This window comes from Momordica charantia, assembly GCF_013281855.1.
Source record: "Momordica charantia cultivar OHB3-1 chromosome 8 unlocalized genomic scaffold, Mcharantia_2.0 BLBB01000008.1, whole genome shotgun sequence".
NCBI classification, from domain to species: domain Eukaryota; kingdom Viridiplantae; phylum Streptophyta; class Magnoliopsida; order Cucurbitales; family Cucurbitaceae; genus Momordica; species Momordica charantia.
This window is the reverse complement of record NW_028275166.1, coordinates 18,327,334-18,471,512: the sequence shown is the minus strand read 5'-3', so window position 1 is coordinate 18,471,512 and position 144,179 is coordinate 18,327,334. Positions and strand designations below refer to the sequence as shown.

Genomic DNA, 144,179 nt, shown 5'->3' with positions numbered 1-144,179 from the left:
TCGTATGGACTCGTCTAGTTCTATTATTTTTCCTCAATGCTCCACGTGCCATGTGATAGGTGGGAATGTTATGTGAATACAAAGGCATTCTTCCCAAAGTGGTAGTCCAAGTCCGCCAGGTTTGTGCGTTTGTCTACTCAATTATGCCTTTTTTTCATGCTCCTCCTGCAGCAATTATTTTGAATAAGATGGTGGTGTCTTATCTCATATTGATTTCTGGATTGTTTTAGAAAATTTTGATATCGATCTCTATGGTATGGTGGTTGCAACTTTGGAATATTTATTCTTTTTCTAGTTTAGGGTTTTTGAATCAAAATTAATAAACAAATTCCCGCGCTCTGATAAGTTTCATGGAAGATCATTGAATCTGATTAGTGATTACCATCTTTGGTGTTTGTTTATCTTGGGTAGTTCGAATCATTATTGTGGAATGAGAATTTCACGTTAGTCCTAATATAAAAAAACATGTTGAATGCAGATATAGATTCTCTGCTATCACTTGAAAACAACAGAATTTTAATATTGAAATCTTTTCATCGCTACAGGAAGATAATGGTTTCTTATTTCCCACTGAAGCCTGCCCTTTTAGTGCATCAATACTACCCTTAATGGAAAAAGAAAGAAAACAAAGGGAATACAAAGAAGAAAACTTGAAAACAACTAATAACCGCCCAAATACAAGGGCCAAATTGGACCTCATAAAGAATGGTGGATACAAAGACATTTTCCTAAACAAAGTCTTTATACGCACAGACTGTAATCATCCTTATTGGAAAGAAAAATTCCTTTCTAGTTTACCAATAGACTATTAGACAAACTTATTAGGGGACCATACCATTTGAAATCTTAACATATGGCGAAATAATTAAATTCATCAATAATGAAGGACTTGCCTTATATACAGACCTCAAACTTAAATGTAGGATGAAGAACGAAAGCTCTAAACAAAGGCAAGAATTAGGATCCTTTTATGCTCAATATGGTTATCAGAAAATCCAAGCTCCCTATGCACAAAAGAAATATAAAAATTATAGGAACAATAAGAATTATAAACCAACCTCTTATAAAACTTCATATAAGAAACGAAGATCTTACCAATACAACCAGAAACAATATTATAAATCACCTCCAAAAAGAAAAGGTAAATCCTTTAAAAACACAAAAAAAATGAAAACAAATTATTTGCTATAAATGCAAACAAAATGGTCACATTTTCATAGTCATAAATTATCGTCCTTATTTATTCATAGTCATAAATTATGTCACTATGTTGGATGCGAATTTGGACCTGCCACGTGTCACGGTAAGAGAGGTAAGCCGATTTGACGTGCGGATGGAATTAGAAATTTTCCTAAGGGCTGTTCAGGTCAGTGGTTACGAACCGAGCTACGAGGACGAGCCGACCTGAACGCAAGGTACGCAATCCTAGGTAGACTCGGCAAGTTAACTCGGACCAGAACTGACTTGCTCGTCAGAGTGCTAACTTTGTTTTGCAGGTCTCGAGAGTGTTCGGAGAGGGCGCTGGGCAGTTGGCTGTAGTTCGTTCTAACCGTTCCGATCTACTTCGTACCCAAGCTCACCAAATCCGAGCTCCAACATTTTAGCGCCGTCTGTGGGAACGACACATCTAGAAGTCAATCTCACCTTTTGCAATCTGAGCCAATGACCCAAACCCGCTCTCAGCAGTCACGATCTCAACTTTCACCAATCCGCTATCCGATGAGGGATGCTACCACTTCTCGTGCCCATCCTGGACTCACGTACTCTCAGGTGGCCGGGACTCCCGTCATCGAACGACGACCCCAGGCGGGGGTGGTCAAGGGAAATGGAGGTCGGCCGGTCACATCCGATCTAGTAGCCGTCCGGGACTTCCACCTCGCCTCAGGTTAGTTTCCGCCACTACAGCTTCAGAGGAACGGGTTGCCGCCCCGTGCACCTCGCTTCTACGGTTGGGAGAACACAGGTGCGCGCTCCGGGGCAAGTGTCGACGCAGGCGTGGACCTCGTCATGGTAGCTAACGTGATCATCGAGCTTACGGAAGTCAAAGCCAGGCTCGAAGCGGTCGAGAGAGGCAACGAGGTGTCTGACTCTTCCGTCTCCAAGGATCCCAATCGAGGGAAGGGGCCGATGCATCCAACCCAGAGAACGAGTATCAGTTCCGACCTCGCAGGAAGGCCCGAGCTGGAGCACCCTCGCGAAGGCCGCAACGTGTGGGGACAGGCGGTGCCCTGGGAGCACAGGTACGTGACCACCCTCAGCAGGACAACCGGGTCGAGGACCGGCGCCCGAGGGTCCGACCAATTCGGACTCCCCTGACATCTTTCGACAGCTACAACGCTCATCAGGGCCGAGGTGAGGAGACGCCAAGGCGATGAATAGTGGCACCCGAAGATCGGGAGTATCTGGTCGACGATGAGGAGGAAAGCCCAGAGGTCGACGATCGAGAGAGGTCCTCCAATGGTGACCATTCGTTTCGGTCTGAACTGGACGTCCTCCGGGATCAGTGTCAAAGGGAGATAGAAGATCTCAAACGGCAGTGCAGGCCTGCAGATCCGCATCGCGTGGCCGAGCAAGAGGAACCACCTTTCTCCCAAGTAATCCTAGATGCACCTATCCCGCCGAGGTTCAAGGCTCCAGTCATGAGTTCCTACGACGGGTCTGGAGATCCGATCTCTTACGTGGAGGTATTTGAGGGGAAGATGGACTTCCTGGGCGCGAGCGACGCCATGAAGTGCCGAGTGTTTCAAATAGCCCTGGAAGGCTCGGCAAGGTTGTGGTACCGACAGTTGAAGCCCCGGTCCATCGACAGTTATCAACAGCTGAGGAGGTTGTTCATCAACCAGTTCTCAGCTCGGCAGTTGTTGAAGTTGCAGCCCTCTCACCTCGGAACAGTGAAGCAACGGGATAATGAATCCCTAATAGAATACATTGCTCGGTTCATGGACAAGCACGTTAAAGTAGTAAGTTGTACTGATGACATAGCCATGATGTACTTCACCACGGGGGTTGAGCGACAGAAATCTGACAATAGAGTTCGGAAGCCGTCCGCCAGCCTCCCTGAATGAGATGCTTGCCCGAGCCCGGCAATATATTGATGGCTTAGAATTATGGAAAGCCAACGGAGCTAAACGAAGTAGCCGTGGTAAAGATCGGAACTGGAGGTCTCCCCCGCCCAAGAAGCAGCGTATGGACGACCGAGGCACGTTTCGACGAACTGACGACAACAGAAGCTCAAGTCGGCGTGCAGAGAGGGGCTCTTCAGCTCGTCAGGGGCCAAAGTTCGACAAATTTACCCCGTTAAACGCCTCGGTCGCAGAGATTTACGCAGCCATTGAAGATACCAACATGAAAGCGCTGTTTGCAGCACCGGAGAAGCTTTGCCGACCTCCAGGGAAGCGAGACAAGCAACTCTACTGCCGATTCCTCAAAGATCACGGCCATGATACTTCACGCTATTTCCACCTGAAAGAGCAAGTCGAAGATCTGATCCGGAGGGGTTATTTGAAAAAATACGTCGGCAGACGTGAAAGGGCCGAGCCAGAGGAGGCGGCTTAGGAGGAGAAGCGAGAGAAATCACTACCACCGAGGTGAAAGAAATATCGTCCCGCCATTATAAATACCATCCATGGGGGCCTGAGTGGGGGACAGTCAGGGCATAAAAGAAAAGCCCTAGCTCGGGAGGCAACACACGAGGTTTGTACCACGTACCCCAAGGAACCTATGGTGTCGATCTTGTTTGATGACCAAGATAGTGAAGGAGTACACATGCCCCATAATGATGCGCTAGTGATCGCCCCACTTATAGACCACGTGAACGTGAGAAGAGTTCTTGTCGACGGTGGAGCGTCGGCCAATATCTTGTCATTCTCGACCTACATGGCCCTGGGGTGGGATAGGAAGCACTTAAAGCTCAACCCGACGCCTTTGGTTGGTTTTGCAGGGGAGTCAGTCAGCGCGGAAGGATGCGTCTCGCTCCCTGTTACCATCGGTGAGGGAGATCAACAAGTAACTAAGGATGCGAAATTTGTTGTGATAGATCGGAGCTCTGCATACAACGCCATAATTGGTCAGCCCTTGATTCATGATCTCAGGGCAGTTCCGTCCACTTATCACCAGGTCTTGAAGTACCCCACCTCGGCCGGAATTGCAACAGTCAGGGGTGAGCAAAAAACGTCCAAAGAATGCTACGCCGCCGCGATGAAGGGAACAACCACTTGTGTGGCGGTCACGGACGTAGCAGAGCCATGTGCCGACGAACCAAAGTCGAGCCGTGGAACCCCAGCTGAAGAGCTAGAACTTGTCCCACTTCTGGGGCCAGAAAAGCAGGTCAGCGTCGCAGCAGACTGGGAGCCGAGGTAAAAGAAGAGCTCGTCGGTTTTCTGAAAGCAAATGCTGACGTGTTCGCATGGTCTCATAACGACATGTCGGGCATAGACCCAAGTATAATGGTGCATAGGCTTAATGTAGATCCTAACTATAGGCCTGTGAGGCACAAGCATCGGCCTGTCGATACCGAGCGAAGCAATGTAATTTGTAAAGAAGTCGAGCAGTTGCTACGAGCTAAATTCATAAGAGAAGTTCATTACCCCGCATGGCTATCTAATGTTGTTTTAGTTAAAAAGTCAAACGGCAAGTGGCGTGTCTGTATTGACTTTACGAGCCTCAATAAGGCGTGTTCGAAAGACAGTTTTCCCCTACCTCGGATAGATCAACTCGTCGACGCAACGGTAGGGCATGAACTTCTCTCTTTCATGGATGCCTACTCCGGGTACAATCAGATTCGGATGCATGTGCCCGACCAAGAGCATACCGCCTTTGTTACCGATCAGGGGCTTTATTGCTACAACGCCATGCCTTTCGGACTGAAGAATGTCGGGGCGACCTACCAGCAGATGGTCAACATGATGTTCGCCAAACAGATCAGACGCAACATGGAGGTATATGTAGACAACATGTTGGTAAAAAGTAAGCAGACGAGCTCCTATTTAGCCGACCTGGCAGAAGCCTTTAGCGTGCTTCGGAAGTATCAGATAAAGCTCAACCCGAGCAAGTGCGCCTTTGGGGTATCGTCAGGAAAGTTCCTCGGGTTTATGGTCCACTAATGCAGAATTGAAGCAAATCCGGACAAGATAAGAGCAGTCCTCGGGATGGAGGCACCGAGGAATATTAAGCAACTACAGAGGTTGAATGGTCGACTGGCAGCCTTAAATCGCTTCGTGTCTCGCTCCACTGACAAGTGCCACCCTTTCTTCCAAACACTAAGGAAAAAGGGTCGGTTCGAATGGACCGACGATTGCGAAGCTGCACTTCGGCAGTTGAAGCAGTACCTCAGCTCGACTCCCTTGTTGTCCAAGCCGTTGCCTGGCGATGAGCTTTACCTGTACCTAGTAGTGTCGGAAAATACAGTGAGCTCAGTACTTATCAGAGAAGCGGAAGGACGACAATGCCCTGTTTACTACACAAGCAAATCGTTGACCGAGGCCGAGGCTCGTTACCCCTGTGTTGAGAAGCTGGCCCTAGCCTTGGTAACCTCGGCGCGACGTCTACGACCATACTTCCAGGCACACAAGATAATCGTTCTGACAAACTTCCCCTTGAGAAGAGACAATTGTTGAAAACGGACCTAAGTAACCCTATCCATTTCTGGAGTTCACGGTGTTTCGAATCATATGTTACAACCCTCTGAAGGGATAGGCACTTATAAACACCAAGCAAGTGCAAAATAAGAATCTCACAGTGTGACCTAATGGAAGAGATCGTGGGACGTGTTGACACACACCCTTCACCCACTTACTATGAACGACTTCCCTTATTCACCTTGTTATTGACCCATGCAAATACTTTCCGAAGGGAGGTTGCCCAAATAGCAACTCGAAGATGAGCATGAATCTCACGGTGTGAACTCTTAGGAACGTGAGAGCTATAAATAATGTATCTCAAACACTATTAATCTCCCACTATTAGTCTTATTAGTTAACGAATGTTGATTAACTAAGTTGAAAAGTTTGACCGGTTAGTCTCGAATCGTTGGAGCCCATGATCTGTAGGTCCAAGGGGTCTCCATGCTAGCTCATAAAGGATAAAATTGATGAACTAGGTGAAGCAAGAATTTGAAGTGTTCAATTCGGTTTTTAAGGGAATATTGTATTTTATATGAGATATAATATATAATCTAATTGACATTTAATTATTATGGAGAGTATGACTTATTTAAATTAGTTTTAAATAAGTTCAAAGCATGAAAAAGAGTTGTAATTTGATTAATGTGATTAATCAAGCTTAGGTGTCAAAGATCAATTAATATGAGATATTGATTTGGCTTGGTTTTTATTTTAATAGAAAATTGATATTTCAATTTTTGTTTTTATAAAAATTAGTTTTATCAATGTTTTATTTAAAAAATCAAGTTAGTGGAAAAATCCAACTTCCACTCAAAATTTTTATAAAAATTAGTTTTATCAAAGTTTTATTTAAAAGTTTTCCCACTAACTAGTGGTTTTTGAAGTGTTTCTTCAAGGCAATGACACCTATCTTTTACATGCTAGTGGAGTTTGAAGTGGAAGGCATGCAAGGCTTGTCCTTGCATGCATTTAGTCTTTATATAGGTGATGAAGATCACTTGGATAAGGCTAATGCTTCCTTGCATAAGTGCAGAATTTTTCCACTCAAATTTCTATTGTCTTCTCCTAGCCATTAGTGTTTTCCCTTTGTTTTCACTCAAAATTCGGTCCCACAACCGTGTTCATCAACCCGAGGATAGCACGGATTTGACGTTGGTGGTCCCATTGAGTTAGGAGAAGAAGTTATAGTGGATGTCTTCAAAAGTATTAAGTTAATCTCTTTCTCTTTACCTTTTTCATCATATTTTCAAGCATACTTATTTTAGTTAAATTACTTCATTAAGTGTATTATGATCCTTAGCTTCCGCTGTGCATGTCTAAGAGTTCCATAAAAAATATTTCATGACAATCATAACTTGTCGTTAAAAAATATTTCGTGACATTTATAAACTGTCCTCATTAAATTTTTATTGACAAAAGAATAAAATATTTGATTGTTTCAGTGATAGTTATAAATTGTCATCAAATGAGTTTGTGTGACATTTTTTAATTGTGATGAAGATCTATTTGTGACAAATTTTAACTGTAGTTGTAAATACATTAATGACAATTTTTCAAAATTGGCATGTTCTCCTCTTTCTTGATGCCTTAATAGATGACAATTAGATAACTGTCATTAATTATGTTAATGACAATTTTTAACTGTCATTGAAGATCGAATTTCTACTAGTGTGAAGCGACGAGCTGCAAGCAAGAATGATCGAGGAGACAGTGCCGTCGTGCCCTTTTTTTAGCCGAGGCGATGGTGCCACGACATTGTCCTTATGGGGCGCACGCGGACATTTTCTGTCCATAACGCCATGGCGCCGTATCAACCTTATAAAAGTTGCAGTTTCAGGTTTTAGGGTTACCCAGCCAAAATCAGAGCCATTTTTTTAGTTGATTTTTATCAATTTTGTCAGAATTTCAAGGCAAAGGCTTAGGGTATTGGCATAAGCGTTTGGCAGATCAATATCAACATTTTCGGGATAATTAGATCTTGTAACTATTGCGATGAATTTTTATCCTAGTACCTAAGTATAGTTTGTGTTATAATACCAAGAAGCTAGATGACTTTTGTTGGGACCTTAATTAGAGGGTGAACATTTGATAAAGATATTCGAGTGCTAATTTGTATCCAATCTCTTTACTATTGGAACCCGCATTTGAGCAGAAGAGTGAAGGTATCCCATAAACTGTTGCAACGAACTACTATAAATTCTTTGTCGTTATTGTTTAGAGAAATTGGTTGGAACGTGTTTGAGCTCGAAATTGCCGAGCTTAGATGGAACGTGTTCGCGTGTGACGTCATGGATGTTGTCAGCCCTAGTTTTTGCCTCGAGAACTCAAACTTCGCCATGGAGACCGCCCGGCGTGGACGTCCGTTGATTCTCCCTCGATCGGACGACCCTTGTGCTTCCGGGCTGTCCTATAAAAGGCGAAAGTTTTTCATTTTTCACTTTTCACTTTTCACTTCGAAGTTTTTATATACCTTGGCCGTTGCCCAAGTTAGGTACTCTCTCTTTCTTCCTTTAGGTAGCTCTTTAGATTCCTTCTTTAGGTTTGGCGATGAGTAGCTCGTCTAGCGATTCGTCGTCTGGGTCATCTAGTTCCTCTAGTTTATACGACGTTTTAGGGGATCCGACCTTAGCTTCTACCTCAAGGAATCCTCGTATCGAGGATAGCTCGGCAAACCCCAACATAGCCTCCACCTCGGGAAACCCCAACCCTGGTCCGGTAGTTGAGCTTCCCCCATCGACTTGCTCGGTAGGTAGGTTGGCCGAGCTCCGAAAAGCCTACCTAATTCCCAACTCTGTAGAGCTTAGGGTGCCCAACGTCGGCGAATCTCTTGACGACCCTCCCCCGGGTTTCGTCAGCTTCTACCCTCAGATCAGCCTCATCATCGGGCCCGAGGCCAAAGGCCGGCCCAGGCCCAGCCCAAGCCCGATCCAAGCTCGATCCAAGGTCAACGTTTGACCGGCCCGGCCCAATCCAACCCTTTTATTAATTGGATTGGATATGGATATTCATTTTTTAATTTGGGCCGGCCCATGGGCCAGCCCGTTTGAGCCGTATTTGGATTGGCCCGTAGGGCCAGCCCAAAAGCCTGATCCAATATTTATATTATATAATATTAATATATTCTTTTATTATTTATTTATTATAAAAAATAAATTAGATATAGTAGACTATAGGATCTTTTGTTTCCCCTACTAAATAGGTACATAGAAGAGATTCTATCACTTTCCAATATTTCATTTAAATCATTCTTTTAAAACATATTACAAGGAAACTCTCCAACTTCTCAAATATAAAATATAAAATTATTTTAAATATATCTAATATTAGGTTGTAATTTTTAAAATTTTTTAATACAAAATTTTCTTATAAATATCAACCTTCTTTTCTTTTTCTTCACTCAAATTCTAATTCTAATTCTCAATCTCAAATCCTCTCAAGTTCCATTCGAATTCAGAGTGTTTAAATTTTCAATTTCTCTTGTAAAAAGATATAAATTTAATTTTTAAAAATAAAAAATATAATTTTTTAAAATAAGGCAACTTGAATTTATAAAATAAAATATGACATAATAAAATTTATTAGTAAGATTATAAAAATAACAAAAAAAATATACTAAAAATTATATAAAAACACATATTCTAGAATTTAAAAATAAAAAACTTAGTTTGGAAATTATTTAAATTTAATAATAATTTAATAATTAAAAATATATTAATATACGGGCCGATCTAAGCCCGATCCAAAGGGCCGATCCAAGCCCAATCCAACTGTGGCTCATCAACTTAGGCCCATGGATTGGGCTATGAGCCTAGGTTTGAATAGTTGGACTGGCCCAAGCCCATGCGAACACGTCGGAATTCTCCTTCAGAAAATCGATGAGCTCTTTCTTCACGCCGGCCCCCAGCCTGCTACCGACGCTGACCTGCTTATCCGGCCCCAGCAAGGGGGAAAAGTTTCAGCTCTTCAGCTGGGGTGCCGCGGCTGGGCTCTGCTTCGTTGGTACGCAGTGGCGCGGTTGCTTCCAACTTCATGATTGCCACGCAAGTGTTGGTCCTTTTCATCGCAGCCGTGTAGCATTCTCTCGACGTCCTTTACTCTCCTCGGACTGTGGCGACTCCAGCCGAGGTTGGGTACTTCAGCACTTGGTGGTAAGTAGACGGGACCGCTTTGAGGTCATGAATTAGAGGTCGGCCAAGTATGGCGTTGTACGTCGAGCTTCGGTCTATCACAACAAACTATACGACCTTGGTCACCTGCTGATATCCTTCGCCGATAGTGACAGGGAGTGAGATGCATCCTTCCGCGCTAACCGTCTCCCCGGCAAAGCCGACCAAAGGCGTCGGGCTGCGCTTCAAATGTTTCCTCTCCCACCCTAGGGCCGTGTAGGTCGAGAAGGACAGTATATTAGCCGACGCTTCACCATCAACAAGAACTTTTCTAACCTTCACGTGGTCTATCAGTAAGGCGATCACCAGGGCGTCGTTATGAGGCAGGTGCACTCCTTCGCTGTCCTACTCGTCAAACAAGATCGGCATCACAGGCTCCTTGGGGTACGAGGTACAAACCTTGTGTGCTGCCTCCCGAGCCAGAGCTTTTCTCTTCTGCCCTAACTGTCCCCCAATCGGACCCCCATTCTCTTCCTGAGCTGAACCTTTTGGCTCAGCCCGTTCTCGGCTGCCGACGTACTTTTTCAAATAACCTCTTCAGATTAAATCCTCGACCTGCTTCTTCAAATGAAAGCAACGAGAGGTGTCGTGGCCGTGATCCTTGTGGAATTGGCAGTAGAGTCACTTGTCTCGCTTCCCTGAAGGTCGACAGAGTTTCTCTGGGGACAGCGCTTCCAGGTCGGTATCTTCTATTGTCGCGTAGATTTCCGCGATCGAAGCGTTCAGTGGAGTGAACTTGTCGAACTTCGGCCCTCGACGGTCCGAAGGGGCTCTCTCGTCGCGACGACCTCTATTCTTGTTGTCGTCGGCCCGTCGAGACGAGCCCTGATCATCAGCACGTTACTTCTTGGGAGAAGGGGACTTCCGGTCCCGATCTTTACCGCGGTTGGTCCGCCTGGCTCCGTTGGCCTTCCACAGCTCTAGGTCATCAATGTACTGCCAAGCTCGGGCGAGCATTTCGTTCAGTGAGGTCAGCAGCCGACTTCCAAACTCAATCGTCAGGTTTCTGTCATTTAACCCCATTATGAAATACATCATTGCGATTTCGTCGGTGCAACTTATCACCTTGACACGCTCGTCCATGAACCGAGTGATGTACTCCGTCAGGGACTCATTGTCCCGTTGCTTCACTGTTACGAGGTGAGAAGGCGGCAACTTCAACAACTGCCGAGCTGAGAACTGGTTGATGAACAACCTCCTCAGCTGTTGATAACTGTTGATGGATTGGGGCTTCAACTGTCGGTACGACAACCTTGTCGAGCCTTCCAAGGCTATCTGAATTGCTCGGCATTTCATGGCGTCGCTTGCGGCCAGGAAATCCATCTTCTCTCGAACACCTCCACGTAAGAGATCGGATCTCCAGACCCGTCGTAGGAGCTCATGACCGGAGCTTTGAACCTCGGTGGGATAGGTGCGTCCAAGACTGCTTGGGAGAAAGGCGGCTCTTCTTGCTCGACCACACGATGCGGATCTACAGGCCTGCACTATCGCTTGAGATTTTCTATCTCCTTCTGAAATTAATCTCGGAGGAGGTCCACTGCGGATCTACCTCTCTCGATCGTCGACCTCCGGGCTTCCCTCCATGTCATCGATCCAGTACTCCCGATCTTCAGGAGCCACCCCTCGTCGCCTTGGTAGCCCTTCACCTCGACCCTGACAGGCGTTGTAGCTATCAAACGATGCCAAGGAGTCCGAATTGGTCAGACCCTCGGGCGTTGGTCCTCCACTTGATTGTCCTACTGAGGGTGGTTACGTACCTGTGCTCCCAAGGCACCGCCTGTCCCCACCTATTGTGGCCTTCGCGAGGGTACTCCAGCTCGAGCCTCCCTGCGAGGTCGGAACTGATACTCTGTTCTTTGGGTCAGATGCATCAGCCATTTTCCTCGAATGAGATCTTTGGAGACGGAAGAGCCGAACATCTCATTGCCTCTCTCGACCGCTTCGAGCCTCGCCTTGACTTCCGTAAACTCGACGATCACGTTAGCTACCATGACGGGGTCCACACCCGCGTCAGCACTTGCCCCAGAGCGCGCACCTGTGTTCCCCCAGCCGCGGAGACGAGGTGCGCGGGGCGGCAACCCGTTCCTCTGAAGCTGTAGTGGCGGAAACTGATCTGAGGTGAGATGGAAGTCCCGAACTGCTATGGGATCGGATGTGACCGGCCAACCTCCATTTTCCTTGACCACCCCCGCCTAGGGTCGTCGTTCGATGACAGGAGTCCCGGCCACCTGAGAGTACGTGAGGCGAGGATGGGCAAGGGAAGTGACGGCATTCCCCGCCGGAGAGCGGATTGGTGAAAGTTGGGATCGTGACTGCTGGGAGAGGGTTCGGGCCATTGGCTCAGGTTGCAAAAGGTGAGACTGACTCCTAGATGTGTCGTCCCCACAAACGGCACCAAATGTTTGAGCTCGAAATTCCCGAGCTCAGATGTAACGTAGATCGGAGCGTGCAGGATGAACTACGGTCAACGGTCCAACACCTTCCCAGAACATTCTTGAGACCTGCAAAACAAAGTTAGCACTCCGACGAGTAAGTCAGTTCTAGTCCAAGCTAACTTGCCGAGTCTATCTAGGATTGCGTACCTTGCATTTAAGGCAAGAGTTTCTATTTATAGAAATTGGGCCCGACAGGAATTCTGACACACCCTAAAAACGCGGCCTGATGTCGGGTTCGAAAGAGACCGTGTTACAGACTTTATCATAGGTCGGCTCAGTGTCCTAGCTCATACTTCGTCTACCGACCTAAGTTTTCTGGAGTCAAATCTCAATTTTTAATTTTTTTATATTTTGTGTGTGCGTTGACTCTACTCGCCTGTTCGAACATGACACGTGGCAAGCCTGGATTCGTATCGAACAGAACGCTTAATTTCCCAACAAGATGAATCTACCATTTTTATTTTTATTTATTTTTTTATGAACCTATTATTAATCTATTTTAAAAAACTAAATACCTGAACACTTCACTAATTACTATTTCATGCATTATGTATCTAGGATAATTAGAACACGTTTAATTTTCAATCATTCCTCCAAAATTTCAAAGTTATTAAACCATCTTTTCTTTCATAACTACCTGAGTGCATTTTGGCAAAAACATGCCACATGTCACCGTAACGTGAGAAGTTCAACGACCTCATCCTATTTCGAAATCAAATTCAAAGTTGATTATTATTATTTTTTGTTTAGAACAAAACACATGGTTCCCCTGAAATTTCTAACTCAAAATTTCTATTTATGTCTCTCCCAATTTTTCCCTAGTCTCTCCGGCTAAGTCCTCCACAAATATAAGTATCTTGAGCATTCAGTAGTGCTTTCTTATTAAGATTTTTCTTACAGAAGGGATTGGGAAAGCAAAACTTCCTATAGTACTGGTGTTGGGTTTTTCAATTCCTTGATGTTCCCTTCCTCGTAAAACACAAAAAAGAAAAAAAAACGGAAAACACAGAGAAAAAAAAACATCGCATTAAATATTCTCAGAATTAGGCGGCAGCATGGAGGACGGCCGTGCTGTGAGCAAGGCCATGCTTGATTCAGAACCATCGGGTTCGTACAGAGACATCATTACTGTTGCTACTATCGCTACGGGTATTCAGTTTGGGTGGGCCCTCCAGCTGTCGTTGCTGACGCCGTACGTCCAGCAACTCGGCGTCCCTCACCCATGGTCCTCTTTCGTCTGGCTTTGTGGGCCCATCTCAGGCCTACTGGTCCAGCCCACCGTTGGGTACTTCAGCGACCGTTGCACCTCAAGGTTCGGTCGGCGCCGCCCCTTCATCATGTCAGGGTCGGGGTTTGTAGCGGTTGCAGTTTTTCTCATTGGGTTCGCTGCGGATCTTGGGCACGCAGCGGGTGATAAGCATTCGGATCCTGTAAAATCCAGGGCGGTGGCCATATATGTGGTCGGGTTCTGGGTGTTGGACGTGGCAAACAACATGCTGCAGGGTCCTTGCAGAGCCTTCTTGGCAGATATATCCTGTAAAAGCCAGAAGAAGATGAGAGTGGCGAACGCCTTATTCTCCTTCTTCATTGGCGTAGGGAACGTTTTAGGGTACGCAGCCGGATCTTACAGCAAACTCCACAAGATCCTCCCTTTCACACTCACTAAATCCTGCGATTCTTACTGCGCAAACCTGAAATCATGTTTCTTAGTACACATTGTCCTCCTGTTGGCAGTGACCTCGGTCACAGTGTTCTCGGTGGGGGAGAAGCAGTTGGAGCCCAGAGACGACATTGGCGAAGAGTCGACACCATTTTTCGGGAAGTTGTTCTCAGCACTGAAGCAGTTGAAGAAACCGATGTGGGTGTTGCTACTGGTGACGGCCGTGAATTGGGTGGGTTGGTTCCCGTTTTTGCTGTACGACACGGACTGGATGGGCGTGGAAGTGTACGGTGGAAAGGCGAATGGGAGTCCAGAAGAAGTGAGGTACTATGACCTTGGTGTTCGGGAAGGGGCGCTTGGGTTGATGGTGAACTCCTTCGTTCTGGGTTTTGCCGCTTTGGCGATAGAGCCCGTCAGCCGCATTCTTGGAGGTCTCAAGTGGTTATGGGGAGCTGTCAACATTATATTGGCACTTGCGATGGGATCCACCGTGGTTGTCACAAAGGTGGCTCAACGTTGGAGGGCAACTCATGGGTTGACAACTCCTCCCACCAATGTCAAAGCTGGAGCCTTTTCCATCTTTGCAGTCTTGGGTATTCCACTCTCGGTAAAACATATATCACCTCGCCTCCCTCTAAATTTTATCTTTTTCATTAATTAATTAATACACACTTCCCCTTCTTCGTTGTTGGATATAATATTAATTTATTTGCAGGTGAATTATAGTGTTCCTTATGCCCTAGCGTCAATCTTTTCTTCATCCTCCAGTGCGGGTCAAGGTAAGATTAAGAAACGTACGAAGCACTTTTATTTTATTCGAATTGTGAGTTTCTTTATTATTATTATTATTTGACGTGGCATGGCAGGGCTATCTTTGGGAATTCTCAACCTGTTCATAGTGCTTCCGCAAATGTTTGTTTCAGCGGTTAGTGGGCCACTTGATTCAGTTTTTGGAGGAGGAAATTTACCGGCGTTCGTAATGGGTGCACTAGCAGCTTTTGCAAGCTCGATGTGCGCCATGTTCGTACTCCCCGATCCTCCATCTCAATCTGAGGTCTCGCTAACAATGGGCGGTGGCCACTGATTTCGCCACATTTTTTATATAAGGCAGTCGTCTAGGTGTTATAATTGTTGTATCACAATTTTGGTTACCATAAGAGAAAAGTGGTACAACAGACGCGTATGCGATCTGTTTTAGATTCAGATTCACGGATTCAGTGAACATATATTTTGTAGATTATTTTTTTTTTTGAGAAGTGTTTTTAATTCTTTGATCTAAATATTAGAATTTCTAAAAACAATTTTATGATTTCATTATTTTCAAAATTTTAATTTGACACCTTCCATTGTTGAATTGATAAAAACTTTCATAAATATACTTTTTTGATGCTGAATTTTGGGGAGGTTCACATATCATTTGGACGAGTAGCTTCGTTTGAGGGAAAATCAACCTGCAATTAGAAGACTCGATGCCGTGTCCTGCTTAATACACTTTGACATTCAAGTTAATAACCGGAGTATAGATAGGAAAAAGACACCTTAAATATTACTGATAGGTTTTTCACTTACTTGGTGAGGGTGAGGGTCCTTATATAGGCTTGGACGGCTGACGAAGGACGATGGTTGGGATGGCAGGGACGTGTCGCGGGGTACAACACGTGTCGAGGGCATACGTCCCCAACAACTAGCAGGTAGCTCCACCACCTGCAGACCTTGAGCCTGTCGTTTGCCACTGGCAGGTTATGGTGCTCAACGTGCTACCCACACTAGAGAGACGGAAACACGTTTCCCTTGCCATTACAGAGTATGATGAGTAACCGTGTGTGGTACCCCACCTCTTGGAGATGGACCTACGTTTTGCTCTGTTAGAAATCCATATAAATGAATTAAATTTACCCAACCCATTAGTTTAAGCTTTTGGGTTGAGTGGTGATTTGTTCATTCTTAATTAATATTCATGGCGTTTCATCTCAAAACCAATTGACAATGAGAGGAGTAGCCAATGTCTATTATAAACCTATGTTAGGTCCTCTCTTGGCTCTTTTTAGCTCATCGATCTTAGCCGAATCTCATTTTTGGACCGATTGCTCATTTGAGCGTTTTGGACTCTGATATCATATTAATATCCATGGGATTCCATCGCAAAAACCAATTGGTAATGAGAGGAGTAGCTCATGTCTATTATAAACCTATATTGGGTCCTCCCTCTTTTCAATATGAGATCCTTAACATACCTCATTCTTGAGATGCTTAGTTTTACCCTCAATATTACTATTTCATGTTATAAACTTATTTAATTTTTGTTAAAATTAAAACATGTAAAATTTAATACATTATAAATTATATAATATTGTAAAATAATAATTGTACAAAATTTATAACATATATGTTAATAAATTAATTAATATTACTTTAGATTGAACTATTTAGTTGGTAACTACCAACTAGTTTGCTCATATATTACAAATACCTTGAACAATTTTTTATTTTGAAATTCAATTTCCAAATTTGCTACCATCATATAAATACCAAAAGTCTGCAACTCAGTTTTTCAATACTTTGTTTTCATATTTTTATTTTCAAATCACCAACCATCCTTAGATATCCTTAGAGCTCTTCTTCTTTTTTCTATTTTTCTATAATATATATATTTTTTGTTGACTTCCAACAAATTGTGGGGTTATTAGTGGATCATGTTTCTGTTGGCTAATTTGTACTTAGCTCATCAAATTAAAACATAAGTGACAACCTGAACATAGATCAGCTGATTAAATATACTTATTTCTTGCTAAAAGATTGTGAATTCGGATCCACGCACCACATATTGTACTTAAAATAATATATATAACTTAATCACTTCAAAAATTTATAAATTATAGGGCCAAGACCAAAAAAAAAAAAGACGGGTTAGAAAATGGCAAAAAGCATTAGATATCGTGATAATAGCCAACTGACTGTTATTGTAGAATATTCAGTTTTGATTTGGATAAATTTACGCATTAAATAAATTAGCTATGTAGATTCTTAATTTTAAGAAATTTTCAAGCTGCTTCGAATTGCTGTTGTTTACAAAGTTTATATATAATTACGATATTTTTAAAAAATGAGAATAAAAAACATGAAGCAGTTATCAAATAAAGAAGAAAAAGAAATAATGTACTGAAATGTTATCAAACAATTATTTAATAATAACTATTCACACGTCTTTAATAACTCGAGATATAATATTTGGCTCATGGAAGAAATTCTAATTTAGATGATTCTTGGTGTAATTCAAGAATAATCAAGACTAACGATCTTTTTATGAGAGCGAACCCTAACGAGGTCCTTGCCTCCACTACAAGGAACAGACGTTTTAACGACACATTAACAAATATGTCGCTAAAACATTTATACAGTGACGCCGTTAAGTCGCTAAAATGAATATTCAACGACGTGGCGATCAATTTATCGTTGAAAAATACTTTCAACGACGCACCGTTGACTTCGCTTGTCGCTGAAAGTATTTTCAGCAACATGGTCAACACGTCGTAGCTGAAAGTGCATTTTCAGCGACACATAAGTAGTATGTGTCGCTGAAAAGGCCCGATTTACAAACCCATCTTCCCCATTAAGCGATTTTGGAAACCCTCGTCCCTCCACCGCATTTCGTCTCCTCTCCGTCACCCTGTTGCCGCTTTCATCTCCTGCTCGTCGCCAGTCGCCGCCCTTCCTTCCCCAATCGTTGCCTCTCCGTCTCCAATCGTCGGTGCGTCGCGAACACACGCCCCTCTCAGATTTCGTCTCCTCTCGGTCGCCGTGTCATCGGTTTCAACACCTCGCTGTCGCCATTCTTCTCTTCCTCGTCGCCGGTCGTCCCCAATAGTCGCCGCGACTCGCCTCTTCACGATTGTTGTCGTTTGACCGAGAGAAGATTAGGGGTTTTGTTGTTCCCTTTCAATCTGACATAAAGTAAGCATTTTCTCCTCCTCGAATGAATGCTTTTGTCTAAATACCACTCGATTAAGTTTATGATTCATATAATTTCTCATTTCAGTTTTGGTTGTCGTGCCTTGCTCCGTGAGTTTTGTGGCTACTGTCCACCTATGCCGGCTGCTGTAAGCATCGCCATCTCGAGGTTTGCTTCAAAATTATCGATGATTTTAACATTTTTTTAGAAATATACATTATGGATCTGAATTGGAATTTAGTATTAAAGTGTTTGCGTACTGATTATGACGTCAATTGAATGTTTGTTGTATTTGGATGTTGCTGAAGTTGATTTTGATGTAGTTTGTGGGAGTAAAAATGAAATGGAAGGGAGTTGGGTCGAGTGAAGATGTATATAAGGGAGTTAACGTTGATTTTTTTTTTTGAGAATGTTAATTAATATTTCAATGAAGTGATGGAGTTATTCGATTCTTATTTGATGCTTTGAATTGTTCGATTTTGTCATAACACTTAGTTTCGTGATGGACATTGAAGTGTAGTTTTTGGATATTGAGTATCAAGTTTATGAGTTTGAAGTTTATGTTGGATATGAATTCTGAAGTTCTTTATTTTGAATTTTATGTTGGACATAAATGATGAAAGATTACACATATATGAATTTGGTGTACATGTTATGGTGTTATTTATTCAAGTGTATTTACATTTTTCTTGAAATCGACAATATGGATCTGAATTGAAATTAAGTATTGAGGTGTTTGAGTACTGATTATGACGTCAATTCAATTTTTTTGTTGTATTGGGATGTTGGTGAAGTTATTTTTATGTATTTTGTGGGTGTAATAATGGAACGAAAGGGAGTTGGGTCGAATGAAATTGTATATAAGGCAATTGAAGTTGATTTTTTTTTGTTTGAAATGGTTGTATTGAAGTGGGTGGTATTAAAAACTAAGAAAAAAAGTTTACAAATTCTTGTTTTGTTAATTTTAAAAATTTAGTTAGGAATCCAAGTTTTTGACGCTGTTGCTGGGGACTTAGTTGATTTTATTTAAGCCATAGTGTTTGAGGATAGGAAGCTTAATCAAGTTTTCTTTTTCTCACATCTTTTTTTGGTTGTAAGTAAAGAAGTTCGACTTCGTCTATCCTTTCAAATTCAGCTTCAACGTTGGGTCGATCCACGACTCGGCTACAACTGCAATGCATAACAGCATGGCTCAGATGTTAGGGCATGAGAACAGCTCGGTTTTCGAGAAGCTAGAAGACTACATGCAAGCTCTAATTGATCAGCTTGCCGAGCTTCACTTTATCACATGCCATGCTGGAGCGCTTGTCAGCACGGAGCTGACCTCAACGAAGGTGAGCTTCTTGCGGGAGCACGAAGCCTAAAAAGCGATTGAGGCGCTGACTGTCGAGCTGAACAAAACGAAGGTGGAGTGGCTGAAGTTGGCAAGTCCATCGCTTCCCTGTCCAACCATCTTACCCAAGCTCGAGTCGATGCCCGAAAGGCTGAAAAGAAGGCCAAAGAAGCTGAGGAACGGGCCAATAAGGCCATGGACGACCTGAAGGCCGATTAGGTGGCTCAGGTGAAAAAGTGGTCTTCTTTTCACGAGCTAGAGAAGGCCATCAGGGTTTTGCCAGAGTTCGGCGATTTAGTCAGGAACATCGCAAACCGAGGCTTCGACTTCACTACAAATGGGGTGAAGAAGCTTGCCTCAAAGCTCGACCTGTCTTCGATCTACAAGGCCTACGAGGCCGATCTTTTGTACGACCTTAATGAAGAATCAACATCTTTTAATCACATTGCTTCTGCTTTCTTATTTTTTTTTCAGTAGTTCATTCTGGCTTACCCGACCATGGACATTTTATTATGCGTGTTTAAAGTTATAAATTTTTTACGCTCAACCAATGAGGGGGAATTGATCCGAGCTGAGCTACATACTTAAACACGAGCCCTTCTCTGACATCACTTCCTCGGCCCCCATTTGAGTTTAGCTCAGCTATTTGAGGTACACTTGAATGTCATAGAAGGGGGGTCATTTATTAACAATTGTATACAATCTAAGTACATATAGGTAATTTATTACTGATAGTACACTCGTAAATGGTCAGCATTCCATGGGTGAGGCAACTTATGGCCATTCAGGTCCACTATTACACATACGTGTCGGGCTGAACCACTTCACGAACACTGTATAGTCCTTCCCAATTTGGCTCAAACGCTCCCACATGGGTCAGTACTTTCTTGAGGACAAGGTCTCTTGGCTTAAATACTCGAGGCTTCATTATGGCATTGTAGTATCGAGCCATGCGGTTCTGATATTCGGCTTAGCGGAGCTGTGACTGAGCTCGCTTTTCTTCAAGGAGGTCTAGGTTGAGCAAAAGAGCCTCATCATTTGCTTGTTCATTAAAATGTTCGACCCTTAAGGTTGGCAAGCCGATCGCAACAGGGATTACCGCCTCCGAGCTGAATGCTAAGGTGAAGGGGGTTTCGCCTACGGACCCTCTAGTCATAGTTTGATACGACTAGAGTACTTTTTGAAGGTCTTTCCCCAAGCGACCCTTCAAAGCTTCTAACTTCGTTTTCAGACCTCGTTTGATGATTTCATTTATGGCCTCAACCTGCCCGTTGGCTTGGGGTTGGTTGGGACAACTTATCTAGGAGGCCTTTGAGTTCTGCATCTCGTGCAGACATTTGCTCTGATAGCGTGGCCACCATAGTTTTGAGCTCTCCCACTTATGCTGAAATTCGCGTTTGATGAGCCATCAACGGGAACTGCACTGCGACTCTTTGCCTCATTGGACATCAGGTGGTCTACTAACCGCTTGTCCAGAATTCTCTTCTCGTAAGGACCTTTAATCTTGGACCACTTGAGCATTGCTTTGCATGCATAATTTCGGTAGTGAATTGAGCAATATCCTGGTAGATAATATGGCCAATGTCGATTCGCTTGCCCTCCATTACACATGCAAGGAGGATGATCCTCTCCTTCGTCACAGATGAATCATGCGTTGTTGGCATGATTATGCTTTTGAGGAAATAAAGCCAAACATTGGCCTCTGGTATGACAAAGTTAGAAGGCAAAACATTGGCTCCTTGGTGTACGATGCTCCAAGCCGCTCCAGGGTGAGCAATGATATTCAATGCATGCGCAAGCTGAGCTTCGGTGGGCTGATCCAGCATTCGATTTCCTTTGGCATTTGGGGCCGAGGGTAGATGCAAAGCTTTGTTAATTCTCTCTGGGCTCCAATCCACTTGGACTTCTCGAACAGTAGTAATTCCCAAGCTATCTACACTGATGTTGGCATAGAATTCCTTGATAAGACGGGGAATCCGAGGTTCGGGTGGGGCACAGAAGTACGCCCATCCGTTTCGGTTGATAACGTCATGGATAAAAGGGGGCATTGGATCAAACTCAAAACCTTTCTCAAAGAAGAATGCCTTCTTCCATAACCTCCGGTACCCTTCCAACGTCTCTGCTGACTGGAATCACTGGAAAGTGGCATCCTGCCGTGCTACAAATTGAGCTTTTTCGATGACCTGGTGAAGGCTTTTGGGCTGTCACTTGCAAAGCAGAGACAGAAGACTGCCGCTTACTCTCAGATGAGGAATCGATCTTTACATATTTACCCTTAGCGGGATCCGGTGAGATCGAAGAGGAGGGTGCATGCACTGCTGCCTTCTCTTTGTGAGGTCTAGAGGTCTTTAACTTCTTAGCTGGGGTAGCATCGGAGGAGGATGCAACGAGGCGCTTAGTATTTTGTGTACGGGAAGCTGGTCCAGAAGAAGAGAATGGCTTCAGGGGTTTTAGGGTAGTTTTCGAAATGTTGGGTGGATGAAGGTCCATGACGGTGGGAGGGGCTATCAGTGTGGTAGATGAGGTGGTTTCGGGCGGACAGGGTAGAGTGGATGTGGCCATAGGTGGTGGCGGGGAAGTGGTGGAAGCAAGAATGGGGTTTTCTGGAGCTTCTTCTTCTTCTCGAAGGACTTCAGACCCTAGCCCTTTTTTGGAAACAAGGCTTTGACGCATGGCGGAGTCGGCGATGATTTTGGCCAAAGGGACTTAGATGACTACGCCACTGCTGATTGATTAGCAGCACCGACGAGACTTTCCGAGGAAGATTCAGAAAGGGGAAGCTCCTTCATTTTTTTTCGAATGGCTTTCGACTTGATGAAGGGCATTATAGTGGAGGAAACAGAGGAGTGGGGCAATGTTTAAATTGGACGGACGGTGGCTTGGGAACATTTTCTAGGGTATGAGAAGGGGAAGACGAACCCAAAAGGGTGTGTAAGAGAAGTTAGGCGAGTGGCTGGTTAAATGGACATTATTGCCAAATATCACTCCCACTATTTTTTTCACTTCCCAAAGTCGGGGATAATATCCGATTTGAAATTTAAAATTTACCTCCCTCCAATATCAATTCAGCTTTTCTCCATATTCACCTACCGTCATTCCTCAAATAGGTTTTGAAAACTCGTCTGCTTACTTTTTAAAATTATACATGCCACTGACAACTATCCTTCATGTAAGTACACACGACTGCAACTGTCATGCCTTCTTTCTCCAATCTTTTTAGTTATTTTTCTTTACTCTCCCCTTAAATGTCACCAACCTGCCATTAAAAATCACTTTCATTAGTACAAATTTATCTACTTCTATAAAAAAAGAATTTAAATGAAATGCAAGGGGAGCTTTCAAATTGTCCAAATAAAAGATAAGCTCCTTTATTATTGTATGCTGCTCAGGTTGTGTCAAGCAGGGGCTAGCTGGCACGTTCCAGTATCCTTTTCCAAATTCTCCCCTCAATAATGTTTTAAACGCTGTCCATTCATCATAAACTCTCTATCTGGTTTTAATTCTTTAATTGTTATTGCTCCATGGGGTAAACTTTCACAATTTGAAATGGCTCTGACCACTTAGACTTTAACTTTCCAAGAAATAATTTGAGTCTTGAATTATAAAGGAGAACTTGACCCACTTCAAAATTTCTAGGGTGGATACGAGGGTCATGCCATCTTTTTGTCTTTTATTTATATATCTTAGCATTCTCATACGCATCCCTTCGAAATTCTTCGAGTTTTTGAAGCTGAAGTTTCCGGACTTCTCCAGCTGCCTCATAATCAAAGTTCAACTTTTTTAAGGCCCAGAAGGCTTTGTGTTCTAGCTCTAGCAATAGGTGGTAAGCTTTCCCAAATACCAACTTGTAGAACGATGTTAAATGCCGTTATGTATGCCCATATTCCTTCGTCTAACTTGGAGGCCCAATCCTATCGACTTGCACACACCACTTTCTCTAGGATGCTTTTGATTTCTTTATTTGAAATTTTTGCCTGTCCATTGGATTGTGGATGATAGGTTGTAGAAATTCTATGCTTAAAATTGTATTTGGCTAGTAGACCTGCCACAGTCTTGTTCACAAAATGGGTCCCTTCATCACTTATGATTGCTCTTGGCGTACCGAAGCGGGTGAAAATGTTCTTCAACAGAAACTTTTCACCACTTTAGCATCACTTGTTAGGCAAGAAATTCTCTCAACCCACTTGGATACATAGTCCACTGCCACGAGGATAAACAGATGACAATCAGATGGTGGAAATGGCCCCATGAAATCTATGCCCCTGACATCAAATAGCTCTATCTCCAAAATATATAGCTCTATCTCCAAAATATAGGTCAAAGGCATTTCCGATTTCTTTGAGATATTCCCCATTTTTTGACACTCATTACAACTCTTGACCATGTTGCGGGAATCCTTAAAAATTGAAGGCCAATCCACTTTGCAGCAGTTTAACAGCCGTTATTTGTCCACCTAAATGTCCTTCGTACGGGGCAGGATGACAATCTCAAGATTTGGGATGCTTCAGCCTCAGTAACACATTTTCGAATTATGTTGTCCTGCCCCAGCCTATAAAGGAAGGGGTCATCCCAAAAATAAAAGTTACACTAATGGAAAAAACGTTTCATCTGCTGCTTTGTCCATCCCTCCGGCTTAATTCAACATGCTAGAGAGTTTGTGATATCGACAAACCAGGACTTTTCCTCTCTCACTTCTTTATGAGAATTTTAAGCAACTACTTATCAGGGAAACTATCACTTATCTCTATAGTATCTTATCCCCTTCTATTCCAACATTTCTAGACAGATGGTGAGCTATCGAGTTCTCAAACCCCTCCTTATCTATGATTTCCACATCAAATTCTTGTAACAGGAGAATCCATCTTATCAATCTTGGTTTTGCATCTTTCTTTGAAAGGAGGTACTTCAATGCAGCATGATCGATATGAACTATAACTTTAGCTCGCATAAGATAAGCTCTAAATTTCTCAAAGGTAAATACTACTACCAGCAATTCCTTCTCCGTAGTGGTGTAGTTAATCTGGGCCTCTATTAGTGTTTTACTGGCATAGTATATGGGGTGGAGCAATCTTTTCTTTGCACCCGCACCGCTCCTAATGCAAGTTGCTTGCGTCATGCATCATCTCAAATGGCAGCTGCCAGTTAGGTGCTTGAATGATTGGAGCGTGGGTGAGCGCACGCTTCAGTGTAGAAAATGCCTACACACATTCAGGAGAAAAGTTAAATATTCTGTCATTTTCTAGCAGGGACACAAAGATTTTTCAAGTTCGGAAAATTCCTTTATAAATCATCGATAGAACCCTGCGTGTCCCAAAAAGCTTCTGACTCCTTTGACCGTGGTAGGCTGCGACAACTACTCAATGACTTTTACCTTTGCTTGATCTACCTCTAGGCCATTTCTTGAGGCTCTGTCTCCCAACAATATTCCCTATTGGACCATAAAATGGCATTTTTCCCAGTTGAGCATTAGGTTGGTTTCTTCACAACGTTGCAACACTCGTTGGAGGTTTGACAAGCAGGTAACAAAGCTTTCCCAAACACTGAGAAGTCGTCCATGAATACTTCTACCACAGACTCGACCAGATCCGAAAAGATAACCATCATACATCTCTGAAAGGTGGCTGGTGCATTACATAGCCTAAAAGGTAGTCTCCTAAATGCAAAAGTCCCGTACGGGCAAGTAAAGGTTGTCTTGTGCCGATCTTGAGGCATGATAGTTATCTGGTTGTAGTTGCTATATTCATCAACGAAACAATAATAATCTTGCCCTGCCAATCTATCCAACATTTGGTCAATAAAAGGTAAGGGAAAATGATCTTTCATTGTAGCTTTGTTGAGCTTTCGGTAGTCCATGCATATCCTCCAGCTCGTGACTGTGTGGGTAGGAATGAGCTCATTTTTAGCGTTTTCCACCACTGTTATTCCTCCTTTCTTTAGGACGCATTGAACTGGGCTGACCCATTCATTCTCTGAAATTGGATATAAAATCCTAGCGTCTAACCATTTAATTATCTATTTCTTCACAACTTCTTTCATTTCTGGGTTTAACCTTCGTTGCGGCTCAGTTGAGTTCTTACAATTTTCCTCCAAGACAATTTTATGCATATAGTAACCAGGGCTAATCCCCTTTATATCAGCAATTGTCCAACCTATAGCCATTATATGCTCCCTCAGCACTGCCAGCAACTCATCCTCTTTATCCTTGCACAAATTTGCAGCAATGATTGTTGGCAGAGTATTAAAGGTACCTAGGTGATGCAAATCCAACCACGGATCCATTGAATGTACCCGAGGGACCAATTACAAGAAGCAAAGCAAAGAAGATTCAAGAGGTTTCATAATACATCTAAAAAGGCTAGCTAATGCACACGAGGAGACAAAGATTTTTGAGGCCAAAATTCTTTACAATGTTAATTTAATGAGTCAATAAGAGAATGGAGCAAAGATGACACGGGAAAAGTTGTCTATTTTGAGAGATGGCACGGAGGACAAAAAAAGTGTGCAGATTGGTGAATAGGTGCCTTTGCAGATTGCACCTCTTGGGAGTTTGTGATGTCAAAGCTTGTCAAATCTCATCCAAATGTAAAGTGCCTCCTACATGTGATTTCCAAGACAATTTAAAGAAATTATACGTTTTTGGATTCACATTTAGTTGTCTAGTTTGATGTGCAATCATGTTATAATTTGCATGTCTTATTTTCTACAATTTGCATTAAATAGGATTTGAAAGACTTTTGGTGTTCCTCATGTTGAACGACCCTTTGGCCTATTTAAAGGCTTGTAATCACCTTGTTTTGGCAGATTCAACATATTAAAATTCAAGAACTTTTGTTCCTTAACACATTTGGTGTTGCTTCTTTCAAATCTTGCTTTAGGTTTGATGTTAAACCGATTCATTGGATTAGTCTCGATCAAGCTAATTCTGGAGTGAGTCGTCTCAGGATCTAGGAGTGACCATCGTAGATTCTAAGTCCGATCTAAGAGTGATTCATCTTCTAACCTTACTCTTGGTTGGAATCATTCGGTAAGTTAGTCGTTTTTGTGAATATTTGCAATGATCCTAGGAGGACCTCTAGCTTTGTAAACCCGAGCAACCTTGGCGCTTATCATTTGGTATCAGAGCATTGGTCGACATCCTTTGGCCGGCTCTAGAGGTGAAATATCTTTACTTTATGTAATTTTATTTTTCTGTTATTTTCCTTTTTCGAAAGTAGTTTCTTACAAAGTGTAACAAGACATAACTTGTCTTGAAATTCTTGTATTTTGCTCTCGGATCATTAGCAAAGAAAAAAAAATTAGAAGCAAAAAAAAAAGGAAAAAAAGAAGCAAAAGAAAGAAAAACAGTAGCAAAAAGAAAGAAAACCGTAGAAAAAAAAAGCATTCGAAGATCCGAGGCACACGAAAAGTTCTTTTCATTATGTTGTGTTTTGTTTAAATTATCAAGTTGACTAACTCAAATGTAACTTAAAACATATAAATGAAATGTTTAAAACTGAAAATACAATTAAACATGCTTTAAATCCGAGAATGAAACTCCTCCACCATAAAACTAAGAGTTTGTAACCCTCCAAGAGCGAATGAACTGGAGTTTGAACTACTTTGAAGTACTTTGAAGTCTTGTTCACTTAATGCATCTTGAGTTCAACTTTGACTTCCATGAATGCATTTTGAGTTGGCCATAAATGAAACTAGAGTGCATTTAGTGCAACTCCAATTGTTGTCAACTTGGACATACGATTCTCCAACATCTTTCTTTAAATCTTGAGGACTAAGACATTTTGGTTCATATCAGCGGTATTCTATGGTGAGGACATTTTAGCAGCAATCCCTTGAATCTCACCCACGATTCGCTTAAGGATTCTCCTGGTAGTTACTGAAAATTGTTGATCTTGCTTCGAAATTCAGCATTCTTTAACTGTGGGAAATATTGCATCAAGAATTTTTCTACTAAGTCGTTCCATGAGGCCATTGATTCGGCTGGTAGGGAATCCAACCATGATCCAACAATATCCCTCAAAGAGTAATAGAATAGCTTCAATCGCATAGCCTCCTTACTGACCCCAACCTCTTTAAATGAATTTAATGAGTCAAGAAGAGAATGGAGCAAAGATGGCACGGGAAAAGTTGTCTATTTTGAGACATGGCACGGAGGACAAAAAAAGTGTGCAGATTGGTGAACAGGTGCCTTTGCAGATTGCACCTCTTGGGAGTTTGTGATGTCAAAGCTTGTCAAATCTCATCCAAACGTAAAGTGCCTCCTACATGTGATTTCCAAGACAATTTAAAGCAATTTTACGTTTTGGGATTCACATTTAGTTCTCTAGTTTGATGTGCAATCATGTTTTAATTTGCATGTCTTATTTTCTACAATTTGCATTAAATAGGATTTGAAAGACTTTTGGTGTTCCTCATGTTGAACGACCCTTTGGCCTATTTAAAGGCTTGTAATCACCTTGTTTTGGGAGATTAAAACATATTGAAGTTCAAGAACTTTTGTTCCTTAACGCTTTTGGTCTTGCTTCTTTCAAATCTTGCTTTAGGTTTGATGTTAAACCGATTCATTGGATTAGTCTCGATCAAGCTAATTCTGGAGTGAGTCGTCTTAGGATCTAGGAGTGACCATCGTAGATTCTAAGTCCGATCTAAGAGTGATTCATCTTCTAACCTTACTCTTGGTTGGAATCATTCGGTAAGTTAGTCGTTTTTGTGAATGTTTGCAAGGATCCTAGAAGGACCTCTAGCTTTGTAAACCCGAGCAACCTTGGCGCTTATCACGTTGGTTCCTTAACACATTTGGTGTTACTTCTGTCAAATCTTGCTTTAGGTTTGATGTTAAGCCGATTCATTGGATTAGTCTCGATCAAGCTAATTCTGGAGTGAGTCGTCTTAGAATCTAGGAGTGACCATCGTAGATTCTAAGTCCGATCTTAGAGTGATTAATCTTCTAACCTTACTCTTGGCTGGAATCATTTGGTAAGTTAGTTGTTTTTGTGACAGTTTGCAAGGATCCTAGAAGGACCTCTACCTTTGTAAACCCAAGAACATGGGCACTTATCAATAAGCCTCATCAACATTCTGGTCAAAACCATAAGACTTGATTGCGATATCAAATCTTATATTCCAAGATCGAGATGCTTATTTTAATCCATAAATGGATCATTTAAGCTTGCAAACCTTTTCCTCTTTACCTTACTTACTGAACTTCTGGTTGAGACATATATATACTCTCTTCAAGATTGTCATTCAGAAAAGCAGTCTTGACATCCATTTGCAAAATTTCATAGTCAGAAAATGTGGCAATGGACAAGAGCATTCTTATAGACTTTAGCATGGCAACCAGGGAAAAGTTTCCTCATAGTTCACCCCTTTCCTTTTGGTGTAACCCTTTGCCACGAGTTTAGCCTTAAGGAACAAAAGAAGCAACACCAAAAGTGTTAAGGAACAAAAGCTCTTGAATTTCAATATGTTTAATCTGCCAAAACAAGGTGATTACAAGCCTTTAAATAGGCCAAAGGGTCGTTCAACATGAGGAACACCAAAAGTCTTTCAAATCCTATTTAATGCAAATTGTAGCAAATAAGACATGCAAATTAAAACATGATTGCACATCAAACTAGACAACTAAATATGAATCCAAAAACGTAGAATTGCTTTAAATTGTCTTGGAAATCACACGTAGGAGGCGCTTTACGTTTGGATGAGATTTGACAAGCTTTGACATCACAAACTCCCAAGAGGTGCAATCTGCAAAGGCACCTGTTCACAAATCTGCACACTTTTTTTGTCCTCCGTGCCATCTATCAAAATAGACAACTTTTCCCATGCCATCTTTGCTCCATTCTATTCTTGACTCATTGAAGTAACATTATAACAAATTTGGGCTCAAAAATCTTTGTTGGTTCTTGTGCATTAAGAAGCCTTTGAAGATGTAATATGAAAGCCTCTTGAATCTTCTTTGCTTTGCTTCTTGTAATTGGTCACAAATTGATTCGTATCAGCTCGTCCTTTGATCTGTATGGGTGAGAGTGGTCCAAGTTGCCGACTCAACATTTCTACCATTTTGGGGACGAGACCGAGTGGGGAGCTGGGAACATAACTTCACAAGATGAAATTCACTCCTCTCCGACTTTAGGGGAGTAGATGAGTGTTCCCTTAAATGCTGACTCTGGGACTTGAACAAGGGGCCCCACCCTCTCATTGGCCCGAGAGGGACTTCTGGTTATTGGTCGGAGCATAACCGGGTTGTTCATTAGAGGAGCAGTGGTATTTAAGGAGTAAGATGTAACTCAGGGGTAAAACGGTAATTTGACCCAACTTGAGTTAAGAGCACTCGTGAAGGATTGATTTGTCATTAATGGTCGTATATCCGTGGACACGAAAACATTCTGCAGTGAGAAGAGTGCAACTGCGGGTCTTTAGTGGAATGACCCGTAGTTAACGAATGTTGATTAACTCAGTAAATGAGTTTGACCGATTAATCTCGTATCGTTGGAGCTTCGGATCTGTAAGTCCATTAAGTCCCCTTGCTAGCTCATAACGGGTGAAACGAGGATAAAGTTTTGGAATAATTTGAATTTTTCAAATTACTCAAGGGATTATATGTATATTGATACATTATAATATATAGTTAATTATAAATTAAAACTATATATTATGAGAGAAATTATTTGAATGAGATTCAAATAAAATTAATATGAATAAGATTCATATTAAAACTATAGGTTAAAAATAATGTGCATAAGATGTACATTAGAACTATAGGTTATACGAGAGAATTGTTTTAGAATATGATTCTATTCATGTGATAAATAATTAAGGGTTAATTATTTATTTGATATATATATATATATATTAATTAATTATTAATTAGATTAATAATTAATTAACTTTTATTAATTAATATGATTAATTAATTATATATTGGTTATTATTATTATATATATATTATATATATTAATTATTAATATTAATATTAATATTTAACTCCCCTGCATTATTGCAGGGGAGTGGAGAGTTATGTGATGTGGGGTAACTCCCCACGTCACTGGTTTTCTGCAAAAGCCTGCATTTGTTACAGAACGAAAAAAATAAGGTAGAACTCCCATTCTCTCTCGATCAAGCTCTATCAATCAAACTCTCCCTCTCGTTCCAAAAAAACGCTCCCACAAGCGTGTTCTCGAAACCCAAGAGGATAGTATGGAAGATAGTTTGGGTGTTCGTTGGGAAAAAGTTGAAGAAACGTTCTTCAAAGGTATAATTTTCCCTCTGTTTTTCCTTCTTGCACATTTTGATTTTGTTACCCAAATATCATGAACAACGGTCCGCTTCCGCTCCGGGATTCACATCCCTTCACAAGGTCTCACACAGAATTGAAGTACATAGACTCCATTTCAAGGTCCATAGCTTCAACCCATTTGTTCTTATCAACATCTTCCATTTCTTTTTTGTATGTCAGTAGATCCTCAATGCTATCATCAGGTATAACGACCTGGGTTTCTGTTAAATCCATGTAACGATCACGTTGTGACACAATCCTCCCACTACGTCAAGGCACTCTCAACTCTTGAGATTGATGTGACTGACGTGATGTACTAGTGTCATCATCAACTCTTGTTGAAGTGCTAGCTTTATCAACAACTCTTGTTGATGTATTTAGCTTCATCGGAAATCTCATTTAACACAACCTTGCTTTGTAGTTTATGATCTCTAATGTGGTCTTCTTCCAAGAATGTAGCGTTTGTCGATACAAACAGTTTGTTATCTTGTGGATCAAAGAAGAGTCCATGTAACGCCCCGCGTTACTCAGGTCAGGTTGCCCCGAGTCCCGGGGGTTCTTTCTTAGAAATTATCTTAAATTAGTTTAATTGCTCTATGTCAGTTATTCTGAACTACAGCGGTAATTGTTATGAGTTAGGTTTTTACGTATGTATTTAATTGTTGTTGACAAAGAGTTTGTTTTCCATGGCACTTATCCTGAGTCGTTGGGCTGATTGCTTATTTCTATTAGTCGAACTAATAACTAGAATTTTAATTTGATAAGGAAACAATAGCCAATTCGATCTAAGAACCCTTATGGTTATGCAAACCCCTAGGAAGAAGTTAGAACGGATTTACCTTGATGATCAATATCAAGAGTAGAGAAAACTTGTTTCAAAACTCAACATTCGAACCACTCCACCAAATAGCTTGATCAAGGCTACTTGAATGATTCTAGCATGCAAATCTAACACTCAAGAATTGCAAAGTAAAAACAAGCTTTAGGCTTTTGAAGCAAAATAGCAACTTTCATTCAATCATAAAATCTCTAATCTCAATGGAAACAAACTAGGCTATTTATAGCCTCCAAATCAACCCTAAGAGTAACCTAAAGGCATTTCAAAGGTTGTAACTCCCAATTACATGATGGCCATAACATCCACTAGCTAAAATGTAACTTAAAACACATAAATGAAATGTTTAAAATTGAAAATGTAATAAAAATAGGTTTAAATCCGAGAATTGAAGTCTTTTGTCACCCTTCAAAGTCTTTGTAACCTCCTAATTGTAAATGAAGCTTCACTTGAAGTAGTTTGAAGTGTACTTCCATTAATTGATGTATGACTTGCAATAAATGAAGCTTGGGATGCACTTAAGTTCATTGAATGCAACTAGAGTTCAACTTTGACTTCCATGAATGCAACTTGAGTTGGCCATAAATGAAACTAGAGTGCATTTAATACAACTCCGATTTGTTGTCAACTTGGACATAGGATTCTCCAATATCTTCCTTTAAATCCTTGAGCACTAAGATACTTTGGTTCATATCATAATCCTTTGGGTCCATGGGTCTTGTTTTCTCTCAACAAAATTATTGGTTAAGTGGGCCTTCTTAAAAGCCCTAACTTTATCCAAGGATAGGGCCATGTGTTGGATTAAACAAATCCCTAAATCACTTAACTCTTTTGAAACTAAAACAAAAAGGGAAAAAGGGAAAAGAAACCCTAGCCTCCCTGATAAAGGAACTAACTCAATTATGCATGAGAACTCCCTTATACAAGGTGAACCCCCACAACAATAATAAGAATAACCCCAATAACAAGATGATGAATAATCAACCCCAAGAAAGTTAAATAGATTTTTGCTTGGAAAAGATGATCAATGATCAAGAATAAAGGAGAACTTGTTCCTATATTCAAGATTTCAAACTCTCCACAACCTAATGGATCAAACTAGATTGAAAATTCTAAAACATGCATTGTAACACAATAATACAAGGAAAGCTTAAAAGCTTGAGAGAGACTAAACTCAATCTGAATTTTTCATTCATCAAAATGTTGTCTTTGAAAAGCAAATGTACATCCTTATTTATAGTAATTGAAAAGACACAACCCTTGGATGAAAAGATACAACCCTTGGATGAAAAGACACAACCCTTGAAAAATACATAATAAATTAAATATGTGGATGAATTTGGATTTTTAGATTCATGAAGTTTCTTGGATGACAAGATGTCTTTTCAAACTTGAAAGGATGCAACTCTTCACCAAGTGTGAACACCTTAGCTTGGAAGTGACCATTCAACCGAATCAATGGAGGTTGTTTGCACATAAGCACAAAATGTGGCTCTTGGGTTAACAACACATTTCTCAATTCACTCTTTCTTACAATCAAACTCACATTCTTTCTTTTCAACTCATCTTTTTTTTCTTCTTGATTTTTACTCTCATTTTGCCTTTCTGTTAAGAAACCCTTGAGAGTTGGATCTAAGAACCTTGCTAACGAACAAGACCCATAGAACTCAATCCCAAAAACCCCGAAAACAAGTATGGAATCAACCCAAGGAAAGGTTTTAGAACGGATTACCTTGATGATCAATATCAAGAGTAGAGAAAACTTGTTTCTAAACTCGTGATTCGAATCACTCCACAAGAGGTATGATCAACACCGCTTGAATGATCCTAACATGCAAATTCTAAAGACACAAGAAATTGCACAAGAAATGGGAGATAAAGCTCTCAACCAAGCTAATGAGAAAACTCACTTTTCATTCAACTTCAAAATTGTGTTTACAACAAGACATCTCAAGGTTATATATAGCCATCCTAGCAAGCCATATGAAAAGTCTTAAGCAAATGAAAAGACTTGTAACTTACAAGAAATGAAAAGACTTGTAAATGAAAAGACATAACTTACAAGAAATAAAAAGACAAGCAAATGAAAGGTTAAGAACATGGAAAGTCAACCAAAATAAGTGCAATCTCGTCCATAATGAGGGATATGAGTGTTTGACTTGGTTTTTGAATTGAATGAGTTGACTTTGACTTGTCTTGATGGAGTTGACTTTGACCTTGACCAAGTAGACTTTGACTTGCCTTAAAAACACTTAAAAATGCATAACTTGCACCAAATTGAAGTTCATAGTTCCAACTTCTTGCACATCTTCCTTTTAATTCTCGTGTCGAGTTCACGAACGCTTGGACACGAAGTAGTAAGGCTTGTTGAAGTTTTCGAGCTCTTGATCTTGTAATTGGTCCATGAGGCATGACAAAGAGAGCTCCTTGGTTCATATCATCCTCCCTTCTTCAGAAGGATTCGTCCTCGAATCTATAAGATCTCCTTGCAATGCAACCTTGTACTCGGCATCTTGAGCTCGTTCAAACATGTTGATAAGATAATAAATTTGTATGGTAAACTTGTAATTGCTTGTAGTAAAGAAAAACCTTGCAGTCTTGTTCCAAATTCCTGGTTTAAATCCCCAATACAAGGGCATTGAAGCAATGAGTGAATGTGGCTTCTGAGTGTTGCCGAGGTCTTCATTTTGCAGTTGCATGCTTTTCTTACTCTCCCCAATTTGCACAATATTTGTAATCTCGATCGCTTTCTCAATAAGTACCTCCTCTGTGGTTGTGTACTCATCAGGCGTCAAAACCTCAACATGCACATCTTCTTCAGCATCATAAATAACAACATAAATATTAAAATCTTCTTGTTGGGCATGCAGAATAGTTTGAACATTCGCATCAATGGCATCTTGATTCTCTGCCTCATTTGGAATTTGTTGATGATTTTCCTCTTGAGGCGGACAATCGTCCTCTTTTTGAACCGATTTTGTAGCATGTCTCTTCATGTCTTCGTATAGCATTTTGAACTCTTGGCACAATTCATTGAGGTCATTTATGTTTTTGCGGATCCCGACCAATTCCTTCGTATATGGATCATCGCCATGGTGGTTATCATGATATCGCCGGCTATTGTGGAACCGCGATTTCTGTGAACGTTCAGTGTGAAACATGGCTGCAAAACAAAGTTAAAGTAACAAAGAAAAAAAATGGATCTCACAAGCACTCCCCCACTAATTCACTCATTAGTGAAGTTCACTCGTGCTTAACCCTCAACACTCAAAATAATGTATCGCTCCCTTACAATCTCTCCCTCACAACTTAGTACACTCTTATGCACTTCAAACAAATCGGTAAGTGAGTCTAGCAAAGTTAAAAGCTATGTGCATTTCAAGTGGTTTAGACAGCACATAAGAACTCAAACAAGAGTGTGGTTTTAGGAGTAACCCGAATAACAACAAAGAAACAAGTTAAGAAAAAAAAAATAATGGACAGAATTATAATGGAAGCTAGAAAGAAAAGAAAGTAGAGTTAAAGATAAAGATGGTTGGGAATTAAGCAACAAGAAAGTAGCATGAGATTTCAATGCAAGGCTACACAAAGAAGTAATGACAAATGGGGTCTTCTATGCTTTTTCTCTTTCTTTCTTTTTTTTTTTATCAGTTATGGATCAGCAAAAGCACAATAATGCTAACAATAAATGCTTTCACGTTCAATTTTTTTTTCTTTTTTTTTTTTGGAATCAATCAGCAAAGTTCACGAATTTCACCACTAAGCAAGTCGAATTAGAAGACTTCAAAGAAGACAGATTTGTAGATAAGACCCAGATCTATAATAATGCAGCGAACGAAAATTGGAAAAGATGAACGAAATTGATACTTTTTTTTTATTTTGTAATTTTAGACAGAATGCTAATATGCTTAGATATAATCAAACATAAGCAAATGAATAAGGAATTCAAAGAGATAAACGCAAGGAAACATATATCCGATCAAAGGGCCTAATGCTCTGATACCAAAATGTTAAGAAACCCTTGAGAGTTGGATCTAAGAACCTTGCTAACGAACAAGACCCATAGAACTCAATCCCAAAAACCCCGAAAACAAGTATGGAATCAACCCAAGGAAAGGTTTTAGAACGGATTACCTTGATGATCAATATCAAGAGTAGAGAAAACTTGTTTCTAAACTCGTGATTCGAATCACTCCACAAGAGGTATGATCAACACCGCTTGAATGATCCTAACATGCAAATTCTAAGACACAAGAAATTGCACAAGAAATGGGAGATAAAGCTCTCAACCAAGCTAATGAGAAAACTCACTTTTCATTCAACTTCAAAATTGTGTTTACAACAAGACATCTCAAGGTTATATATAGCCATCCTAGCAAGCCATATGAAAAGTCTTAAGCAAATGAAAAGACTTGTAACTTACAAGAAATGAAAAGACTTGTAAATGAAAAGACATAACTTACAAGAAATAAAAAGACAAGCAAATGAAAGGTTAAGAACATGGAAAGTCAACCAAAATAAGTGCAATCTCGTCCATAATGAGGGATATGAGTGTTTGACTTGGTTTTTGAATTGAATGAGTTGACTTTGACTTGTCTTGATGGAGTTGACTTTGACCTTGACCAAGTAGACTTTGACTTGCCTTAAAAACACTTAAAAATGCATAACTTGCACCAAATTGAAGTTCATAGTTCCAACTTCTTGCACATCTTCCTTTTAATTCTCGTGTCGAGTTCACGAACGCTTGGACACGAAGTAGTAAGGCTTGTTGAAGTTTTCGAGCTCTTGATCTTGTAATTGGTCCATGAGGCATGACAAAGAGAGCTCCTTGGTTCATATCACTTTCACTCTTCTCTTTTTTTTCACTAGTCTCACTTTTGCTCTCTTCTCTCCTCTCTTTTTCTTCAAATTCTTTTCTTTTCTTCTCTAATTTCAAGTGGTCACAATGTACTTCAAATGGAGACAACGGAAGTAAAGTAAATTTCTTTCCTTTCAAAGTAAAACTATACTTGTTCAACAGCCCATCATATGTGACCTCTCTATCATATTGCCATGGTCGGCCCAATAGTATATCCCCCGCATTCATAGGGACAACATCACAAAGGACTTCATCTTTGTATCTTCCCAATGTAAAAGGAATAAGAGCTTGGGAGTTTACCTTTAGTTCTCCTTTGTTTGTCAACCATTGAAGTTTGTATGGTTTTGGATGTGGACGTGTAGCAAGTTGAAGTCTCTTAACAAGAAAACTACTTACCACATTTGTGCAACTTCCACTATCAATCACCAAGCTACACGGATTTCCTTCAATTAAGCATCTTGTGTGAAACAAGTTTTCCCTTTGATCTTAAACTTTCTCTTCCTTGATTTGTACACTAAGTACCCTTCTTGTTATCAAGGATATGAAGTTACCTTCTTCAATATACTCTTTATCACGTTCTTCAAATTCTTCATCATGTTCCTCACAATCATCATCTGAGTCAACTACACCATTTCTTATCACCATAACTCTTTTATTGACACAATCTTTACTCATGTGTCCAAACCCTTTGCACTTCCAACATTGAATAGAACTAGTCTTTTCCCTTACCTCCTTTGGAGCTTCATTCTTTTTAGTATTGGAACTTTCTCCCTCCATTCTTTTGGCAGCTACGAACTTTCCTTTTGGTTGCAATGATTCATTCCTATTCACAAAACCAGCCTTGTTCCAAGCATTAGAATTGGAATATGTATTAGCTTTAGATGTGTACCTTTTTGAATACTCCTTTTCTTCCTTCAATTGATCTTCAATTTTGACAGCATAATGGTACATATCTTCTAGGTAAGGCGGTGGATTTCTATCAACAGCATGAGCAATTTCTCGATTCAAACCTCCAAGGAATCTAGACATGGTGTCTTCCTCTTCTTCTCGGATTTGGGTTTTTAGCATTAAGGTCTCCATCTCTTGATAATACTCAGCAACACTTTTCGTTCCCTGCCTCAAAGCTTGCAGTTTAGTTTTCAAATCTCTTTCATAGTGTTTTGGAACGTACCTCCTTCTCATGGCTTCTTTGAGTTCTTCCCAAGTGTCTAATGGATCCTCCTCCTTCCTTCTTCTTTCTAATTTGAGATTTTGATACCATTCACCTGCATGATTGGTGAATTCAGCAATGGCGAGTCTCATCTTCGTATTCTCACTATATGTATAGCAATCAAACACATGTTCTATCTTCCTTTCCCATTGCAAGTAAGCATCAGGGTCCGCCGTTCCACTAAAGGGTGGAATTTGAGTTTAACTCCGCCATCCCTATTTTCATTTAATCTTTCCAATCTTCTAGGTTGCATGACGTTGGCAAAGTTATTTCGTCCTCTTCCTCTCCCATTTCTTCTTCCTCCAACTTGTCTTTCTTGTTCAGCAAGGTCAAACGCATCATCTTCTTGTAAGGCTCGTTCTTCTCTTTGTTGTTGCGCTCTCCTTTCTTGTCTATCTTCCATCATCATTTCCATCATTCCTTGAATTGCTTGAAGAATCACCATGTTAGGATCTTGCGGTACTTGTGGTACTCCATCCTGTGCCATTTTGTTAGAAACAATAATAATGATAATAAGGACCTTACCACTCTTCTCACCAAGATTTCACTCAAGGACACTCGTGTTTATCACTCAAGGGTAGGCTTTTGGTACTAGGTCAAAGATGTAAGGGTTGGCTTAAATTTTGGTGCAATCTTGCTTAAAGCTTGATATAACTAATTCAATGATCAACTCTCACAAACTAAGACTACAGAAACTCAATCTTAGGATAAACAGCTTGATAATTTAAACAAAACACAACATAATGAAAAGAACCTTCGTGTGCCTCGGATCTTCGAATGCTTTTTTTTTTCTACGGTTTTCTTTCTTTTGCTACTGTTTTTGTTTCTTTTTGCTACTGTTTTTTCTTTCTTTTGCTTCTGTTTTTTTTTCCTTTTTTTTTCCTTTTGCTTCTAATTTTTTTTTTCTTTGCTAATGATCCGAGAGCAAAATACAAGAATTTCAAGACAAGTTATGTCTTGTTACACTTTGTAAGAAACTACTTTCGAAAAAGGAAAATAACAGAAAAATAAAATTAAATAAAGTAAAGATATTTCACCTCTAGAACCGGCCAAAGGATGTCGACCAATGCTCTGATACCAAATGATAAGCGCCAAGGTTGCTCGGGTTTACAAAGCTAGAGGTCCTTCTAGGATCCTTGCAAACATTCACAAAAACGACTAACTTACCGAATGATTCCAACCAAGAGTAAGGTTAGAAGATGAATCACTCTTAGATCGGACTTAGAATCTACGATGGTCACTCCTAGATCCTAAGACAACTCACTCCAGAATTAGCTTGATCGAGACTAATCCAATGAATCGGTTTAACATCAAACCTAAAGCAAGATTTGAAAAAAGCAAGACCAAAAGTGTTAAGGAACAAAAGTTCTTGAACTTCAATATGTTTTAATCTCCCAAAACAAGGTGATTACAAGCCTTTAAATAGGCCAAAGGGTCGTTCAACATGAGGAACACCAAAAGTCTTTCAAATCCTATTTAATGCAAATTGTAGAAAATAAGACATGCAAATTAAAACATGATTGCACATCAAACTAGAGAACTAAATGTGAATCCCAAAACGTAAAATTGCTTTAAATTGTCTTGGAAATCACATGTAGGAGGCACTTTACGTTTGGATGAGATTTGACAAGCTTTGACATCACAAACTCCCAAGAGGTGCAATCTGCAAAGGCACCTGTTCACCAATCTGCACACTTTTTTTGTCCTCCGTGCCATCTTTCAAAATAGACAAGTTTTCCCGTGCCATCTTTGCTCCATTCTCTTCTTGACTCATTAAATTAACATTGTAAAGAATTTTTGCCTCAGAAATCTTTGTCTCCTCGTGTGCATTAGCTAGCCTTTGAAGATGTATTATGAAAACCTCTTGAATCTTCTTTGCTTTGCTTCTTGTAATTGGTCCCCCGGGTATAGTCAATGGATCCGTGGTTGGATTCGCATCACAACGTTCTTGAATTTCAATATGTTAAATCTACCAAAACAAGGTGATTACAAGCCTTTAAATAGGCCAAAGGGTCGTTGAACAAAGGAATACCAAAAGTCTTTCAAAATCCTACTTAATGTTAATTGAAGAAAATAAGACATGCAAATTAAAACTTGATTGCACATCAATCTAGACAACTAAATGCAGATCAAAAAACGTAAAATGGCTTTAAATTGTCTTGGAAATCACATGTACGTGGCGCTTCAAATTTGGATGAGTTGTGACAAGCTTTGACAAGCTTTTACTTCACAAACTCCCAAGAGGTGCAATCTGCAAAGGAACCTGTTCACAAATCTACACACTTTTTTTCGTCCTCCGTGCCATCTCTCAAAATAGACAACTTTTCGCGTGCCATCTTTGCTTCATTCTCTTCTTGACTCATTAAAGTAACATTGTAAAGAATTTTGGCCTCATAAATCTTCGTCTCCTCGTGTGCATTTAGCCTTTGAAGATGTCATATGAAAGCCTCTTGAATCTTCTTTCCTTTGCTTATTGTAATTACTCCCCTCGGGTACATTCAATGGATGCGTGGTTGGATTTGCATCACTTGTGTATACAAGAAGATCATCAACAACACTGTAGCTTTCTTGGTGTTGTATGTGGATGATATCCTACTAATTGGGAATGATGTAGGTTTCCGAATTGACATTAAAAAGTGGCTAGCAACTGAAATCCAAATGAAAGATTTGGTAGACGCTCAGTTTGTTATGGGGATTCAAATCATAAGGAATCGAAAGAACAAAATCTAGCAATGTCTCAGGCAACTTATATTGATAAAATGCTTGTCAGATATTCGATGCAGAATTCGAATAAAGGTTTACTACCTTTCAGACATGGAACTCCCTGTCTAAGGATCAATGTCCGAAGACACCTCAAGAAGTTGAGGATATGAGATGCATTCATGATATGAATCTCCAACATATTCAAATCAAATACAAGTCAACTCAAGCTTCATTCAAGACAAAAGCATCAATTATGGATTTTAAGTTCATGCTACATTAAATGAGGCTTCATTTAATCATTTAGGGTTACAAAACTCTTTGGTTTGCTGATTTAATATTTATTTTCGGATTTATGGTGTATTTTAAGTATTTTAAGTTTTAAGACTTTCCATTTACTTTTTAGGTTACATTTAGTTAATGGTTGTTTATGGCATGGATGGAGTTGAGTGTTCCAACCCTTCACATGCACATATGTTACTTTTAAGGACTATTTTGAAGGCTATATATAGCCATGTATGTCAGCTTTGAAAGGATAGAATATAGATTTGAAGATGTAATGAAATGAGCCTTTGAGCCTTTCTTTTAGCCAAGAGCTAATGTACTTTGCAATCTAGTGATAGCTTGCATGTTTAGGATCATTCAAGTGAGACTTGATCTATCTTGCTTGTGGAGTGATTCGGATCTCAAACAAGGAACAAATTTTCTTGCCTCGAGATATTTGATCATCAAGGTAATCCGGTTTTTACTTTCCTTGGGTTGATTCCATAATCGTTTTCAGAGTTTTTGAGATTAAGTTCTATGGGTCTTGTTCGTTAGCAAGGTTTTTAGATCCAACTCTCAATGGTTTCTTAACAATTCCTTATGTTTCAGCAGTGGGCAGCCTAATACATGTCATGTTGAGTACTAGGCCTGACATTTGGTATGCAGTAGAGATTGTCAGTAGGTATTAATCCAATCCAGGATATGATCACTAGACTGCCGTTAAGGGTATCCTCAAGTATCTTAGGAGAACAATGAACTATATGCTTGGGTATGACACTAAATATTTTGATCCTTACAAGATACACTGGCTCTGGTTTCCAAAGTGATAAAGATTCGAGAAAATCCACTTCGGGATCGATGTTCACTCTTAATGGAGGAGTTGTAGTATGGCAGAACATCAAACAAGGATGCGTCGCAAACTCCACAATGAAGGCCGAATATGTTGCCGCTTGTGAAGCAGCAAAAGAGGCAATATGGCTTAGAAAGTTCTTAACTGATTTGGAAGTTGTTCCAAACATGACTTTGCCCATCACACTTTATTGTGATAGCAATGGTGCAGTGGCAAATTCTAAAGAACCCCAAAGTCACAAAAGAGGCAAGTACATCGAGAGGAAGTATCACTTGATACGAGAAATAGTGCAACGAGGGGACGTGATCGTCATGAAGATCGCTTTGGAGCATAACATTGCTGATCCGTTTACAAAGTGATATGAACCAAAGTATCTTAGTGCTCAAGGATTTAAAGGAAGATGTTAGAGAATCCTATGTCCAAGTTGACAACAAATCGGAGTTGCATTAAATGCACTCTAGTTTCAGTTACGGCCAACTCAAGTTGCATTCATGGAAGTCAAAGTTGAACTCAAGATGCATTCATGGAAGTCAAAGTTGAACTCAAGTTGCATTCAATGAACTTAAGTGCATCCAAAGCTTCATTTGTTGCAAGTCATACATCAATTAATGGAACTACACTTCAAACTACTTCAAGTGAAGCTTCATTTACAATTGGGAGGTTACAAAGACTTTGAAGTGTGACCAAGACTTCAATTCTCGGATTTAAACCTATTTTTATATATTTTCAGTTTTAAACATTTCATTTATGTGTTTTAAGTTACATTTTAGCTAGTGGATGTTATGGCCATCATGTAATTGAGAGTTACAACCTTTCAAATGCCATTAGGTTACTTTTTTAGGGTTGTTTTGGAGGCTATAAATAGCCTAGCTTGTTTTCCTTTGAAAGACAGATTTTGATGATTGAATAAAAGTTGCTATTTTGCTTCAAAAGCCTAGAGCTTATTTTTCTTTGCAATTCTTGGGTGTTAGATTTGCATGCTAGAATCATTCAAGTAGCCTTGATCAAGCTATCTTGTGGAGTGGTTCGAATCTTTGAGTTTAGAAACAAGTTTTCTCTACTCTTGATATTGATCATCAAGGTAAATCCGTTCTAACTTCTTCCTTGGGTTGACATCATCTCGATTTGGGGGTTTTAGCATTTGTGATCTAGGGGTTTGCATAACCATAAGGGTTCTTAGATCCAATTGGCTATTGTTTTCTTATCACATAGGCTCTTATGGCTAAAGTGTTTGAGGGCCATCTAGATAGTCTAGGCCTACGATGATAAGCGCCAAGGTTGCTCGTGTTTACAAAGCTAGAGGTCCTTCTAGGATCCTTGCAAACATTCACAAAAACGACTAACTTACCGAATGATTCCAACTAAGAGTAAGGTTAGAAGATGAATCACTCTTAGATCGGACTTAGAATCTACGATAAACACTCCTAGATCCTAAGACGACTCACTCCAGAATTAGCTTGATCGAGACTAATCCAATGAATCGGTTTAACATCAAACGTAAAGCAAGATTTGAAAGAAGCAACACCAAAAGTGTTAAGGAACAAAAGTTCTTGAATTTCAATATGTTTTAATCTTCCAAAACAAGGTGATTACAAGCCTTTAAATAGGCCAAAGGGTCGTTCAACATGAGGAACACCAAAAGTCTTTCAAATCCTATTTAATGCAAATTGTAGAAAATAAGACATGCAAATTAAAACATGATTGCACATCAAACTAGACAACTAAATGTGAATCCAAAAACGTAAAATTGCTTTAAATTGTCTTGGAAATCACATGTAGGAGGCGCTTTACGTTTGGATGAGATTTGACAAGCTTTGACATCACAAACTCCCAAGAGGTGCAATCTGCAAAGGCACCTGTTCACCAATCTGCAAACTTTTTTTGTCCTCCGTGCCATCTCTCAAAATAGACAACTTTTCCCGTGCCATCTTTGCTCCATTCTCTTCTTGACTCATTAAATTAACATTGTAAAGAATTTTTGCCTCAGAAATCTTTGTCTCCTCGTGTGCATTAGCTAGCCTTTGAAGATGTATTATGAAAACCTCTTGAATCTTCTTTGCTTTGCTTCTTGTAATTGGTCCCCGGGTACAGTCAATGGATCCGTGGTTGGATTTGCATCATCCCCCTTCTTTAAAAGGATTTGTCCCCAAATCAAGGTCTTCATTTCCTACATCAAAAGGAGTCAAATCAGCCACATTAAAAGTAGAACTTACATTATACTCACCTCGAAGATCCAATTTGTACGCATTGTCATTGATCCGTTCAAGCACTTGAAAAGGACCATCTCCTCTTGGTTGAAGTTTTGACTTCCTCTGATCTGGAAACCGTTCCTTTCGTAGATGAACCCAAACCCAATCACCTGGGTTAAAAATAATTTCTTTCTCCCTTGGTTCTTGCGACTTACTAGCTTTCGATTCTTGTTCTCAAATCGTTCCTTGATCTCTTTGTGTAACGTTTTGATGTATTCGGCTTAGACAAAGCTGCATCACTTGTAAACATATTAGGTGGCAAAGGTGTTAAATCTAAAGGAGTTAGAGGATTAAAGCCATAAACAACCTCAAATGGTGAACAATGGGTGGTGCTATGTACAGCTCTATTATATGCAAACTCCACAAAAGGTAGAGTCTCTTCCCAAGACTTAAGATTTTTAGAAATGAGTGACCTAAGCAAGGCCCCTAATGTTCTATTAACCACCTCAGTTTGACCATCGGTTTGTGGGTGACAAGTTGTAGAAAACAAAAGCTTGGTACCCAATTTGCCCCATAAAACTTTCCAAAAATGACTTAAAAACTTAGCATCTCGATCACTAACAATGGTTTTAGGAACGCCATGTAGTCTAACCACTTCCCTAAAGAAAAGATTAGCTATATTAGTAGCATCATCTGTTTTGTTACATGGAATGAAATGTGCCATTTTACTAAACCTATCAACCACCACAAAAATGCTATCATGATGTCTTCTAGTTTTTGGTAACCCAAAACGAAATCCATGCTAATGTCAACCCACGGTTCACTAGAAACTTCTAAAGGTGTGTAAAGACCATGTGGTTGAGTCTTAGACTTAGCCTCCTTACATTTGAAACATTGCTTGCACACTTTGTTCACATCTTTCCTCATTTGTAACCAATAAAAGTGTTCACACAACATGCTATATGTTTTAAATTCTCCAAAATGTCCCATAAGTCCTCCCCCATGAGCCTCCTTTACAAGCAACTCCCGAATGGAACACTTAGGAATACAAAGCTTACCTTTCCTAAAAAGCATACCGTCAAACACAAGATAATCATGTATATTTTTCCCTTCCAAACATTGCTCATACACATCATAAAATTCCGATTTCTCAACTTTGTACAACTCAATCATATGCTTAAAACCAAGAATTTTTGCACTAAGTGAAGAAGAAAATAGAGCATACCTCCTTGATAATGCATCGGCCACTACATTGTCCTTACCTTTTTTGTAATGAATGACATAAGGAAATGTCTCGATGAACTCCACCCATTTAGCATGCCTCCGATTTAACTTTGTTTGGCTTTTGAGGTGCTTCAAACTTTCATGATCGGTATGGATAACAAACTCTTTTGGCCATAAGTAGTGTTGCCAAACTTGTAAAGCCCTCACAAGTGCATGGAGTTCCTTGTCATAAGTTGGGTAGTTAAGCTGTGCTCCATTTAGCTTCTCACTAAAGAACATGATCGGCCTTTTTTCTTGCATCAAAACAGCTCCTATACCTATCCCACTTGCATCACATTCAATCTCAAAAGATTTGTCAAAGTCAGGCAAAACAAGACAAGGTGCATTGCTCAATTTATCTTTCAATTCATTGAATGCATTTTCTTGCTTTTCTTTCCACTCAAATTTAGCATGCTTCTTAACAAGTTCATTTAATGGTGAGGCTATGCTACTGAAATCTTTAATAAACCTCCTATAAAAACTAGCCAACCCATGAAAAGACCTTACCTCGGTTGCATTGGTGGATGTTGGCCACTCTCGAATAGCCTTTACCTTTTCCTCATCAACTTTCACCCCATCCTTTCCAACAATGAACCCTAAGAAGTTGACTTGGTCTTGACAAAAACTACACTTTTTGAAGTTGGCATAAAGCTTTTCTTCTCTAAGTTTTAGTAAAATTGTCTTGACATGCAAAATATGATCATTCAAGCTTTTTGAGTAAACAAGAATATCATCAAAGTATACAACAACAAATTTTCCAATGTATTCTCTCAAAACATGATTCATTAGCCTCATAAAAGTACTTGGTGCATTAGTAAGGCCAAATGGCATAACAATCCATTCATACAACCCAAACTTTGTTTTGAAAGCTGTTTTCCACTCATCTCCCACATGCATTCGAATTTGATGGTAACCACTTTTAAGATCTATTTTTGAAACAGATTAGCACCATGTAATTCATCTAACATGTCATCCAATCTAGGAATAGGATGTCGATACTTTACCGTGATTTTGTTGATGGCTCGACAATCAACACACATCCTCCATGTGCCATCTTTCTTGGGTACCAAAATTACCAGAACCGAGCAAGGACTCATACTTTCTCTAACATAACCTTTCTCCATGAGTTCTTCCACTTGCCTTTGAATCTCCTTGGTTTCGGTGGGATTGGTCCTATAGGCAGCCATGTTTGGGAGAGTTGCACCTGGTATAAAGTCAATTTGATGTTCAATCCCTCTAGAGGAGGTAAACCCGTAGGTGCATCTTCATGGGGAAACATGTCATTAAATTCCTGCAAAAGAGACTTAAATGCACTTGGCAAAACATCATGAGATTTTGTTTCAATTGCTAAACACATACCTTTGCACATAAGCACAAAATGTGGCTCTTAGGTTAACAACACATTTCTCAATGCACTCTTTCTTACAGTCAAACTCACATTCTTTCTTTTCAACTCATCTTTTTTTTCTTCTTGATTTTTACTCTCATTTTGCCTTTCACTCTTCTCTTTTTTTTCACTAGTCTCACTTTTGCTCTCTTCTCTCCTCTCTTTTTCTTCAAATTCTTTTCTTTTCTTCTCTAATTTCAAGTGGTCACAATGTACTTCAAATGGAGACAACGGAAGTAAAGTAAATTTCTTTCCTTTCAAAGTAAAACTATACTTGTTCAACAGCCCATCATATGTGACCTCTCTATCATATTGCCATGGTCGGCCCAATAGTATATCCCCCGCATTCATAGGGACAACATCACAAAGGACTTCATCTTTGTATCTTCCCAATGTAAAAGGAATAAGAGCTTGGGAGTTTACCTTTAGTTCTCCTTTGTTTGTCAACCATTGAAGTTTGTATGGTTTTGGATGTGGACGTGTAGCAAGTTGAAGTCTCTTAACAAGAAAACTACTTACCACATTTGTGCAACTTCCACTATCAATCACCAAGCTACACAGATTTCCTTCAATTAAGCATCTTGTGTGAAACAAGTTTTCCCTTTGATCTTCAACTTTCTCTTCCCTTGATTTGTACACTAAGTACCCTTCTTGTTATCAATGATATGAAGTTACCTTCTTCAATATACTCTTCATCACGTTCTTCAAATTCTTCATCATGTTACTCACAATCATCATCCGAGTCAACTACACCATTTCTTATCACCATAACTCTTTTATTGACACAATCTTTACTCATGTGTCCAAACCCTTTGCACTTCCAACATTGAATAGAACTAATCTTTTCCCTTACCTCCTTTGGAGCTTCATTCTTTTTAGTATTGGAACTTTCTCCCTCCATTCTTTTGGCAGCTACAACTTTCCTTTTGGTTGCAATGATTCATTCCTTTTTGAATACTCCTTTTCTTCCTTCAATTGATCTTCAATTTTGACAGCATAATGGTACATATCTTCTAGGTAAGGCGGTGGATTTCTATCAACAGCATGAGCAATTTCTCGATTCAAACCTCCAAGGAATCTAGACATGGTGTCTTCCTCTTCTTCTCGGATTTGGGTTTTTAGCATTATGGTCTTCATCTCTTGATAATACTCAGCAACACTTTTTGTTCCCTGCCTCAAAGCTTGCAGTTTAGTTTTCAAATCTCTTTCATAGTGTTTTGGAACGTACCTCCTAGATCACTCAAGGGTAGGCTTTTGGTACTAGGTCAAAGATGTAAGGGTTGGCTTAAATTTTGGTGCAATCTTGCTTAAAGCTTGATATAACTAATTCAATGATCAACTCTCACAAACTAAGACTACAGAAACTCAATCTTAGGATAAACAGCTTGATAATTTAAACAAAACACAACATAATGAAAATAACCTTTCGTGTGCCTCGGATCTTCGAATGCTTTTTTTTTCTACGGTTTTCTTTCTTTTTGCTACTGTTTTTGTTTCTTTTTGCTACTGTTTTTTTCTTTCTTTTGCTTCTGTTTTTTTTTTCCTTTTTTTTTTTCTTTTGCTTCTAATTTTTTTTTCTTTGCTAATGATCCGAGAGCAAAATAGAAGAATTTCAAGACAAGTTATGTCTTGTTACACTTTGTAAGAAACTACTTTCGAAAAAGGAAAATAACAGAAAAATAAAATTAAATAAAGTAAAGATATTTCACCTCTAGAACCAGCCAAAAGATGTCGACCAATGCTCTGATACCAAATGATAAGCGCCAAGGTTGCTCGTGTTTACAAAGCTAGAGGTCCTTCTAGGATCCTTGCAAACATTCACAAAAACGACTAACTTACCGAATGATTCCAACCAAGAGTAAGGTTAGAAGATGAATCACTCTTAGATAGGACTTAGAATCTACGATAAACACTCCTAGATCCTAAGACGACTCACTCCAGAATTAGCTTGATCGAGACTAATCCAATGAATCGGTTTAACATCAAACCTAAAGCAAGATTTAAAAGAAGCAACACCAAAAGTGTTAAGGAACAAAAGTTCTTGAATTTCAATATGTTTTAATCTTCCAAAACAAGGTGATTACAAGCCTTTAAATAGGCCAAAGGGTCGTTCAACATGAGGAACACCAAAAGTCTTTCAAATCCTATTTAATGCAAATTGTAGAAAATAAGACATGCAAATTAAAACATGATTGCACATCAAACTAGACAACTAAATGTGAATCCCAAAACGTAAAATTGCTTTAAATTGTCTTGGAAATCACATGTAGGAGGCGCTTTACGTTTGGATGAGATTTGACAAGCTTTGACATTACAAACTCCCAAGAGGTGCAATCTGCAAAGGCACCTGTTCACCAATCTGCACACTTTTTTTGTCCTCCGTGCCATCTCTCAAAATAGACAACTTTTCCCGTGCCATCTTTGCTCCATTCTCTTCTTGACTCATTAAATTAACATTGTAAAGAATTTTTGCCTCAGAAATCTTTGTCTCCTCGTGTGCATTAGCTAGCCTTTGAAGATGTATTATGAAAACCTCTTGAATCTTCTTTGCTTTGCTTCTTGTAATTGGTCCCCCGGGTACAGTCAATGGATCCGTGGTTGGATTTGCATCATACGAGGTGTACAATATAGTCTAGGGCAAGTGGGAGACTTGTAAAAGGTATAATGTATACCCTGGTTTATTGTATTCGTACTTTATTGTACAACCCACTGTTGCTTTTAGCTTTTGTACACCCAACTAGAGTTTAGTTCAAGTGGGATTTTGTTAGGTTTTATTCCCTAAACTCGTGGATTGTAAACATAAAACAAATATTCATTCGATAAAGTAGTTATTGATAGAATTGCATTAACCCAAATCCAATAAACTAACACCCGAGATTATGTCATGTAACTGAACAGTATATAAGAGATATACAGTATATATTTAATAGACAACATATATATTTGATATACTGTGTATATATATACAATATATATTCGATATACAGGTGGATAATGTTTCAATAGTAACCTAAAGGGTCAATAGTATGTGGCTAAGATTGGGTACCTTATCTTGGTAACACTATGGATACGACCCACTTTGTAATAGTTACAAATGACTTGATCCAGGTCGTTCGTGTGGAGACACGTGAGTGGGGGTATCTTATACAATGACTTTGTTTAAGACCAAATCGCGAAATAATTAATCTTTTGTTGTAACATCGTTAGCTAATAGATTAATATTTCAATAGGATGACCAGATAACTCAATCTCAATCCTGAGTGAGTTATGGACTCTTGCCTGTTAGGACTCGTCTTTTAGGACTCGTCTTGTAATTAATTAAATTAGATTTAACGAATTATTATTTTAATTATAATTGTTTTAATTAAAATAAAAGAAAAAAAAGGAAAGAAATAGAAGAATTAACCTCCCACTCCCCACCATTAATGGTGGGAAGTGAACTGGGAAAGTTTTCCCACTTCCCACCTTTAATGGTTGGAAATGGGAAAGTGGTGAGTGGGGAAGTTGTGACTTTCTCACCATTATTCCTCCCAAAAGGGAGGTTCTCCCCTTATTTTCGGAAATGATCCTCGATTGTTGAGTTTCCGAAACTCCAACTAGAAATTATCTCTCTCGATCTCTCAGTTTCCCTTTCAATTATAAGACGGTTCTCACAAACTGAGTTCTTAATATCTAGTGGATAGTGAGGAAGACTTTGTGGTGGCGTTGGTGTCTACATTGAGGAGGTGTCTTCAAAGGTATGTATCACTAACTTCCTTCTTACTCATGCTTACGTCTTTTCTTTGTTGTAATTCTAAAACAAGATCGAAGCACACGCGTTCACGCGTTTCCACTGCAGGATCTGATCCTTTCAAAAACAACTTAAGCTTTCCTACTGCCACAGTTAAGACGACTTCTCCCGTTCCGACTTTGATAGTCATCTCTCCGGCTTCAAGCTGCCTCCAGGAACTAATTCCCTGAAATGAAAAATAAACATGGTTCGTGGCTACTGAGCTTGTTGGGTGTGTTGCCTTAAACTCGTAGTTTGTATTTATGTAAAACTAAATTTATATTCAATAAAGTTATATTCAATCAATTTGCTGTTGAATTCATAACATTGCAATTATCTAATCCAATAAACTAAACATCCAAGGCTATTGTAATGTAACCGGGATAGTATATATTGATATACCGTCGATATACAAGTGAATAATATCCCGGGAATAACCTGAAGAGTCTATGATATATGTGTTGGGTGTGTTGCCCTAAACTCGTAGTTTGTATTTTGTAAAAACAAATGTCTATTTAATAAAGTTTTATTCAATAAATTTGTTGTTGAATTATAGCTTTGCATTGTCCAAAATCCAATAAACTAAACATCCAAGGTTATTTTTGATGTAATCGGGACAGTATATATACTGGGTATATAGTTAATATACGAGGTATATATTTGATATACCCCTGATATATGAATGGATAATGTCCCGTGAATAACCTAAATGGTCTATAGTATATGAATAAGGTTGGGTACCTTATCCTGGCAACACTATGGATACGGCCCGCTCTGTAAAGGTTACAGATGACTCGATCCAGGTCGTTCGTGTGGAGACATGCGAGTGGGGGTGTCCTATACAATGAGTTTGTATAAGACCGGACCGCGAAATAGGCAATCTTTAGATGTAACACCGTTAACTAATAGATTGCCATTTCATAGGATGACCAGGCAACTCATTCTCAATCCTGAGTGAGTTATGGACTCCTACCCGTGAAGGTTCGTCCTTTGATCTGTATGGGTGAGAGTGGCCCAAGTTGCCGACTCAACATTCCTACCACTTTGGGGACGAGACCGAGTGGGGAGCTGGGAACATAACTTCACAAGATGGAATTCACTCCTCTCTGACTTTAGGGGAGTAGATGAGTGTTCCCTTAAATGCTGACTCTGGGACTTGAACAAGGGGCCCCACCCTCTCATTGGCCGAGAGGGACTTCCGATTATTGGTTGGACTATAACCGGGTTGTTCATTAGAGGAGCAGTGGTGTTTAAGGAGTAAGATGTAACTCAAGGGTAAAACGGTAATTTGACCCAACTTAAGTTACGAACACTCGTGAAGGATTGACTCGTCACTAATGGTCGTATATCCATGGACACGAAAACATTCTGCAGTGAGAAGAGTGCAACTACGGGTCTTTAGTGGAATGACCCGTAGTTTACGAATCTAGATTAACTCGGTCAATGAGTTTGACCGATTAATCTTGCATCGTTGGAGCTTCGGATCTGTAGGTCCATTAGGTCCCCTTGCTAGCTCATAACGGGTAAAACGAGGATCAAATTTTTGGAAGAATTTGAATTGTTCAAATTATTTAAGGGATTATATGTATATTGATACATTATAATATATAGTTAATTGTAAATTAAAACTATATATTATGAGAGATATTATTTGAATGAGATTCAAATAAAATTAATATGAATGAGATTCATATTAAAACTATAGCTTAAAAATAATGTGCATAAGATGTACATTAAAACTATAGGTTATACGAGAGAAATGTTTTAGAATATGATTCTAATTTTGTAATAAATAATTAAGTGTTAATTATTTATGTATATATATATATTCATTAATTATTAATTGGATTAATAATTAATTATATTAATTAATTTGATTAATTAATTAATTATATATATTAATTATTATATATATATATATATATTATATATATATTTTTTAATTATTATTATATATTATAATATATATATTAATATTAATATTATTATTATTATTAATATTAACTCCCCTGCGAAATTGCAGGGGAGTGGGAGGTTTTGTGACGTGGGGAGTTACCCCACGTCACCCTTCTTCTTCTTCTCCAAGTGTTGGAGAATGAGATAGAAGGCAACACAGAACAAAAAAAAAAGGCTTCCAGGATTTCTCTCAAACACTCTCAATCTCTCCCTCTGTTCGATCAAGGTGCTACCACAAGCACGATCTCGAGATCCAAGAGGATAGCGAGGAAGATCCGGTGGTGGTGTTCGAGGGGAATTCATTGAAGAAACGTTCTTCAAAGGTTTGAATTTCTCCTGTATTTTCCTTATTTCCAATTCGATTTTGTATCCCAAAAAACAGCAACGAAGATCCGCTTCCGCTCCGGGATTCACATCCCTTCAATATGGATAAAGCTGGGTACCTTATCCTGGCAACACTATAGATACAACTCACTTTGTAAATGTTACAGACGACCCGATACAAGTCATTCGTGTTGAGACATTCGAGTAGGGTATCATATACAATGAGTTTGTATAAGACCGGATCACGAAACAACCAATATTTAGATTTAACTTTGTTGACTAACAGATTGCTATTTCATAGGATGACCAGGCAACTCATTCTCAATTCTGAGTGAGTTATGGACTCTTGCCGTGAGGGTCGTTACCACCTCAAAGAGGTTCCATCGAGGTTCGCTATCTAATTATGGAAGTAAGACTTTCAAGAAGAATAAGGATGCTAGTAAGGGGTCTAAACCAGACTCCGCTGCTGCAGCTTCCAAGAAAGGCAAGGTCAAGGCTGCAAACAGGGGAAAATGTTTCCACTGCAATATAGATGGGTATTGGGAGTGCAATTGGCCGAAATACCTAATCGAGAAGGAGACAGCTAATGAAGGTAAATATGAATTACTTGTTTTGAAAACATGTTTAGTGGAGAATGATGACTCCGCCTCGATATTAGATTCAGGAACCACTAATCATATTTGTTCTTTGTTTCAAGGAATTAGTTCCTGGAGGCAGCTTGAAGTCAGAGAGATGACTCTCAAGGTCAAAACGGGAGAGGTCGTCTCAATTGTGGCGGTAGGGGAGCTCAAGTTGTTTACGAATAAGAATATGTATATGTTATTAGATAATGTGTACGTAGTTCCAAAAAATGAAAAGAAACTTAATTTCAATTTCTTTTTTGTTAGAACATTTGTATTCCATTTCCTTTCAATTAAATGAAGCATTCATTTCTAAAATGGTGTAAATATTTGTCATGTTAAGCTTGAAAACAACTTGTGATAAGAATCATGGTGTTCCGCACGTCTCCACTGGACCTATTACACGAGCCAAGGCTAAGAAGCTTCAACAAGCATTCCTTATTCACGTACAAAATTGGATAGGCTCAGTTCAACCTTTATTTCAGATGCTGCAAAATAATCCAAAAGAGGACGATGTTGTGAAGGTCAACGTTTGCAAGATTGACGTTGTGCCAACATTTTAAAGATTCATTTGTTGTTTCTAAGTCATCAAATTTTGCTTGTAATTTTTGAGTTTTTGGTCTTCCAAATTATGGTTTCAACTTTAGAGTTCAATTCTGGGAAGTTATTAAGTAGACCAATTGTGGTCATTACTACTTATGGGTTTTATTTTGGAAAGTGAAGGGTCGGGGGTTTCACTCATATAATGGCTATAAAAAGCCCCATCCAAGCTATGTAAAAGGCAGATTTTAGAGGAATAAAATTTGATCTCTCATGAGACATTTTCTTTAGAAATCTCATTGCCATTTCTAAGGTTTCTTGCAATTATTGTGATAGATTGCATTTTGAGCCATTCAATCCAGCCTTGATCAAGTTTGATTGTGGAATGACTCATTCTAGAACAAGATTTCCATTCTTGCTTCTAGATCTTCGATCATAGAGGTAATCAATTTCTAGCCTTTCTCTTGGTTGATTCTAATTTGTTTAAGGAGGTGTTAATTTCTTTGATTCAAGGGTTCTTGCTCAACAAAAGCTTGGATCATTGGGCTGAGAATTAGGATTGCCTTATCAAAAGGCAAAAAGTTTCTGTTGAAGAAAATACCTATCTTTGGCACTTAAGATGGGGTCACATTAATCTCAATAGAATTAGGAGGTTGGTTGAGAATGGCAGCCTAAGCGAGTTAGAAAACGATTTTTTACCACCATGTGAATCTTGTTTTGAAGGCAAAATGACTAAAAGACCTTTTACTGGAAAAGGTTATAGAGCCAAAGAGCCCTTAGAACTTATACATTCAGATCTTTGTGGTCCGATGAATGTTAAAGCTTGATGAGGGTATGAATACTACATCTCTTTTATAGATGATTATTCAAGGTATGGTTATCTATACCTAATGCAAAACAAGTCCGAAGCCCTTGAAAAGTTAAAGGAGTACAAGACCCGAAGTTGAAAATCAATTAGGTAACACGATTAAAACACTTCGATCCGATCAGGGTGGAGAATATATGAACTTGAGATTTCAGGACTATATAATAGAACATGGAATCATGCCCCAACTCTCAGCGCCTGGTACACCTCAATGGAACGGTGTATCAGAAACGAGAAACTGAACCCTGTTAGACATGGTTCGCTCAATGATGTGCTCTGCTCAATTGCCTAACTCGTTTTGGGGTTATGCAGTGGAGACTACGGTTTATATTTTGAACGTAGCTCCATCGAAGAGTGTTTCTGAAACACCCTTTGAACTATGGAATGGTCGTAAGGCTAGTTTATGTCACTTCCGTATTGGGGGATGTCCGACATACATGCTCGTGCCTAACCTAAAGAAATTGAAACCTCGTTCAAAAGTATGCCTATTCGTAGGTTACCATAAATAGACGAGAGGGAGTCTCTTCTTCGATCCTCAACATAATAGAGTGTTTGTATCGAGAAACGCCACCTTCTTGGAAGAAGACCATGTTTGAGATCATAAACCACGAAGTAAGGTAGTGATAAACGAGATTTCTGAAAAGGTTATAAATACGTCAACAAGAGTTGTTGATCAAGCTGACACTTCAACAAGAGTTGTTGATGAAGGTAACACGTCACATCGGTCGCATCCACCTCAAGAATTGAGGGTGTCTCAACGTAGTGGGAACATTCTGTCACAACCTGACCGCTACGTGGGTTTAACTAAAATCCAACTTGTCATACCTGATGACGGCATCGAGAATCCATTGACCTACAAACAGGAAATGGAAGATGTGGACAATGACAAATTTGTCAAAGCTATGAACCTGGAAATGGAGTCCATATACTTCAATTCTGTTTGGGAACTTGTAGACAAACCTGATGGGGTAAAACTCATAGGGTGCAAATGGATCTACAAGAGAAAACGAGACACCGAAGGGAAAGGTACAGACCTACAAGGCGAGGCTTGTGGGGAAATACTACACACAAAGGGAATGAGTGAACTATGAAGAAACCTTCTCCCCTGTAGCCATGCTTAAGTCCATAAGAATACTTTTCTCCATTGCCACATATTATGAATACGAGATTTGGCAAATGGATGTCAAAACTGCCTTTCTAAATGACAATTTTGAAGAAAGTATTTATATGTCTCAACCCGAAGGGTTCATAACACAAGGTCAAGAGCAAAAGGTTTACAAGCTTAAACGGTCCATACATGGATTGAAACAAGTATCTCGATCTTGGAATATAAAGTTTGATACTGCAATCAAATCTTATGGTTTTGACCAAAATGTTGATGAGCCTTGGTATACAAGAAAATCGTTAACAACACTGCAGCCTTCTTAGTATTGTATGTGGATGATATCCTACTCATTTTGTAATGATTTAGGATACCACCTTAATTAAAGAAGTGGCTAGCTACTAAGTTCCAAATGAAGAATTTGGTTGAAGCTCAGTATGTCCTTACATTCAAATTCTAGGGGATCGCAAAAACAAAACACTAGTCCTGTCTCAAGCGTCTTATATCGATGTATGCTACGAGAAGTTATTGCATTTTAGCCAAGAAGGGCTTATTGCATTTTAGCCATGGATTTCATCTGTCTAATTAACATTATACTAAAACACCTCAAGAAGTTAAGGATATGAGACGCTTACCCTATAATTGAGTACTGAGCAGCCTGATGTATGCTACGATGTCCACTAGGCCTCACATTTGCTAAGCAGTAGGGATGGTCAATAGGTAATAATCAAACCTAAGATATGATCACTGGACTGCTGTTTGGGGAATCCTCAAGTATCCTAGGATAACGAGGGACTACAAGCTCATGTATGGCTATAAGGATTTGATCCTTATAGGATACACTGACTCTGACTTCCAAACAGACAAGGATTCACTGAAATCCACGTGAGGGTGAGTACTCACTCTCAATGGAAGAGCGGTAGTTTGGCGAAACATTAAATCAAGATGCATCGCAGACTCCATGATTGAGGCTAAGTACATTGCAGTTTGTGAAATAGCAAAAGAAGCGATTTGACTTAGGAATTTCTTGACCGATTTGGAAGTCGTTACAAATATGAACTTGTCCATCACACATTACTGTGAGAACAGTGGTGTTGTGGCAAATTTTAAAGAACCTCGAAGCCACAAGACCGGCAAGCACATATAAAGGAAGTACCACCAAATATGGGAGATAATGCAATGAGGGGATGTGATGGTCACAAAGATCGCTCGGAGCACAACACTGTTGATTCTTTTATGATGGCACTCACGGCTAAAGTGATTGAGGGCCATCTAGAGAGTCTAGGTCTATGAGCGTTGTACGATTAGAGTAGGGAAAGTGGGAGAAATGTAATAGGTATAGTGTATGCCCTATTGTATTTGTAACGCACCGCGTTACTCAAGTTAGGTTACCCTCGAGTCTCGGGGCCTTTTTTTTTCTTAGAAATCATTTGAATTTAATTTAATTGTTTCATTTCATTTTATTTCGAGCTGCTGCAGTATTCGTTTTGAGTTATTGGCTGGTATGTACATATTTAATTATTGTTTAACAAAGAGTTTGGTTTCTTTGGCAATTGTCCTGGGTCGTTGGGCCGATTACTTATATCTATTATTGGAGATAATCAAGCTTAGGGATGTTGGGACTAGGATTCTAATTTTTGTTTCATGGGCCTTGTTTTGTTTTAACAAAAGTAATTGGGTAACTGGGCCTTCTTTATTTTAAAACAAAAGATAAGTGAAGGGAAAACCCTAGTCCCCAAACTCATCTTCTTCATGAAACACCAGCCGCCCCCCCCCCTCCCGTTTTCCTTCTTCCCATTTCTTCCTTCTACCCGTCAACCTGTCCCTCCCCGACGCGTGCTAGACAGCCGGCAACCCTTGATGCAGCGGCACACCACCTTGGGGAACGGCAACAGGCGTGCGGCTTCGGACAGCAGCGATGCGCGACATTGGACAGCAGCAGGCACACAGCTTCGGGCAGCAGTAGGCGCGCGCAGAGTCAGGCAGCAGCAGGCGGCGGCGGTTCAGCATGGGTGCTGTTTCTAGACCATTTTCCAGCGGCGCAGTCCCCCCTCGCGAGCAGGTTCGATCTCCCTTGGTAGTTGGAAATCACGGCGTGAGTCCTTGTTGCACACAGTGTCGTGGATATCGATAGCTGAGTTTTTTTTTGTTGATACAATAGCTCGGACAACAGCAGTTTTTGCTTTCAGCTTCTACCCATAACCATTAGAAGCTCGATATACGCAACCCACATCCAATCAAGTTAGGCTTGAGTTAACCACACCTAAACGAATTCGATTTTGCGGTAATGAACGTTGCAAGATCCCTTATAATGAATTTCGATGGCTGGAAATTTTGTGTTAATTATTTTTGTTTGTCTATTGTTTCTTAGGTGTTGAATTGACGCAAGATTTAAGACTGTACCAGTGTGTAAGTAGCACCAGGGAGCGGGTGCGTGCGTTATTGAGTGCTAATGGAATGGTTTCGTGCTGATTTTTATTAAGTTAATTTATCTCATGTGTATAGAAATTGTTAATCTTGGTTTCGTGAACTACTACTGAATACTGTTGGGTTACATGTTACTGTTCTTATTGGTAAACATTATGAAAATGCATGGTTTCTTATTGTTGGATATGACTGGACAGTTTTGATTGGTATGGTAAGGAGCAATCGATCTACGACGTTTGAAAACACGTTAGAGATGAAATGCATGTGCTAATTGTATGTTATTTCGTTTTATGTTTGTTTAGTTGGAAGCTGTTGGGTTATTACTTTTGCTTGGTATGATGAAAAGCATGCAAGAAATTTGGGTTGTAAATCGATTGTGTCTTCGACACTATAACTATTGGAAATGTGGATGACTTATGGATTGTCTTGGAGGGATTAGTGGGGGTTGTCAACAGTGATGGGACGAGTTGGTTGTTTGTTATTCTGTGGGTTGTCTGAAGTGAAAGTGCATACTAGTAGTTGGTTATTCAAAGCCCTTGCAGTGGATGACTTGGGGATTATGCGATAAACTCTTAGCGAATGATGATCTTGTAATGTTTGGGCTATCGTGTAATGAAAAGTGGATGTACAGGTTTTGTAGTCTCGTGGGCAATGGTTGAGGCGGTTACGTCACTACTGGATGTCGAGGCCCCGGGGGTAGTAGGTCGGGGGTCGACAGACCAGTTCTGGTAGAGATGAGTGCCGAGGTTCCGGGTACAAATGGTCGATGATCGACATGATGAGTCTAGTTGGTGATGAGTATTGGGCCTAGACGTGGTGACGGTCAAGGACCAATACGTCGGGTAGTCATCGAGACCTTGGGGATAAATGTCAAGGACCGGTGCACAGTTCAAGGCCTTGGGGATAAATGACAAGGCCAAACACCAAGCTTCTGTAGAGGAGTGTTGGTGTCTTGGGTATTAATGTCAATGACCAATATGTCTTGAAGAGTTAGACTTGGAGGACTAACATAGAGTGGTGCTTATGAGCAACAGTTCAAGGCCTTGGGGATAAATGGCAAGGTCGAACGTCAAGCTTTTGTAGAGGGAGGTTGGTATCCTGGGGATAAATGTTAAAGGCCGATGCGCCTCGAAGAGTTAGACTTGGAGTACTAACTTAGGATGTAGAGCGAGTATTAGCTCAAGGGGGTCTAAGGCTAGTGAGTCGTGTAGTCGAAGCCACAAGAGTCCCGGGGTTTGGATGTTTGTGAAATGTTAATCTAATGTTATTATCTCTTGCTGTTTGAATTCCTAGTTATTGTGTTTGATGTCGCTGTGATTACGAGCATGGTGTTGTGATTATTTAGGGAGGGCTACTTACGGAGTATTTTATATACTCACCCCCTCTCTACCTTAATTGTTTCAGGTGTGAACAGGGCTCCCGACCGTGGTGATGACGTGGAGGAGGCTTGACCGAGGAGGGATCACTAGTTGCATTTGGTTAGGATAGCGGAAACTGCAGTTTCATTACTATGAGCGTTAGAAACTTATTGTTAGGGGTGTACTAGACATTGGGTTGACTCACGAAACGTTTTTCCTTTTCTCTATTCATTCTTCTTAGGCGAACTATTGTTTTGCGGTTATTATTATTATTCGAGTCACTGGTGTACTTTGAGTTACTGGACCAAATGATTGTTTTCTTTTATTTCGATTGCTAGCCACTGAGGCAGGTATGAACTTTTTTAGGAATTGGTTGTGTTATGAGCCCCTGATTATCATTAAAGTAACTGATAAAGGAACTAACTCAATTATGCATGAGAACTCCCTTATACAAGGTGAACCCCCACAACAATAATAAGAATAACCCCAATAACAAGATGATGAATCAACCCCAAGAAAGCTAAACAGATTTGTGCTTGGAAAAGATGATCAATGATCAAGAATGAAGGAGAACTTGTTCCTATATTCAAGATTTTGAACTCTCAACAACCTAATAGATCAAACTAGATTGAAAGTTCTAAAACATGCATTCTAACCCAAGAATACAAAGAAAGCTTAAAAGCTTGAGAGAGACTAAACTCAATCTGAATTTTTCATTCATCAAAATGTTGTGTTTGAAAAACAAATGTACATCCCTATTTATAGTAATTCAAAAGACATAATGAAAAGACACGACCCTTGGATGAAAAGACACAACCCTTGAAAAATACATATTAAATTAAATATGTGGATGAATCTGGATTTTTAGATTCATGAAGTTTCTTGGAGGACAAGATGTCTTTTCAAGCTTGAAGGGATGCAACTCTTCACCAAGTGTGAACACCTTAGCTTGGAAGTGACCATTCAACCTTTCTTGTAGTCTTTTAGCTCTAGCTCTTGTGATTGGACCTTGTGGCATAATGATTGGCTCATGAGTTGACTTTGAGCATAAGCTTCATTTGAGCTGATTTGAGCTTCCTCCTCTTGTAGGCTTTCCTCGTACACTCCGTGATCACTCATTTCTATATCAGTTACCCTAGCCTCTACAGTAACCAAAAGCAGTAGTGAAAGAGTATAACTCAAATCCCAAGAAAAGTCAGGAATTGCGCCGGGTGCATTTTCCCAACATAGTGTGTTTTCCATGTTTTGCATCAAAACTAAGGTAGGAGACAATGAGGCTGAGTTTTATTAAATTGCTTATTAGTTAAAACCTCAAACAACAACGTTTCATCACGTTTTTCTTCCTAAATCACTATTGCATATTTGAACCATTTCACTGTATTACTTGATTTTGAAAAGCAACAAGTCCTTGAGGATTCGACCTTGGATTACTTCTGAGTATTACTTGTGACCGTGTGTGCTTGCACGAGTCTCTAATCTTTTTAAAGGTAGAGGAAGTCCCAACAAGTTTTTGGCGCCATTGTCAGGGACTTATTTTCAAAATCATATTCTTTTTATCAAGTGAATTGTTTCATATTGCGATTGTTGCATGCCTCTATTCCTTGAGATTAATTGTTATATCTAACCTTAAAGGGCCAATTTTTTTTTTTTTTTAGCATAAAGGCTTTCTTGTAGGAGTCCTTAAAGAGGTTAAGGCAATAATAGAGGTCAAGAAAACAAAAGAAAAACTGAAAAGGAGAAGTAAATGAAAAAATAAATTGGAGGTTATTTATATTGAACCAACAACAAACAGGAGTGTTGGGAATGGAGTCTCAATTTATGTATGACCTCTAATGGGAAGTAACATGCCCGTAGCTCCTGTTAATCAATTTTGTTTATATTGTGCTGATATTTGTCATTCAATGGAATATTGTCCATCTAATCCTTCGTCTTCTTATTATCTAGATCCGCCAGGAAACCAGCAAGAATTCAGCCCTTATTCAACTCCATACAACCAAGATTGGAGGGATCATTTAAATTTCTATTGGGGAGAGCATCAAGCTGAGAATATCCATCCATACGAGCATGCATTTCCACCAGAATTCCCAACACAACCTCACCAGGAATGTGAACAAACCACAGATGCCAGAGCAAATGCAATCATTCATGTCTAGCCTTGAAGAGACAAATTAAGCAAGTGGCCAATGAGTTAAGGAATAGTCCACCAGAAGCATTGCCTACCAATATGGAAGAGCAAGGTGAGGCATTCAATGAGTGGAGCGAGCTTGAAGATGACGAACTTGAGCTCCCAATAGATAATGATGACCCACCAATCCCTGAAGTGATAAACGAGGTACGCAAGAATAAGGAAGTTGAACTAGAGAAACCGATAGAGGTAATGGAGCATGAGGTTACAATGGACCTAAACCCATCACCTCTAAATATTGGACCACTTTTCCCTTTCCCTCTATGCTCTTTAGAGATAACCCAAGACATAAAGACGGAAGAGTTGACCAAACCTGTCAAGGATCAAGTAAGTGAAGAACTAGGAGAAGATGATATAGGTTCAGATGAAGGGTTCTATGTTAATGTTTCACCGCACATTCCAGTTTTAAAAAACCAATGCATACAAGTAAGTCACCACCCCTCAAGCTAGACCTTGAGCGAAACTGTGACATGGTAGTAGCAGAAGAGAGATCGACGAGCTTAAGGAAATGAGTGAAAGTTGAAAGCCTCCAACGTTCTTTAAAGTAAAATCAGTAGGAGGGAAGTTTGTACATTATTGTCATGTTTACTTTTCAGTTTTTTTTATGTCCTTAACGTTTTAGTAATTTAATTTTCTTAGTATAGGATTGCAGTTCCTAAGAAAATAAATAAGGCAAAGAGCAGTGAGAATTATTCCATAAGAAGGAACAACAAGACTTAAATATGGAATGCCTAGAAAAAACGGCACTTGGTGGCCTTTTTTTTTTTACTCATCGGATTAATCGAGGGAGTTTTCTAACCCTTTTTTCGTTGTTGACAGAACGTTGTTTTGTTCATGTGTGCTTAGTCATGATATTTTATAGGATAAAGATCCGACCCTCATCAAAATTACGCCAAACGTAATTTAAGAGGAAAAAAATCAATTTTTGAGTTATGGATTAGGGCTTTCGTGTGCTTGATGTGGGTTATGTTTAAATGGGCTTTGGGTTGTTTTTAAATAAAAAAGAGACCCAATTTTTAACCCAAATATGGTTTTAATATGTTTTAAAACATAAAACAAAAAGTCCTAGGATTTCAAATTCCCCATTCACGATTTTCACCAAGATTTTCTCATTTGTTTTCAAATCTTCTCTCAAGAAATCTCGAAGAATCTCAAAGTCTCTCTCATCTCTCTTTTTCGGCAGACCTAGGGTTTATTGGGGGGTTATTCTTTGTTGATCGTGAAGCAAGACCAAGAACCATGGAAGGTTCATCTTCCTCCAAGACATACGACAAAGAGAAGGAGAATAAGAAAGTGTTGTTGCCTCCACCAACTAAACCGGGTATGATTCATCTTGAACCTCTTAGGATTTCTTATGAAAAGCTAGTTTTTGATCCTAGGGAGCAAAGAAGAAAATATGAGGAAGCTATAAGAATGAACCCTAGGAGAAATCTTTCCATAGGTGGCACAAATTCTGAAAAAAAATCAATATGGAATCTAATGATGCTAGGAATACTAAAGAGGGTCATATTGAGAAGAAATTAGGAGTTAATAAAGTCTATCTTGGAAAAAAATCAATCTTTAGAGGAAAAAGGTGCTGCTTTAGATGAAGAAATTGCTAGACTTCATAAGAGAGTGGAGATGTGCAATAAAAACAAAGAAATTAGGGATAAAGAGAATGTGATGGTTTATGCGAAAACTGAGGAATTAAACGTAAAATGGCAATAATTCATGGAAATCTCAAAGAAATTGAGTGAGGAGATTCAGTTTGAGTTAAATAGCATAAGCATATGTCGTAGGATGAATTATTCTCAAGATTGCACTTCAAGGAAGTCAAAAAGTTGTGTTAACTCAAGAAGGCAAATAAGAACGAGCCATTGAAATTTTCAAGAAGAAAGAAGTGACATGTCCAACGAAGAAAATGATACATCTTCAAGCTCCAAAAATACAACTCACAAAGTAAGGAACAAGTTGTTAAGGCTTATCATTGGACTAACTTGATTCGTTTTGATGTAGGAAATGAAGATCTTGATTTGAGGACAAATCCTTTTAAAGAAAGGGGGGATGATACGAATCAATTTGTGACAAATTACAAGAAGCAAAGCAAAGAAGATTCAAGAGGCTTTCATATTACATCTTCAAAGGCTAGCTAATGCACACGAGGAGACAAAGATTTATGAGGCCAAAATTCTTTACAATCTTAATTTAATGAGTCAAGAAGAGAATGGAGCAAAGATGGCACGGGAAAAGTTGTCTATTTTGAGAGATGGCACAGAGGACAAAAAAAGTGTGTAGATTGGTGAACAGGTGCCCTTTGCAGATTGCACCTCTTGGGAGTTTGTGATGTCAAAGCTTGTCAAATCTCATCCAAACGTAAAGCGCCTCCTACATGTGATTTCCAATACAATTTAAAGCAATTCTACGTTTTTCGATTCACATTTAGTTGTCTAGTTTGATGTGCAATCATGTTTTAATTTGCATGTCTTATTTTCTACAATTTGCATTAAATAGGATTTGAAAGACTTTTGGTGTTCCTCATGTTGAACGACCCTTTGGCCTATTTAAAGGCTTGTAATCACCTTGTTTTGGCAGATTGAAACATATTGAAATTCAAGAACTTTTGTTCCTTAACACATTTGGTGTTGCTTCTTTCAAATCTTGCTTTAGGTTTGATGTTAAATCGATTCATTGGATTAGTCTCGATCAAGCTAATTCTGGAGTGAGTCGTCTTAGGATCTAGGAGTGACCATCGTAGATTTTAAGTTCGATCTAAGAGTGATTCATCTTCTAACCGTACTCTTGGTTGGAATCATTCGGTAAGTTAGTCGTTTTGTGAATGTTTGCAAGGATCCTAGAAGGACCTTTAGTTTTGTAAACCCGAGCAACCTTGGCGCTTATCACCTTCTTAAATAGGCAAATTACATGCAACTCTTGCATGTCAAAGTTCACTAAAATCTTACAACACATATTCCACTCATGCATGGCATGGCTAAGTGTCAAAATGCATGTCTAAGTTCGCCAAAAGTTTACAACACATACTCCACTCATGCATGGCATGACTAAGTGTCGAAATGCATGTCTAAGTTCACCAAAAGCTTACAACACATATTCCACCTATATATGCCATAGTTAAGTGTCAAAAAGTGGATTTTTTTTAGATTATTTAAATGTTTTACTGAACAAGTTAGTGGAATTTTCCACCAACTTGGTTAAAAACATTGTTTTAATCTTCTTACTCAACTTTTGACTTTCTGTGGTGTTTAATGAAATTCATGCCTCCGATTATGAATCCGCATTCATAATTTTAATATTTAAATCCTATTTAAATATTTTGACAAGATTTCTCAATTGATATCATATATCAATTTCTTAATCATATCTCATATGATTAACCTAATTCGTAGGATTCGAATTATTCCTCACTCACATGCTTCCTAGTAAACCAACTTGGAGGTCACCCAACCCAAGATTGCTTCAAGTCAAGCACGCTTAACTTTGAAGTTCTTATAATCGAGCCACCGAAAAGGAAGGTATACCTTGTTGGTATAGGTAGTGACTATTAATTCTTTTAAGCCTTTCTTGACCATTCTTCCATCATCTCAGGATCCCTCTCATTCAGATGTGGTATCGGTTCATTCATGTATCCACCCTCTCCGACGTCACATTACCTCTCGTTCCTTGAGTCCCACCGATCCTCTAATGCACAAGGATTTGTAGTCCAACTATCAAATAAAAAAATTTTCTCAAACCTTTTGATGAGGGTGGCGTCAATTGTTCAAGACTTAGATTCAGCCTCTCTCTACTATCCCAAAATTGGGTAGAAGCGAATTCTTTCTTGCACCCTATGTCCATAGCTATCTACCTGGTCTTACCCCTGAAATGGGAGGCTTATTGAGCCAGCACTGTTGAGCTGCTCACACCCATGCAGATCTAATGATAATCCTGAGTAAACAGAAGTTCATATATTGTTAGCTCAGGATTAAGATCGAGTTATCTAGGCCATCAAAGTCGAGATAGTTAGTTTTAGACAGTACACAGTGTTATATAGTAAGAGTGACAATCTCATAGTCCGGTCTTATGCAAACTCTTTGCACAGGATGCCCCCACTCGCATGTCTTCACATGAATGAATTAGGATCACATCGTTTATACTAGCTACAAAGTGGGCTGCATCCATAGTGTCCCCAAAATAAGGCGCCCAACCTTATTCCCATACTATAGACCATTTAGACTGTTAACTCAAACTTGATCCATATTTATGTCTCTACATAAAGTTTAAGTCTCATGTAACAGTCTAGGATTCTTAGTTTATTGGATTTAGATCTAGTAAGAACATTCTTGGATCAATCTATTATGATTATAACCTCATAACAACTTATTGAATGATAAAAGTATTGATATGAACCAAGACTACTTTTTGTACGATACGATGAAGTATTTCTACAGTTTTCTATGGTTAAGTTCGAGCTAGGAAATTTAGCTAGCTATACTCGTGACCATTTCTTGGCCAAGAAAAGAATGAAGATGTCACAAGTAGCTTTATGGTTCAATTGTGCAAGTAAGTGCACTTCAATTTTAAGTCAAAGTCCACTTGGTCGGTAATCAAGTAAAGTCCACTTGGTCAAGTCAAAGTCAACTCCATCAAAGTCAAGTCAACTCATTCAATTCAAAAACCAAGTCAAACACTCACATCCCTCATTATGGACGGGATTGCAATTATTTTGGTTGGCTTTCCATGTTCTTAACCTTTTCATTTGCTTGTCTTTTCATTTCTCGTAAGTCATGTCTTTTCATTTACAAGTCTTTTAATTTCTTGTAAGTTACAAGTCTTTTCATTTGCTTAAGACTTTTCATATGGCTTGCTAGGATGGCTATATATAGCCTTGAGATGTCTTGTTGTAACACAATTTGAAGTTTAATGAAAAGTGAGTTTTCTCATTAGCTTGGTTGAGAGCTTTATCTCCCAATTCTTGTGCAATTTCTTGTGTCTTTAGAATTTGCATGTTAGGATCATTCAAGCGGTGTTGATCATACCTCTTGTGGAGTGATTCGAATCACGAATTTAGAAACAAGTTTTCCCTACTCTTGATATTGATCATCAAGGTAATCCGTTCTAAAACTTTTCCTTGGGTTGATTCCATACTTGTTTTCGGGGTTTTTGGGATTGAGTTCTATGGGTCTTGTTCGTTAGCAAGGTTCTTAGATCCAACTCTCAAGGGTTTCTTAACATATATCTAGCATTTACCAACTATGAGATTTTGGATATAAAACCCAACAAACTCCCACTTGTGATACGAATCAATTTGTGACCAATTACAGAAGCAAAGCTTAGAAGATTCAAGAGGCTTTCATATTACATCTTCAAAGGCTAGCTAATGCACACGAGGAGAAAAAGATTTATGAGGCCAAAATTCTTTACAATCTGAATTTAATGAGTCAAGAAGAGAATGGAGCAAAGATGGCACGGGAAAAGTTGTCTATTTTGAGAGATGGCACGAAGGACAAAAAAAGTTTGCAGATTGGTGAACAAGTGCCTTTGCAGATTGTACCTCTTGGGAGTTTGTGATGTCAAAGCTTGTCAAATCTCATCCAAACGTAAAGCGCCTCCTACATGTGATTTCCAAGACAATTTAAAGCAATTCTACGTTTTTCGATTCACATTTAGTTGTCTAGTTTGATGTGCAATCATGTTTTAATTTGCATGTCTTATTTTCTACAATTTGTATTAAATAGGATTTGAAAGACTTTTGGTGTTCCTCATGTTGAACGACCCTTTGGCCTATTTAAAGGCTTGTAATCACCTTGTTTTGGCAGATTGAAACATATTGAAATTCAAGAACTTTTGTTCCTTAACACATTTGGTGTTGCTTCTTTCAAATCTTGCTTTAGGTTTGATGTTAAATCGATTCATTGGATTAGTCTCGATCAAGCTAATTCTGGAGTGAGTCGTCTTAGGATCTAGGAGTGACCATCGTAGATTTTAAGTTCGATCTAAGAGTGATTCATCTTCTAACCGTACTCTTGGTTGGAATCATTCGGTAAGTTAGTCGTTTTTGTGAATGTTTGCAAGGATCCTAGAAGGACCTCTAGCTTTGTAAACCCGAGCAACCTTGGCGCTTATCAACTTGGACTAAAACTCCAATGGTACATTTTATTGAGTTAACAAAATTCGTAACCCTAGACTCTCTAGGTGACCCCCAAACACTTTAGCCGATAGGGCCTTAGTAAATGGATCAGCTAGATTCTCTTTCGAGGCTATCTGAGTGACGACCACGTCTCCCCGGTTTACTATCTCCCTGATTAGATGGTATTTCCGTTCAATATGCTTTGCGCGCTTATGGCTTCTAGGTTCCTTGAAATTTGCAATTGCTCCACTTTTATCACAAAAGAGAGTGATAGGCAGATGTATGTCTGAACGACTTCCAAATCAGTCAAGAATTTCCTGAGCCACACTGCTTCATTTGCTGCTTCACAAGCAGCTACGTCTTCAGCTTCCATTGTGGAGTCCGCAATGCAAGTTTGCTTTACACTTCTCCACACTACTACTCCTCCATTCAGAGTGAATACTAATCCCGATGTAGATTTTCTAACATCTTTATCGGTCTGAAAATCAGAGTCAGTGTATCTAGTAAGGATGAGATCCTTAGCATCATACACGAGCATATAGTTCCTTGTTCTCCTAAGATACTGAAGGATATTCTTAACGGCAGTCCAATGATCATATCTTGGGTTTGACTGATATCTGCTGACTATCCTTACTGCATAGCATATGTTAGGTCTAGTACATAACATAGTATAAATTAAGCTTCCAACAGCTTTAACGTAGGGAATATGTCTCATCCCCTCAATTTCTTGAGGCGTCTTAGGACACTGCTCCTGAGACAGGTGAATTCCATGTCTAAAAGATAATAAACCTCTTTTGGAATTCTGCATTTTATATCTATACAACATTTTTATCGATATAAGTTGCTTGAGACATGGCTAGTGTCTTGTTCTTTCGGGTTCCAAACTATTTGGATCCCTAGAACATGTTGTGCATCTCCTAAATCTTTCATTTGGAATTGCTTAGCTAGCCATTCTTTAACGTCAGATAGAAAACCTACATCATTTCCAATGAGTAGGATGTCGTCAACGTATAAAATTAGAAACGCTATAATGGAATTGACGATTTTCATGTATACACAAGGTTCGTCAACATTTTGCTCAAGGCCATAAGATTTGATCGCAGTATCAAATCTTGTATTCTAGGATCGAAATGCTTGCTTCAATCCATAAATGGATCTCTGAATCTTACAAACCTTTTGTTCTTGACCCTGTTCACTGAACCCCACTGGTTGGACCATATAGATACTCTCTTCAAGACTTCCATTTAGGAATGCTGTCTTGACATCCATTTGCCAAATTTCATAATCATAAAAAGTGGCGATGGACAAGAGTATCCTAATCGACTTTAGTATGGCAATGGGAGAGAAAGTTTCCTCATATTCAACTCCCTGTCTCTGGGTGAAACCCCTTTGCCACAAGTCGAGCCTTGAAAGTCTGTACTTTCCCAACATGGTCTCGTTTTCTCTTGTAGATCCATTTACAACCAATTGGAATACATTGATTCCATTTCGAGGTCCATCGCTTTTATCCACTGGTCTCGGTCCACATCATTCATCGCCTGTTTATAGGTTGATGGATCCTCTATGCCATCATCCGGTATGACGATTTGAGTTTCAGTTAAAGCCAAGTAACGGTCAGGCTGATGAACAATCCTCCCACTACGTCGAGGCATTCTCAACTCTTGAGAAGGATGTGACTGACCATAAATGTTAGTTCCATCAACTACTTTAGTTGATGAACTAGCTCTTTCTGCAGTGTTTTTGGACATCTCATTCAATACTAGCCTACTATGAGGTTGATGACTCCTAATGTGGTCTTCCTCTATGAATGTGGCATTTGTCGACACAAATACCTTATTCTCTTTAAATCCTACAAATAGGCATAATTATTCTCTTGAGGTATCTTCAAGAGAATAACTTTAAATCCTACAAATGAATCTATCTTCAAAACACAACTTTAAATCTCTCACTGCTTTCGCTGAGACAATATCTCCAATTCCAACTTTGAAAATTATCTCGCCTTCTTCCAGCTTCTTCCAAGAACTAGTTTCCTTAAATGAGAACAAATATGGTTAGTGGCTCCTGAATCTAGTATCTAGGTGGAAGTATCATACTCCACTAAACATGTTTCAACAACTAGTAAATCGTATTTACCTGTCGTTGCTTTCTCTACCTTCTTCTCGCCAAGGAACTTCGGGCAATTTCTCTTCTAATGCCCGTCTTGGTTGCAATGGAAACAGACTCCCTTTGCAACATTCTTTCCGTTGTCAACCACTGGAGCCTTTCCCTTTTCCTTCTTCTTCTTCATTTGAACATTTCTGTTTTTTGAAGGTCCAGCTTTTGCTTTAGAGGTCGAACCTCTTGGTATTTTCTTTGTGGTGGCAACGTTTGCCTCCACTTCCTTCCCCTTTGCCTTAGTAAGGTTCTGGAAACGTTGAAGCTCGTTTAGAAGGGTTGTCAAGTTGAATTCTATTTTATTCATAGTAGCATTGGTCTGAAATGGTATGAAGCTCTTCGAAAGTGACTCCAAAATAAAACTTACTTGACTTGCCCCATCAATGGTGGCCTCGTTCACTTCAGCAGTATTGAAGTGGACCATCATGTCCAGGAAATGTTCTCTAACAGAGGTCCCCTCCTTCATATGCTTGTTGTAAATGTATTTAAGTGCCTCGTGTCTCAAAGTTGATGAAGGTTGCTCGAACATTGCCTTTAATGAATCCATGATTTCCTTTGCAGTCATCAAGGGTTCATGTTTCTTTGCCAATACATTAGTCATGCTGGCAAGAATGTAGACACGGGCCTTATCATTGGCCTTGACCCATCGATCAAATGCTTCCCGAACATTTTGGTTGGCATTTGCAGCAGGGGTTTGTGGACATTCCTCAGTTAAGACGAATCGTAGGTCATCGATGACTAGTATTGTAATGAGATTGTTTTTCCACGTTGAATAATTATCTCCATTTAGTTTTTCCGAAGCTAAGAATTGAACTATTGAGCTATTCAGGCTGAAAAACAAACATACTTTATATTAGATATAAGTTCTAAATCCAATGTTAAGTTTAGCAAATTCTAATAAAGTACCCAACTTTTATTTATATTTGCAACGATACTTCAATGGTTTAGAACAGCCTCCACCGAGGAGCAGTCGACCATTCCTCTATTGAATCAAGACAATCTTGACTAAATGCTAATACAAGAATAACTCTTATTCCTATAGCCTTTAGTTATAGTTTGGTTTGGTCAAGAATATACTAACTCTTAGTAATTCTTGTAAGTGTGACCTTCCAGTTTCAGACTTCTAAGATTAGGATCAATATGCTCCCGAAATTGGAAAGTCAAGATTGAAAACGAATCTAAGAAATCCTATCCTTTTAGGAGTTTGCGTTGTTCAGAATTCTATAATACCACCCTCCGATTGGTAAGGTCGCTCCAGGGCCGACATGCAAGCGCATTATAGAACTCTCACGGTTCGACTTAATGGAAGAGACCGTAGGATTTTGTTGACACTAATCCTTCACCCACTTACTATGAACTACTTCCCCTATTCACCCTATTCATAACCCAGGCAAACACTCTCCGAAGGGAGGCCGTTCCCAGGGCGCACGAAGCCAAGCATGGATCTCATGTTGTGAACTCTTAGGGACGCTAGAGCTAATAGTACGTTACTAATCTCCAGCTGAAGTGTTATTGACGGTTTATGGTATACTTTCACTTTAGGCATATATTCAGGCTAAATAAACATATCCTAAGTCTAGGTGATTGATCCAAATATAACTCTTATATTGAATTTAAACCTACGATGTCTAGGTGATAAACCAGTTTTATTACCTCACACCACTCACGCATGCTCATGAAATTGGTTAACACAAGTCAAGAACCGACTCAATCTCCAGGTAGAGGGTGTTCCGTAAACCGTCAACTCAAATACCCCCAGCCTTAGACAAGATTTTATCGGGTGAGTGTTCATGTTTTACCAATTTATGAGTTAACGACCTAGTTTTTGCCTATGAAAACTTTGCATTGGCCATTTAACCCTATGTGAGCATGCATATTATCTTTGTTATGGATTTTAATGTCTATCTCTTTTATAACACTTATAAACTATAGGCATGCTCCATAACCATACATTCAAATCATAATTTGAACTTATCATGCATACTATACATTATAACTACTTGTAACATATCTAATGCATGATACATGCTTAATCCTATGGCGGGATTTTAAATCTAAATCGCATACATTATGCACATTCAATAACATTTAATTCATACATTCATAATGCATAATTAAATCAACAATTAAATTGGATCGGTTTTGGCATCCTTACAGTTAAATTAAACTAAATTATTACAAAACAATTTTGTAGAAGCTTAACCCGACCTTGAACCCCTTCAAACCGGACCTCCAAGAACCCAAACCGGCTTGAACCAGCACGAACCAGACCAAAAGGGAGGAAAACCAAACCTGGTCAAAATCTTTGTTGCAGGTGGGTCTGAAGCTAATTTTTAGCCTTTATCTCTTCCAATTTGACCAAATTACATCCTAATTTCAACTCTAAAAGCTCCGGAAGAAAAAAAATTACAAATAAAAGGACATAATTACAAGCCAAAATTAAGAGGATTGCCAAAACCGTAATATGTCCAATTTAATTCAACCACAACATTCATCAAATGAATTTGTAACCACCATATGCAAATGAATGTTATTCTAGATGTTCTGATACCATATGATGGAAAATATACATACATGGGCAGCGAAAGAGAGCAAGGATCGAAATAACAATCTAGATTCATATTACAACCTAGGATTAAACATGCATGATCATACATTATGATGCTTAGAGAAAGGTAGAGAAAATTACATACCTTTGTAGCTTTTCAATTTCTTCAATTAGCTCCAATGAGGACCACCAAGAGGTCTTCCTAGCTATTCTCAAGGCTTGGAATAGAGTGGTGGGACTCTTTTTAGAGAAGGAGAATTAGAGAGAAATATGGAGCTAAAAGGAGTTATGTAAGCTTTTTGGAAAACATCAAATGGCCAAAGGTTCCAAAAGTTTTCAATGTTTGAACAAAAGCCTTCTTAAATAGGCAAATTACATGCAATTATTGTATGTGAAGTTCACCAAAAGCTTACAACACATATTCCACTGATGCATGGCATGACTAAGTGTTAAACTGCATGTCTAAGTTCACCAAAAGCTTACAACACATACTCCATTCATGCATGGCATGACTAAATGTCAAAATACATGTCTAAATTCACCAAAAGCTTACAACACATACTCCATTCATGCATGGCATGACTAAATGTCAAAATGCATGTCTAAGTTCACCAAAAGCTTACAACACACATTCCACTCATGCATGCCATGGTTAAGTGTCAAAAAGTGGATTTTTTTAGATTATTTAAATGTTCCACTCAACAAGTTAGTGGAATTTTTCACCAACTTTGGTTAAAAATATTATTTTAATCTTCTTAGTCAACCTTTGACTTTCTCTGGTAAAGTCAACTATTTGACTTTTACCGAAATCCGACTGTTTGATGAAATTCATGCCTCCGATTATGAATATGCATTCATAATTTTAATATTTAAATCCTATTTAAAAATTTTGACCAAATTTCTCAATTGATATCATATGTCAATTTCTTAATCATATCTCATATGATTAACCTAATTCGTACGATTCGAATTATTCCTTCAAATGATTCCAAGTTTATTCCTATATGAACTAGCCAAGGGACCTTATGGACCTAACGATCATGAGCTCCAACGATCCGAGATTAACCGATTAAACTCTTTAACGTAGTTAACCAACATTCGTTAACTACCGGGCCACTCCACTAAAGCCCGTAGCTGCATTCTCCTCACTATAGATATATTATGTCCATTTGATATAATCATGATCGGTAAGTCGCATCACAGGTTGTTCGTAATTACAGCTGGGTCAAAATATCATTTTACCCCTGTAATAACCTCTTGTTCCTTAAGTCCTACTGATCCTGATATGAACCAAAGTGTCTTAGTCCTCAAGATTTAAAGGAAGTTGTTGGAGAATCCTATGTCCAAGATGACAACAAAGTGGAGTTGCATTAAATGCACTCTAGTGTCATTTATGGCAACCTCAAGTAGCATTGAATGAAGTCAAGAACAAGTCCAACTTCATTTACTACAAACTCAAGTTGCATTAATGAAAGTCAAAGTTAAACTCAAGATGCATTAAATGAACAAGCCTTCAAAGTAGTTCAAAATCAAGTTCATTCACTCTTGGAGGGTTACAACTTCTTGGTTTTATGGTGGAGGAGTTTCATTCTCGGATTTAAAGCATGCTTAATTGTATTTTCAGTTTTAAACATTTCATTTATGTGTTTTAAGTTACATTTGAGTTAGTGGTGGTTGTGGTATTGATGTAGTAGGGAGTTACAACGTTTACAATTCTTTTAGGTTACTTGAAGGGTTGTTTTGGAGGCTATAAATAGCCTAGCTTGTTCCCTTGGAAAAACAGATTTTGATGATTGAATGAAGTTGCTATTTTGCTTCAAAAAGCCTAGAGCCCGTTTTTCTTTGCAATTCTTGAGTGTTAGATTTGCATGCTAGAATCATTCAAGTAGTCTTGATCGAGCTACTTGTGGAGTGGTTCGAATCTTGAGTTTAGAAACAAGTTTTCTCTACTCTTGATATTGATCGTCAAGGTAAATCCGTTCTAACTTCTTCCTTGGGTTGACATCATCTTGATTTGGGGGTTTTAGCATTTGTGATCTAGGGGTTTGCATAACCATAAGAGTTCTTAGATCCAATTGGCTATTGTTTCTTATCATTTGGTATCAGAGCACTAGGCTCTAGATCGGATATATGTTTCCATTTTCGTATTGCTCTTCTTGTTCTTTGTTTTGAAATTTTTGTTCTTATTGTTCATCTCGTTACATTCTGTCCAGGTATCTAAAATACAAAAAAAGTGTCCTTTCCATTATTCTTTTCCTCCTATTGTCTTCTATGAGTTTGTAGATCTCTGTCTTATCTACAACTTTGTCTTCTTTTATATCTTCTGATTCAATTTGCTTCTGGGTGAAAAGTTCGAAAATTGACATTCTGTTCTGTAAAACTGTTATACCCGAGAGCATGTGTTCTTTTTTGTTCTTTACATTTTTACTTCCAAATCATGCTAGATCTGAGTTGTGCTGTTGAAATTACCTATTTTTGTTAATCTAGCTGTTGGTAATAAATCATATCAATTACTTTTTGATTTATTTCCACAACTAACCGTTACTCATTAAATTTTTGGCCATTACAATTGTCTCAATAATTTGAAGCCATTTGTTGTTCAATTCTCATGATGTTTTTCTTGTGTAACTCATATCTGTTGTCAAGGCTCAATTAAACTCCATAAATTCTCAAAATAGCCTAATTGTTCAAGAGTTACATTTTCTAGTCTTTTGAACTTCTTGTTCCATCATAATTATCATGTTCCAATTCTTTCACTTTCTTCTTTAGCTTGTTTCTTGATTTGAGTTTTGAATTTACCCTATATCAAGTTATTTGAGTGTTTTCTTGTGTGTTATATCTAACCACTTGAGTTGCAAACTTTGCTCATTGGCTTATGTGACTTTCTTGAGAGTGTTGTTGTTTTGAGTAAAAACACGAGTGATTATACCTTTACGAGTGTAAACACGTGAGGGAGTGGTTGTGAGATCCGTTTTTCTTTGTTACTTTGTTTTCTTTTGCAGCCATGTCTGAGCAAGAGAATTTTACAAAGATTTTCCACAACATGGAGCATTTGACAAAGACGCTCCAAAGGTTGGATTCGAGACTCAAATTTATTGAAAGACAACCAACACATCCGAGCAAAAGAGGAGTAATAATTCACTACACCACAAGGAGTATTGGGAGGCCGAAGGAATGGAATATGGTGGATGTTTCAATGCTGTCCAAAGGAGAAATCTAAGAGGAGTTCATAATGTTGATCATACCTTGGGAAGCATCAAGCCTAAACTTCCTATGTTCTATGGTAGGACAAACCCGGAGGAATACATTCAATGGGAAAGGCAAGTTGAACGTGTCTTTGATTATTATCCTTTAAGTGATGAAAGAAAGGTAAAACTCATTGTTGCTCAACTTCGAGATTATGCAATTACTTGGTGAGATAAAATGTTTTTGAGTAGGAGGAAGAACTTTGAGTGTCCAATAGACTCATGGTATGTTCTCAAGCATTTAATGAGAGAGCATTTTTTTCCCAAAGTGTTTCTATAAGTTGAGATCTTTGCGACAAGGTAGCAATAGCGTGGAGGCTTACCACATGGAGATGCAAATGTTGCTTGAGGAGCTTGATCTTTATGAGGATGAGGAAGTTACAATGGCTCGTTACTTAAGAGGACTCAAGAAGGAGATTGCAGAACGACTTGATCTTCAATTTGCGAAGATTTAGAAGGGATGGTGCACATGGCCATAAAGATTGAGAAACATCTCCAAAGGATGTCTACGAGGTATACTAAACTTAAACCATTTTCTAAGATTCATTTATCTTTAGAGAATTTTAGTTTACCAACTAACATTAAGCCTATTGTTGAGGTAGAATGTGATCAAATTCAAAAAGATATAGTTTGTGACCTAGTGCCAATGCATGCTGATAGTGTTTTATTTAGTAGGCAACTAGATTGCAATGAATTGTTTGATTGTAACACTTCTACTATTGTAACACCTACACCTCAAGAAGCATATGATGTTGTGTGTGAGTTAGGGAAAAAGGCGCATGAGGTCGAGACAAAAGCATGTGAATTGTTTGAAAAAGAATCTTGTGTGAGAGAAAAGCATGAGATTAGTCTATGACCTAAAGAGAAAAATGAGAGAAAAGCCAAGAATGTAAGCTTGTTTGAAAAAGTTTGTGATGTCAACTATGTTTTATTTTCCAAACAAAACATTCTTGATCTTTCGTACAAAGGCGTTTGTTATCTAACGGGAGAGCTTAAACCATGTTGGTCTAGTGTTTCCCTTGAGTTTTTACAGGAGGCTAGAACACTCATTGAGAAGATTGAACCAAAGATTGCTTCCAAAATACACCATGGCAGTCAACATGTGGTTTACAAGGCTGAAGCATCTCGTGAGAAGCAAAAGTCCAAATTTGTTTCTAAATTCATTCATGGCAAGAAGCATACAACGTTCAAACCGGCTTATTGGGTTTTGAGACACTATTGGAAGGATCGATTTTCTGTTGGAAAGAAGTTGAAGAGGAACCCATGTAGAGATATACACTTGACTTTTGATGATTTTAAGAGTGCTCTACACGGCGAGTTTGATGAAGATTACATATTCAATGCTGTTGATTTCCGTCCATTTTGATGTAGGAGATCCTTTTGATTCGAGGACGAATCCTTTTGAAGAAAGGGAGGATGATATGAACCAAAGTGTCTTAGTCCTCAAGATTTAAAGGAAGTTGTTGGAGAATCCTATGTCCAAGATGACAACAAAGTGGAGTTGCATTAAATGCACTCTAGTGTCATTTATGGCAACCTCAAGTAGCATTGAATGAAGTCAAGAACAAGTCCAACTTCATTTACTACAAACTCAAGTTGCACTAATGAAAGTCTAAGTTAAACTCAAGATGCATTAAATGAACAAGACTTCAACGTAGTTCAAAATCAAGTTCATTCACTCTTGGAGGGTTACAACTTCTTGGTTTTATGGTGGAGGAGTTTCATTCTCGGATTTAAAGCATGTTTTTTTTGTGTATTTTCAGTTTTAAACATTTCATTTATGTGTTTTAAGTTACATTTGAGTTAGTGGTGGTTATGGTATTGATGTAGTAGGGAGTTACAACCTTTACAATTCTTTTAGGTTACTTGAAGGGTTGTTTTGGAGGCTATAAATAGCCTAGCTTGTTTCCTTGGAAAAACAGATTTTGATGATTGAATGTGTTGCTATTTTGCTTCAAAAAGCCTAGAGCTTGTTTTTCTTTGCAATTCTTGAGTGTTAGATTTGCATGCTAGAATCATTCAAGTAGTCTTGATCAAGCTATTTGTGGAGTGGTTCGAAATCTTGAGTTTTTAGAAAAAGTTTCTCTCTACTCTGGATATTGATCATCAAGGTAAATCCGTTCTAACTTTTTCCTTGGGTTGACATCATCTCGATTTGGGGGTTTTAGCATTTGTGATATAGGGGTTTGCATAACCATAAGGGTTCTTAGATCCAATTGGCTATTGTTTTCTTATCAAATCATCTAATGAACAATGATTTGTAGTCCAACTATCAAATCGAAAAAAAATCCTCTCAAACCTTTTGATGAGGGTGGCGCCAATTGTTCAAGACTTGGATTCAGCCCTTAAAAGAACAACCTTTCTACTATTCCAAAATTAGGTAGAAGTGAATTCCTTCTTACACCCTATGTCCCTAACTATCTACCTGGTCTTACCCCTGAAATGGGAGGTTTATTGAGCCAGCGCTGTTGAGCTGCTCTCACCCATGCAGATCTAAGGATATTCCCGAGTAAACAGAAGTTCATATATAGTTAGCTCAGGATTAAGATCGAGTTACCTAGGCCATCAAAATCGTGATAGTCAGTTTCAGACAGTAAACGGTGTTATAAATTAAAAGTGACTATCTCATGGTCCGGTCTTATGCAAACTCTTTGCACATGATGCCCCCACTCACATGTCTTTACATGAATGAATTAGGATCACATCGTTTATACTAGCTTCAAAGTGGGTTGCATCCATAGTGTCCCCAAAATAAGGCGCCCAACCTTATTCCTATACTATAAACCATTTAAACTATTAACTTAAACTTGATCCATATTTATATCTCTACATAAAGTTTGAGTCTCATGTAACAGTCTATGATCCTTAGTTTATTGGATTTAGATCTAGTAAGAACATTTTATTTGATTAATAACTACTTATTGATTATAACCTTCAATAACAACTTTATTGAATGATAAAAGTATATTTGGCACTTACAAACTATGTGTTTTTGGACATAAAACCCAATAAACTCCCACTTGGACTAAAACTCCAATGGTACATTTTATTGAGTTAACAAAACTCGTAGTCATAGACTCTCTAGGTGACCCTCAAACACTTTAGCCGATAGCGCCTTAGTAAATGGATCAGCAAGATTCTCTTCCGAGGCTATCTGAGTGACGACCACGTCTCTTACTATCTCCCTTATTATATGGTATTTCCGTTCAATATGCTTTGTTCAACTTATGGCTTCTAGGTTCCTTGGAATTTGCAATTGCTCCACTGTTATCACAAAAGAGAGTGATAGGCAGATGTATGTCTGAACGACTTCCAGATCAGTCAAGAATTTCCTGAGCCACACTGCTTCATTTGCTGCTTCACAAGCAGCTACGTATTCAACTTCCATTGTGGAGTCTGCACTGCAAGTTTGCTTTACACTTCTCCACACTACTACTCCTCCATTCAGAGTTAATACTGATCCCGATGTAGATTTTCTAACATCTTTATCGGTCTGAAAATCAGAGTCATTGTATCCAGTAAGGATCAGATCCTTAGCACTATACACGAGCATATAGTTCCTCGTTCTCTTAAGATACTGGAGGATATTCTTAACGGCAGTCGAATGATCATATCCTTGGTTGGACTGATATTTGCTGACTATCCCTACTGCATAGCATATGTCAGGTCTAGTACATAACATAGCATACATTAAGCTTCCAACAGCTGAAGCGTAGGGAATATGTCTCATCCCCTCAATTTCTTGAGGTGTCTTAGGACACTGTTCCTAGGTGAATTCCATGTCTAAAAAAGGTAATAAACCTCTTTTGGAATTCTGCATTTTATATCTAGGCAACATTTTGTCGATATAAGTTGCTTGAGACATGGCTAGTGTCTTGTTCTTTTGGTTCCGAACTATTTGGATCCCTAGAACATGTTGTGCATCTTCTAAATCTTTCATTTGGAATTGCTTAGCTAGCCATTGTTTAACGTCATGCCCTTGTGGTTAGAGACAGATGTCAATTACTCGCTAAACTAATGTTGCTATTAATTTTATACTTTTAAAAGCTTGTTTGACTTTTTTTTTCTTAACATTTTCACTAACTAATAACTTCTTAATTTGTTAATCTAAAAAAAAATTCTTTAAGTTCCAATCCAATATTTGAATTGGATTTGACAAATATTTCTTCGCAATCAATTTTAGTAAACCCGTATCCTAAAATATAATTACACATTTATAGATCAAACAAGAGGTAAGTTTTATCCCTTCCAACATTAGGTTGCTTCCAAATTTCACTTCCCAAACTTACCTTCTATAGAACAAAATACTATACACCACCACACCACCCCATGTACACATCCTAGATGAAAATGCCAAATCTTCATCGGGCACACCTGACAGGGTTAAACATGATTAAATCGTCCATTAACCCAAAAATTACTTACACATTAAGGTAAATTTAATCATTATTCTAAAGATACTGAATCAACTGCGATTCTATCCCATCGCCATTCATTTGGATTCCCGCATCTGAATGAGTATAGTCGGATACGGCATCGTTCAAGTCGAACTCTGAAGTCTCAGTAGACGTTAGAGAGCTTTCCATGGAGGACATTCTTGTTGTTGTTTTTCTTCTTCTTAGCACTCTGGCTTGTGCTGCAGAGTTGGTGAGTTCCGAGCTGTGGCATCCAGAGGAGACCATTGAGGCCAAGTGGGAGAGCTCCTCCTGCGCCTCCGCCAGCGCCTCCGAGCAACAGCCGTAGCCGGCGATTGTCTCTTGCGCCTTTCTCAGCACCGTCTGCAAATACTTCCCCTGCGCCTCTATTCTCACCTGCAAATGCCTCTGTACCTCTATTTGCATTTCCCAGGCCCTCCCATATCTTCATCATTCTACATCCAAAACAAACAATTTCTTTTCAAATTTCTTCGTTAAGAATAATGAAATTCAAGAATGGGATGCCATTTCTCTTACTCCTTCTCGTTCTTGTTTTCAATCTGACTCCCGTCTCTGTTTCCTCTGTTCAAATGCTCCTCTTTTCTCTGCATCTCTTTTTATGTCAAATAAAATAGTTAGGCCTGTTAATAAGGAGATCGTGTGGAAAAGATAGTGATGAATTAAATTTGTTCTTGTGGATTATTAATAGTAACCTTCCAGCTTGAGTCGGCTGTTGGTTTCACACTGCTGGCCTTTTCCCAATCTGTATTTCTGGTTGTACATAGACAGAGCAGGAATTAATTCTTTTTTTTTTTAAATGGAAATTAGTTAGGAAGGTATAGAAGAAACAAAAAAATAAAACCTGTAAATGGCTCTTGAGGTGGTACAGAGTGAGTCCGGTTATTCCCATCGCTCTCATCAAGCCCTTCGGTGTGGCCTCTACAGAAATTTAAAAGAAAAAAATTATTGGAAATTAATAAATTAATCAGAATAAATAATGATTTGAAAAAAGAATAAAAAAAAGTTAAACTCAACTATCTGCTCCACCAAGCTGATTCACGGCCTCTACAAATCTTTTGTGAAGCTCAGGCGTCCATTTCAGCCTGGGTTTTGCATCTGTAGACAAAACCAAGTTCATGTTTTGATTCTGAATAGTTTTTATGTTTAGAAGAAGAAGAAGAACATGATGATGATGGAATTTTGGTGGGTTGATTAAAAAAAGGCAAAGAGAATTGAATTATTCATTTTCTTTGAATATCCTTAGGGGGAAGCAGGCCGTGGTTGGTTTCTGGTTCTCTTTATACTATATAAATTTTTGGTTGTTGCAATGTCCGATGTTCTCACTCCATATCTGGAGGAGACATAAGTGGGGCTATGTTATGTTGGAAGGGAATATATGCTCATGAGCTGTGACTTTCTTTCCGTTCTATTCTATTGCTTCCCGATTATATTATGTTGATACCATACCAATTTTTATTTTCCCAATTATATATATATAGTTTGTAATGGGAGGGTCTGAAAAACCCAGGCTGACTTCATTTTACTTCGATTACTGACTTATCATTAGATCACTTTAGGTGGGACACCATACTCGAGTTTTTTTATTGCAGGTTCATTTGCTCATCAACGACGCCCTGTTTTGAGGGACACGTGAACCTCTAAAAAACTTGATTATATATATATATTTATTTATTTATTGTAATTATGGTTTTTTTTTTTGTTTTCCTTTTCTTCTTTGACTTGAAAGGATGAGAGAATCTGAGAAAAACCGAAAGAAAGATACAGTGTTGTGAGGGAGTCTTAAAAGCAGAGAAAAGAGGAAAAAAAAGTGTATGGTTTGTTTTTATCTTGCTGTTTTCCTCTCTATTGATTCCTTTGCGAAGCCCCACCAACAAAAAACACCCCTCCCTCAGCTCCCATCATACACAACTCTGCTGATGCTCTGAGGATGAGAAGTTTGCTTTTAAAATATTGATTGCCAATTGCCATAATGGATATTTCTCTTTTCCCGATTGAAAGGGAATACCCCCAAATGGCTCTTTCTTGTCTTCGTTTTTCTCTCTCTTAGAAAAAAAAGTTTCCCTAATTTTTGGTTTTCTTTTGTTTTTGCTTTATTTCGTTTTTTTTTTTTTTTTGAGTGTATGGTGTGGTTGGCAGATTCTTTTTGTTCTTTGCAAAGGATGGAGGAATCAAAGAATCTAACCTTAGATTTCAAAAGTCATCTACAAAAAAAAAAAAAAAAAGAAAAACTTATCCTTTTCTTTTCCAAATTCAAGCAAAAAAGAGAATCATACCAACTAATTTCATCAAACTTTTGCAACCAAATTCAATTCCTTCCATTATCATCTCCATATCGCATTTCTGCTTTTTCTCTGTGAGTTGATATGCAAAAGAGTCTCACCAGTCGGCTCAAACTTTATCTGAAATAGAGAACCTTGTGTTTAAGTTTTGACTTGTTTAATTAAAAACTATTTTCATGTTAATATTTTGAGAAATTGCCTTTAAAAATGTTCGTTGGGTGATTTGTAAAAGTTAAAAAGTTATGCTAGAAACCCATAAATTCGGAAGGTAAAAATAATTATTCCTGAAAATAAATTAAAATAACAAGACAAAACAGTTATAAATATATAGTAATCTAAATAGGTTTGGGGATAAAATATCCAATTGCCACGTGGATGACAGAGATTGGTTGAAAACAAAAGAAGTTGTTAAAAAGATCTGCCTAGGAAAATCTCTCCTCAAACCTTCCGAGGAGAGAGATTCAACACTCCCAATTACGTTACAACTTCTAAAATATCCGAGCACGATATGCTAAAACCCGACATTTCCGACCTCAAAACCGACCAAGGTAACTGCCTATCACGACCCCTGTCGGGACCTAAACTTATTAATAGAGGGTCCCATTTCACCATCAGGTAAGGAATTTTCTCCTCGAACTTAATATTGAGTCCGAGCTACCTACTGACTTGAGCGTCAGAGATTTTACCCTTTGGAGCAGGTTTTTCCCATCTTTCAGGTCGGAGCTAGGATCGAGTTCGAGCTAGGTAACCGTTGTGCGAATTCTTGCATAAACATTTGGCGGCGTCTGTGGGAACCGACATTTAAGGTCATCCTAGTAACCAAAAGAGTGATCCGAGGATGGTGCAGCCAGTGAACTCTGCCAATACAATAGAACGGAGAGGTTTGAGCGCTAACGGCACTCAGCGTGACCCCGATGCTAGGATAGTCGAGGACCAGGTCCGAGCATGACAGAAGGAAGATCTGTCGCGGAGATCTACTCGCCACGTGAATCAAGAACGACCTCCCACTCACCTAGACCTTCAAAGGCCAATCGAGGTCGAGGTGGGGCATCAAAAAAGACCTCTCGAAGAGCTGCCCCAACCACGGACCCTGAAGTCCTGGCTACCCTTCAACGGGAGTTAGATGACATGGGCAACCGAGTGCGCACTACGGAGGAGATGTATACCGAGATGACACGGGCTAACCGAGTAGGATCTCCTTCCAAAATCTCAGGCGAGGACGACATGCCTGAGGTTGGGGAGGATCAAGATCCACCCCTCCACCCTGACGATCGTGAGCCCATCAACGAGGGAGTCGACTATAGCTTGAGGGAGCATGATCTCATGAAGCACCTCGTTGACAAGAAGAGGAAGGCCTCACGAGGTCTAGGGGACTCTCCGTCCTGCTCCCGGGAGTATGCCAACTCTAACCTCAAAGCTCAATCGAGGTATAAGCCTCTAACGCCAGAGACCGTGATTACCAGGGAAGAGTTCGACCTGATGAAGCATAGGTTTGACGAACAGGTTGAGGCACTCAAGCCTAAGTATGAAAGGAAGGAGAACCCATTTGATGATGGCGAGATGGGCGAATCGCCATTCACTTCAGATGTCTTAGAGGCCCCTATCCTCTCAAAGTTCAAAACGCCCGCGATGAAGCCCTACGATGGGTCCAAGGACCCAAAAGATTATGTTGAGGTCTTTGAAGGCCTCATGGACTTCCGAGTAGCCTGAGATGCCATTAAGTGCCGAGCTTTCCAGATCGCTCTGATGGGGAGTGCTCGGCGCTGGTATCGAAGGCTGCCGGCAAGGTCGATCTCGACCTATAACCAGCTGAGAAAATAATTTATCAGCCAATTCTCTTCTTGGCACTATGAGAGGAAGACAACCACTCATCTTAGGTTTATATTGCTACAAGGTCATGCCCTTCGGTTTAAAAAACGCGGGGGCGACTTACCAAATAATGGTGAATAAGATGTTTGATAATCAGATCAGACGTAATATAGAAGTCTATGTGGACGATATGCTGGTCAAGAGCAAGCAGACCAGGTCACACTTGGCCGACCTAACCGAGGCCTTTGAGGTACTTTGGAGATTCCAGATGAAGTTGAATCCCGCCAAGTGTGCTTTTGGAGTTTCATCTGGCAAGTTCCTAGGCTTCATGGTTAATAACCGTGGAATTGAGGCCAACCTAGACAATATAAAGGCCATTCTTGATATGCAGGCGCTAATGACCATTAAGCAGTTACAATGCCTTAATGGTAGAATTGCCGCTCTCAACCGATTCGTCTCAAGGTCTACCGACAAGTGCATTCCCTTCTTCAAGGTGCTAAGGACGAAGGGGCCATTCGAATGGACAGACGAGTGTGAGGCCGCTTTCGAAAAGCTCAAAGACTATCTCTCCTCGGCACCTTTACTCGCAAAGCCAGTGCCAGGAGACAAATTATACTTGTAATTGGCTGTTTCGGGTAACGCAGTCAGCTCGGCCCTGGTTAAGCAAGATGGAACGCAGCAGAGACCGTCTATTACACAAGTAAAGCCATGACCGAGGCCGAGACAAGGTATCCCCAGATGGAGAAGCTTGCCCTCGCCTTGGTCACCTCGGCACGAAGACTGAGACCGTACTTCCAAGCTCATACCATGACTGTGCTCACCAATGTTCCCTTAAAGCAGGTTTTCCACAAGCCAGAAACATCGGGACATTTGATGAAGTTGGCCGTAGAGTTGAGCGAGTACGATATCCAGTTCGAACCCCGAACGGCTATAAAAGGGCAAGTTGTTGCAGACTTCATAGCCGAGCTCGCTCTTCCATCAGCTCAAACCTCCACACCCGATCAGCCTTGGACGGTGTATGTGGATGGGTCTTCGAATGAGAAAGGATGTGGAGCAGGTGTGCTTCTCCTCGCCTCGGATGACATGCGCTTTGAATACGCCCTACGCTTCAACTTTCGCACTTCAAATAATGAAGCCGGGTACGAAGCCTTGTTTGTCGGGCTACGCATGGCCAAAGGGCTGGGGGCCACCCATCTTCTTATTTTCAGTGATTCGCAACTGATAGTGAATCAAATTAGGGAAGATTATCAGACAAAAGACCCTTGGATGGAGAAGTATCTGGGAAAGGTCAGATCCCACCTTGCTTACTTCCAAACCTATGAAATTAGACAGATTCCGAGGTTACAAATTTCCAATGCCGACGCCTTAGCTAAGTTAGCGTCACCATACGAGACTGACCTGGCGAGGTCGGTCCCCGTGGAAATTTTAGACAATCCTTCTATTTTGGAGTTGGATATGATGGAGATCGACTCTCATCCCTCGTCGTGGATGGAGCCAATAAAAGACTTCCTGGGGGGAAAGGTTCCAGCAGACCCGAGGGAAACCAAGAAGATGACGAGGAAAGCAGCTCGGTACTTGCTCCGAGATGGAACCCTGTACCGGCGCGGCTTTTCCTTGCCCCTCCTTAAGTTTATTTTCGAGGAAGATGGACATTATGTTCTTAGGGAAGTTCATGAGAGAGTCTGTGGTAACCATTTGGGGGCTAGATCTTTGTCGGCAAAGGTCATTCGTCAAGGCTACTACTGGCCCACGATGGATCAAGATGCAAAGGAGTTCGTGAAGGCATGTGACAATTGTCAGCGCTTTGCGAACCTCGTCCACCAGCCTGCCGAGCTGCTGACTCCGATCTCGACACCCTGACCCTTTGCACGGTGGGGAGTCGACCTTATTGGACCCTTCCCGTTGGGCAAGGGATAGGTCAAGTACGCAGTTGTGGCAGTAGATTACTTCACCAAGTGGGCTGAGGCCGAAGCGCTCTCGACAATTACGGAGGCTAGGGTCACAAACTTCATTTGGACAAACGTTTTGTGCCGCTTCGGCATACCTAATGCCATCGTGACAGATAATGGCAGGCAGTTTGACAATGCCAAGTTCAAAGACTTTTGCCGCAAGCTCGGAATTAGTCATCTCTTCTCGTCCCCGGCTCAGCCTAAGGCCAACGGACAAGTGGAGGCGGTAAACAAGATTATCAAGCGCGGAATCAAGTTATGACTCGACGCAAGGAAAGGACGGTGGGGCAGAGGAGCTACCTGAAGTACTTTGGTCCTACCGAACTACCCCGCGAGAGTCAACTGGGGAAACCCCGTTCGCAATGGCCTTTGGCTCCGAGGCCGTGGTGCCCGTCGAGATCGGTATGCCAACTGAAAGGGTTGAGTACTACGAACAAGTTAGGAATGAAGAGGAGCTACTCTTGAACCTTGACCTCGTCGATGAAAAAAGAGAAATGGCCCAGCTACGCTTGGCCGAGTACCAAAACCGAATGGCAAGGCACTATAACGCGAAAGTTCGACCTCAGAGTTTCCAAGTCGGACATCTAGTCCTTCGCAAAGTACAAAAGCACGTCGAAGTGTTGGAGCCGAGTTGGGAGGGGCCATTCGAAGTCAGAGGTATTGTCCGACCTGGAACGTATATGCTTGCGGACCTCAAAGGAAACCTGCTATCGCATCCATGTAACGCAGAGCATTTGAAGAGATATTATCCTTGAAATGTTAAAATGGTCCAAAAGCGGATTGGACTTGCAAAAGTTTACAGGGCCTAACCCTAGTCCAACCCAGTAAGGGACTCCGTGCTATTTAATTTCATTCTCCTAAGGGTGCTAGTTCAATGTGAAATTAATTGGGGGCCCGAGGTGGGTTAGGACTCAAGAGAAACTCAAAAGCTCTTTAGAAAAAGAAATGCATTAGTCTGAAAAAGCTTAGTTCGTTGATTTCAAAGGTTTGGCTGAGGTTTATAGACCTCGTGACCAAGTACAAAAATGGAATGCAAGGCAGGAAATAAGCACAACAAAATCTGTAAAAGGCAGAAAAGTGGGTTAGCTGTCTCTGAGGTGCGATCCTAGCTCCCCTTGGGACCCGAGGATGTCAACCTCCTGAGAGTCGGTCATCCCAGCTTCCTGAGTGGAGTTTGCGCCGGCAGCAGAAGGAAGAGTCCCGTTAGCGTCTTGGGAAGAAGGATCATCATCCTCCTCCTCCTCGAACTCAGCGTCAAAGTTAAGCTCCTTCAAGCAGCAGTCAACACGGTCCTGGGGGTTAGGGGCTCCATTCGACCTCGAGGCCCACTTCTCAGTGTATCGAAGCTTGATGGGTTCAAGGTCGAGCTCGGGAGCCACCTCTTTGACTCCCTTCATAAGGAACTTGAAGCCTGCATCACTGAAATCCTTTGCAAAGTTGTCGAAGTCAGGATGCTGGCGAAAGGTTTCCTCCAAGAGAACCCCGTTGGTAAGTTTGGACTCTGCCAACGCAAGTTTGGCCTGTAGATCTGCCATCTCGGAGTGGCAGTCTTGAAGTTTGCCTTCCAGGTCTTCTCGGAGGCGTCTGAGCTCGTCGTTCTCCTTCATCAAGGCAAATTTCTCCTTCTCGAGGCACTTTGCTACGGCATGCGCACCCCAGAGGTTGTCTAGGTGCCGGATGGCTTCAGCTTTGACACGTCTAAGCTCGGCCTTGTCGGTCTCGGAGGTAGATTTCAGCAGCTGGGCTTCAGCTCGGGCTTCTCTGAGCTCTCCTTCTAGAGCCACACAGCTTCCAGTGCAGCGGAAGAAGCCTCTCGCTCTTTCACAGTGAGAAGGTCGCGCCCTTCCAGCTCGGCCTTCACCAGGAATGCCGTTTGACAAGCCGCAGCGTGAGCCTACAGTGGTAAGCGGAAGAGGACAGAGTTAGCGCAAGAGGTAAGGCCCCAAGGACTTAGAAGGAGAGAGAAAGCAAGGTCGTACCTCGGCAGTGTTATCCAACAAGCACTGGATGGTCGAGCCCGGAGTGCTGACGAATTTTGAAGCTCTCCTCCAGCAGCGGTTGAAGCAAGAGCTCGAAATATCCATAGCTCTCTCCTACACCCAAGCACTGAAGGGTTCGATCTTGAACTTCATCTCGAGGTTGGAGGTACCGCCTATCCTGGCCTGAGGATCATCCACCAGATCCCCAAAAGGACTGACCTGCTCGCCACCACCCACTTCCCTAACCTCGTCCTGGAATGATAGGTCCTTCTTTTCTTCTTTTTGGACTTCTTGGGAGAAGCCCTCATCCGGACCTCCCTAAGGGGTGGGACTTCGAGGATCTCCTGATCCTGCGAGGCCCTCTCTGCGACTGCTCCCTCGTTCGAAGCAACCGCATTGTCAGCTTCGACCACCTCGACCTCAGCAGGAAGGTCGGCTATCGTGGGGCTGGGCGCCTCAGTGTTTCTGGTAGCCTTCTTAGCACTCGAGCGCTTGCGCTTCACGCTCTAGGAAAATCCACAAACCATGGCTGCAAAGGAAAGTAAATTGCAAGTTAGAAGCTAGGGATGCAAAAAGCGTCCGGTAAGGATGTAAACAAAGGTAACTCACCGAGTTCGGAGTATGGTCTATGAGCAGAAGGTGGGGGATAAGAGAGGGTTGTAGTCGAGTAGCTCTGAGGTGAGTAGAAGCTTATTTGTTACAAGGGTTCCAATCTGCTTACCACTCTTGAATCGATCTTTGAAATATTTCAAGGCGTTGAAGGTCGGCTCAGAGAGTTGGGGAATCGGTCGAACTGCAACTGAAATTGGCAGAAAAGCACGAGTTAGACCATGAAGAGGAAAAACCAAGAACAAGAAAAGTCTCGACCCGTTACCTAAGTTCCCAAACCTACGGGGGACGTTGTGGAAAGACAAGTCGGACTCGTTCTTGGCTAACCACGCTCTGGAGGCAAAGAACCATTTCTCGACCCACTTCTTTATTGAGGTTGGCCCTTTTAAAATACCTCCTGCGCCCTTCCGAATGCACAAGTAGTACCTCCTCGGCTTTTTGGAGATGCGCTTGACCTCGAAACAAGTTAAAAGCTGCTCGATGTCAAGGAGGTCAAGGTCGTCTACTTCTTTACATCTAAGCCAAAATAACACGGCAAGACCACAGACCACTCCCCATCCGTTGGGGGCCACTTGCGCAGGAGCTAGTCCAGTTCAGAACAGAAACTCCTGCACTAAGGGGTGAACTGGAAGATGAAACCCGTACTCAAACATTTTCAGGTAAAGGGTTACGCACCCATCTGGAGGATTGTCAGCTCTCTCACCTTCCTTGGGAAGCCTAAGGACGATGTCATCTGGAATACTATACTTCCTATGAAGAGGGCCGAGGTAATTCTCGGGCATCTGGGAAGGGTATTGTAAGCCTTGACCCAAGGTGGAAGTGTCACTATCGTCCCCTTCGTCATTAGAAAACCTAAAATTCTCTATCTCTTCCTCCTATAGTCTGATTCCGACCTACGTCACTAGATGGGCTACTAAGAGAGGAAGAACTAGGAAACTCCGACATGACACGAAAACTAAGAGGAGAAAATAAAAGACGAATTTAAAAGAACGCAACTGACCTAGAGCAAGAATTCCTATCTGATCAGGTCGGACTCCAAGATTTCATATACCGTAAAAAGTGGAAACAAAACCGTGGAGGTATTTATAGTAACCCGAAGTTTAATCTCAACCGCACACGTGTCCGAAAACGGACGTCATAGATCGGAAGAATTCCAAACGCCTTGTGTACTCGAGTGCGCGCCGCTCGCCGGTTCTACTTTCGAGATTCCCCAACAGCACAACTAATAAATTAAATAAATTGAATGCCCGAGTCACCACGTGGATTGGTCTGTCTGGAATAGTAGCAATGAAATTTCTCTGCCAGGTCGAGATCGAACCCGGTAGAGAGGGGGCCAATGTTTAGGGATAAAATATCCAATTGCCACGTGAAGGACAGAGATTGGTTGAAAACAAAAGAAATTGTTAAAAAGACCTGCCTAGTAAAATCTCTCCTCGGAACCTTTCGAGGAGAGAGATTCAACACTCCCAATTACGTTACAACTTCTAAAATATTCGAGCACGATATGCTAAAACTCGAGATTTTCGACCTCAAAACCGACCAAGGTAACTGCCTGTCGCGACCCCTGTCGGGACCTAAACTTATAAATAGAGGGTCCCTTTTCACCATCAGGTAAGGAATTTTCTTCTCGAACTTAATATTGAGTCCGAGCTACCTACTGACTTGAGCGTCGGAGATTTTACCCTTTGGAGCAGGTCTTCCCCATCTTTTAGGTCGAAGCTAGGATTGGGTTCGAGCTAAGTAACCGTTGTGCGAATTCTTGCATAAACAAAAATATTATCATTGAATTTTTGTTCTAAAAGTCTATCACATACACATTAACTCTAACAAACTTTTTTATCTTATTCTTATTGGTTAAATAGCAAGGGTATAAAGTGTTTATTAAGACTGAAAGGTAAATAAAACATCAGTAATATTCACTGATAATGGAGGTCTATTCCTTATGTACACACTTATACGTGTAACTAACACAACTGAAACGTAACAACTGTAATAACAAACTATTACTAAGTGATAGAATATAGTCTAATACTCCCCCTCAAGATGGGGCTAAAATATTAACAACACCCATCTTAAATAACAATGACTGAAAAGAAGTAACAGGGAGGAGTTTAGTAAAAATATCAGCCAACTGATGTTGTGACCGAATAGGCATCAACTTAACAAACCCAGCAGCAACTTTCTCCCGAATAAAATAGCAGTCGAGTTCAATATGTTTCGTACGTTCATAGAACATAGGATTGGTGGCAATGTGTATTGCAGCCTGCTTATCACAAAAGATAATAGCTTTTGGACCGAATCTGCAAATCACACAAAAGCTGAGTAAGCCAAATAAGCTCAGTGGTTGTAGAAGCCAACGCACGGTATTCGGCCTAGGATCTGGAAACCATGGTCTGTTTTTTCGCTTTCCATGATATAAGAGAAGACCCCAATAACACACAAAATCCGGTAGTACACTTGCGAGAATCAAGGCACGAAGCCCAATCTGAATCAGAGAAAGCCTGTAGCAGAAATGAGGAAGATGACTGTAACATAATACCTTGAGCCGGAGTACCCTTCAAGTAATGAAGGAGAAAGTGAACGGCCTGTAAATGAGACTGATGAGGTTGAGAGATGTATTGGCTAAGCTTGTGAACTGCATAAGATATATCAGGCCTAGAAACCGTGAGATATAGCAAATGCCCAATAAGACGCCTATATAAAGTAGGATCATTGAGCAATGGACCATCAGAAGCCTGTAATTTGATGTTAGGATCTATTGGAATAAGAGATGGCTTACAAGCAAGAAAGCCTGTATCCTCGAGTAGCTGCAAAGTGTACTGCCGTTGGGAAAGAAAAAGACCCTTGGCAGAGCGAGCCAATTCCAGACCCAAAAAATACTTCAGATAACCTAAGTCCTTGAGCTTAAATTTGTCATGAAGCATCACTTGTAAAGTCTCAATATCTGAAAAGGAAGTCCCTGTAACAATGATATCATCCATATAGACAAGTAATGCAATAAAGGAACTACGAGAACCCCATACAAACAGAGAGTAATCAGTTTTAGATGCAAAAACCAAGATGCAAGAGGGTTTGAGAAAATTTATCAGACCATTGTCTTGAAGCCTGTTTCAGTCCATAAATTGACTTATGCAAACGACAAACAAGTTGCTCCCCCTTAGGTGCAACCGAATGAGAATGTCGATATCCCAAGGGTAGATACATATAAACTTCCTCAAACATACGCCATGTAAAAAGGCATTATTGACATCCAATTGAACCAAAGGCCAATTTAAAGAGACCGCCACATGTAACAAAACTTTAACCGAAACAAGTTTGGCCACAGGAGAAAAGTTTTGAAACATAATCAAGACCTTCTTGTTGGGTGTATCCTTTCGCAACCAAGTGAGCCTTATAACGCTCAATGGAACCGTCAGATTTATGCTTCACCTTATAAACCCATTTACATCCAATTGAATGGTGAGACATAGGCAGAGAGACTACTGACCAAGTGCGATTTGTCTCCATAGCACAAAGTTCATCAAACATAGCATCACGTCAATGGGGATAATAGACTGCCTGATGGTAATACTGAGGTTCAGAGTGTAATGAAATATTAAGAAGAAAATTTATGAAGTCAGGCACTGCAACAATTATAACCTTCAATGTCAGTTGGTAAAATTATAACCTTCAATGTCAGTTGGTATTTTACAGATAACGATGGTTATAAAAAGCAGATCTACAATGTTAATTTTGAAAAAAACGGATGTTTAATGTTAGTTCAAAACCGACATCAATTATGGACATACAATGTCCGTTTCAAAGTGGCATCGAATGTCGAAAAATAAATAAATAAAAAATATTAAGGAGTTAAGGTACAATATCGGTTGAAAAACGACATCAAATATAAAAAAAATATTTAACTAAAAGATAATTGTACTCTATAATATCGAACATTAATGTCGATTCTTAACTTTTATTGAATATTTGGATACAATGTGATGTAACTATCGGTAACTACTTTAGTTAGCTTTGAGTTAGTTAGTTAGATAGTTAAGTTGTTAGTTCTTCCCATATCCCTTCAATATTTCCTATAAATAGCTGGTTATTTGTAACTTTTCCTACACTTGAATACAATTCTAGTTTTCTCTCAAAATTGCCTACACCAATTTGGTATCAGAGCAACCAATGTCCTTGGGTAATTGTCAATGGCGGGAAGAAAGAATGCTCCGGTAAGCGAAGATTCTTCACTCGGTGACAAAGAAGCGGAACCAACCACCGCTCTTTCTCCACGGTCATCAACCATTCGCTTGCTGATGGTTGAAGGAGCTGTTGAAAATTTACAGCGCAATGTGGTTGAGATTAAACAAATATTGAACGTTTTGGTAGACAAGATTGATGGCCTGCAGATACAACAAGAACAACCAAGAAAGAAGAATGGCAATGAGGTTCAAGAACAGGGGATTGCCTTGGATTGCGACACACAACACCAAGTGCCAAGAATGCTGAAAGATCCTGTTCCTTTGAAAGAATCTCATCCTGCTCTTCGTCAACATTCGGAACTAGCCCACAATCCGAACCAAGAACCTAACCCTTTCTAACCATCAAGAACCATACTATGCCCTTCCACCGTATCAAGAAAGACAGCAAGAACAGCGTGCGCGTCGTCGGTTTGATCACTACCTCGCCGACGACAATTCCCTGTAGATTCATCTAGTGATGAGGAGGATATGCCACTGTGGGGATGGCCGGCGACAGCAGCAATACAATCCTTATCAACCCCGCGAACCCAGTGAATACAAGATGAAAGTCGATCTTCCACCATTTGATGGCAGATTAGATATCGAAGGCTTTCTTGAATGGATCAAGAATGTAGAAAGTTTTTTTGAATACATGTTGATAAGAAAACAATAGCCAATTGGATCTAAGAACCCTTATGGTTATGCAAACCCCTAGATCACAAATGCTAAAACCCCCAAATCGAGATGATGTCAACCCAAGGAAGAAGTTAGAACGGATTTACCTTGATGATCAATATCAAGAGTAGAGAAAATTTGTTTCTAAACTCAAGATTCGAACCACTCCACAAGATAGCTTGATCAAGGCTACTTGAATGATTCTAGCATGCAATTCTAAAACACAAGAAATGCAAAGGAAAAGCTCATGGCTCAATAAGCTTAAATTTCATTATCTCAAAACTCAAATCTCAAATCTGTTTTTCCAGAGGAACAAGCTAGGCTATTTATAGCCTCCAAAACAACCCTTCGAGTAACCTAAAAGAATTGTAAAGGTTGTAACTCCCTACTACATCAATACCATAACCACCACTAACTCAAATGTAACTTAAAACACATACATGAAATGTTTAAAACTAAAAATACAATTAAACATGCTTTAAATCCTAGAATGAAACTCCTACACCATAAAACCAAGAAGTTGTAACCCTCCAAGAGTGAATGAACTGGATTTTGAACTACTTTGAAGTCTTGTTCATTTAATCCATCTTGAGTTTAACTTAGACTTCCATTAATGCATCTTGAGTTGGCCATAAATGAAACTAGATGCATTTAGTGCAACTCCAATTTGTTGTCAACTTGGACATAGGATTCTCCAACATCTTTCTTTAAATCTTGAGGACTAAGACACTTTGGTTCATATCATCCTCCCTGTTTTCAAAAGAATTCGTCCTCAAATCAAAAGAATCTCCTACATCAAATGGACGAAAATCAGCAGCATTGAATATGTAGTTTTCATCGAACTTGCCGTTGAGAGCACTCTTAAAATCATCAAATGTCAAATTTATAGCTCTACATGGGTTCCTCTTCAACTTCTTTCCAAAAGAAAAGCGATCCTTCCAATAGTGTCTCCAAACCCAATCACTCGGCTTGAACATTGTATACTTCCTTCCATGAATGAATTTGGAAGCAAATTGGGACTTTTGCTTCTCACGAGATGCTTCAGCCTTGTAAACCACATGTTGACTGTCATTTTGTACTTTGGAAGCAATCTTTGGTTCAATCTTCTCAATGAGTGTTCTAGCCTCCTGTAAAAACTCAAGGGAAACACTAGACCAACATGGTTTAAGCTCTCCCGTTAGATAACAAACGCCTTTGTACAAAAGATCAAGAATGTTTTGTTTGGAAAATAAAACATAGTTGACATCACAAACTTTTTCAAACAAGCTTACATTCTTGGCTTTTCTCTCATTTTTCTTTTTAGGCCACAGACTAATCTCATGCTTTTCTCTCACACAAGATTCTTTTTCAAACAATTCACATGCTTTTGTCTTGACCTCATGCGCCTTTTTCCCTAACTCACACACAACATCATATACGTCTTGAGGAGTAGGTGTTACAATAGTAGAAGTGTGGCACTAGGTCACAAACTATGTCTTCTTGAATTTGATCACATTCTACCTCAACAATAGGCTTAATGTTAGTTGGTAAACTAAAATTCTCTAAAGATAAATGAATCTTAGAAAGTGGTTTAGGTTTAGTATACCTTGTAGACTTCCTTTGGAGATGTTTCTCAATCTTTATGGCTATTTGCACCATCCCTTCTAAATCCTCATAAAATTGAAGATCAAGTCGTTCGGCAATTTCCTTCTTGAGTCCTCTTAAGAAACGAGCCATTGTAACTTCCTCATCCTCATAAAGATCAAGCTCCTCAAGCAACATTTGCATCTCCATGTAGTAAGCCTCCACGCTATTGCTACCTTGTCTCAAAGATCTCAACTTATAGAAACATTTGGGAACAAAATGCTCTCTCATTAAATACTTGAGAACATACCATGAGTTTATTGGACACTCAAAGTTCTTCCTCCTACTCAAAAACAATTTATCCCACCAAGTAATTGCATAATCTTGAAGTTGAGCAACAATGAGTTTTACCTTTACTTCCTCACTTAATGGGTAGTAATCAAAGACACATTCAACTTGCTGTTCCCATTGAATGTATTCCTTCGGGTTTGTACTTCCATGGAACATAGGAAGTTTAGGCTTGATGCTTCTCAATATAGGATCAACTTTATGAACTCCTCCTATATTTCTCCTTTGGACAGCATTGCAACATCCACCATGTTCCCTTCCTTCGACCTCCAAATACTCCTTATGGTGCATTGAATTATTCCTCCTCTTTTGCTTCAGATGGGTTGGTTGTCTTTCAATAGATTTGAGTCTCGAATCCAACCTTTGGAGCGTCTTTGTCAAATGCTCCATATTGTGGATAAATTTTGTAAAATTCTCTTGCTGAGACATGGCTGCAAAAGAAAACAAAGTAACAAAGAAAAACGGATCTCACAAGCACTCCCTCACGTGTTTACACTCGTAAAGGTATAGTCACTCCTGTTTTTACTCAAAACAACAACACTCTCAAGAAACTCACAATCTCACTCACATAAGCCAATGAGCAAAGTTTGCAACTTAAGTGGTTAGATATAACACACAAAGAAAACACTCAAATAACTTGATATAGGAGTAAATTCAAAACTCAAATTAGAAACAAGCTAAAGAAGAAAGTGACAGAATTGGAACATGATGATTAACATTGAACAAGAAGTTCAAAAGACCAGAAAATGTAACTCTTGAACAATTAGGCTATTTTGAGAATTTATGGAGTTTAATTTAGCCTTGACAACAGATATGAGTTACACAAGAAAAACATCATGAGAATTGAAAAACAAATTGCTGGAAATTAATTGAGACAATTGTAACCGCCAAAAATTTATGATTAACGGTTAGTGTGGAAATAAATCAAAACATAATTGATATGATTTATTACAACAGCTAGATTACAAAAATAGGCAATTTCAACAGCACAACTAGATCTAGCATGATTTGGAAGTACAAATGTAAAGAACAAAAAAAGAACACATGCTCTCGGGTATAGCATTTTATGTCAATTTCGACTTTCACCCAGAAGCACATTGAATCACAAGATGATCAATCATCAAGTAAACAAAACTAGAATAGGACAGAAGAAAATAAGTAGAAGAATAAATAGAAACATGATAGAAAAGAATAGTAACAGTTATTAGTATGTTATTTGAGTTTCAGTACCAGATCAAGAATTTAAGTAATTGATATAGGACAAAGTTGTAGATAAGACAGAGATCTACTGTAACGCCCCGCGTTACTCAGGTTAGCTTGCGTCGAGTTCCAGGAAATTTTTATAACAAAATAGATTTGATTAGTTATTTATTTATTAATTTCATTTTATTTTATTTGATTCATCAGTTATCTTTATTTAATTTAAGTGTGGCATCTAGGCTAGTGTGTATTGTTACAGAATTAGTGGTGAGTTAGGAGCGTGTAGTTATTTATCAAGTTATGGTTTAGTACGGATTCCGCTATGTGACATTTGTTTTGGGCCATTGGGCTATTTACGAAATTATATTATTGGCTTGTTTTAACAAGGAGGGGTTGGGTAAGTGGGCCTTAAACAAAAGGAAAAGAACCCAAGCCCAAAGGGGTTAAAGTGTTAAAACAAAGAAAAAAACCCTAGCCCTTGTTCTTCCCTCTTCTTCTTCCTCCCTTTCCCTCTCTTGTTGAAGCCGCCGGCCACCCCCCCCCCCCCACTCGGGTTCTTCTTCTCCGGCGAGCAACTCCGTTCAGGTGACGCGACGACAGCGGCGACATCGGAGCAGCAGGTGCAGCGTCGGGCTCGGGCAGCAGCAGACGGCGTCGGGCAGCGCAGCAGCAGCATCGGAGCAGCAGGCGGCGTCGGGCAGTGCAGCAGTAGCGTCAGGCGTCGGGCAGCAGCTGGCGCGGGCGTCGGGCAGCAGCAGGCGGCGGCGCGTGGTTTTGGGCAGCGGTTGGTGCGGCGGGGCGGCGCGTGGTGGTTGTTCACGGTGTGTTCCCTCGATCCGACAAACTCCAATGACTTGAATAGCTTAGATCCGAGAAGCCGGTAATTTTCTTTGACCCACCCTTGTTCGAAGTTAGATTTGGATTACCCACACCTAAACGAAATCGATTTGGAATACCCACACCTAAGCGAAATTGTTTTGTAGTAACGGACACCAAATCGAAGCCGTTGGAGGTCTTTTTGGGCGCTTCTCGCTGCTGTAAAAACGTGGACAGCGGTGTTTTGGGTGGTATCCGGTGATTAACTTCAGCCGTTCGAAGCCCGATTTACGCTACCCACCCCTTTGCAAGCTAGATCTAATTTTACCCACACCTACACGAAGTCGTTTTGCGGTAATGAGACCCGTTGAACCCTCTTAGAGTTGTTTTCGAAGGCTGAACAGTATATTTATGTTGCTGTATTTTTCTGTTTTTGTGCGTAGGTGTGAGTTCGACTCAAACTTAAGGATGTGGTTGAGTAAGTAGCACCAGGGGGCGAGTGCGTGCTTTATTTAGCGTTAACGGAATGGTTTTGATGCTGATTTTTTTGCTAAAATAATTTAAATGAGCATGTAGGATTGTTAGTTTTGATTTGTGAACTTCTAGTGATTTTTTTGCCATCTTTCTAGTATTGAACACTTGTGAGGAAACATGCTTTCTGTTCTTATTGTTGTAGGTGACTAGTAGATTCTAAATTGTTGTGGTTAGAAGTAACTGGCTCATGACGTTTTGCAAATATGTTGTTAATGAAATGCTCGCGTTGTTAAACTGATAATTTAGTTTATATTGTTTTAGTTGTGAGCTGTTGGGTGTGTCTTGTTTATTACAAGGAAAAGCATGCTTGTGAACTGTGCAGTGAATTGGAATGTGGGAAATTTACCTGTAGGTGGTCATGGAAGGGTTAGTGAAGTGGTGAAAGGGTGAAGGGTGAAGGGACGGGTTGGCAGTTCGGTAACTATGGGTATTCTGATCTGAAAATGCATATAAATTGCTTGGAGGTTCAAAGCCTTGAGTAGTGGCCTTGGGAATAAATGACAAGTCCGAACGTCAAATTTCTGTAAATGAGTATTGGGGTCTTGGGAATAAATGTCAGGGACCAATACGTTGGGAAGTCATCGGTACCTTGGGGATAAACGGCAAGGACCGGTGCACAGTTCAGGCCTTGGGAATAAATGGCAAGGCCGAACATCAAGTTTCTGTAGAGGAGTATTCAGGCCTTGGAGATAAATGTCAAGGATCAATGCGACTCGAGGAGTTAGGCTTGAAGGATTAAAGTAGAGTGGTGCTTGCGAAGTAGTGGTGCTAGGCCTTGGGAATAAATGGCAAGGTCGAACATCAAGTACTATAAAAGGAAGGGGGCGGTATCTTGGGGATAAATGTCAAGAGCCATCATGCCTCGAGAAGTTAAACGGGGAGTAACAGGGGGGGTGTAGAGGGAGGTTTAGTACTGTGGGACAAGGGCTATTGAATCATTGGTTGTAGTCTTGGTAGTTCCGACGCATGGTTGTTGTATGTAAATGTCAAGTTATTGTTCGCTATCTCTCGCTGTCTATTTAATTGCCTTGCTATCGTTTTATTTTATTTGCCGTGACTGTGAGCATGACTTTTGTGTTAGTTAGAAAGTGCTACTTACAGAGTACCTTTCGTACTCACCCCCCCCCCTTTTTTATCATTATCTGTTTTCAGGTGTGAACAGGGTCGACCGCGGTGATGATGTGGAGAGGGCTTGACCGAGGAGGGATCACTAGTCGAGTCAGTGAGGATAGAGGGAAGGGTCGTTTGGTACGAGTAGCGTTGGGATTTATGTTATTGTTAGGTGTGGACCGAGGAGAAATTTTGTATTCTTTATAACTACTTTATTTTGTTATGGATGTTGCTGGTAAACGCATCACTGTTGTCGTTGGAGTTTAGGTGTACGGTTGTTTTATTTATATTTAAGAATTTTAGCCACTGAGGCGGATATGAGATGTCTTTGTTTTTAAATTGCCCATGGAGAGTGAAGTTTTGACAGTTTATAAAATTGATATTTCTGGTGGAACGTATGGGAGTCGAAGCTTTATTTCATTTAAATTATTTCCCAGGGAGTTGATTATCTCGTGTTTAGAGTTAAGGCTAGCCGGGTGAATTATTTAGCTCGTGCAAACTGATGTTTCTTAAAGGGGCATGCCTGGGCTCAGAAAGGTACCTGAGCCTCGTTAGACTCAGAGGAAGTGTAAGGTGGATCTTACAGAAAGAAGTCCCCCCAGCGATTTGAAATTCGAGTTATTTCACCGGATCATAAAGAAAGGGAATTTATTCTGCGACCGATGTGACCGAAGACAGAGATGAATGTGGACGGATTGAGCCAATGTTTTCCAAAATTCCAATACGAGCAGTAGAGATTGAAAAAGTGTCTACGAAATTTAGCGACGAATCTTCTTCAGATGCCGAAGAAGAAGAGCGTTGCCTAGGATGGTATATAACATCTTGGGACGTTACATCTATAAACTCATAGAAGACAACAAGACGAAAAGAAGAATGAAAATGACACTGTTTTTATATTTTTAGATACGTGGACAGAATGGAACGAGATGAACAATAAGAACAAAAATTTCAAAACAAAGAACAAGAAGAGCAATACGAAAACGGAAACATATATCCGATCTAGAGCCTAGTGCTCTGATACCAAATGATAAGAAAACAATAGCTAATTGGATCTAAGAACCCTTATGGTTATGCAAACCCCTAGATCACAAATGCTAAAACCCCCAAATCGAGATGATGTCAACCCAAGGAAGAAGTTAGAACGGATTTACCTTGATGATCAATATCAAGAGTAGAGAAAACTTGTTTCTAAACTCAAGATTCGAACCACTCCACAAGATAGCTTGATCAAGGCTACTTGAATGATTCTAGTATGCAATTCTAAAACACAAGAAATGCAAAGGAAAAGCTCATGGCTCAATAAGCTTAAATTTCATTATCTCAAAACTCAAATCTCAAATATGTTTTTCCAAAGGAACAAGCTAGGCTATTTATAGCCTCCAAAACAACCCTTCCAGTAACCTAAAAGAATTGTAAAGGTTGTAACTCCCTACTACATCAATACCATAACCACCACTAACTCAAATGTAACTTAAAACACATAAATGAAATGTTTAAAACTGAAAATACAATTAAACATGCTTTAAATCCGAGAATGAAACTCCTTCACCATAAAACCAAGAAGTTGTAACCCTCCAAGAGTGAATGAACTGGATTTTGAACTACTTTGAAGTCTTGTTCATTTAATCCATCTTGAGTTTAACTTAGACTTCCATTAATGCATCTTGAGTTGGCCATAAATGAAACTAGATGCATTTAGTGCAACTCCAATTTGTTGTCAACTTGGACATAGGATTCTCCAACATCTTTCTTTAAATCTTGAGGACTAAGACACTTTGGTTCATATCACATGTCGACTCCAGATCATATGAAGGTAAAATTAGTGGCGCTAAAATTGAAAGGAGGGGCTTCCGCTTGGTGGGAACAATTGGGCACCAACAGGCAACGTTTTAGGAAGGTGCCTATCCGCGCTTAGGAGAGGATGAAGAAGCTCATGCGTGTCAGGTTTTTACCCATCAATTTTGAGCAAATCTTATACAATCAATACCAAAATTGTAAACAGGGCACACGATCTATAGCCGACTACACCGAGGAATTCCATAGGTTGGGAGCAAGAACTAATCTTGAAGAGTCCGATCAATACCAAGTGGCTCGTTTATTAGTGGTCATCGGATAGACATCAAAGAAAAGCTTCAGTTCCAACCAATTGGATATCTTGATGAAGCCATTGCCACTGCCATAACCGTGGAGGAACAACAAGCTAATCGGTTTAGGGTACAATACCAACGCAGAACACTAGGAGACGTTCCAATTGGTTCTTCTAAAAAAGGTACATTCTCCTTTGATAAAACAACACCCAGTTCTGCCTCCACTTCCAAAGGTAAAGGATCTGAGGATACCAAACCTACTAACCAACCTATCAAGAAGACATCCAATGTTTACAATAAACCCACATTGGGAAAATGTTTTCGCTGTGGGCAAGTGGGCCATTTATCCAATGAATGTCCACAGCGTAAAATGGTTAACTTTGTGGAAGATGACCAAGATTTGGGTGAGTCTTGTGGTCATGACTCCGACGGTGATGTTGCCTACCTTGAACCCGATGAAGGAGATCAAATTTCTTGTGTGTTGGAAAGAATTTTACTTACCCCTAAGATACAACCTACGCCACAACGACACTCCTTATTCCGCACACGATGTACTGTCAATGGTAAGGTTTGTACTATTATCATTGACAATGGTAGTACTGAAAATGTCGTTTCAAGTAAGCTGGTTTCAAGCTTAAACCTCTAAGTTTCCCCCCACCCCACGCCATACAAGATCAGTTGGATCTGAAAAGGTGGTGAGGCCCTTGTTAATACCCTGTGTACCATTATCCATTGGGACAAGCTACAAGGATCAAATTACATGTGACATCCTCGATATGGATGTTTGTCACATCCTTTTGGGACGTCCTTGGCAATTTGATACTCAGGCCATCTATAGGGGTCGTGAAAACACATATGAATTTACATGGATGGGGAATACAGTGGTCCTACTCCCTCTAACCAGCCTTACAAATTAAAAAAATGTGGACAAAGGCAATCTTTTCCACATTTGCAATGCAAAACAACTTCTGTTACAACAATTTACTCCTATTTTGAGTTTGATAATAAAAAGTTTTGATAGTTCAGATACTATTACTACCTCTACTATACCACCGGAGGTTGACCAACTCTTATCCACCTTTCCTGACCTCCTTAATCCACCGGATTCTTTACCTCCAATGAGGGACATTCAACATCACATTGATCTCATTTCAGGTGCCACATTACCCAACTTACCACATTATCGCATGAATCCAAACGAATACAAAATTTTACATGACCAAGTGGCGGAATTATTAGCCAAAGGCCATATCAAACCTAGTTTAAGCCCTTGTGCTGTCCCAGCACTCCTTACGCCCAAAAAAGATGGATCTTGGCGGATCTGTGTGGATAGCCGGGCCATCAACAAGATTACTATCAAATACCGGTTTCCTATCCCTCGCATCAATGATCTCCTTGATCAATTAAGGGGTGCCAACTTCTTTTCTAAAGTGGATCTCTGTAGTGGATACCACCAAATCAAAATTCGTCCAAGAGACGAATAGAAAACAGCTTTCAAAACAAACGAAGGGCTATTCGAATGGTTAGTCATGCCATTCGGTTTATCCAACACACCAAGCACTTTCATGCGCCTAATGCATCAGGTACTTCTTCCTTTTTTACACAAATTTATAGTTGTCTACTTTGATGACATCTTAGTCTATAGTAAAACAAGAAGTGACCACATTACACACTTAGAAACTCTGTTTTCAGCCCTACACCACAATAAACTGGTCATAAATATCAAAAAATCTAGTTTCAAAAATCTCTTTTCTAGGGTTTATAATTAGTCAGTAGGGGTTAAAAATGGATCCAACCAAAATTAAGGCTATATTTGATTGGCCTGAACCTCATTCTATAAAGGCATCCAATGCTTCCTCGGATTAGCTTCTTTTTACAGAAAATTTATTAAGAACTTTAGCACTATCACGGCCCCCTCACTGATTGCCTAAAAAAGGGCAACTTCCAGTGGTCTCAAGCTCAAAAATAGAGTTTCCTACATTTGAAACAGAAATTGACAAACAGACCCGTTTTGAAACTACCAGACTTCACCCAACCCTTTAAGGTAGCCGTAGAAGCTTCTGGGGTTGGTATTGGAGCTGTTTTATCACAAAATCAACATCCAATTGAGTACTTTAGTGAGAAATTAAGCCTCTCTCGCCAAAATTGGAGTACATACGAGCAAGAATTATATGCCCTTGTTCGAGCCCTTAAACAATGGGAGCACTACTTGCTTAGCCACGAATTTATCTTATTTACTGACCATTTCTCTTTAAAGTTCCTTCACACACAGAAATCTATCAGCCGCATGCACGCTAGATGGCTGTCCTTTTTACAGCGGTTTGATTTTGTTATCAAGCACAAGGATGGTACCCTTAATAAGGCAGCTGATGCCCTTAATAGGAAACATTCTCTTCTCACAATTTTACAAAGTGAAGTTACTGCTTTTTCGGCCTTACCTACAACTTACCAAACTGATCAAGATTTTGAAAAAATATGGACTCAGTGTCAGCAACACAAACATACAGGAGAATTTCATATCCTAGATGGGTATCTTTTTAAAGGGGATCAACTCTGTATCCCTCATACATCCCTAAGAGAAGCCCTGATTAAAGAGCTACATGCGGGAGGTTTGGCCGATCACTTTAGCCTAGACAAAACACTAACCCTAGTGGGAGCATGCTTCTTTTGGCCTCAACTACGAAAAGACGTCTTTAGCTATGTCTCCAAGTGTTTCATTTGTCAAACTAATAATGGGACAAAACAAAACACTCGTCTTTATATACCTTTACCTACACCAAAAAATATTTGGGAAGATCTATCTATGGACTTTGTCCTTGGATTACCCCATACTCAAAGAGGTTATGATTCAGTGTTAGTGGTTGTGAACCGATTCAGCAAAATGGCCCATTTTTTGGCTTGTAAGAAAACATCAGATGCCGTATATGTGGCAAATTTATTCTTTAGGGAAATCGTCCGCTTACATGGCATACCAAAGACCATAGTGTCAGATAGGGACATCAATTTCCTTAGTCACTTTTGGAAGACACTTTGGCGCAAATTCGATACTTCACTAAAATACAGCACAACAAACCATCCACAAACGGATGGTCAAACGGAAGTCACAAATCGGACTCTCGGCAATCTCATACGCTGTATTTGTAGTGATAGACCAAAGCAATGGGATCTGGCCCTAGCACAAGTAGAATTTGCTTTCAACCACATGCAAAACTGGACCACAAGGAAGTCCCCCTTTGAAGTGGTTTATACTAGTCTCCCAAAACTAATAGTAGACCTCGCTAATATTCCTCTTTCTGTTGATTTCAGTTTAGAAGCTGAACAAATGGCCGAAAGGATTCAACAATTACATGAAGAAGTTCACCAACATATTGAAACGACAAACGCAAAGTACAAGCAACAGGCTGACAAAAAAGAGGCTAGACCAAGAGTTCAAAGAAGGAGATTTGGTCATGATACACTTAACTAAAGGAAGGCTGCCTTCTGGTACAGCACACAAGTTACTGAAGAAAAAATGGGGACCTTTTGTGATATTACAAAAGTATGGCCCAAATGTTTACAAAATCCAGCTACCTCCAGATTTCAATATTAGCACTATCTTCAATGTGGCAGATATATATCCATATGCAGCCCCAGATTCTTTTACATTGGCTTCTTAACTCGAGGTCGAGTTTTTTTAGAGGGAGGGAAAATTGATGTAACTATCGGTAACTACTTTAGTTAGCTTTGAGTTAGTTAGTTAGTTAGATAGTTAAGTTGTTAGTTCTTCCCATATCCCTTGAATATTTCCTATAAATAGGTGGTTATTTGTAACTTTTCCTACACTTGAATACAATTCTAATTTTCTCTCAAAATTGCCTACACCACAATGTCATTTGAACAGTGACGTCAAATGTCGCTTTGCGATTTTCAGGTAGATTAATCTTAATTCTTGAGATTCTCGTCTTGAAATTTATTTTCTTTACTTTGTTGTGTTGTGTTTGTTATGATTTTTTTTATTTGCTTTTAGGTGGTTCGATAAATGTTATTTTATTTTACTCATTTAGGATATATTTTAACTTAGTTTAATTTTTTCTCTCGGATCTCGTCTAAGAAATCGATAGGTTTGTTATTGAAAAGGAAATTTTAGAATTTCAAAAACCCTTAGTTTTTTTTTAAATAAAGGAGAAATTGTTCGTTTGAATTAAAAAAAAAAAAAAAAAGAGTAAACCCTAGCTCTTCTTTTCCTTTCTACTCCCCCCTCCAAGCCGCCACTCCTTTTTTTTTTTCATGAAACCAGCAACCTCCCCGGTGAAGCCACAAACTGGCTCTCTCACCGACTCAGCACGACGAGAGGTGGGCTTCGACAGCGTAACATCCGCGACTCTGACGACACCTGTGGCAGCGGTTTCTTCAACAGCACACCCATCATTCTCCATCAATTTCTACAGTAGCATGACACCACCACGTGAAGCGACACCGGTGCTGGCACTGAGCAGCTAGAAAACCGACTCCCTGCAGTAGTCAAATACAGCTAGACCCAGGGCGCCATTCCCCTTTGGCGATTTCTACAGCAACTTGTGGCGGTTCCCTCCGGAAATGCTCAATTTGTTACCCGCTGCCTTTGAGCAATGACCCAGCCTAGAAATTTTCTTTTGTTTGCATTCGACATCGACCCATCCAACACCCGTCAGTTTTTTATGCGGCCAGTGGGTAACGACCCATTTGCTTCATTACTCTTCCATGCATTTAAACCTCAACACATTGTGCTAGTAATATTTTAAATTATTTTATTAGTGTTAGTTGCTAATAAAACATTTTTCAAGGAAACAATTGGTAGAAAAATTTTAGAACGGGCATATTCGAGAGAAAATTGGTATGTAAAGGAAAAAAAATCCAAGATAACCCAAATAAAAGTAAAATGGACTTTTCTTCATCTCGGCTTCCAGAAACATGGAAGCTTATGGACTCTTAATACATATCTAAATAATTGATAGGACCTCAATGCGCTTAGATTGACCGGATTAGTTATTAAACTCATCATTGGAAGCTATTCTTGCTTTAAAAAGTAAGTTCTTTGGTCCTAAATTTTATTAGATATAATAGTTTGAGTTTTGGGATGGCCAAAAGAGTAGCAAGTGACAAGCATGTTGTATCAACATATTTGATTTATCAACTGTTTGATCATTTATCTTTCTTCCTTTCAATATTATTAATTTATATCTCCTTGTTAACCAAAACAAAAAAAATTATCTCTCTATTCTAAATTTTCATTAGTCATTTGTCATTGGCTATATTCATTTTCCTCAATTATATATTAGAAAATTATATCTACATAGTTGGTCTATTTGAAACTTCATTGAGGATCCTTTCAAGAGGGAAGGGAGTGAGTAAAACCAATTATCCTATTGACAACCTCACTCACCTCCCTCTTTTCCATCTTTTTTATTTCTATTTTTTAAATAACACTTAACTAATGCAAATCTATCTCATAGATTTAACAAACTCCACATCTCATAAAACTACTCCATACTAACAAATTAATGAACCTATTTACTAAATTGTTTTCTTACTTGCAGATGAAGTGGTTTGGCAATCAAGCTCTTACTTTGGTGGAGATGTGTTAAAAGAAGTTGATTTGGATTCAATGATAAGACAGTAAGATACTTCTCTTTTTTAACTGAACTAGTCTATACCATTTACTTATTACATGGTTGTCATTTGTCCATGCGGTTAATGCTTAGGGAATGGTTGATATTTTGATTAATAATGTAGGTATCTATAATTTTTTTTAAACATTCTCAAGATTCGTGGTATTTTTACTTATGTTGTTTTTTTTTTCCAATTACTTTAAAAGAAATAAGGAATTGCTCATGATGGTTTATAGGTGAGAATGAAGACAGTTCAGTGGCAGGAGGTGATAATTGATTTGAATCGTACTGGTGTTTATCTCTGTACTCGGAACAAAGAGTCTGTGATTCAAGTATCTGTTCTTGACTAGAGTTTGTTCCTTTTTGCCGGCAGAATCCAATATTATGATAAAAACGAAGAAGGTAAACTCAATTTCGTATTTTCCAAATTAGAAATAGACAGTTGAGCTAGAGAATTTTCTGTAACTTATTATCAAGGTATGTCTACATATTCTTAATCTCTTTCATTGGTACTAATACAAAGGTTGTTTTCTCTGTCTCTCATATTTTGAACTCTGATGCTACTACTACTAATAGATGTGAAGCAAGATGTAGCACCAAGGTCAATTTCTCTTTCTTATTATTACTCCATTTTCATTTTTTTTATCTCTTCTTTTCGAAGTTGGTCATTATTCAGACTTATAAATTTTAGACACCTTCGTTTATGTTTTTATGAAATTCAAATACAATAACAATCTCGAAAAAGTTAAAATTTAACTTTGCTTATCGTCTCTTCTACCAATATCTCATTTTATTTTTCTTATAATTATATTTATATGTAACTTAAAGTCTTTGGATTTCTACCTTTTAGCCTTTGTCTTTTAGCTCCCTCTCTTTTAAAATTGTGTTACTATTTTTCTAATAAGTTTAAAAATTTATTATTTCTTTTATGTGTAGGTCCACGCCAACCAAGATCAGTTGAGTGTGGATATTATGTCAGGAAGTACATCCGACAAATAATGCATAATCTAGACACTCCAATTACTAATCTTGTATATCTTTCATGCAAACTCAAGATACAATTCTACTTTGTGTATTCTTTTTATATTTGAAATACTTGCATTATCTATCATTTTTTACAACTAATTCAATTCAAAAAAGATGCATACTCAAATCAAACTTGATGAGGTACGAGATGAATAGGTTAGGGATTTGTTGCAAACTATACGTAGTTGGGCAAACATAGTAAATATAGTTTTGATTACTTTTGTTTTTAATATGTAAAGCCTTGAAGCATTTATACATTTCAATTAGTTATCGTTGTATTAGTGAGCTAGTTGACATTATGCTCATTTTGTTTGTGTATTAACTTTTTAATGAAGCATATTATGCTGACTTAATGAAAGGGGAGACTAATTTATGAAATTTATGTGTAAATGTTGTGAATATTGCTAAATTTTATTAGAAGAGAACCGATGTGCGTTGTGGTTGTTGAATTCTATTAAAGATTTATATTATAATTTGAGATAGATTGTTATTAAGTTGGAAGTGTTATGTGTGTGAACTATTGGAATTTGATTGTTTTTGTGTTGTGATGGTTTGGTTATGTGTTGGAGCTTACAACAGTATTGGTATTAGATAGCTCAATTGTGTAGTGGATCGCTAAAAGTACTCATTATTGTTGGCTGTGTTGCCCTAAACTCGTAGTTTGTATTTATGTAAAAACAAATGATATTCAATAAAGTTTTATTCAATCAATTTGTTGTTGAATTCATAGCATTGCATTATCCAAAATCCAATAAACTAAACATCCAAGGTTATTATCATGTAACCGGGACAGTATATCTATTGGGTATATATTTGATGTACTGGGTATATATTTGATATATCTATGATATACTAGGTATATATTTGATATACTTCTGATACACAAGTGGATAATGTCCCGGGAATAATCTAAAGGGTCTATAGTATATGGATAAGCCTGGATACCTTATCCTGGCAACACTATAGATACGGTCCACTTTGTAAATGTTATAGACGACTCGATCCAGGTCTTTCGTGTGGAGATATGCAAATGGGGGTATCCTATACAATGAGTTTGTATAAGACCGGATCGCGAAATAGCCAATCTTTAGATGTAACACCGTTAACTAACAGATTGCTATTTCTTAGGATGACCAAGCAACTCATTCTCAATCTTGAGTGAGTTATGGACTCCTGCCCATGAGGGCTCCTCCTTTGATCTGTATGGGTGAGAGTGGCCCGAGTCGCCGACTCAATATTCCTATCATTTTGGGGACGAGACCGAGTGGGGAGTTGGGAACGTAACTTCACACGATGAAATTCACTTCTCCCCGACTCTAGGGAGTAGATTAGTGTTCTTTTAAATGCTGACTCCGAGACTTGAACAAGGGGCCCCACCCTCTCAATGGCCCGAGAGGGACTTTCGGTTATTGGTCGCACCATAATCGGGTTGTTCATTAGAGGAGCAGTGGTATTTAAAGAGTTAGATGTAACTCAGGAGTAAAACGGTAATTTGACCCAGCTTGAGTTACGAGCACTCGTGAAGGATTGACTTGTCATTAATGGTCGTATATCCATAGACACGAAAACATTCAGTGAGAAAAGTGCAACTGCGGGTCTTTAGTGGGGTGACCCGTAGTTAACGAATGTTGATTAACTCTGTCAATGAGTTTGATCGATTAATCTTGTATCGTTGGAGCTTCTGATCTGTAGGTCTATTAGGTCCCCTTGCTAGCTCACAACGGTTAAAACGAGAATCAAGTTTTTGGAAAATTTTGAAATGTTCAAATTGCTCACGGGATTATATGTATATTGATACATTATAATATATAGTTAATTCTAAATTAAAACTATTCATTATGAGAGAAATTATTTGAATGAGATTCAAATCAAATATTATATGATTCATATTAAAACTATATGTTAAAAATAATGTGCATAAGATGTACATTACAACTATAGGTTATATGAGAGAAATGCTTTAGAATATGATTCTAATTTTGTAATAAATAATTAAGTGTTAATTATTTATTTGATTTATATATATATGTTAATTAATTGTTAATTGGATTAATAATTAATAATTATTTATTAATTAATATGATTAATTAATAAATTATACATATATATTAATATTAATAATTAATTAATATTTAACCCCCTACATTCTAGCAAGGGAGTGGGGAGTTTTATGATGTGGGGTAACTCCCCACGTCATAAGGTTGATTTTGTTTTGCAGAAAGGTTCTGTTTAGTACAGAATAGAAGAACTCCCAATAGATCTCTCTCAAGCTCCCTCTCAATTCTCCTACTTGTTCCAAACAAAAGCTCCTACAAGCACGATGTCATACCCAGAGAATAGCACGAAAGATCATTTTGGTGGTGTTCGGGAGATTAAATCGTTGAAGAAGACTTCTTCAAAGATAAGGGAAAACATTTTCCCTTGTATTTCACATTTTTCATTATTGGTTTCGTTCTTCTAAAATTCATGAACGAAGATCATTGTTTCCACTGCGGGATTCACATCCCATCAATTATTGTATTATTTATTATATTTTTGGAAATAATTTGATATAAGTTATATAGGTACTTTCATATGGTACAAACAAGATTTTATTAATATTTTTTTTTCCCATTTTTGTAAAAACAATGTCAGTTTAGAACTGACATCATAACAAACCTTCATTGTAAATATGCATTAATATTCAATGCAAACAATGTCAGTTACCAAGGAATAATGTCGGTCATTGCAATGTCAGTTAACGACTGACATTGTCCGGATAAACAATGTCAGTTGAGAATCGACATCATATACTAACCAACATTGTAGCCTACGATGACACGCAATTCCATGTCAATTGAAAATCGACATTGTAACCCTACAATGTCATTACTTTGATGTTAGTTCACAACCGACATCGTTTAAGAACCGACATCATTGGCTACGATGACACGCGATTCGATGTTGGTTGCGGAATCGACATAGTATATATATGATGCCAGTTTTAAACTAACATAAAAGATCAATTTTGTTGTAGTGAGGAGAAAGCCGATGATAAGAGATGTAGATCTGTAAAGGGTACTTGGATTTCAAAATGGAAGAGGGACTAGTGGATGTAAGCAAGTTGCAATGAAAATCCTGAAGATAGGTGGGAGGCTTGCTCACACGAGGTGATTTTCGAAGAGCAAGTTGAGTGGATAGCTGTATAGGCAACAAGTCAGGAGAAGTGGGTTGGATAGGATGAATAGGTTGTATAGATGGATTAGGTAATATGTCAGGAGATGGAGTAGGTTGAATAGTAGAGGCTGAATAGCTGTATTATCAACATCAGTGACACTGGGAGAAGAGGGACAACCAACATAATCAAAGGATTTAGGAATAACAAGATTTGGGAAAGGATCAACAATATTATTAGAAAGAGTAATGTTGTGAAAAGGAAAAATGTCTCATGGAAAACTATATCTCTAGAGATGAAAAATCTCTTAGGCTCAATATCATATAAACGATATCCTTTCATTCTAGGAGGATATCTAATAAAGACTACTGGGATGGCACGGGGATGGAATTTGGAGCGATGAACAGGTAAAGAGGATGCAAAGCATAAACATCCAAACACACGAAGAGATGTATAATCAACAGACAGTCCATATAAACGTTGAAAAGGGGTTTGCCAACCTAAAACCTTAGAAGGAGTTCTGTTAATAAAAAATGCAGCAGTCAAGATGATACGAATCAATTTGTGACCAATTACAAGAAGCAAAGCAAAGAAGATTCAAGAGGCTTTCATATTATATCTTCAAAGGCTAGCTAATGCACACGAGGAGACAAAGATTTCTGAGGCCAAAATTCTTTACAATGTTAATTTAATGAGTCAAGAAGAGAATGGAGCAAAGATGGCACGGGAAAAGTTGTCTATTTTGATAGATGGCACGGAGGACAAAAAAAGTGTGCAGATTTGTGAACAGGTGCCTTTGCAGATTGCACCTCTTAGGAGTTTGTGATGTCAAAGCTTGTCAAATCTCATCCAAACGTAAAGCGCCTCCTACATGTGATTTCCAAGACAATTTAAAGCAATTCTACGTTTTTGGATTCACATTTAGTTGTCTAGATTGATGTGCAATCATGTTTTAATTTGCATGTCTTATTTGCTACAATTTGCATTAAATAGGATTTGAAAGACTTTTTGGTGTTCTTCATGTTGAACGACCCTTTGGCCTATTTAAAGGCTTGTAATCACCTTGTTTTGGCAGATTAAACATATTGAAATTCAAGAACTTTTGTTCCTTAACACTTTTGGTGTTGCTTCTTTCAAATCTTGCTTTAGGTTTGATGTTAAACCGATTCATTGGATTAGTCTCGATCAAGCTAATTCTGGAGTGAGTCGTCTTAGGATCTAGGAGTGACCATCGTAGATTCTAAGTCCGATCTAAGAGTGATTCATCTTCTAACCTTACTCTTGGTTGGAATCATTCGGTAAGTTAGTCGTTTTTGTGAATGTTTGCAAGGATCCTAGAAGGACCTCTAGCTTTGTAAACCCGAGCAACCCTGGCGTTATCACAAGACACATTCATTTCAAAAGAAAATAGGCACCCTGGACTGAAAATATAAAGAACGTGCCGCATTTAGAAGGTGTTGATGCTTGAGCTCAACTTTAGAATTCTACTCAAGGCAGACCACACACGAATACTGATGAACTACACCCTTAAAACTGAAGAAATCAGTAAAAGAAAGTTGAGGAGCATTATCCGATCTAAACTGCTTAATATGCTTTTCAAATTGAGTCTCCACATACTTAAAAAGTTTTGGAATAATAACCAAGGCCTCTGATTTGTGGCGCATCATAAACACCCAAGTAAACCGAGAGTGATCATCAACAATAGTGGGAAAAAAATGATGAATAGCTTGTGTATCAGACTTATATGGCCCCCAGATATCACAATGAATTAATGAGCAGACAAATGATTGTTATTATTAAAAGAAAGTCTCTTTTGCTTAGCTCTAGTGGACATATGAAACATGGATCCACAGAATTCTTATCAGAAGTACAATGTAAAACATTCTTCAGAACATCTAAATGTTTATGGGATGGATGACCAAGTCTAGTATGCCATAATCGAGTAGAAGACATACTAGAAACATGGTGTACAGTAGAAGCAGCAACAACGGTAGAGCAGGCATCAAACTTGCAATTTGCATCAAGAAGATATAAATCATGCCAATAATCACCCCTGCCAATCGTCTAGGAAGAAGACTTGTCCTGAATAACACAAGATTCACCAATAAAACTGATAATAACAGGCATACTCTTTGTCAAAGCACTGGTGGAGAGCAAGTTGAACCGGAAGTCTGAAATATAAAGAACTCCTTTAAGAATGATGTGAGAGTTTAAGGGAACATCACCAGTAGATTGAACAGGGGACGGGAATTATTAGGTAAAGTCACAAACATATCAGAAACATCAACCAAAGATGTGAAAGAATCCCGAGAAAAAACACACATGTGCAGAAGCCCCTGAATCAATAACCCACTATGTTCGTGAATGAAGAGATGATAAAGCTGAATAACAAATACTTGCAACATATGTAGAAGAAGGATTTGCATCCGAAACTTGTTGAGCCTTAGACAAATGACTTGTAATAGACTCAGTAAACTCTGACACTGATCAGTAGAAAGGTTCGGCAAAGAATCAGATGAATGCTAACATAATTTAGGTTTTCTGTAGAAGTAGTCTTAGAAGTCTCAGTGGACTTTCCAGCAGATTGAAGGAATAGAAATGTTGCGATGAGCAGACTCTTGTGCCACAAATGCAAAAGCACGATTAATAGAAGGCCCCGGTTCCATAAGAAGAAATTGAGCCCTAATTTGGCTGAAGGAATCATTTAATCCCATAAGGAAACACATGACATATTCAGTCTGGAAATACTCAACCAGAGATGTAACACTACCACAGTTACAACCACTGCAAGTACATATAGGACGATATGAAGCGAGTTCATTCCACAGAGTCTTCAATTGAGTGAATAAGAAGTAACAAATTGTTGATCTTGAACAAGATTAGACACATCGCGCCGCAATTGAAAAAATCTTGGTCGATTTTACCGCTGAAACCGTTCCTGAAGATCAAGCCATATCTCCCTAGCGGAATCGAAGAACAACACACTTGCAAAAATCTCTTTGGACAGAGAATTAAGAATCCACGAAATTGTGGAATTGTACCATCAACAAATCCAATTTTGTTTTTGACGGTGAGTGCTATGATCATAGATCGGCTCTAAGACGTGTAATTCTCATCAGTGAGAACATCCGAAACAAGCACCAAATTCGTATTATCCGAGTTGACAAAGATGGAGGATCACCTCCCAATGGAAATTCAAGAGTAGACCTCTTGGTCAGAGATAGGTGCCTTAACCATTTGAGCTATGTTTGGTTTGGCAGACATTGAATTGAATTAATATGAAAAATGAAAGAGATTGAATTGAATTAATATGAAAAATGAAAGAGAAGAATCTGCATATAACTGAAGGCAACACACAATACATTGACAAAAAAAAGTGCAAGTAATTTAGTAACAATGCAAAATGGGGCAGTACACTCTCATTTCATTTTGGAAAAAAAAATGAATAATATATTCTATAGGCCCATAAGGGATGCATGCTAGTGAAAAATTATTCATCATAGTTGTCATAATATATAGTCTGCCCTCTAGTACAGTACACTCTCATTTCATTAAAATTTATTTCCTCTTAATAATCATTAGATACAAATTTAAAATACAATTTTCAAATTCTCCACCATACATCTTGTTGGATGCGAAGCCTGGCCTGCCACGTGTCATGATCCAAAAGGTGAGTTAGATGAACACGCGGACGAAATATAGAAAGTGGCTCCAAAGCACTCAGGTCGGCAGACAAGGTAGGACCTAAAGCACCGACCCGACCTGAGACAAAGTCCGTAACAATGTCTCTTCCGTACCCGACAACACGCCGCGATTTCAGGGTGTGTCAGAATTCCTATCGGGCCCAGTTTCTATAAATAGAAACCCTTGCCTTAAATGTAAGGTACGCAATCCTAAGTAGACTCGGCAAGTTAGCTCGGACCAGAACTAACTTGCTCATCCGAGTGCTAACTTTGTTTAGCAGGTCTTAAGAGTGTTCAGGGAAGGTGCGGGACCGTTGGCCGTAGTTCGTCCTGAGCGTACCGATCTAAGTTGTATCCGAGCTCATCAATTTCAGGCTCAAACATCTGGCGTCGTCTGTGGGGACGACACATCTAGAAGTCAGTCTCACCTTTTGCAATTTGAGCCAATGGCCCAAACCCGCTCCCAACAGTCACGATCTCAACTTTTACCGATCCGCTCTCCGATAAGGGATGCTGCCACTTCTCGTGCCCAACCTCGGCTCACATACTCTTAGGTGGCCGGAACTCCCATCATCAAACAACGACCCCAGGCAGGGGTGGTCAAGGAGAATGGAGGTCCGCCGGCCACATCCGATCCAGTAGCAGTCCGGGATTTCCACCTCGCCTCGGATCGGTTTCCGCCACTACAACCTCAGAGGAACAAAAGTTGCCGCCTCGTGCACCTCGCCTCCGCGGTTGGGGAAACACGGTGCGCGCTCCGGGGCAAGTGCTGATGCAGGCGTGGACCCTGTCATGGTAGCCAACGTGATCGCCGAGCTCACGGAAGTCAAGGCGAGGCTCAAGGCGGTCGAGAGAGACAGCGAGACGTCTGGCTCTTCCGTCTCCAGGGATCCCATTCGAGGAAAGGGACCGATGCATACGACCCGAAGAACGGAGTATCAGTTCCGACCTCGCAGGGAGGCCCGAGCTGGAGCGCCCTCGCGAAAGCCACAACGGGTGAGGACAGGCAGTGCCCTGGGAGCACAGGTACGTGACCACCCTCAACAGGACAATCGGGTCGAGGACCGACACCCGAGGGTCCGACCAATTCAGACTCCCCCGGCATCTTTCGATAGCTACAACACCCATCAGGGTCGAGGTGAGGAGACGCCGAGGCGACGAGTAGTGGCACCCGGAGTTCGGGAGTATCTGGTTGACGATGAGAAGGAAAGCCCAGAGGTCGACGATTGAGAGAGGTCCTCCCACGCTGACCATTAGTTTCGGTCTGAAGTAGACCTCCTACGGGATCAGTTTCAGAGGGAGATAGAAGATCTCAAGCGGCAGTGCAGGCCTGTAGACCCGCATCGCGTAGCCGAGCAAGAGGAACCGCCTTTCTCCCAAGCGATCCTGGACGCACCTATCCCACCGAGGTTCAAGGCTCCAGTCATGAGTTCTTACGACGGGTCTGGAGATCTGATCTCCTCCGTGGAGGTGTTCGAGGGGAAGATGGATTTCCTGGCCGCGAGCGACGCTATGAAGTGCCGAGCATTTCAAATAGCCTTGGAAGGCTCAGCAAGATTGTGGTACCGACAGTTGAAGCCCCGATCCATTTGACAGTTATCAACAGCTGAGAAGGTTGTTCATCAACAAATTCTAAGCTCGGCAGTTGTTGAAGTTGCCGCCCTCTCACCACGGGACAGTGAAGCAACGAGACATCGAGTCTCTGACGGAGTACATCGCTCGGTTCATGGACGAGCATGTCAAAGTGGTAAGTTGCACCGATGACATTGCCATGATGTACTTCACCACGGGTTTGAACGACAGGAACTTGACGATAGAGTTCGGAAGCCAACCGCCGGCCTCCCTGAACGAGATGCTCGCTAGAGCTCGGAAGCCAACCGCCGGCCTCCCTGAACGAAATGCTCGCTAGAGCTGGCCAGTACATTGATGGCTTGGAGTTATGGAAAGCCAATGGGGCCCGACGGAGCAACCGCGGTAAAGATCGGGATCGAAAGTCCCCTCCTCCCAAGAAGCAGCGCAGCAATGGTTGGGGCTCATCTCGGTGGGCCGATGACAACCAGAGTAGAGGCCGTCGAGACGAGAAAGCCTCTTCAGACCGTCGAGGGCCAAAGATCGACAAGTTCACTCCACTGAACGCCTCAATCGCGGAAACGAGACAAACGACTCTACTGCCGATTCCACAAGGATCATGGCCACGACACTTCACGCTGTTTCCACTTGAAGGAGCAGGTCAAGGATCTGATCCGGAGGGGTTATCTGAAAAAATACGTCGGCAGGCGTGAAAGGGCAGAGCCAGAGGGGTCGGCTCGGGACAAGAAGCAAGAGAAGTCTCCACCGCCGAGATGGAAGGAAGATCGTCCCGCCGTTATAAATACCATCCATGGGGGCCCGAGTGGGGGACAGTCAGGGCAGAAGAGGAAAGCTCTGGCTCGGGAAGCAACACACGAGGTCTGTACCTCGTACCCCAAGGAGCCTGTGATACCGATCCTGTTCGACGACCAAGATAGCGAGGGAGTACACATGCCCCATAACGACGCCCTAGTGATCGCCCCACTCATAGATCACGTAAAGGTGAGAAGAGTCCTTGTCGACGGAGGAGCGTCGGCCAATATCTTATCATTCTCGACCTACACGGCCCTAGGGTGGGAGAGGAAGCATTTGATGCTCAACCCGACGCCTTTGGTCGATTTTGCAAGGGAGTCAGTCATCGCGGAAGAATGTGTCTCGCTCCCTGTTACTCTCGGCGAGGGAGGTCAACAAGTAACTAGGGTTGCAAAATTTGTTGTGATAGATCAGAGCTCTGCATACAACGCCATAATTGGTCGGCCCTTGATTCACGATCTCAGAGCAGTTCCATCCACTTATCACCAGGTCTTTAAGTACCCCACCTCGGCCGGAATTGCAATAGTCCAAGGTGAGCAAAGAACGTCCAGAGAATGCTACGTCGCCGCGATGAAGGGAACAACCACTTGTCCGGCGGTCACGAGCGCGTTCGAGCCATGTGACGAGGAACCAGAGCTGAGCCGCGGAACCCCAACTGAAGAGCTAGAACTTGTCCCCCTGCTGGGACCAGAAAAGCAGGTCAGCGTCGGCAGCAGACTGGGGGCCGAAGTAAAAGAAGAGCTCGTCAGTTTTTTAAAGGCAAATGCTGACGTGTTCGCATGGTCTCACGACGACATGCCGGGCATAGACCCGAGTATAATGGTGCATAAGCTTAATGTAGATCCTAGCTATAGGCCTGTGAGGCAAAAGCGTCGGCCTGTCGACACCGAACGAAGTAATGTAATTTGTAAAGAAGTTGAGCAATTTGCTACGAGCTAAATTCATAAGAGAAGTTCATTACCCCGCATGGTTGTCTAATTTTCGAAGACGCTACAAACACATCAATAAAAGTTGTTGATCAAGCTGACACTTCAACAATAGTTGTTGATGAAGCTAGTACATCACGTAAATCACATCCACCTCTAGGGCGCCTCGACGTAGTGGGAGGATTGTGTCACAACCTGACCATTAGTGGGTTTAACTGAAACTCAAGTTGTCATACCCGATGAGGCGTTGAGGATCCATTGACTTACAAGCAAGCAATGGAAGATCCCAACAATGGCAAATGAGTCAAAGCCATGGACCTAGAAAAGGATTTCATTAAAATCCAGGTATTGACTTTACTGAAACATTCAGTCCAGTAGTGAAATCCTCAACAATTAGAATTGTTCTGACATTAGCTGCAAGTATTGATTGGTGTGTGAGGCAATTAGATGTAAACAATGATTTCCTAAATAGAAATCTAGAAGAAGTTGTCTATAGTTCAACCAGATGGGTTTATAGATCAGCAGAAGTCTAACCATGTTTGCAAACTAAATAAGGCATTATATGGGTTGAAACAAGCTCCCAGTGCTTGGTATGATAGGCTGAAAAGTGTATTGCTCAGTTGGGGTTTTGAGAATTCAAAAGCTGACAACTCATTGTTTATTTATGTTATAGCAAATGTCAAAGTATATGTAACGCCCCAAAACTACCCACATACTTCTAGGTCACGTTAACTACCCAACTGTCTAAACTTAACCCCAAACACGAGATGTCAACTCCCTGTGAAATAATTATATAAAATCAAGCTTCACCTCTCATCAATTTAACAATGAATCAACTTTATAGAATATCAATAGCTGTGGATTACTTCACCAAGTGGGTGGAAGCGGAACCTCTGGCGTCTATTACCGAGGAGAAAGTTGTTGGTTTTGTATGGAAGAGCATAATATGCCGATTTGGTATACCGAGCGCCATTATTACCGACAATGGAAAGCAGTTTGACGGTGCCCAGTTTAATCAATTCTGTCAACAGCTCGGCATACGTCACCTCAGCTCGTCGCCTGCCCATCCACAGTCTAATGGGCAAGTTAAAGCTATCAACAAGATCACCAAGCGTGGTCTGAAGACGATGCTGGAATCTCTGAAAGGTCGGTGGGCAGAAGAGTTACCAGAGGTATTGTGGTCTTACCGAACTACACCCTGCCGATCTACTGGTGAGACACCATACGGCCTAGCCTTCGGGTCAGAGGCTGTCGTCCCTGCGGAAGTTGGCATGCCAACGCCCCGAGTTGAGAATTTCGACGAGCAAGCCAACAGTGAAGCTCTACTCGTGAATCTTGACCTCCTCGAGGAGAAAAGATCTCACTCCCAGCTCCGGCTAACAGAATATCAGAATCGTATGGTTCGGTACTACAACGCTAGAATAAAAGTCAGAACGTTCAAGCCGGCGACCTCGTCCTCAAGAAGGTAATGCAGCATGTCGGAGCACTTGAGCCGAACTGGGAAGGTCCGTACGGAGTCTTAAAAATACTCCGACCTGGAGCGTATCTGCTGTCCGACCTCAACGGGAGACAACTCCCCCAACACCGAACATTTGCGAGTTTATTATCAATGAGATGTGTACAATCCGACATGTAAAATTTTGTTCATTAATGAAAGCCGATCTCCAATGACTTGTGCAAAATTTGACTTTATTCGTTAGAGTTGTTACTACTACCGAGCTACGTCAAATGGGGGCCAAGGAAGACTACGTGGTATGACCTATGCTAAACGACCTACGATAAGTTATATTTTTACAAGCATGCGAAGCAATGGTCAGCTCGTAGGAACCTCGTTATCCCAAATACACGCCGCCGAGCTGAATTGTTCGGCTCGTAAGCCGTTGTGTAGGTTTGAGAAGCTCAGATAACGAGACCAAAATTAAAATTGAAATTTTAATATTTCTCTAAGTGTAGGGACCTCAGAGAGAACGACTCAAGTCTGAGCTAAGTTTGTTTTCATTAAAATTGAAAGTTTGATGAAGAGCCGAGGTATATATGCCTCGGCTCGGTACAGCGATATGATTCAAAAAATAAGTAATAATAAAAGCAAAATAGTCATAATAAAGGGAAGAAGCAACAGAAGAGGGAGATGATCTACTCCTGAGAAGCGTCGGCAGGCTTGCTGGGCCCTACTTCAGCACCAGCAGCCTCGGCCCCTTTGCTGGCCTCGGCAGGGCGGTCCACCCAGATGGACTCGTATTCTTGCTCGACAGCGGCGATGGCATCCTCCGAGCAAGTGGTGTCGAGCCTGTTGATGGCATAGTAGAAGCCCTTGTTTGCCATGTCGCGAGCTAGGCCGTCGAACTCGGGGAATTCTTTGATTTTCTTCTCCAAGTAGGCCCAGTTCGCCAGATTCCTGCCAAGTCTCATTCCAGCCCTTCTCTGCAGTCTCGGCTCGACCTCGAGCGTTCTTCAGGTCAGTACGAGCTTGGGCTATTAGGGCTTGCGACCTGTCGGCCTCAGCTTCCTTCTCAGCTCGAGCCTGAATAACCTCGGCCTCGAGCTCGGCGATCCGCCGCTCGTAGGAGGCATTTGTCTCCTCCTCCTTCAAGTCGCGCCCTCCGAGCTCCAAGCTCATCATTGAGGCCGAGAGGCAGGCATGATAGTGCAGCTGCAAAAGTTCGAGGTTAGATCAAAAGAGATAAAGGAAAAGAAGAAAGGTAGAGTTGGCCCGAGCTTACCTCTGCAGCAAGAGCTATGGTCTTTCTCACCGCCTCCACAGGGTCCTCGGGCGCCTGAACAGCTCGCTCCACGCGGCGGGAGTTGGAGGATCTCACCTTCGTTGCTGCCTTGTGGATGCTGAGGCGAGAGAAGGCGAGCTTGAATGGCAATGGAAGCTCGTCGCACTGCCGCCGACCTAATTGAGACCCGTCCTCCGAGTCGACCATGATGGGGGGAGGCGGAGATTTGGAGTTGACCTCCTCGGAGAGGAGTGCCTCCCTCACTCTTTTCCTTCGCTGCAGTGGAGTAGCCGACTCCTCGCCACCGACGATGGTCTGTAGAGGCTGAACCTGAAGGGCTTGGAGTTTGGCCAAGTTCGCCATCTCGGGGGCCGGGACATCGGCACTGCTCGTACGATGACGAGCCTGAGGAGGCGCTGGCGGAGCAGACGGAACCGAAGCTCGCTGGCGCTTCGTGCTGCTGAGTGCGAGGAATTTTGAGGCCATCTCTGAAAAGGGACGAGGTTAGTAAACTAACGAGCGAAAATGTGACGAGATTAGTAGCGAACGAGCTAAAAGTGTTGGGGAGGAAGTTACCTTCAGGGGCTTTCCGCTTCTGCGAGCTACGTTGACGAGGTTTGGGAAGTTTCTTGAGCTCGTCTGGTTGGTTGTGAGGACTGAGGCCACAAGAGAAGAGGTGGGAATTCGAGACAAGTGCTTCGCCCCACAGCGCGTGCTTCAACTTCCGACCTTGGGCTCGCCTGATTATCTACCAAGACTTGTCATTGATCCTCGGAACAGGGGATGGCAGGGCTTCAAAACAAGATTACTTTAGGAACGAAAGCACAGAGATTAAGACAAAAATAAAAAAACCCCTAGTTCGTACCTAAGACACTCACCTACGTCTCCGAACTCTACCGGGACTTGGCAGGTCGCCTCACCCCCTCCGTCCTTCAGAAGCCACTCGCCAGAGACGAGGAACCAACACTTCTTCCAATTTTTATTAAAGGAGGGGTTCCTAATCAGCTGACCTACGTTCCGCCGAGCTGAGAGGTAGTACCGACCCTCTCCCTCGTTGGAGGCTTTGACAGCGTGGGTTGCTAAGAGTTGATCTACCGTGAGCCTGTCCTCATCCTCGTCTCAGAGGACCCACCACAGAACGTAGGCTCCGAGCACGGTAGACCAACCGTTGGGGGAGAGCTGAGCTGGGGCGAGGTTGACTGCACTAAGAAACCTTTGTATGAAAAGGTGGAGTGGAACTCTGACCCCTCTATGGAACATCTGGGGGTAGAAACTGACGAAGCCCGGAGGAGGGTCGTCGAGGTGTTCCCCGATGTTGGGCACCCAAGCTCTATAGAGTTGGGGATTGAGTAAGTCTTGCGGAGCTCGGCTAACCTACCTACCGAGCAGGTCGAGGGGGGAAGCTCAACTACTAGACCGAGGTCAGGTTTCCCGAGGTGGAGGCTATATTGAGGTTTCCCGATCTATCCTCGACATAGGGGTTCCCTGAGGTAGAAGCTAAGGTCGGATCCCCTAAGGCGTCACCTGAACTAGAGGAACCCGGACGACCCAGATGACGACTCACTAGACGAGCTACCCATCGTCAAATCTAAAGAAAGAATCTAGAGAACCACCTAAAGAAAGAAGGAGAGAGAGTACCTGACTTGGAAACGGCCGAGGTATACGAAAACTCAAAAGTAAGAAGTGAAAAGTGAAAGACTTTCGCCTTTTATAGAATAGCTCGGAAGCGCGAGAGCCGTCCAATCGAGGAAGGATCAACGGACAGGATTCATCCACGCCAAGCTGTCCCCATGACGACGTTTGGGTTCTCGAAGCAGAAGCTAGGGCTGACGACATCCATGACGTCATGCATGAACGTGTGGAGTCGACCCATCTTCAGTTAACTAGGAGGACTTCGCCGAGCCGACCTCCACCCCGTCGAAGTGGGGGCCAATGTTGGATGCGAATCCCGGCCTGCCACGTGTCATGATCCAAAAGGTGAGTTAGATGAACACGCGGACGAAATATAGAAAGTGGCTCCAAAGCACTCAGGTCGGCAGACAAGGTAGGACCTAAAGCGCCGACCCGACCTGAGACAAAGTCCGTAACAATGTCTCTTCCGTACCCGACAACACGCCGCGATTTTAGGGTGTGTCAGAATTCCTGTCGGGCCCAGTTTCTATAAATAGAAACCCTTGCCTTAAATGCAAGGTATGCAATCCTAAGTAGACTCGGCAAGTTAGCTCGGACCAGAACTAACTTGCTCATCGGAGTGCTAACTTTGTTTTGCAGGTCTCAAGAGTGTTCAGGGAAGGTGCGTGACCGTTGGCCGTAGTTCGTCCTGAGCGTACCGATCTAAGTCGTATCCGAGCTCATCAATTTCAGGCTCAAACACATCTAAAAGTATAAATTTATTGTCAGTCATATCACATTGATCCAGTTACGCTCGAAATAATTTATCCATTGAAGTGAATTTCAAGAGAAATCTCTAGAAAAACAAAATTAAACGAAGGAGAATGAAAATGGGGAAAAAAGGAAAGATATAATTGAAATTATAGTAAGGAAAGATAGAATTGAAATTATAGTAAGGATCATGAGTTGGTCCGTTGGTATAAAGATCGAGGAAATTCAAAATAATTAAGGGAATTGGTTGAAATCCTACGAATATTCAACCACTTAGGATTTAATATGATTTAATACCTTCTGATTTTTTAAATTTAGAATATTATAAATAAATAATACTAATAAAAAAAACCTGAAATCCCAAAAGGAGATTAAATGAGATCGAACTTTTGATATGGTTCAAAACAGCTCGATCAGTGGAATCAAAATCCAATCATTTCATTTACAAAGCAATGTTTTGCCTTTTTAACCCCATTATTCTTACCTACGCTCAGGCTCCATCTTCACCACTCGTTTTCCTTCGTTAAGACTACCCCATTCATCTAGAGCTATGAATAAATGGGATATTATTTGTGACAAATGTTGCTTTTTTTCTCTCTCTCTTTTTTTGGTATTGGGAAATGAATGATTCTGTCCAAACTGGCTTGTTTCACATTGAAAGAAAGGAATATTAATTATTGAGATGATTTAATGGGCAATGTGGGCCGAATGTTTGAAAAACAAGTTAAAAAAAAAAAGAAAAAAAGAAAGAAAGAAAAGGAAGAAGAAAAGACGAGTTGAGTTATTCAAGTACCCTTTCTCTTTAGCAAGAGCTAATGGCGTACTTTGCTTCTCTCTCTCTCTCCTCAATCCCATCTGTTTCCTTTTCTCTACTTTAATATATTCTATAACTGGTAAAGGAGATTCTGAGATGATGCCAAATGACCCTCCCCAGTAATTTATTTTAGGTCCGTAGCAGAAGCTCCAACTGAGTCCAATTAAAACACATTGAATTTCCAATTTTCTCTCTATATATATATATATATATATATTTTTTTTTGTAGTAAAGGGGAAAATGCAATCAGAAGGGAAAAAAAAAAATAGAATAAGAAACGAAAGCATCAAAGGTGATTCTTCTTCATTCATCAATAATTGTTCTTTCACGGGGGACCCGCTCTGATGGGGGAGACTCTAAAATCTCAAAGGCAGGCCATAAGAAATCAAGTAATGAGAAACTATGGCCTCTGGAATCATATAGCTAGAGAGAAGTCAAAAGTGCACTAATATTATATAAAATATATGTTATGATTTTAAGCTCAAACAAGAGAACAGAAAATGAAAGATTAAGAAATTTGACACAGATTTAAGTGGTTCGGCCCAATAATGCCTACGTCCACCCTAGAAGATTGCACTATACTCACCTGATAAATTCCAAGTTACAACGAGCAGTACAGACCCACACATAAGCAAGATTTTAATTTCATCTTGCTCTAGTTCTCTCTGCAAATTTTCAGCTCTCTCTTTCTATTCCCCCATCCTCTGGATTCTTCATTATTTTAGCTAGGTGTAAGTTTAGAACCTTCAGGATAATAAGAATTTGCCACCTCACTCTAATACAACATGTGAGTTTGCCTAGTTACCCCTAACAACCAGTTGGACATTTTTACCACATTTATACTCTATGTGTATAGTGAATACATTTCCAAAGAGCTTTATAATTTCCAGCTCATTAGAAAATCACCACCCTGGAAAATATAAAGTGTAAACATGTGCAATCCTTCATATTCTACCGTTTGATTTCAGATCAGGGAACTTCAAAGGAGATCAACTTGACCCCTTCATTGCAATATTTGAATTTACTTGCTGTAACAGCTTTAGTAATCATATCAGCTAAGTTCTCGGATGTATAAACCTTCAGCACTCTAACTGAACCTTTCTCAACTATTTCTCTTGCAAAATGCAGCTTTACGTCATTGTTCTCTCATGAAACTGAGGATTCTTTGTCGAGTAAATAGCACTTTGGTTGTCACAATAAACTTTAACTGTATCTTGAACAAAAATAAGATCACTTGTCAAGTTTTGCAGCCACATGGATTCTTTTACAGCTTCTGTCACTGCCATAAACTCTGCCACTATCGTAGACAATGCGACAATTGTAGAGAAGCTTTCCAGCTGACCAAATCTCCTCCAATCATGAACACATAACCTATTAAGGACCTTCGTTTATCAAGGTCACCTGCAGAATCAGAGTCTACATAACCAATTATGCCTTTGGTTATGCTACCCAACTTATCAAACAGAAGACCTTTATCTTTTGTACCGTTCAAATACTTTAAGACCCATTCGACTGCCTTACAATGTGCTTTACCTGATTTACTCATATACCGACTCACTAAGCTTGCTACATAGGCTAGATCTGGTCTTGTGCATACCATAAGATACATTAAACAACCTCCAGCTTGAGAGTAAGGAACTTGTTTGAACTCGAAATTGGTGAGCTCGGTTACGACGTAGATCGGAACGTCCAGGACGAATTATGGCCAACTGCCCAGCGCCTCCTCCAAACGCTCTCGAGACCTGCAAAACAAGGTTAGCAGTCCGACGAGCAAGTCAGTTCTAGTCCGAACTAACTTCCCGAGTCTACTTAGGATTGCGTACCTTGCATTTAAGGGACAGGGCGTCTATTATAGAAGAAACTGGGACAGGATCTGAAAGCTTGCGCGTAAGGAAGATAATTGCAACAATGTAGTCTACGCGATGAGGCGCCGCCTATTGTATTGTCGAGTCAGCATTGTTACAGATTTTGTCTCAGCTCGGCTCGCCACTGTAGGCCCTACCCTGACTGCCGACCTGAGTATTTCGGAGTCAATTTCTATATTTCGTCCGTGTGTTCACCCGACTCACCTTTTCGATCATGACACGTGGCAGGCCAGGATTCGCATCCAACATTGGCCCCCACTTCGGCGGGGCGGGGGTCGGCTCGGCGAAGTAGTCCGAGCTAATCAGGAGATGGGTCAAATCCACGCGTTCATGTGTGACGTCATAGATGCGTCAGCCCTAGCTTCTGCTTCGAGAACCCAAACGTCGTCACGGGGATCGCCAGGCGTGGACAAATCCTGTCCGTTGGTCCTTCCCCAATCAGACAGCTCTCGTGCTTCCGGGCCGTCCTATAAAAGGCGGAAGTCTTTCACTTTTAACTTTTTACTTTTCGCTTTTGAGTATTCGTGTACCTCGGTCGTTCCCAAGTCAGGTACTCTCTCCCTCTTTCTTTAGGTAGTTCTTTTAAGTCTTCTCAGTCAGGTCTAGCGATGAGTAGCTCGTCTAGGGATTCGTCGTCTGGGTCGTCTAGTTCCTCTAGTTCAGACGACGTTTTAGGAGATCCGACCTTAGCTTCTACCTCAGGGAACCCTTACGTCGAGGATAGCTCGGCAAACCCCAATATAGCTTCTACCTCGGGAACCCCTAACCCTGGTCCGGCAGTCGAGCTTCCTCCTTCATCTTGCTCGGTAGGTAGGTTAGCCGAGCTCCGCAAAACTTACTCGATCCCCAACTCTATAGAGCTTAGGGTGCCCAACATCGGGGAACACCTCGACGACCCTCCTCCGGGCTTCGTCAGTTTCTACCCCCAGATGTTCTATAGGGGGGTCAGACTTCCACTCCACCCTTTCATACAGAGGTTCCTTAGCGCAGTCAACCTCGCCCCAGCTCAGCTCTCCCTTAACGGTTGGTCTACCGTGCTCGGAGCCTACGTTATGTGGTGAGTCCTACGGGACGAGGATGAGAATAGGCTCATGGTAGACCAGCTCTTAGCGACCCACACCGTCAAAGCCTCCAACGAGGGAGAGGGTCGGTACTACCTCTCAGCTCGGAGGAACGTGGGTCAGTTGATTAGGAACCCCTCCTCCAACAAGAACTGGAAGGAGCGTTGGTTCCTCGTCTCTGGCGAGTGGCTTCGGAGGGACGGAGCGGGTGAGCCGACTTGCCAAGTCCCAGTAGAGTTCGGTGATGTAGGTGAGTGTCTTAGGCGCGAGCTAGGGGTTTTTTTTTTGTCTTAACTTGAGTAACCTCGTTGCTGACGTTGTCTTGTTTTGTAGCTTTGCCATCCCCCGTCCCGAGGATTAGGAACAAGTCATGGGAGATCATCAAACGAGCCCAAGGGCGGAGGTTGAAGTACGCACTGTGGGGTAAAGCACTGGTCTCCAACTCCCACCTTTTCTCTTGCGGCCTCGGTCTTCACGACCACCTGGACGAGTTCAAGAAAGTTCCAAAACCTGGTCAGCGCAGCTCGCAAAAGAGGAAAGCTCCTGAAGGTAACTCTTTCTCGGCACCTCAGCTCATTCAATGGGGGACCTTCCAACTAACCTCGTCTTCTTTGCAGGGATGGCCTCTAAATTTCTCGCGCTCAGTAGCACGAAGCGGCAGCGGGCCTCGGCCTCGGCCACTCCATCGGCGCCTCCTCAAGTTCGTCGTCGCACGAGTAGTGCCGACGTTCCGGCTCCCGGACTGGAGAATTTGGCCAAGCTTCAGGCCCTCCAAGCTCAGCCCTTGCAGACTGTCGCTGGGGCGAGGGATCGGCTACCCCGCTGGTGAGGAAGAAGCGGGCGAGGGAAATGCTTCCCTTCGAAGAGGTCAACTCCAAATCTCCACCTCTTCCTATCGTGGTCGACTCGGAGGAAGGGTCTTCCAGCTCTCGTCGAGTGGAGCGAGCTGTCCGGGCGCCCGAGGACTCGGTGGAGGCGGTGAGGAAGACCATAGCTCTTGCTGCAGAGGTGAGCTCGCATCTACTCTTCCCTTCATCCTTTCCTTTATCTCTTTTGATCTAACCTCAAACTTTTACAGCTGCACTACCACGCCTGCCTCTCGGCGTCGATGATGAGCTTGAAGCTCGGAGGGCGGGACTTGAAGGAGGAGGAGATGAACTCCTACGAGCGGCGGATCGCCGAGCTAGAGGCCGCGGTCGACCTGGCTCGAGCTGAAAAGGAGGCCGAGGCTGACAGGTCGAAGGCCCTAATAGTTTAGGCTCGTAATGATCTCAAGAACGCCCGAGGACGAGCTGAGACTGCCGAGAAGGGGTAGAATGAGGCTCAGCAAAATCTGGCGAGCTGGGCCTACTTGGAGAAGAAGATAAAGGAATTCCCTGAATTCGACGGTCTAGCTCGCGACTTAGCGGACAGGGGCTTCTACTATGCCCTCAACAAGCTCGACACCTCTTGCCCAAAGGAGGCCATTGCCGCCGTCGAGCTGGAGTACGAGTCTATCTAGGCCGACCGCCCCACTGACGTCAATAAGGATGCCGAGGCTACTGAGGTCGCCGTGGTCGCTGATGCTGACGTTGGAACCAGCAGCCCTGCCGACCTTCCGCAAGAATAGCTTGTCCACTTCTTCTGTTGCTTCTCCTGCTTTACTATTTTTTTTTAAATTCAAACTGTGTACTGAGCCGAGGCATATATACCTCGGCTCTCCATCAAGCCTTTTTCCTTTTTAATGAAATGCAGTTTTATTTAGACCTGAGTTACTCTCTCCGAAGTACCAATACTTAGAGAAAATTTAATTTCAATCTCAGCTTTAGTTTAGCTTTAGCTTTGGTCTCGTCGCTTGAGTTTGTCAAATCTTAGTAAGTTCTTACCCACACAACGGCTTACGAGCCGAACAATTCAGCTCGGCGGTGTGTATTTGGGATAACCAGGTTCCTACGTGCTGACCATTGCTTCGCGAGTTTGTAAAAATATAACTTATTGTAGGCCGTTTAGCATAGGTCATACCACGTAGTCTTCCTTGGCCCCCATTTGACGTAGCTCGGTAGTAGCAACAACTCTAACGAATAAAGTCAAATTTTGTACAAGTCATTGGAGATCGAGTTTTATTGACGAATGAAATTTTACACGACGGATTACACACATCTCATTGATAATAAACTCGTAAATGCTCGGCATTCCAGGGGTGAGGGACTTGTCTCCCATTGAGGTCGGACAGTAGATACGCTCCAGGGCGGAGTATTTTCAACACTTTGTACGGACCTTCCCAGTTCGGCTGGAGTGCTCCGACATGCTGCGTAACCTTCTGAACGTTCTGACTTTTACTCTGGAGTTGTAGTACCGAGTCATACGGTTCTGTATTCTGCTAGCCTGAGCTGGGAGTGAGACCTTTTTTCCTCGAGGAGGTCAAGATTCACGAGTAGAGCTTGACTGTTGTTTTGCTCGTCGAAGTTCTCAACTCGGGACGTTGGCATGCCTCCGACCCGAAGGCTAGGCCGTATGGCGTCTCACAAGTAGATCGGCGGGGTGTAGCTCGGTAAGACCACAATACCTCTGGTAACTCTTCTGCCCACCGACCTTTCAGAGATTCCAGCCTCGTCTTCAGACCACGCTTGATGATCTTATTGATAGCTTCAACCTGCCCGTTAGATTGCGGATGGGCCGAAGACCAGTTGAGGTGGCGTATGCCGAGCTGTTGACAGAACTGATTAAACCGGGCACCGTCAAACTGCTTTCCATTGTCGGTAATGATGGAGCTCGGTATACCAAACCGACATATTATGCTCCTCCACAAAAAGTTGACGACCTTGCCCTCGGTAATAGACGCCAGAGGTTCCGCTTCCACCCACTTTGATAAGAAAACAATAGCCAATTGGATCTAAGAACCCTTATGGTTATGCAAACCCCTAGATCACAAATGCTAAAACCCCCAAATCAAGATGATGTCAACCCAAGGAAGAAGTTAGAACGGATTTACCTTGATGATCAATATCAAGAGTAGAGAAAACTTGTTTCTAAACTCAAGATTCAAACCACTCCACAAAATAGCTTGATCAAGGCTACTTGAATGATTCTAGCATGCAAATGTAACACTCAAGAATTGCAAAGAAAAACAAGCTCTAGGATTTTTGAAGCAAAATAGCAACTTCATTCAATCATCAAAATCTGTCTTTCAAAGGAAACAAACTAGGCTATTTATAGCCTCCAAAACAACCCTAAAAATAACCTAAAGGCATTTGAATGGTTGTAACTCCCAATTACATGATGGCCATAACATCCACTAGCTAAAATGTAACTTAAAACACATAAATGAAATGTTTAAAACTGAAAATATAATAAAAAGAGGTTTAAATCCGAGAATTGAAGTCTTGGTCACCCTTCAAAGTCTTTGTAACCTCCCAATTATAAATGAAGCTTCACTTAAAGTAGTTTGAAGTGTAGTTCCATTAATTGATGGATGACTTTCAATAAATGAAGCTTGAGATGGACATAAATTCACTTAATGCAACTTAAGTTTATTTAATGCAACTTGAGTTCCTTGAATTGAACTTGGCTTTATTGAATGCAACTTGAGTTAAACTCCACTTCAACTTCAGCTCCTTTAAATGAACTTAGAGTTCATTTAATGCAACGCCTCCCTTAAGCTCTACTTGGAAGATATTCACTTGAAAAGTTCCATCTCTCTCTTCATCATCCCTAGCCGAGCTCACCAAGTATTGAACATGAGAAAGTAAAGCTTGTTGTAGCTTCTTGGCTCTTGATCTCGTTATGGGTCCTTGAGGCATGATAATGGTGCTTCCTTGGTTCACATCACACTTGGTGAAGTAATCCACAGCTACGATGGCGAACTTCAACTGCCCGTTCCCCATTGGTAGTGGGCCGATCAAATCTATCCCCCACTGAGCAAAAGGCCAAGGGCTTGAGATCGGCGTTAGCATCTCCGGAGGCTGCTTCAAAATGCTCGCGAAGCGTTGGCATTTGTCACAAGTTCTGGCGAACTCCTTGGTGTCGCGTTCAATCGTCGGCCAATAATAGCCCTGGCGAACGACCTTGGCAACCATGGACCGAGCTCCTCCGTGGCTTCCGCAGACTCCTTCGTGAATCTCACGGATAACATACCTCGCCTCCTCTGGGTTGAGGCACCGCAGTAATGGTAGGGAATATCCCCTCTTGAAGAGCTTGCCTTCCTACATCAAGTAGTGAGCAGCCTGGCGTCAGAGGTTTCTGGCCTGGCTCGGATCAGTAGGGACGGAGCCACTGACCAGGAACCCTTAATCGGGTCCATCCATGTAGGTTGAGCTGACTGAATCTCCATTACCTCAGGCTGGTCGATGGACGACTCGACGAGTATTTCAACGGGAACCGTTCTTGGTAGGTCGGTCTCATATGCCGAGGCTAGGCAAGCCAGTGCGTCGGCATTGGAGTTTTCGGACCTTGGCACCTATCGAATCATATAGTCCTCAAACTGGGTGAGGAGCACTCGGGCTTTGGCCAAATACCTCTCCATACGAGCTTCCTTCACTTGGTACTCCTCGCTAACTTGATTAACGATCAGCTGGGAATCGCTGAGAATCAAGAGTCGCCTGACGCCCATCCCTCCGGCGACCTTCAGTTCATTTATGAATGCCTCGTACTCGGCTTCGTTGTTGGAAGCTCGGAAGCTGAACCGGAGTGCGTACTCGAACCGAAGACCACCGGGGCTGAGGAGCAGCATGCATGCCCCACAACCTTTCTCATTGGACGAACCATCCACGTAGAGTGTCCACTGATCACGGACATCGCCCCCTTGCCTGGGTGGGGGTCAGCTCGGCAACAAAGTCTGCAGCTGCCTGACCTTTCAGCGCTATTCTCGGCTCGAAGGCGATGTCATGCTCACTGAGCTCTAGTGCCCACTTCATCAGTCGACCCGACGTTTCGGGCTTGTAGAAAATCTGCCTCAAGGGGAAGTTTGTCAGAACGATTATCTTGTGCGCTTGGAAGTATGGTTGTAGGCGTCGCGCCGAGGTTACCAAGGCTAGGGCCAGCTTCTCAACGCAGGGGTAACGAGCCTCGGCCTCGGTGAACGATTTGCTTGTGTAGTAAACAGGGCTCTGCCGTCCTTCTGCCTCCCTGATAAGTACTGAGCTCACTGCATTTTCCGACACTGCTAGGTACAGGTAGAGTACATCGCCAGGCAGCGGCTTTGACAACAAGGGAGCCGAGCTGAGGTACTGCTTCAACTGCCGAAGTGCAGCTTCGCAATCGTCGGTCCATTCGAACCGACCCTTTTTCCTTAGTGTTTGGAAGAAAGGGTGGCACTTATAAGTGGAGCGAGATACAAAGCGATTCAAGGCTGCCAGTCGACCATTCAACCTCTGTAGCTGCTTAATATTCCTCGGTGCCTCCATCTCGAGGACTGCTCTTATCTTGTCCAGATTTGCTTCAATTCCGCGTTCGTGGACCATGAATCTGAGGAACTTTCCTGACGAGACCCCAAAGGCGCACTTGCTCGGGTTGAGTTTCATTTGATACTTCCGAAGCACGCTGAAGGCCTCTGCCAGGTCGGCTAAATGGGAGCTCGTCTGCTTACTTTTTACCAACATGTCGTCTACATATACCTCCATGTTGCGTCCGGCGAACATCATGTTGACCATTCGCTGATAGGTCGCTCCTGCATTTTTCAGACCGAAAGGCATGACGTTGTAGCAATACAGCCCTTGATCGGTAACAAAGGCGGTATGCTCTTGGTCGGGCGCATGCATCATAATCTGATTGTACCCGGAGTAGGCATCCATGAAGAAGAGGAGTTCAATTCCACCCTCTCCTGTGGAAACCTTCAAAACTTTCCCCAACTTCCTTTCTCAAACTGACTTTCACTCTTCTAACATGCTAGCTTGCTACACCTTTCTTAACAGCTATGGGCTACTAGTCATTCCGAACACGGTAGCTCTTTCGAAATTTTATTTTTTTATTATTATTAATTTTATTTTTTTGAATTAGAGCTGAATTATAGGGCCAACAATTTTTCATAGTTTTACAAAAGATTGTAACTACAAAGGGGATTTCAATAATGAATGTTACAATAAAATGAAAGTCCCTTACCCCCAAACATAAAATAAAGCATTGTCCTCAATGCTTAATGAAGGACTTTCAAGAAATAAGGACAAAGGCTCCCCCAAACTTAGAGTGAAGATAGGATAGATGAAAATGGTATATGAAATACTTCCTATTTGAAGTGGTTCTAAAGGGGTGAATGTTTGCTAATTTTTTTAAGGACATTAGCTTGTTGGCGAGGAATATACAGCTCTTGAAATTTGGGTAGGGGTTAAATTTCTAGGGCTGGCAGGGGATACTAGTAGAGTGAAGCTATCATTTGCTATTTAAAAACACCTTAGTAAAAGGGCAAGAATGAACTTCTCTCTAACCAGTTGTCTCCAATAATAGGCTTCCAGAATTTTGTCTACAGGCCAGTCATCAGGGCAATAGATTGGACTCAGCATGCATTATCAGACTATTCTACATTGAACTTCTCATTCTCAACCTTGCTTTTCTTTTCATTTCATTGAATTATACTGGGTGCAACTAAGACACAAAAGCAAACTATCTTAGAAATTGAAAAACATAACAGATATTAGAAATTAAACAGTAATATAAAATATGCAAGCAAATATAAGAAAGACAGCGAGTAAATCAGCATGAAAAAATAAAATGTCAAGCAAGGGAAATCAACTCGCTCAGTCAATCTTCTTTCGACTCTTCATTCATTCTAGGTTGTTTTGAAAACGATTCTTCAGCATTCTTCCCACTGCTTTTCACAGAATTCAAAATTCCACAGCTTGCTTTTCATTCTTCCTAAAACAAAAATTGCTGAAATTACTAATATACTAAAATTCATTACCAATTAAATAACAAATAACACAACAACATAAAACTTGAAACATTACAAACTATTAGGAGAGTAAAATTGGTTTCGAAATTAAAATACTTCCCATTTTATCACTCTTTTTGTAATTCTTTTTTTTCTTCTTGCAAGCTCTTATTAACATGGAAAGATCCTCTTGGCTTGACCTACTCCATGGAGATAAAACTGTTGTGGCAGTATTTTAAAATCCGACTTAGATCCTTTCTTCTTTGATGGTTTCGTGACTTTAAACTTTCTTCTCTCAAGCTCCAACAACTTCATTTCATTCTCTTTGTCACTTCCCAAGTATATTACTACATCAGAATTTTCTTCCTCAACAGCATGTCGTTTAAAGTTGGCTTCAGTCAGTTGCTCCAACAAATCCTTCTTCTGAAGCTCATTTGACAGTATATCATCCAAGATACATACCGCAAAGCACTCTTCTAACTCTGCATGATACTTAATTGCACCAAAAACAAAAAACGTTACCTCTTGATCATGCACCCGTATCGCTAGCTCACTTCTTTGGACATCTATCAATGCTCTTCTCCTTGCCAAAAATGGTCTTCCACCAATGGAAACTGGAATGGTGAAACTCCTTGGGTCCTTCATCTTTTGAGGAAGATTGCTAGTTAAGCTCGTGCTACATTTCTTGGTCAAACTCACCCAACCTTATTTTCTTAATCAAGATACCCTTAAAAAATTTTACATAGTTAAGCATCTGCTCAAAAGTCTCAACTAAGGGAATGTTAATGTGAAGCTGTTTTAGAACATCCAAGAACTTTTTGAACTAAGTATGTTGATTTTCTTATGTAATTTTTGTGTGTAAGGTGGAGGTGGTGGCTGGAATTCTTCTGTTTTTCTTTTGACTACTGGTTACTTTTGTTTTTCAATCTCTCTATTAACTGATGCTCCAACATCGTCTTTGTTTGGATCTCTAGTAGGTTGTTTTTCGGTAGCCTTTTGAATCTGGTTTTTCATCTGTAATCTCTGTGGGTAGGGAGGTGAAGTTTTGTACTCTATTGGGGCTCCTCTAGCCTCTGACGCTCTAGCATCACTCGTACCCATGTCTTTTCCAAATTAGTTCTTCTCTTTTGGAGCTTCTTCTACTAATGCTCCAGCATCGACTATCACACTATCAACATCAGACAAGTCTCTATCAACATCAGACAAGTCTCTGGTGTTTTTTTCATTTGCTGCTCCATCTCAACATCCCCTATTGTTAAGTCTGCCTAAATGATATAAGGGTGAGCTGAGGGTAACACTTTATCACTTCTCAATGTTATGGCCTTGCAATGCTCCTTTTCGTCCCTCTTTGGATGCTCAGTGTCACTTGGCAATGGCCACTGTGGTCTGTTTTTCAACGATGCTGCAATCTACCCCTTTGGACCTCTAAATTCCTTAATGATGATGCCTGACTCTGGATTAATGCAGCCTGATTTTGGATCGTGATTGTTTGGTTCGGGATGGTGGCATCATTCTTTGCCATATACTCTCTTATTATGTTCTCCATCGAGTTAGAGGAACTTGTTACTGGTTCTATCCTTTGTTGTTGCTTTGGTCCCAAAAAACCAGGTGGGGAATTTTCTTTTTGCTGAAAATGATTCATATTTTGTTGTACTTGATTTCCTAGAATTCCTCCCCAACTTAAATTAGGATGTTGCCTCCACCCTAGATTATAAGTATTATCATAGGGGTGGTTTCTGTTTTCATTAGGATTACCTAAATAGAAAACCGAGGTCGGGTTTCTTGGACAACAATTAAAATGATGCTCACCCTCATAGTAAGAGCATGAACTAGCATGTACAGTGTCAGCAGGTAATGCTCCAGCAACAATAATATTCTTCACCATGTTAGTCAAATTGGAAATATGGGCAGTAAGTGATGTTAGTACATCTTTCTCATGTATTTCTTTCAAGTTCTTTCCAGTTGCACCTCTTGAATCTGACCATTGATGATTGTGGGAAGAAATTGTCTCAAGAATATCAAATGCCTCATTGTATGATTTTGCTAATAAAGCCCCATTTGTCAATGCATCTACTACCAATCTTGTAGCCTCATTAAGCCCAATGTGAAATGTCTCAATCTGGATACACCTTGGCAGACCATGGTGTGGGCACCTTCTTAGCAGCTCTTTGAACCCCTCCCAAGATTCACTCACAAATTATCCTTGCCTCTATAGAAAATTATTGATTTCTCCTCTATACTTCGCGTTCTTACTTGAAGGAAAATACTTCATCAAGAATTTTCCAACAAGATCGTTCCGTGAAGTAATAGATTCAGCTGGCAAAGAGTTCAACCAATTTCTCGCTTCATCCCTGAACGAATAAGGAAACAATTTCAACCTCAGTGCTTCCTTGGACACCCCTTGCAATTTAAAAGAATCGCTCACTTCCAAGAAGTGCGTCAAGTGCAGATGGGGGTCTTCATATGCATTTCCATAGAACTGACCTATTGTTTGGAGCATTTGGAACATTACATGCATTAATTCAAAACTTTCTGCTTTGATTTGTGGTTCTCCAATAACCGGATAGAAGCCATGAAATGCAGGAGCAATATATGCTCTAATTGCCCTTTCTCTGTCATCAGCCAATAGAGTGGCATTAAGAGGAGGAACGACTGCTAGTACAACCACCTCTACTCTATTAATTCCTTCAACTTCTGGATTGGGAACTACATGATTAGGATTTCTCGGTAGTTGATCCACAGGGCCAACCGCTACTTGTTGTCTACGTTCTGCTCTTCTTCTTTGATGGAAGATGTGTTCTATCTTGTTGTCAAGTAGATATTCGAATCCTTGTAGATCATGCATTCACATTCAAGATTCAACAAACAGTAGTTAAAAGAAATCTTTCTAGCACAGATTTTCTCAAGAAAAAAATATGAAGTGTACAGTTGAATCAATCTCCGGCAACAGCGCCAAAAACTTGTTGGTTACGGTTTCGAACCCTTTGTGCTAGTGTACACAAACGCTGTAGCAAGTGGTAAAAATATCATCTCCACAGTGATTGATAACTAAACACTTCAACAATTACGTAAGAAAATATACAAATTAACAAAATATGTTTTGAACAAGAAAAACTAAAGAAACTCGAACAAAATAGTGCATATAATGATTTGCTGAGTATAAACAAGTCAGAACCAAGCAAAACCAAATAGATTAAAGGAAAATATGCAAACAATAGGTTAATTACTGATATTTAAAGGGTAAGGGAGAAGAGTTTGTGTGACCTTTTCTAGGTTACTCTAACGATGCTGTAGCATTAACGATGTTTGATATACTGGCCAAACAGACACGAATTCTTCCTAGATTTCCAGATTTTCTGCTATTCATGTGTTTAGACAAACTTGACATCATATATACTCAGTTTGTAACCTTGCTAGGTGAGCCTTATTACTAAGTACCCACATTCTAAACTCAAGTAGATCTAGTACGAGTTGAAGCCAAACACATCCTATTACAATTTTCCAAGAGTTAATAAGAAAATATTTCAATATGTTGGCTAAGCATACTGAAAATAAAATGTAAAAAATGATGGGATGTGATTCCTGCAGCGGAACCGATGATCTTCGTTCATCAATTTTGAGAAACAAAACCAAATATACAAGAATGAAATACATGGGAAAACCTACGTTTGAAGAACTGTTCTTCAACGATTTCCCAACGAACACCACCAAATGGTCTTCCGTGCTATCCTCTGGGTATCGAGAATTGCTTGTGGGAGCAACAATTTGGAACGCAAGGGAATTTCTTTGAGAGAGAACTTGAGATAATCACAAGAGGAATGCTGGGTGTTCATTTTCTGTAAAACCAACTGCAAAAACAGCAACTTCCCACTCCCCTGTATTTTGCAAGGGAGCGTTTTATTATTAACAAAATAATATTATTAATTAATAACAATTAATATATATTAATATTTAATTAATTAATCTTATTAATTAATATTAATTAATTAATTATTTATCAAATTAATAATTAATTAGATATATATATTAACTAAATAAATAATTAACAGTTAATTATTTATTATAAAAATTGAAGCATATTCTAAAACATTTCTCTCATATAACCTATTACTTATGCACATTATTTTTAACATATAATTTTAATATGAATCATATTCATTTTCAAATATTCAAATAATTTCTCTCATAATATATAGTTTCAATTAGAATTAACTATATATTATAATGTATCAATATACATATAATCCCTTGAGTAATTTCAACATTTCAAAATTTTCCAAAAACTTGATCCTCGTGTTACTCGTTATGAGCTAGCAAGGGGACCTAATCGACCTACAGATCAGAAGCTCCAACAATACGAGATTAATTGGTCAAACTCATTGACCGAGTTAATCAACGTTCGTTAACTACGGGTCTCTCCACTAAAGACCCGCAGCTACACTCTTCTCACTGCATAATATTTCGTGTCTACGAATATACGACCATTAATGACATGTCAATCCTTCACAACTGCTCGTAACTCAAGTTGGGTCAAATTACCGTTTTACCCCTGAGTTACATCTTACTCCTTAAATACCACTCCTCCTCCAATGAACAACCCAGTTATGGTCCGACCAGTAACCGAAGTTGCTATTGGGCCAGTGAAAGGGTGGGGCCCCTTGTTCAAGTCCCGGAGTCATCATTTAAGAGAACACTCATTGATAAGAAACCCTTGAGAGTTGGATCTAAGAACCTTGTTAACGAACAAGACCCATAGAACACAATCCCAAAAACCCCGAAACCGATTAAGGAATCAACCCAAGAAAGTAAAAACCGGATTACCTTGATGATCAAATATCTCAAGGCAAGAAAACTCGCTCCTTGTTTGAGATCCGAATCACTCCACAAGCAAGATAGATCAAGTCTCACTTGAATGATCCTGAACATGCAAGCTATCACTAAATTGCAAAATACATTAGCTCTTGGCTAAAAGAAAGGCTCAAAGGCTCATTTCATTACATCTTCAAATCTATCCTTTCAAAGCTGACATGCATGGCTATATATAGCCTTCGAAATAGTCCTTAAAAGTAATATATGGGCATGTGAAGGGTTGGAACACTTAACTCCATCAATGCCATAAACAACCATTAACTAAATGTAACCTAAAAAGTAAATGGAAAGTCCTAAAACTTAAAATACTTAAAAATACACCATAAATACGAAAATAAATATTAAATCAGCAAACCAATAGTTTTGTAACCCTAAAGGATTAAATGAAGCCTCATTTAATGTAGCATGAACTTGAAATCCATAATTGATGCTTTTGTCTTGAATGAAGCTTGAGTTGACTTGTATTTGATTTCAATATGTTGGAGATTCATATCATTCTCCCCCTCTTGGAAAGGATTTGTCCTCGAATCTAAAGAATCTCCTTGTAAGGCAAATTTGAAGTCATGTGCATCCCATGGTCTTACTTTTCTTGGATCTCCCTTTACTTTGGAGTTTTGGTCATGGATGTATTTGGAAGTGTAGTTGAAACGATGTTTCTTATATAGCTCCCTTCTCTCGTACTTCACATGTGAACGGTATTGGCTCATTTGAGAAGCAACCCTTGGATCTTGCTTTTCAATAAGCATTTTAACTTCCAGCAAGAACTGAAAAGAAAAGCTTGTCACACTTGTAACCGAACTCTTTTCAACATCAATCTCCATTAGAAAGCAAGTCCTGTCATTTACAAGTTCTTGTATGTGTCGTTTTGAAAACAAAACGATGCTATCCTCACAAACTCTTGTAACCGAACTCTTTTCAACATCAATCTCCATACAATCCTCTATCATGTTTGTCACATACTCCTCACTTTTGTTACTCTTTGACTCAAGTTGACATGAATCAATAGAGATTTCCACACTTTCTTTGCTGGTTTCCACAACTTGTGTAAGGACCTCACAATTGGAAACTTCAACGTGGAGCGTAGGATGATCTTCCTCTTGTTGAATTGGTTGGTCATCCTTTTGAGGCATAGTACAATCTTCTTCTTTTTGAACGGATTGTGCGACATGCCTCTTCATGTATTCATCCCTCTTCATGTCATCATATCTCACTTTAAACTCTTGGCACAATTCATTGTGGGAATTTATGCATTTGCGAATCTCGGCCAATTCATTCGTATATGGATCTTCACTATAGTGGTTCTCACGACGTCGTCGTCCACGATGAGAAATTGATCTGTATGGATGTTGTCTTTGGTGATACATTGCTCTCAAAATTTAAAATGGAGAAGCCAGAATAGTTTGCAATCCAATAGATAGTAGCACACTTAGAACATAAACAAGCTAACTTGGCTTATGGAAAGAAAATAATAAAACAAACAAGATGACAAAATGAGATTAATTAAATACTGGAATAAATAGCAAAAGTGCAACCTTCCAAGTTAATGTCCACCAACGAGCACAATTAATTCATCAAAGTGTAACCAATGATATTAAATGGCTATTGGCTAGTTTTAAACACCAAATCAGAGATTAATTTGCTGAAATAACATCTAACATGGGGAACAAAATAAGAATGGAAGATAAACACATGAAGAACATGCTCACAGATTTTTATGACAGATTATGAAAATGAACATTTTTCACCATGAAGAAATCTGAATTGGTAAGAGTTGAAGCATACAAAGTTTTAGAGCAGAAAGAGATCTATAAAAACGTAGAAGGCAAAGAGATCAAAAGATGAACGGAAATATGACTTTTTTATGCTTTTTGACAGAATACGAAAAGTTTATGAAATTGAGATAACAAGAAAATCAAAGATATCTTGAACAAAAACGCAAAGAAAACATATATCCGATCTTGAGCCTAAAGCTCTGATACCAAAATGTTAAGAAACCCTTGAGAGTTGGATCTAAGAACCTTGCTAACAAACAAGACCCATAGAACTCAATCCCAAAAACTCCTAAAACGATTATGGAATCAACTCAAGGAAAGTAAAAATCGGATTACCTTGATGATCAAATATCTCAAGGCAAGAAAATTTGTTCCTTGTTTGAGATCCGAATCACTCCACAAGCAAGATAGATCAAGTCTCACTTGAATGATCCTAAACATGCAAGCTATCACTAGATTTCAAAGTACATTAGCTCTTGGCTAAAAGAAAGGCTCAAAGGCTCATTTCATTACATCTTCAAATCTATATTCTATCCTCTCTAAGCTGACATACATGGCTATATATAGACTTCAAAATAGTTCTTAAAAGTAACATATGGGCATGTGAAGGGTTGGAACACTTAACTCCATCAATGCCATAAACAACCATTAACTAAATGTAGCCTAAAAAGTAAATGGAAAGTCTTAAAACTTAAAATACTTAAAAATACACAATAAATCCGAAAATAAATATTAAATCAGCAAACCAAGAGTTTTGTAACCCTAAAGGATTAAATGATGCCTCATTTAATGTAGCATGAACTTGAAATCCATAATTGATGCTTTTGTCTTGAATGAAGCTTGAGTTGACTTGTATTTGATTTGAATATGTTGGAGATTCATATCAAATCACAAGATATGAAAGAAAACAAAGTTGTAGATAAGACAGAGATCTACAAACTCATAGAAGACAACAAGATGAAACGAATAATTGAAATGACACTTTTTTGTATTTTAGATACGTGGACATAATGTAACGAGATGAATAATAAGAACAAAAATTTGAAAACAAAGAACAAGAAGAGCAATACGAAAACGAAAAGATATATCCAATCTAGAGCCTAATGTTCTGATACCAAATGATAAGAAAACAATAGCCAATTGGATCTAAGAACCCTTATGGTTATGCAAACCCCTAGATCACAAATGCTAAAACCCCCAAATCGAGATGATGTCAACCCAAGGAAGAAGTTAGAACGGATTTACCTTGATGATCAATATCAAGAGTGGAGAAAACTTGTTTCTAAACTCAAGATTCGAATCACTCCAAAAGTTAGCTTGATCAAGTCTACTTGAATGATTCTAGCATGCAATTCTAAAACACAAAAAATGCAAAGGAAAAGCTCATGGCTCAATAAGCTTAAATTTCATTATCTCAAAACTCAAATCTCAAATCTGTTTTTCCAAGGGAACAAGCTAGGCTATTTATAGTCTCCAAAACAACCCTCAAGTAACCTAAAAAAGAATTGTAAAGGTTGTAACTCTGTACTACATCAATACCATAACCATCACTAACTCAAATGTAACTTAAAACACATAAATGAAATGTTTAAAACTGAAAATACAATTAAACATGCTTTAAATCCGAGAATGAAACTCCTCCACCATTAAACCAAGAAGTTGTAACCCTCCAAGAGTGAATGAACTGGATTTTGAACTACTTTGAAGTCTTGTTCATTTAATGCATCTTGAGTTCAACATAGACTTTCATTAATGCAACTTGAGTTTGTAGTAAATGAAGTTAGACTTGTTCTTGACTTCATTCAATGCAACTTGAGGTTGCCATAAATGACACTAGAGTGCATTTGATGCAACTCCAATTTGTTGTCAACTTGGACATAGGATTCTCCAGCAACTTCCTTTAAATCTTGAGGACTAAGACACTTTAGTTCATATCAGGCAGCGTCTCCTCGAACCAGCAGCGGCGACAGCAGACCCGCGCAACCTCTCGGCGATGGTGAACCCTTCCAATAACTGCGACAGTAGACCCACGCGATCCCTTACGTCGACCCAGCCCACCATGGCGGGGACGAGCGGCGACCCAGATCGGACAGATCGTGCAATCTTCCTTCCCCCGGCATATTCTCCCCTTCTAGCAGTGGCGGCTTGCGTTTCTTGTGTCCCATGACATCGCTCCTCCCTCCATAGTACAAGATCTGAGCACGGTTCCCTCCGACGATGCATTTGAGCAGTGGCAACGACAGATTTCAGCTTTGAGGCGGCGGTTCCGACGGTTCTGTATCGACGTTTTTGCTTCTCCAGTGACCTTCGGTCGTGGTTATTCCGACGACCACGAATAGCTCGGGTTTTGTGGCGTTTTCTTCTTTCCGGCTATATCTGACCCTTACCCACACCCAATGAAAGCTTGATTTGTGTTACCTACCCCATCCTGGCATCGGACCAGCAAGTTTGAGACTTTTCGAACTCAGTTTTGGAGTGTCGGAGTCCTTCGACATCGACCCAGTCTTAACCCAAGTGGATTCGGTGTGAGTTAGTGAGTAATGCCTCTCTTGAACCCACTTTTGGATTTCATTTAAATGTTTTTAGTTAGTTCCTAACCCAAGCTTGGTTGCCTTTGATTTAGGGAATCCTTCGGCGAGCTTAGTAGTGTGTTAGGGCCTTATTTGTAAGTAGTTCTTACTTGGGGGATGTTTGTTGCTTGAATATGTATGAATTGTTTGGTGCTTTCAGTGTCTTTATTATTTATTAATATGTAAGTTGATTGTGTCTTTGTGAATATTGGCTAATGCGTCCTCTGGGGCGAAGGTGGCTTGGTCTGAGGTATGTCTTCCTTAGGGAGGGGGGCTGGGTGTTCGCCACTTGGCCTCGTGGAATTGTGCTGCTATTATGAAGCTGCTCTGGCTTCTTCTCACGCGTGCTGGGTCGTTGTGGGTCGCTTGGGTGGAGGCTTATGCTCTACGGGGTTGTTGTATTTGGACTGTCCGGCCTTCGTCTCGGTTTTCCTGGTGTTGGCGGGATATTCTGGGTGTTCGGGATTCTCTCCGTCCTCTGGTGCGTACTGTTCTCGGGGATGGTCAGCTTTGTTTTGTGTGGCACGATTCCTGGTTGCCGGGGGTCCGATTCACTCGAGGTTTGGGGATAGGATCATCTATGATGCTGCTAGCTCTTCTATGGCTAAGGTTGCTGACTTTTTGCTTCCTGATGGTTCCTGGCAGTGGCCTCGTGTTTCGGTGGATCTTCTTATGCTTCTCCCGGAGGTGATGTCGGTGCGAGCCGTGGTTGGTCAGGAGGATAGCTTTGTTTGGACTCCCGCGGTGTCTGGCCTTTTTTCGGTCTCTAGTGCTTGGGGGATTCTTCGTCCTCGTCGTCCCCCAGTTCCTTATTTTTCCTTGTTATGGTTTGGTGGGAATATCTTTAAACATTCGTTTATTTCTTGGTTGGCAATTCGTGATCGCCTTTCTACGCGTGATCGTCTTTGCCAGTGGAATGCGTTGGTGCCTGCTACTTGTGTTTTTTGTGCTGGTTTGGAGTCTCGGGATCATCTGTTTTTTGCTTGCCCTTGTTGTAGAGCGGTTTGGGCTGGTATGATTTTGTGGGCAGGTTCGTCTCATCGGGTTTCCTATTGGTCTACAGAGCTTACTTGGATTTGTCATGTTAGTGCTGGGTCGTCTGTTCGGCGGCATGTGTGGCGGTTAGCTTGGACTTCGACTATCTCTCTCCTTTGGAGGGAGCTGAACCTTCGTATTCATGGTGGTCAGGGTCGCTCGTCGTCTGTGCTCCTTAGGGTCATTAAAGCTGAGGTGTATTTTCGTTGCACTACTTGGCCAAAGAGTTGTTGTAGGAGCTCTGAGCCCATGCTTGTCTCTGCTTGGGACTTATTTTCGTGATTTCGATTGTTCTCTTTACCTTTTGTTTTGTTGCCTTGATCTCAGGCTGTGAGATCCTCCTTATGCTTTTCTTGTTTTATATATTTTATTTACCTTTGCAAAAAAAAGAATATTGGCTAATGATTTTAGGTAGTTTGAATGAAATCATGTTGGTTCTGGTTGTTTATAACTGATTTGCTTTGCGTTGTTTGATTTGATGCTTGGAGGTATTTCTGAAAGCATTATGGATTATGAATGGTTTTATTGTTGTATGGTTGTGTTCATAAAAGCATACTGAAATAATGTGGGAGAAATCTGATATGAATCCATTTGTGACCAATTACATGTACCAAAGGAGCAATTACAAGAAGCAAGACAAGAAGATT

General features: G+C 40.4%; 7 protein-coding genes, 3 long non-coding RNA genes and 1 pseudogene across 11 annotated transcripts; 7 read left to right on the top strand and 4 right to left on the bottom strand.

Moving 5' to 3' along the window:
• Window positions 1-3,720: 3,720 nt before the first annotated feature.
• LOC148209701 (uncharacterized) lies at window positions 3,721-4,359 on the top strand. Its single transcript, XM_088126957.1, has one exon. It carries the CDS (start codon window positions 3,721-3,723, stop codon window positions 4,357-4,359), a length of 639 nt encoding a protein of 212 aa, XP_087983083.1.
• Window positions 4,360-10,627: 6,268 nt separating this feature from the next.
• LOC148209700 (uncharacterized) lies at window positions 10,628-11,110 on the bottom strand. Its single transcript, XM_088126956.1, has one exon. The coding sequence runs from the start codon at window positions 11,108-11,110 to the stop codon at window positions 10,628-10,630; it is 483 nt and encodes a 160-aa protein (XP_087983082.1).
• Window positions 11,111-12,874: 1,764 nt separating this feature from the next.
• On the top strand, window positions 12,875-15,141 carry LOC111023623 (sucrose transport protein SUC8). The gene is made up of 3 exons (XM_022301097.2): window positions 12,875-14,489; window positions 14,598-14,661; window positions 14,749-15,141. The coding sequence occupies exons 1-3, from the start codon at window positions 13,278-13,280 to the stop codon at window positions 14,964-14,966; spliced, it is 1,494 nt and encodes a 497-aa protein (XP_022156789.1). The 5' UTR covers window positions 12,875-13,277; the 3' UTR covers window positions 14,967-15,141.
• A 41,827-nt stretch (window positions 15,142-56,968) lies between these two features.
• On the top strand, window positions 56,969-59,255 carry LOC148209699 (uncharacterized). The gene is made up of 3 exons (XR_015793091.1): window positions 56,969-57,455; window positions 57,543-57,580; window positions 59,003-59,255. It is a non-coding gene; the product is annotated as an uncharacterized LOC148209699 (long non-coding RNA).
• A 10,177-nt stretch (window positions 59,256-69,432) lies between these two features.
• LOC148209698 (uncharacterized) lies at window positions 69,433-70,675 on the bottom strand. Its single transcript, XM_088126955.1, has 2 exons — window positions 70,629-70,675; window positions 69,433-70,228 (listed from the first exon to the last, which is right to left on the bottom strand). The coding sequence occupies exons 1-2, from the start codon at window positions 70,673-70,675 to the stop codon at window positions 69,433-69,435; spliced, it is 843 nt and encodes a 280-aa protein (XP_087983081.1).
• A 7,736-nt stretch (window positions 70,676-78,411) lies between these two features.
• LOC148209697 (secreted RxLR effector protein 161 pseudogene) lies at window positions 78,412-78,921 on the bottom strand (annotated as a pseudogene).
• A 380-nt stretch (window positions 78,922-79,301) lies between these two features.
• Window positions 79,302-81,008, bottom strand: LOC111023622 (myb family transcription factor IPN2). The gene is made up of 5 exons (XM_022301096.2): window positions 80,642-81,008; window positions 80,469-80,545; window positions 80,320-80,377; window positions 80,144-80,219; window positions 79,302-80,061 (listed from the first exon to the last, which is right to left on the bottom strand). The coding sequence occupies exons 1-5, from the start codon at window positions 80,742-80,744 to the stop codon at window positions 79,752-79,754; spliced, it is 624 nt and encodes a 207-aa protein (XP_022156788.2). The 5' UTR covers window positions 80,745-81,008; the 3' UTR covers window positions 79,302-79,751.
• Window positions 81,009-84,423: 3,415 nt separating this feature from the next.
• Window positions 84,424-85,926, top strand: LOC111023625 (uncharacterized). Its single transcript, XM_022301099.1, has 2 exons — window positions 84,424-85,497; window positions 85,633-85,926. The coding sequence occupies exons 1-2, from the start codon at window positions 84,424-84,426 to the stop codon at window positions 85,924-85,926; spliced, it is 1,368 nt and encodes a 455-aa protein (XP_022156791.1).
• Window positions 85,927-86,026: 100 nt separating this feature from the next.
• LOC148209696 (uncharacterized) lies at window positions 86,027-86,419 on the top strand. The gene has a single exon (XM_088126954.1). It carries the CDS (start codon window positions 86,027-86,029, stop codon window positions 86,417-86,419), a length of 393 nt encoding a protein of 130 aa, XP_087983080.1.
• A 10,349-nt stretch (window positions 86,420-96,768) lies between these two features.
• LOC148209695 (uncharacterized) lies at window positions 96,769-99,106 on the top strand. The gene is made up of 4 exons (XR_015793025.1): window positions 96,769-97,138; window positions 97,242-97,428; window positions 97,518-97,552; window positions 98,761-99,106. It is a non-coding gene; the product is annotated as an uncharacterized LOC148209695 (long non-coding RNA).
• Window positions 99,107-105,051: 5,945 nt separating this feature from the next.
• LOC148209694 (uncharacterized) lies at window positions 105,052-107,882 on the top strand. Of its 2 annotated transcripts, XR_015793082.1 has the most exons (5): window positions 105,052-105,494; window positions 106,361-106,439; window positions 106,669-106,834; window positions 107,009-107,033; window positions 107,369-107,882. It is a non-coding gene; the product is annotated as an uncharacterized LOC148209694 (long non-coding RNA). The 2 variants fall into 2 exon arrangements; XR_015793081.1 differs by having other exon boundaries at window positions 106,669-107,033.
• Window positions 107,883-144,179: the final 36,297 nt, after the last annotated feature.

Excerpts from the sequence above, each read along its gene's own strand:
- LOC148209701 (XM_088126957.1), top strand. The coding sequence starts at position 3,721 with ATGGTGTCGATCTTGTTTGATGACCAAGATAGTGAAGGAGTACACATG.
- LOC148209700 (XM_088126956.1), bottom strand. The coding sequence starts at position 11,110 with ATGGATTTCCTGGCCGCAAGCGACGCCATGAAATGCCGAGCAATTCAG.
- LOC111023623 (XM_022301097.2), top strand. The coding sequence starts at position 13,278 with ATGGAGGACGGCCGTGCTGTGAGCAAGGCCATGCTTGATTCAGAACCA. Across the intron at positions 14,490-14,597 it reads TCTTGGGTATTCCACTCTCG|GTGAATTATAGTGTTCCTTA; the intron begins GTAAAACATATA and ends ATTTATTTGCAG. Across the intron at positions 14,662-14,748 it reads ATCCTCCAGTGCGGGTCAAG|GGCTATCTTTGGGAATTCTC; the intron begins GTAAGATTAAGA and ends GTGGCATGGCAG.
- LOC148209698 (XM_088126955.1), bottom strand. The coding sequence starts at position 70,675 with ATGCGCTTGCATGTCGGCCCTGGAGCGACCTTACCAATCGGAGGGTG. Across the intron at positions 70,229-70,628 it reads ACCTTACCAATCGGAGGGTG|CCTGAATAGCTCAATAGTTC; the intron begins GTATTATAGAAT and ends TTTGTTTTTCAG.
- LOC111023622 (XM_022301096.2), bottom strand. The coding sequence starts at position 80,744 with ATGAACTTGGTTTTGTCTACAGATGCAAAACCCAGGCTGAAATGGACG. Across the intron at positions 80,378-80,468 it reads ACCTCAAGAGCCATTTACAG|AAATACAGATTGGGAAAAGG; the intron begins GTTTTATTTTTT and ends ATGTACAACCAG. Across the intron at positions 80,220-80,319 it reads CAGCCGACTCAAGCTGGAAG|AGATGCAGAGAAAAGAGGAG; the intron begins GTTACTATTAAT and ends TGACATAAAAAG.
- LOC111023625 (XM_022301099.1), top strand. The coding sequence starts at position 84,424 with ATGACCGAGGCCGAGACAAGGTATCCCCAGATGGAGAAGCTTGCCCTC. Across the intron at positions 85,498-85,632 it reads ATGCAAAGGAGTTCGTGAAG|GTCAAGTACGCAGTTGTGGC; the intron begins GCATGTGACAAT and ends GGCAAGGGATAG.
- LOC148209696 (XM_088126954.1), top strand. The coding sequence starts at position 86,027 with ATGGCCTTTGGCTCCGAGGCCGTGGTGCCCGTCGAGATCGGTATGCCA.